The sequence below is a fragment of the Netta rufina genome (genome assembly GCF_964035555.1).
Source record: "Netta rufina genome assembly, chromosome: 1".
Classification (NCBI taxonomy): domain Eukaryota; kingdom Metazoa; phylum Chordata; class Aves; order Anseriformes; family Anatidae; genus Netta; species Netta rufina.
The window spans coordinates 73,696,440-73,840,618 of NC_140123.1; positions in this window are offsets into that span (position 1 = coordinate 73,696,440).

Here is a 144,179-nt window from a genome sequence, read left to right on the forward strand (position 1 = left end):
GCCTTCTCTCCCATAAGCTCTCTGTAAGCTCCTTATCCATCCCCAGGAAGATCTCCATGCAATCCAGTTGCTCATTGACATAGAGGAAGATGACCTCTCCTTGTCTCTCCTGCCTATCCTTTCTAAAGACCCTGTATCCTTCCACTCCAACATGTCAGTCATGGGAGACATCCCACCATATCTCCATAATGCCAATGAGGTCATAGACCTACAGGCACATGTACTTGCAAGCATCTCTAACTCCTCTTGATTTATCCCCATGCTACATGCATTAGTAGCATTTGAGTTGGGCCCCTGATGAAGCTGACTTACTGGCTGGAATTCCTTTGTGCTGCTCTTCAGGTGCCCTCCTGCTGACCCACCTATGAACCTTCTCCAGGCTCTGATCATCTATCACTGACACTCGCATCAAACTGGGAGGAACAGGGTAGATTGAGGTTCTCCTGCCCCAACAATTTTAATTTAAAGCCCTCTTCACCAGCTTGGCAAGCCTATAACCAAAGATGCTCCTCCCCTTCTCTGACAGGTGGATCCCATTAGCTGCCAGCAAACCAGGTTTCTCACAGCAAGTCCCGTGGTCTAAGTATCTGAAGCCATGTCTGTGGCATCAATCCTGTTGCCATCTGTTGATTTGCCAGATTTGACTACAATCTCCTTTCCTTTTACCATAGGGACAGATGAAAACACCTATATATTATTATTTTTTACTTTATATTTTCTGAGTTTAAATTATACTTAGCATCCTCAGGGAACCCTACCTTCTGTCTTAGCTCATTGCCCTTAATCACATTCTTTCTTATGATCCACACCTTTATCTCAATGTCCATAGTGAATCTTTAAGGAATGAGCATTCATCTCGTTTATCATTTCCTACTTTTTCAAGCTCCCTTTGAGAAAGAACTAGCTGGAAATCTATCCTGGATTGCAAATATTTCTCTATTTCTCATAAACCTACAGAAACCTTTTCTAGCAGCAAACATTTTCCTAGCTTGCTGAATTTTTACTGAATAAAGGAAAAACAAACAAACAAACAAACAAACACTATCTCTTCAGTCTTTTTGTATCTTAGTAGTATACATAATTTTAGAATATTTTTGTGATTTTTCTATGCTCTTCTAGGTTTTACCAGACCTATGAACAGATCCTGCTGCTCAGTTACAACTGCTGCAAAGAACAAGCCTATCCTGAAATCCAGCACAGCCTCACTCTAATACAAATCTCTGTTTTTGCAGCTCAAACACTTGTCAGAAGAAATTATTTCAAACTCCCACCAGCACACCTTCTGATTCTTCAGCAAATGTATATATATCCTAAGGCTACAATCATTGCTTAGGCTAGAGGGAAGAACCCACTTACTGTCTTTCAAAATATAGTAGCTCCCGGTAGTCTTACTCATCACCAATCTGACATGAGTTAGGCTCTGTGTCCTCATTTTATTTTACATTATTTCTGGAATCAGCAATAAATCTAACTTTTCATCCTCTTCTTTCTTAAATCCTAAACATATATCAACATTGTCTCTACTCTTGAATTTGGTCAAGTAAATCTATAAATAAGTAAAACTAATCCATTCATTATATGAGTCTTATTAGATTCACAAGGACATTTGAATGTTAAACTCATATTGTTACCACACATACCCTTGCCTTTAACATAACACAGCTCTGAAACACAAGTATGTATCCTTTACAAGCCAAAGATATTAACAGCCCTTTCAAGAGATTGTTCTTGCCTAAGCCCTTCAGGTCTTGCAGGACACACTAAGAAACCTGCATAATATGGCAACAATCCTAATAATTTTTTTATTAGTTTTTTATTTTTCTAAGAATTTACCTAAATACCCAAATTTGCATTTGTATCTGTATTGATAAAGCTACAGAGTGGATCCAACAACTTTTTATTATTATCATCATTATGTTTTCTTTATTGTTTTAGTTATTTTTTAATATATTTTGGGTAGGCATCTCTTACATGATACTTTATTTAATAGAATATGGTGAGAGGAGAATAATCTTAATCAAAGTAGAATCTAAATTAGTATAAGCTGAGGGAGTACCAAAAGAATTGTTCAGGGCTCTTTACTGGACCAGTATCTCCTATTCCTACTGGATTTTGTATAACTGTATATCAGTTCAAAACAAAACAAAACCACACACGCAAAACATTCATATAGTCATATAAGATTTTTAAAATAATTGTTCAGGACTTTTTTTTTTCCTTGTGTTCTTGTATCTTTTTTTTTTTTCTTTCTTTTTTTCTTGCAGATTTCACCCTAGCTTAACCCTTACTTGCATTTCTGTGCAGGGTGTCTGAACAGACTTTCACAGACTTATGCTGTCTAGGTACATCAGCAGAATGAACACTAGGTAGCAGATCTATAACTATGAACTTCAAAAAGCACACAAAAAAAGACTGATTTTTTTCATTTTTCTTGTCCTTTGTAGTAGTCACTTTACATGTGTAACACACAACACTAGCTGGCAAGGCAAGACTGTATGATCACTGCGACATGTAATTGTCAGCATTATCCACAGTGGTATTTTTTTCACATGGAATAGCAAACAGACAAGATGAATAACACCTTCCCAAGTGTTATAATTTTCTCCAATTAAAAGATCCCTGCACAGAAATGCAAGTAAGGGTTAAGCTAGGGTGAAATCTGGAAAAAAGAAAAAAAAAAGAAAAAAGAAAAAAGATCATAACCCAGTGTGATGATGCCCAGACTGAAAATAAAGGAAAGAACCATTGCTTTTCTTACTAGGCAAGAGATATGGTTTTCTTGAAAGGTATTCCTTACGTGTTTGAAGATTGTTATTTTTAATTTATGCAATGTTTTGCTTCTTAGACAAAAATTGGGCTGAATGACAAGCTAGCATTAAATTATGACTAACTTAATTGTAGCTACTCAAAATAGTAACTAGATAGGTTTGCAAGTTTAAATTATTACAGTCTTTATTTACAATTGATCCTGTGCAGATCTTACCTCCAGGACTCTAGCCTTATACATGTACATAGGCACTATTAGGTACTATTAGGCACAACATAGGCACTATTAATATACTGATGAGCTATTTGATGTTTTGTTTTCTTTTTATTGCTTGTTGTATGAGAGAGTCTTTATGCTATGGAGATAAAATTAACTACTGTTTGCATTTTTCTATGGTATTCTTAACTTGCGGCACTTGAATTATTCAGAAGCAATCCATTAAAAGATTGCTTTTGCACCAATTCTTTTAAGGAGTGTATCAGTCCTATTCTATACAGACAACTGAAGCTCAAAATTATTGAGAGTACGGCCAGCTATTGTTTTTTGGAAGTTCACTTTTAATGTATTTAGTATTAAATAGCATTTTATTCTCAAGCCACTGCTTCCCTTAACTTCAGATGTGTTTTGCAATGCTCTGTAAACAGACCTTAGATTTTGAATCAGAAAATAAGGTACACAGTTTTTAAGTGTGTGATAACTTCTGTTCAAGTGACTTACCTGATATAATTTGAGAGTTGAAGAATGGTTTTCCAAAGATATATATACATACAAATGCATACACATAGACATGTGCATACACATATATACGTAAATATACATATATATTCATCAGATTTTCAGGCCTTAAGGCAGATGCTTTAGCAACAGAAACCTCTTTCAGAATTTCACTTACCTTATCATAACATAATGACTTGTGCTACAAATGAATCTCTACAGACAGTACTTTGTTGATTCACTCCCAAAGACATTGGTCAAGAACCCTAGAGTGTAATAGTAAATGTGAAGAGGAAAGAATAAATAAGTATAAAAGACTGTGAATGGAATCACCACTGCTAAATTTCTTGTTTTGTGTTTGACCTTTATTTAATACTCTGGGACTAATAAGAAAACTGGGAAAAAAAAAGAAAAAAAAAATAGAGAAAAGAGAAGAGAGAGGAGAGGAGAGAGGAAAGAAAAGAGAAAAGCAAAAAGAAAAAAGAAGAAAGAAAAGAAGAAAAAAGCAAAAGTGTCTCAAGCCCTTGCCGTACAAGTATTCTCAGTCTGAGTGTATGGTGAAGTTAGACGGTCAACTTCTACAGCTCCATTTACTTATTGAAGTTTTGATGATTTATTCCAGTTGAAGATGACATGAAATAATGTTGACAGGTATATATTATGTTACAAACTTTATAGAAATGATTTTGCACAGTTAAGGTTGTCAATAAATGCTTAACTACTTGGATTGCATAAATAAGGGTACAGGAAGACATACAATAAAAAGCAACAAGGTATTTATTTTAAAGAAAAGACCTACACATTACAATTCTTACACTTGTAAAATTGATATAATCAATGTATATTATATATCTTATTTCTGTAGTGGTTTTCATGAGATAGCTGATTTAGTAGTATATAATAACAGTGTATGAAGATGCTCTTATTTTCTTTTTCCACTCACTTTCTTGCCCTATTTTTTAACTCAATCTCTTTTATATTCAGCTGGAACATCTGATTCTAGTACTGTTCTAAAGTACAATTTACAGAGAATTGAAAAACCAATTTTCTTTGGACAGCTAGCTATTCTCCCTAATTTTCACCTGCCAAACTCTTTTCTATGAATGTTGATCCAATCAGATAAAATTCAGGCTTTAAAGATGTTTGATTAGCTGCCTAGATTACCTTTAGCTATTCACTTTGCATGCACCACTTTGCATTTACAACACAAGGTGAACGGCATGTTAAGTTACACATTTCCACAGACCTACATTGAGTAATGTAGGCATGATCTCAGACAGTAAGCATGTTTCAGTTATAAGCTACTTAAAACTTAGATCTCTTTCACCAACTGAAGTAGGAATGCACCAACAGTAAAACCAAAACATATACTACTTATAATGTACATGTATAATTTATTTTGTTTTAGTTCAGTTACTTATTGCAGCTAATTTGAAATCACTGCAACAACGACAGAAGGAAGGCCTTTACATATTTTGTGCCCCACCACAAAATACTTTACAAGAAATAAAAACCTAGCGATATGCCATCAGTAAATAAATTTTTGTTTTTGTAGTGTTCAGGCAGGGTTTTGCCACTTTTAGGTACTCTGAAGAGTCTCTTGTTAGGTAACTAATTTGCATGATCTTAGTGGAATGACTCATAAAATAATCAAGTATTCTTCATTAAATATTAGAATCGAAGACTCAATAATTTTTACATGAAGTATAAAGGGAAACTGATAAACTTAATACCTCACTAAATACTTATGGCACAAGGTGGAAAAATAAATGCTACCTGTTTTAGCTGGAAGCAACTAGAAAGTTCTGAAAAAGCTTTTAGGTTTTCAGAATATGTGCAAGCTTCTAACACAATAATGGTATATTTGAACTTGTTTTGTGTATATATGCATAAATTGGATATGTTTTAGACTTTGAAAGCTGCTATCAGACTAAAGCAGATTTAAAATGAATTAGGTAATGTAAGGACTTGATAACATAATAAACCAAAATTGAACTAAATAACATTGTTGGGGCCCATATTAAGGTCAAAGTTAACTGTGCTCTCTCAGTCTAGGAGCTGTTTCAAGCCTCAGGAATACTAGATAAGTGTACATTTTCAAATTGGTTTTGTAAAACCCACCAGTTGAAAGCACTGACTTACAGCTAGCATATAGTTTGTGAACAACTCATTACATATGTGGTGATACCTCCCCCAGTGACTAGCCACAGTTTTTATCCTTAGAACTAACTGAAATAAAAATAAATAGTATTCTGTGATTGCCTGATTGACAGTACAGACCAACAGGGAAAAAAATAAAAATAAAAATCAACAGTCTCCATAGTCTGTTGAAAAAAAACAAAAGTCTCCATAAAGGGATCCAGAGATTCTACGGAGCTGTAATATCTTTCTTAATGAATAAATGATTCTTATCTTCTGTGTAGTATTCTATAGTGTAATAGAGAATAAGATTTCATCAAAAAACTTGTCATAAAACTAAACAGACAAACAAAAAAACAATAAAACACACAATATGCTAATTATAAATATAAATGTTAACAATATTTCTTGGCAAAGGAAGTGCAAATACATCAAAATGTCAAATCAGGTTCAGGTGATTCAATTTTTACTGATGAATTTTTAGTAATATACATTTTTTTTTGTCAAATACATTTGTTTTTAAATGCTTGATCATTCTATTTAAAACATATTTTCCACAAGCTCTTGTGTTCATTAGTTTGCATAGAGTATCCCTCCAGGTTTTAGTAAGCAGTTAAAAGAAGTCACTGTCTTTCTGATTCTGTGAAGAAGTAACCAAGAACTTGCGAAGAAGGAGCATCAGTAAGTCAGTAGACTAGTAGAGATATTCTAGTGTGATACCAGGCTTCGGAGTCATAATTTCTGTACATTAAAAAGTAAAAACCCTGAAATGGAACAAAAACAAACAAGCAAACAAAAGAAAAGAACAAGAAGAAAATCCAGCACACAGATAAAGGAAAATAGTTTCAATAGAACTTGAAACATGGGATTATAAAGGACCCATTAAATCACTGGTTCTTTTATTTCAGGGACATTTTTTGATGAAATTTCTGCCATGAACTCATTTTAAACTCTGGCTATCTGGCATCTACAAAAAGTTGAAGAAATTCACTTATCTGAAGATTAGAATTCCTCTATTTTAAAATAAATTTGTCATTTGCTAGATCTTCTTCTGCTAATTCCTAAATTCTGAATTAGTCTTTCACATATATTCTAATTTTATTTTCAGTTAATTTATCCTTACTTATTTGTGGTATTTCAGATGAGAGTAAACCTGACTCTTCCTTGCCATTTCTTTAATGGGAAAGTAGAATTTATTTCAGATTCTTTCCCCCCCCCCCCCCCCCCCCGATAATCCATTGGATTATCTTTTCTGTCATCCTATCATATGGACCTCAAGTTTTAGAGAAATATCTGTTTTACAGAAATATCTGTTTGCCTGGTCCTTATTTTGTGTTCTCATTTCCAATTCTGCAGACCTCATGGTCATCCCATTCTTCTAAGAATATGCAGTTCCTCCTTCAGATTTATGACTTCTAATCTCATGTAATCAACAGATTGTATTTTGATTTTATTTTAAAATTTCCCTTTGCCGTTTTTGTACATCACTGAAAATGTTAAATAATACGCTCCATAAAACTTGTGCTTGAAAAACATTCTGATAGTTTTCATCTCAATTTATAATTTTTCTCTTTTTACTTCTTCTTTACCACTTATTCTAGATCATTTCTTACCTAATTCCTAGTTTCTTAAATATAGCTGTTTGATTGATGTGTTAGCAGCTTTCATGAAAACCAGATGTGTTTAATTTAGTTCAACACCATGATTAATGCACATTATTTGGCTTGGTTCATTGCAGATATTTATCTGTATAATGCTGTGAACTGCTCAGTTTGGGAAGGAACATGAAACAAATAGTTTTTTATCTTAATCTAAAACACTTCTCTCTTCTCTCTTCAAATTTAACTTTCAGTTTTTAACTGCTCTAAAATAAATATGAGAAATTGTGAGTAACTTAAAAAAAGCAGGTACTGATGTCAAAACCACCTGATGAGCAACCTGATCTAGTGAAAGTTGTCTAAGCCCATGGCAGGTGGTGGGGTGGATCTTTAAAGTCCCTTCCAACCCAAGCCATTCTACAATTCTATTCTGTGATTCTAAAACAAAAAGAATGTTTTTAGTATAAGTTTCTTCTTGTTCCTACGTGGAATATTTTCTCCAGCACCAAGAAAATATTATATTTATCTGATCAAATAGAGACTTTTCTACCATATAGTTTCACCATATATATATGCATGAAACTGGATCGGTTAGTTTATTTTACTTGATGGGAAAAGGGGAAAAGATTCGATTTATCATAAACAAATGTGTTATTTTTTTTTCCTCCTCAATATTTCAGACTTAAATTTCCCTATTCTTTTCTTTTTATTGTTACATTTCACAGGATAATCTTGTTTGGTATACAAAAGTCTGATGTTTGTTGTTTAAGTATTAATTGTGGGAAAGTTATCCAAAGTCTGTTGAGATCAACAAAATGCAATAACATCAATAAAAACTCAGGCTAAGGCTCTAAAACCAGGAATTAACATATTTTTTTAATTTTTTTTAATCATTAATATTCTAATTACTGGAAATTTATTTTCCAGTACTTAACATAGTATTGTATTGTTTAAAAAATCTTGAAATGTGCCATTTTGCCAGAAAACCTTTTTTTTTTTTTCTTTCTCCTAAAACAAATAATAAAATATATAATTGATATGAATTTAAATTAAGTTGCATTTGTCATCTTTATTCAATTGTGTATTCAAAAGCTATATTGGAAAGTAAATTATGCCATCAGAAAGCATGAGTCTGGATAATGGAATACAAGATGTTATTTCTCACCTGCCATTTCCTGCTAAGTGAAATCTCTGGGTTCTTCCTTCTGCTGTGTATTTCTCTTGCTATTTTATTTATTTTTCAGAAGGGGTCTCTTGCCATTGCAGACATTGAACAGGTTGTTCCTTCTTACTGGCAGAAGACAGCAAGAAGTTAGGAGGCTTCTCCTGATAAGAGTCCTGCATGTAGTACTGGTTAGCACCATAGACTACTTAGAAGAAGCTTCAGGAATAAAGTACCTGAAGCCTAATGTATTATGCAGGGAAATACATTTTTTTTTCAGCATTCCCATCCTGGGATATTGAATGAACTTTTGTCTTTATTGAATTGTTTTATGCTAAGCAGTAAAATAAACGTATTCTATTTTCCATTTCTGTCTCAGCTAAATAGAGTAGTACTGATAATAACAGAATTCCTTTAGTGATCATATCTTTCTGTTTAAGAGCTTGATGGAAGCAGCCATAAATTGACCTAGTTATACTATGAAAATACTTTGAAACAGTAAGTAGCACAGATTTGATTTGTCCCACCTGAAAATGTAATTTTGCATTATGTAATTTTGCATTATGAAGTTGGTTTTAGGGTTTTTAGCACAGAACAGAAAGTATGAGAAGGAAACTTTAGATTATAACCTATATATTAACTATATTTTTATATTATTTTTTGACAAGATTGCCTTATTGCTTGTTGACTATTGAGAGTTTAATTTCATCCTAAGGTAAATGTCCAACACGAATGAGATGAATTCTGCCTTTGGAGTTCATGCTTCTATTCTTTAATCATAAAGGGAACTTCCTAGTGAATCATTGAGATATAAGTGTCTACATCAGAAAACCCTAGTTATTTGAAACAAATCCTCAAAACCTAAAGTTATCTTTTTTTAAAGACTTGTACCCCACATGTGAAAATCTTGCTATGTCAATTTTTGAAATTGTTTTCAATTTTTGAAATTCCTTCAAACTGACAGAAGAATGCAGAAAATATGTATACTTCTTAAAATTTAAATTTTCACTATCTATTTTTAAAATATATTTAATGATAATGGTAGTGCATTTTTAAGGGATTATTATTATTATTATTATTATTATTAATTATTATTTTATTCCAGAGAAGTGTTACAGTATGTTTAGAAAATTAACAATTGATAGTTATGTGGTCTTTCTGTTACCAAACAAAGATTAAGACATAACTTCTGAAGATACATAAGTGCTATGCTAAGGATACTTTTGTATATTTTGTATATTTGTATATTTTTCATTTACTCTGAATAATGACTTGGTCCAAGGATAAAAATAAAAAATATCAAGGGCAAAAAGGTGACAATTTCAGCTATTCAATTATTACAATCTAGTTGATAGTAGTTGTTGTTTTGTCATGTTTTCTTCATATAGACAGTTTTTTTTTTTTTTTTTTTTTCTCATACCCTCTCTCTCCTTACACGCACTTGCACATCATAGCAAACTTTGTTTATTAAGGATACCATAACGATTTTTTTTTTTTCCAGTTTATGAGCTTAGAGATTGTGCTTCAAATGTTTGATAATTTTAAGATGGTCCTAGGTGTATGTATCTAGCCTTTTTGGCTGCCACGGCAACAAAGAGAAGCCTTGAAGGTGGCAGCATGATTGAACCAGCTCATATCAAAAACCTGTTCTATCAAAAGCGAATAAACATGCTTATTTTCTGCCTTGTATCTGGGGAATAACTATAAATCAATCTTGACTGTCCATCAAAGTTAAATTTATTAAAGCACAACATTGCAACTGAACAGTTTTTGAAATCAATATGACTGATGGTTAACAGCATGAGGTTTGCACCTACATTTACATCTTAAAAGACTGATATTTTCAAACATCTTTGATTTTTCTTTAATGGCCCCCTTTCTGAAACTTAGAAAGCAAGAATGAATAGCTTCTTATCATTATAGATGCAATACAAACACTATAGTGTTTCTTCTAGAATGATATAACCTGTAAATAAAAGATGAAACAGAAAACAGCAGAAATAAACCCACCATTTCTCAAACTGTCAACTATAAAAAAAGACCCATTAAAGCAGAGTAAGTGGCATACGGAAAGGCAGCTGCTGCTCCAGGAAAATCTCATTGCAAATACTCAGCAAGCCAGAGACATTTCATTTTTATTAATTTAAAAATGCATCCACAAAGCACACCAGATCAATCAAAATGACCCTTAAAGTCAGGACTTCCAAGGAACAGTACCTTGTTGGGTCCAAATTCCTGTAAAATTATTGTTCTTAGTTAGCTTTCCTTCATCACCGGAATATTGATGAAAAGGGTATTTTCAAGACTAGGAAAATAATAACATTAATAATAATAATAAATCTATAGATTCTGTTTTGGAGACCTGAGGAAAGGAATGATCTGATGTCACCTATGTCTTTCCATTAAGAATGGTGAAAAGAGAGGTAGGAACAACTCACCCGTATCACAGAATCACAGAACTGTAGGGGTTGGAAGGGACCTCAAGAGATCATTGGGTCCATCCCCCCTACCAAAACAGTTTCCCTAGAGCAGGCTTAGCAGACAGAAAGTTAAAGTCTCCTATGACTAAGAAAGATTCAAGTCTGGATTTTCTAAGAATATAGACACACATTATACTCTATTTAGCTGTGTAATCAGGTTCATCAATTTCTACCCCACACCATTTGTTCCTGCTTCTACACTACACCTTACAACACTTTCTATTGGGATATGATAGCTGTTAAAAATACATCTAATTGAATTGCTTCAGGTACAGAAAACAAATATATAAAAAATTTTAGAATAAATAAATTGCTACAGTATCACTGAGGAAATTATTTAAGATCTGCAATAAGCATAAGCATTTGAGTTTTGTAGACTCAAAGGTAATTTTGCTTACTGTGATCTTGCAATTTATTTTCCTTTTAAAAACAAGTTATCAGTATTCACAGAGGTCACTGACAAAACATTTATTTCATTTGTTTAACTAGGAATCCAGCTTACATGAAATAAAGAGTAGTTTGGTTCATGTTTAAAAAGTATGATGTTCTAGCTTTGATGTAACTAAACTAGGGAGTGAGTAAAAAGAGAAACATAAAAAAAAAATCCCATGTTTATTAAATGGCAATGGAAATCTTGTAAGCATAATTACAATTGTAATCAAAAGATTTTTGTTCTTTATGTTACCTTACAGTCTTTTGCTGTTGTTGTTTAAAAAACAAACAAACAAACAAACAACAAAACTTATTAGTAAGTATAAATTTTAAAAGTTTAGGCTGGGAATATATTTGGAAAAAAAAAAAAAAGAAAAAAAAAAAAAAAAGTAGTTTTGGCAGTATTTCCATTCAGAAAATCCTACTGCAAATAATTAATATTAAGGGAAAGAAGAATTAGTTGAACCTAGGCTATTAGACTAAAAAAGTACTATTTTAGTGAACATTTGTACTATTGCACATGTGGCTCAGCTAGATCTGGGGTCTGGACCACATGTCCTCCATAGGTCCCTTACAATTTCAGCCATTCTGTGATTCTGTAATTCATGGCTGTGGTAAATCTGGCTATCTTCTTCTTCCTCCTTTAGATTAAATGACTTTTTAAACACACTATGATTATCCACTACAGCAAAAGACAGAAAACCATCAGATCTGTGTAAGTATTGCATCATGCACCAAAGAATACTCAAAGATTTTACATGGACAGTTTAGGAGCAGCCAATGAGTCAAGGTATAGTTGAACAATTCTGCATATGGAACAAAATTCAAATGCTGCTCAAAACTAATTTGCAAATAAAAGAAAAACAAAACAAAACAGCAAACTATATATGCCAAATATATGAGCCACTATAAACATTTTGCCCAGCTCCTGCCATGAGTGAGCCTCAGCTGCTTTAGTTAAAATGTTTTAAGAGGATCATAATATGACTCCTGAACAATATCTGTAAGAAAAATAGCATCTAAGATAAAATAAAGCTTTTATATTTCAAATGTGGCAACTGCAATTCTTTTCTTGGAGGAAGGAAAAAGACATCTAAATATGTCTTCATAAATATTCATCATGTACACACATGATGAAAGTTACATTTGGGGTATATCCTCTTTAATACCTTTATTGATGGTTTGGATGAGGGAATTGAGTGTTCCCTCAGTCAGTTTGCAGATGACACCAACTTGGGGTTTTTGATCTGCTAGAGAGTAGGAAGGCCCTGCAGAGGGACCAAGACAGGTTGGATCGATGGGAACAGGCCAATGGCATGAGGTTCAACATGGCTAAGTCCTGGGTCCTACACTTTGGCCACAACAACCCCATGCAATGCTACAAGCTTGTGGGAGAGTGGCTGGAAAGCTGTGCAGAGGAAAAGGATCTGGGGTTGCTGATTGATGCTTGCCTGAACATGAGCCAGCAGTGTGCCCAGGTGGCCAAGAAGGCCAACAGCATGGCTTGTATCAGGAGTAGTGTAGCCAGCAGGACCAGAGAGGTGACTGTCCTCCTCTACTCTGCTCTGGTGAGACCACACCTCAAGTACTGTGTTCAGCTTTGGGCCCCTCAGTACAAGAAAGATATCAAGGCCCTGGAGAGTGTCCAGAGAAGGGCTACGAAGCTGGTGAAAGACCAGGAACATGAGTCTTATGAGGAGCAGTCGAGGGAACTGGGGTTGTTTAGTCTGGAGAAGAGGATGCTCAGTGGAGACCTTATTGCTCTCTACAACTGACTGAAAGGAAGTTGTAGGGAGCTGGCTGTCAGCCTTTTCTTGCAGATAACTAGTGATAGGACTAGACGGAATGGCCTCAAACTGGAAATTAGGAGACATTTCAGGTTGGAAATTAGGAGACATTTCTTTGCAGAAAGAGTAGTCAGGCATTGGAACAGGTTGCCCAGGGAGGTGGTGGAGTTCCTGTCCCTGAGGGTGTTCAAGGAAAGGTTGGATGTGTATTTAGGGACATCATTTAGTGGGTGACGTTGGTAGGGTGATGGTTGGACCAGATGATCTTGGAGGTCTTTTCCAACCTTAATGATTCTATGATTCTATGATTTTTGAATATGACTGAATAGGAAATAACACAGAATAGCAAATAACAATTTATTCTTATCCAACTGATGAAAGTAATTTATCACGTCTATTCTTATTATTGTTATTATTTCATAATATTCAGCTGCTTCACACAAAATATGAAAGACGTGATATTGCTCTTCAAATGTTATAGGCAATGAACTTTCATTTAGCACATAGTGTAGTAAAATTTGACTTTTTCCTATTCATATTGTGAAACATGCTTAGAGTAGTTTACAAACACCTGATTCATAACATCCTCTCTAGCTTTCTTCTGCTCCACAGAAGGATTTGAATTGTTCCAAATCTCTGTCTGTTGCTGTGTTCTTTTATCTCTGCATTGGCTGTCACAGGGCTGGCAAAGTCAACATAGTCCTACCTACAAGAGGAAGGTGGAATGTAGCCAATTTTCTGAACCTGTCATGTCCATGATGAGGAATGTCCCTATCTATAATGAGTACAACACACTAAGAAAAGAGTAAAGGGCAGCTACTGTTCTCTTGTCCCCTTTTGCTGCCATGGCTTTTCACTATTAGTGTTTTTTGTGGCAAGTTTTTGGTAGCAGGTGCAGCATGAATGACCTCTGTGAGAAGGATCCAGAAGGCACACCATGTTATATAAGGGTTAGTTACAGCCAGCTCCAAAGGGACCCACCTCTTGATGGGCTGAGCCAATAAGCAATGTTTGCGCCTCAATGAGAGCTGATTTAAGAAAGGCAAAAACAAACAAACCTGATGTGTAACAACAACTGGGAGTGTAAGTAGTGAGAAACAGACCTGCAGACACCAATGTCAGTGCAGCAGGAGGGCACGAGGTGCTCCAGGCACACAGTAGCAGTTCCCCTGCAGCCTGTGGAGAGGCCCATGGTGGAGCACGTTGTCCCCCTGCAGCCCATGGGTCCCACATGGAGCAGATCTCCACGCTGCAGCCCGTGGAGGAGCCCCCAGTGGAGCACGTGGATGTGGTCTGGAGGAGGCTGCGGCCCATGGAGAGCCCCTGCAGGTGCAGACCCTGGGCCAGAGCTGCAGCCTGTGGAGAGGAGCCCACGCAGGAGCAGAGGACCTGGGGGGAGCTGCTGCCCATGGGGGACCTGTGCTGGACCAGTTTGCTCCTGATGGATGGACCCCATGGTACGGAGCCATGTGGGAGCAGTTCCTGAAGAGGTTCTGCCTGTGGGAAGCCCCCCAGGATCAGTTCGGGAAGGATGGCATCCTGTGGGAAGGACCCCATGTAGAGAAGGAGCAGAGTGAAGGAGTAGCTGAGATGATGCATTAGGGACTGATCACAGACCCCATTCCCTGCTCCCCCACTCCAATTCGAGGGGAGGAGGTGGAAGAAAGTAGATGGGAGGAAAGTGTTTTTAGTTTGTTTTCTTTGTTTCTCACTTCTCTAGCTTGTTAATAATAGGTAATACATTTCTTTAATCTCCCTATGCTGAGTTTGTTTTGCCCATTATGATAATTGTTGACCTCCCTGTACTTACCTCAACCTTTGAGCCCTTTTCATCATATTATCTCCCCCTTTCCCTTTGAGAAGAGGAAGTTGGAGAACAGTTGTGGTGGAAGCTCAGCTGCCCACCTGAGTAAAACCACCACACACCTGTTTCCTGGATGACAGTGGTCCTTAAATGGTGATGGGAACAGTTTGCACCAGCATGAAACAGTAGAGACACAGGTAAATGGCTAGTCACGTCAGTCATAAATTTAAATGAATAATCAACCACTCAATTTCTGCTTTCTCAATATGGAGTTCCAGTGTAATTTTGCTATTTTTCACCATGTATGTTAGGGTTATTATGGGCAGGTGATGATGACTGAGCATTTGGGAGTGCTCTGGAACAACCACAGTTCAACAAACAGGAGTGTTGTTCAAAAGCAGGAGTACTGATAAAGCATCTGAAGTATAATGGACAAATGGAAGTGGGGGACAAAACAGGTATTGGAGAATGCTTTTCAGTCCCATGGAAAGAGAATGCTGGAAAAGTGAATGGAAATACATTCTGTACAAGACTGAAAGCCAAAGAGAAATTTTCTTTACATACTTTTATTTTTTAATTTGTCAGTGAACATTCTGGTGTCCTACTTGGTCTTTATGATCCTAGATTTCTGTTTTAAGAGGCTTTTTTTCATGTTTCTGTGGATACAGCTTCAGCAGAAAAATTCCTGAATGCTTTGACCCGTTGGTCAGTGCAGGAGTATTGCTAGGTAAGTTCTTCTAAACACCTATTTCATTCATTTTTGTAACAGTAAGGATTAAGACTTCTTGTTTAGACAAATACTGTTTGAAGCATGTTTTTACAAGGATAAATGCCACCATACAAAGATTTTTGTTACTGTAGTTATAATAGAAAGTTTTAAAAGAAATGCACAAGCTCACATAGTTGTATAAGTAAAATTTTTTAAGTGCAGACCAAGCCCATGACAAACTAAGATGAAGGATTATGTATCTCTTGAAATACTTGAAACAATTACGTGTCCCTTGAAAATGTGGAAATTTACAACAGCAGACAAATGGCAATTGGAAAAGTATTTTTTATGGATTGCTCTGAGAGTAATGCAAGCTGTCTGTGAAAGGAGTATTTTTTTAGAGGTTGAGAAGCTCTTAGAGGAATATGGTGGAGCTATAGGCCACTAATACGAGCAGCAAGCCTCCAGTACAGTGTAATACAAATGAGTTATGTGTGACTTAGTAAGTCCTTAATCAGGTTGATGTAATAGCATAGATTTTGTGTGAAAGGAATATGTTTTTGGACTTACTATTTCCAATTCTTGTTTATTTTAATATCTTTCCAATTGATTTACCTTTCTGTGAGAAAAAAAAAAAAAAAAAAAAAAAGCAAGGAAATGAATAAACAAATATAATGTCTGAGTGTCTTAGGACTTGAGTCCAAACAATGAACTCAACAAAGAAAATACTTTGAAAATTGTCTTCTGGGAGGATTCAAGGACTTTACACATTAGAAAAGAATGCTCAGAAAGGGTGTTGCTCTAGCATATTGCTGATCCATGGAGAAAAGAAAAAAGAATGAAGGGTAGTTTGAAGACAACCAACCACCACTTATCAGAGAAAGTGTTAGATGAACTGCCAGTTTTGACATTCTGCCTTGAAGAAAACCCTCCAGCATTACAGCATTCTTAATATTGCCCAATTAGGGAGTTATATACTGTTTAAATGAAATGCTCACCAATATTAATTGTCTGCAGGTCTGGATGGTTAAACAAAAATATAAATAGACTGTCCATTTTACTGTTTAGGCTTTACTGGTGATCCTGTCCAGATAATTCTGATAAAATTTGTGCAGAACTATTCCGTCAAGAAAAGAAATAACTTGACTTTGGCGTCAACACTGCCTGAGCTGTAAGCTCAGACATATTTTCTATATATATTAGATATATTTGCTTTAAGAGTACTTTTTATTAATATTATTTTTCTTTATATGTGAATGTCTGCTATTAAGTCCTCAATATGTTTTTGCACTATCAAAAAAACTTTTACATTCAGATCTTAGTATGGATGATTATAGTAAAAAAGTGAAGCATTTTGAATGTTTGAATGTATATCAGATAAAAAATGCAAAACTATTAGAGGTGAAAATGCATGAATTTGTGCTGGGGGCTTAGGGACAGAGTCCCACATATTCTCTGGTCACTCTTTATCTTCATGATCCCTTTTTTCTACACAAGGTCTTTTTATTTCAAAACCCATGTATAGTGTCACAACTGCTTTTTAGCCAAGTGAAACAGTCAACCTGAAATTTGTGGTTACATATTTAAGGCCTTCATTCACAGACTAGACGCATATATAAAAGAAATCAAATCCTTTGATTTACACAAAATGAAGGACTCATATGATATCACAGAAAAAAAAATAATTATCATAAAACTGTAGGGGTTGGAAGTGACCTTGAAAGATCATCAGGTCCAACCCCCTGCTAAAGCAGGTTCCTCAGAGCAGGCTGTCCAGACAGGCCTTGAATGTCTCCAGAGAAGGAGACTCCACAACCTCCCTAGCCAGCCTGTTCCAGTTCTCCGTCACCCTCACCGTTAAAAAGTTCTTTTGCATATTGGTGCGGAACTTCCTGCACTCTAACTTGCAGCCATTGCCCCTTGTCCTAACCCCACAAACCACTGAGAAGATGTTGGCTACATCCTTCTGTCCCCCACCCCTCAGATATTTATATACATTGAGGAGATCCCCTCTCAGTCTTCTCTTCTCCAGGCTGAACAGACCCAGGTCTCTCAGCCTTTCTTCATAGGGAAGATGCTCCAGGCCCCATATCTTCTTTGTGGCCCTCTGCTGGATTCTTTCCAGGAGATCCCTGTCTTTTTTTGTAACAGGGAGCCCAGAACTGGGCACAGTACTCCAGGTGAGGCCTGACCAGGGCAGAGTAGAGAGGGAGGATCACCTCCCTTGACCTGCTGGCCACGCTCCTTTTAATGCACGCCCTCCCATTGTGGCCCTCTTGGCCACAAGAGCACGGTGCTGGCTCATGGTCAACCTGTCGTCCATCAGGACACCCAAGTCCTTCTCCGCAGAGCTCCTCTCCAGCAGGTCATCCCTCAGCCTGTACTGATTCTTCAGGTTGTTCCTTTCCAGGTGCAGGACTCTACACTTGCTCTTATTAAATCTCATTTGCTTTCTTCCTTCCCATCTCTCCAGCTGGTCCAGGTCTCACTGAATGGCAGCCCAGCCTTCTGGCATGTCAGTCACTCCTCCCAGCTTTGTGTCATCGGCATACTTGCTGAGGGCAGACACTATTCCTTCATCAAGGTCATCGATGAAGATGTTGAACAAGACCGGACCCAGCACCGATCCCTGAGGAACACCGCTAGTCACAGGCCTCCAGCCAGACTCTGCTCTGCTGATCACCACCCTCTGAGCTGAGCCAGGTAGCCAGTTCTCAACCCACCTTGTCGTCCACTCCTCTATCCCACACTTTCTCAGCTTTGCTAGTAGGATGTCATGGGAGACAGTATCAAAAGCCTTTCTAAAGTCCAGGTAGATGACATCCACCGCTCTCCCCTCATCTACCCAGCTGGTGATGCCATCATAGAAGGCAATGAGGTTTGTCGAGCACGACTTCCCCTTGGTGAATCCATGCTGACTACTCCTCATAACCTTCTTCTCTTCCAATTGCTTGGAGATGGCCTCCAGAACAAGCTGCTCCTATACCTTTCCAGGGACAGAGATGAGACTGACTGGCCAGTAGTTTTCCAGATTTCCAGTTTTCTCCTTCCTGCCCTTCTTGAAGACTGGAGTGACATTGGCTATCCTCCAGTCTTCAGGCACCTCACCCATTCTCCAGGACCCTTCAAAGATGATAGAGAGCGGTTCGGTGATCACATCTGCCAGCTCCCTTAGCACATGTGGATGCATCCCATCGGGACCCATGGATCTGTGTGTGTTGAGCTCACTCAGTCGCTCCCAAACCACTCCCACATCCACTAGGGGGGAGCCCTCCATTTCCCAGACCCTTTGTCCTATTGCCAGGGGCAAGGAGTCCTGGAGGAGTCCTTGAAACAAAGACTGAAGCAAAGAAAGCATTCCATATCTCTGCCTTCTCAGCATCTCCCGTGACCAAGACACCCCTCTCATTCTGCAAGGGACCCACATTATCCTTACTCTTCCTCTTGCTGTTTACATACTTGAAAAAAACTTCTTATTATCCTTTATCTCTTTCACAAGCCTCATCTCTAGGTGGGCTTTAGCCTTCCTCGTCGTGTCCCTGCAGGCCCTGACAACACATCTATACTCCTCCCAAGAGGACAGGCCCTTTTTCCACATTTCATAGACCTTCCTCTTCCTTTTGATCTTATTGATGAGCTCCTTGCTCATCCACGTGGATTTCCTGCCCCCCTTCCCTTATTTCCTATTCTTCAGAATGCACCGATCGTGAGCATGGAAGAAGTGCTGCTTGAATGTAGCCCAGCTCTCACAAGTACCCTTGCCTTTTAGCAACCTATCCCATGAGATACTCCCAAGCAGGTCCCAGAAGAAGTCGAAGTTGGCTCTTCGAAAGTCCAGGGTAGCAATCCTGCTTTTAGCCTTACTTCCTTTGCTTAGTTCCATCTGGAACTCCACCATCTCATGGTTGCTGCATCCCAAGCTGCCCCCAACCTTCACATCCCTCAAACTTAAACTTTAAACTAGGTAAGATGGGGGATGGGGCTGAAGCAAGGATTGTTGGGGCTGTGCCAGGGGGAACAATGGCAAGGCCGGGGGATAAGGTAATGGCCCAGCTGAAGTGCATCTACACTAATGCACGCAGCATGGGTAACAAACAGGAGGAGCTGGAAGCCATCGTGCAGCAGGCAGGCTACGACTTGGTTGCCATCACGGAGACGTGGTGGGACCACTCTCATGACTGGAGTGCTGCAATGCCTGGCTACGAGCTCTTCAGAAGGGACAGGCAGCACAGAAGGGGTGGTGGTGTGGCTCTCTATATTAGAGAATCTTTCGATGTTGTAGAACTCGAGGCTGGGAATGACAAGGTTGAGTCCCTTTGGGTTAGGATTGGTGGGAAAGCCAACAAGGCTAGCGTCCTGGTCGGGGTCTGTTATAGACCGCCGAACCAGGATGAGGAGACTGATGAGGAGTTCTACAGGCAGCTGACAGAAGTTGTGTTCTCGTGGGGGACTCTTGTGTTCTCGCTTGTTCTTGTGGGGGACTTCAACTTCCCTGACATATCCTGGAAGCACAACACAGTCCAGAGAAAGCAGTCTAGGAGGTTTCTGGAGAGCATGGAAGATAGCTTCCTGACACAGCTGGTTAGTGAGCCTACCAGGGGTGGTGCCCCGCTTGACCTTCTCTTCACAAACAGAGGACTGGTGGGAGATGTGGTGGTTGCAACTGTCTTGGACAGAGTGACTACGAAATGGTGGAGTTCTCTATTCTTGGCGAGGCCAGCAAGGGGACCAGCAAAGCCGCTGTATTGGACTTCCGGAGGGATGACTTTGAGCTGCTCAGGACACTGGTTGGTAGAGTCTCTTGGGAGGCAGTTCTGAAGGGCAGAGGAGTCCAGGAAGGCTGGGCGCTCTTCAAGAAGGAAATCTTAATGGTGCAGGAGCTGTCTGTCCCCACGTGCCCAAAGACGAGCCATCGTGGAAGAAGACTGACCTGGCTCAGCAGAGAGTTGCAGCTTGAGCTTAGGAGAAAAAAGAGGGTTTATAATCTTTGGAAGAAAGGGCGGGCCACTGAAGAGGACTATAAGGATGTTACTAGGCTGTACCGTTAAAGCTACTGCTGTTAAAGACAACAAAAAATCTTTTTACAAATACATCAGTGCAAAACAGAGGACTAAAGAAAATCTCCATCCTTTCCTGGATGCAGGGGGAAACCTAGTTACAAAAGATGAGGAAAAGGCAGAGGTGCTTAATGCCTTCTTTGCCTCAGTCTTTAGCGGCAGTACCGGTTGTTCTCTCGATACCCAGTACCCTGAGCTGGTGGAAGGGGATGGGGAGCTGGATGTGGCCCTCACTATCCACGAAGAACTGGTTGGTGACCTGGTACAGCACTTGGATGTGCACAAGTCGATGGGGCCGGATGGGATCCACCCAAGGGTACAGAGAGAACTGGCAGAGGAGCTGGCCACGCCGCTTACCATCATTTATTGGCAGTCCTGGCTATCGGGGGAGGTCCCAGTTGACTGGTGGCTAGCAAACGTGACACCCATCTACAAGAAGTGCTGGAGGGCAGACACAGGGAACTATAGGCCTGTCAGTTTGACCTCAGTGACAGGGAAGCTCATGGAGCAGATTCTCTTCAGAGTCATCATGCTGCACTTGCAGGGCAAGCAGGTGATCAGGCCCAGTCAGCATGGGTTTATGAAAGGCAGGTCCTGCTTGACGAACCTGATCTCCTTCTATGACAAAGTGACGCGCTGGGTGGATGAGGGAAAGGCTGTGGATGTGGTCTACCTTGACTTCAGCAAGGCTTTTTACACCATTTCCCACAGCATTCTCCTCAAGAAACTGCCTGCTTTTGGCTTGGACTGGCGTTCGCTTCGTTGGGTTAGAAACTGGCTGGATAGCCGGGCCCAAAGAGTCGTGGTAAATGGAGTCAAGTCCAGCTGGAGGCCAGTCACTAGTGGTGTTCCCCAAGGCTCAGTGCTGGGCCCGGTCCTCTTTAATATCTTCATCAATGATCTGGACGAGGGCATTGAGTGCACCCTCAGTAAGTCCGCAGATGACACCAAGCTATGCGTGTGTGTCGATCTGCTTGAGGGTAGGAAGGCTCTGCAGGAGGATCTGGATAGGCTGCACCGATGGGCTGAGGTCAACTGCATGAAGTTTAACAAGGCCAAGTGCCGGGTCCTCCACCTGGGGTGCAATAACCCCAAGCAGAGCTACAGGCTGGGAGATGAGTGGTTGGAGAGCTGCCAGGCAAAGAAGGACCTGGGAGTGATGGTTGATAGTCGGCTGAATATGAGCCAGCAGTGTGCTCAGGTGGCCAAGAAGGCCAACGGCATCCTGGCTTGCATAAGAAACAGTGTGACCAGCAGGGCTAGGGAGGTGATCGTCCCCCTGTACTCAGCTCTGGTGAGTCCGCACCTCGAGTACTGTGTTCAGTTTTGGGCCCCTCGTTACAAGAAGGACATGGAGGCGCTTGAGCGGGTGCAGAGAAGGGTGACGAAGCTGGTGAGGGGCCTGGAGAACAAGTCCTACAAGGAGCAGCTGAGGGAGCTGGGCTTGTTCAGCTTGGAGAAAAGGAGGCTCAGGGGCGACCTTATCGCTCTCTACAGGTACCTTAAAGGAGGCTGTAGCAAGGTGGGGGTTGGTCTGTTCTCCCACGTGCCTGGTGACAGGACGAGGGGGAATGGGCTTAATTTGTGCCAGGGGAGTTTTAGGTTGGATCTTAGGAAGAGCTTCTTTACCGAAAGGATTGTTAGACATTGGAACGGGCTGCCCAGGGAAGTGGTGGAGTCACCATCCCTGGAAGTCTTTAAAAGACGTTTAGATGTAGAGCTTAGGGATATGGTTTAGTGGAGGACTTTTTGTGTTAGGTCAGAGGTTGGACTCGATGATCTTGAGGTCTCTTCCATCCTAGAAATTCTGTGATTCTGTGATTCTGTGATCCCTAACAAGGCCATCCCTGGTGGTAAGAATGAGGTCCAGGAGCACCCCCCACCTCGTCGGCTCCTCCACCACATGTGTCAGAAAATTGTCCTCAACGCATTTTAGGAACCGTTTGGACTGCTTGTGCCTGGCAGATGTCTGGGTAATTGAAGTCCCCCATGAGGAGCAGCGCTCGTGATCGTGAGGCTACTAGCAGCTGCTCGTAGAAGGCCTCATCGACTTCCTCCTCCTGATCTGGAGACCTGTAGTAGACCCCCACCACCTTGTCTCCCATACCAGCCCACCCCTTAATTCTTACCCACAAGCTCTCCACTTGTCCTTCACCCTCCCCCAGCTGGAGCTGGGTACACTCTTATTGCTCCCTCACATAAAGGGCAACCCCACCCCCTTGCTTCCCCAGCCTGTCTTTCCTAAAGAGGACATAGCTCTCAATGACAGCGTTCCAGTCATGTGAGCTGTCCCACCACGTCTCAGTGATTGCAATGAGATCGTGGCCCCGTGACTGAACCAGATCTCAAGCTCATTCCCATGCTCTGTACATTGGTGTACAGGCACTTTAGGGAAGCAGCAGGTGCAGTTACCCCTGGGGGGATGCAAAAGGAAGGTACTGGACAGGGGATCGGGAACGCGACCTCCTCTGAGAAGCCCTCAGACAATCCTGTGGGAGAGCTCAGAAACTTTTCCTTGTCTTCAACAGTGACAGTAGTGATGACTTCCCCCAGCCCTTCTCTGTCACCTTTACCTCCCCTTCCTTATCCCATCAAACCTAGTTTAAAGCCCTGGTAATCAGCCCAGAGAGCTTGCTCCCCAACACACTTGTTCCCCACTTGCTCAGTTGGTGTCTGTCCATAGCCTACATACACGACCTCTCAAAGGATGGCCCAAGATCAAAATACCCAAATCCCTGGTCCAGACACCAGCCCTTCAGCTAGTCGTTTACCTGTCCTGTTCTGCTCCTTCTGTCTGAATCCCAGTCACCCAGCGGGAGGACAGAGGAGAACACTACCTGCACCTCCAACCCTCCCAACAACCTCCCCAGGGATGCAAAGTCCTTCTTAAAATTCTTCATTTTTCTAATAGCAGCTTCCTGGGATCCAACCTGAATGACTATGAGAGGATAGTAGTCCTCCGGTTTAATGAGTCATGGCAGAGCCTTCCTAATGTCTCTGACATATGCCCCCAGCACACTTCTCTGGCAAGGTTGTTTGGGCGGCAGATAGGAGCCTCGGTGCCCCTCAGCAAGGAGTCCCCAATCACCAGGACTCTCCACTCTTTTTTTGTGGCACAGGTTACAATGCCGTGCTCCATCTGGCCCTGATCCTTATGTTTTGCACTTCCCCCAGTCTTGACTCTCTTCTCGGGGTTGCTTCCCGGGTTCATACTACTGTCCAGACCCTCAGACTCTTCTGCAACCTCCCTGAGAGACTCAAATCTATTTCCCAGGGACACCGTGGGGGTAGGTGGCACTGTGGGTGTTGGGGGAAGACATCTCTTTCTGCTCTGAGCCAAGACAAGGGTCCAGCCCCTTGTCTCTTGCGGACAGTCTAGCCCTCTGTTCTGCATGTGTTCAATGGGGGCAGCCTCTACCCTTTGTTGGGACATAGGAGAGGGCTGCAGAGCAACAGCAGGGGCACGGAAACCCCTCCTCTCTGTCACCTTCAGAGACTCCCTCAGGCTGCTGGTTTCTCGCTGCAGCCCAGACACCTGCTCAAGGAGTCCCTGACGCAGGGCACACCTGCACCTGTGACAGCGCTCTCCTCCCTCATGGCCCAGATGGGCCTCCAGATTCCGGAGTTCCCCACAGTCACCTGTCTGGACTGCCACCTCCCCCCTCAGGGGATCCATCTGGGTGCCCACATGAGCCCAGAGAGGCAGCATCTCCTCCGTTTGGGTTGCCACCTCGGACCAGCCGCTGCGACGGGTGCCCACCATGGTGAGGTCTAGGTTCTCCTCCCTGCCCCGCTTGAACTGCCCTGTGCAAACTGCCTGCACTAACTGCCAAGCCAGTCCTATTAGCACGTCCTGTTTGCAGCACTCCCTAGGGACAACTTTTATAGCGCCGGGGGTGGGTGGGCTGTTGTCACTCCTGGCTCCATCCTCAGCACGTCAGCGCCGACGGCAGCACAAGCACAGCTCCTGCCTGCTTGGGGGGCGGGTGGAGGCTAGGGCTGTGGCTCTGTTCTGTGTTACTGGGGGGTTTGGGGTTGGCTTCGTTCATCTCCCTGCCAGGAGCCCTCGCTGCAGCCGATCCCTGTGAAGTTCCCAACTGAATGACTGAAGGTTTTCTGTCAGTGACCAGAAGATGCAAAAAAATTGACTTTCTTTAGAGGCTGTTTGCCAGGATCTATCAGAATATAAAATGAGACTGTGTGGGTCTTATGAGGTAAGCTACTGAGGGGAGGGGAAGGACCTGCAGGGGTGGCCTCTGTGATAAGAGTGCAGAAGATACCCCATGTCAGATAAGAGTCACTTCCAGCAAGCTCCAAAAGGGACCTGTTGTTGGCCAAAGCTAAGCGAGTGACACTGCTTGCACCTCTGGGAGAGCAGTTTTAATAAAGGGAAAAAAATATGCAACAGCAGCTGGAAGAGAAGACTGAGAAAAATGTAGAGAGATACAACCCTGCAAACATCAATGTCAGTGAAGAAAGAGGGCAGGAGGTGCCCCAGGTGCTGGAGCAGAAGTTCCCCTGCAGCCTGTGGAGAGGACCTTGGTGGGCAGAACAGATAGCCATCCTGCATCCCATAGAGGAGCCCACAGTGGTGTAGGTGGATGTGGCCTGGAGGAGGCTGTGGACCATGGAGATCCACAGCAGGAGCAGGCTCCAAGCTGGAGCTGTACCCTTTGGAGAGGAGCCCATGGTGGAGCAGGGGATCTGGGTGGTGCTGCCACGCATAGGAGACCTGTGCTGGCACAGTCTGTTCCTGAAGGATGGACCCTGTGTTATGAACACATATTGGAGCAGTTCTCAAAGAGCTGTTGCCTGCCTTTGGGAATCCCACATAGGATGAGTTTGGGAAGGACTGCATCCCATGGGATAGACCTCACACTGGAGCAGGGAAAGAGAGTGAGGGTGGAGGAGCAGCAGAGATCACAGAATCACAGAATGGACAAGGTTGGAAGGGACCTCTGAAGATCATCTAATCCAACCCCCCTGCCAAACAGGATCAGCTAAAGCACATTGCGCAGAATGGCATCCAGGTGGGTTTTGACTATCTCCTTTGTGAAAAGGATTTGTTTTTATTTCCACTTCTTTTAAATCTGGTGTCTGATAATTTCCAAGTTATCTTTCATTGGCTTATTTTTTTTCTCCATAACTCAGTATTACTAGATCAGTTTCCAAACCTTCAGTTAGTTTTAGACTTGAACATCTTTACATTTTTACTTTTCACAGCTTCCTAACTGTATAGTTTGCCCATTTTTCAGATCAAACTAATGTCTCACACAGGACCTCTCCTTCTTCCTTTGTATATCACTCTCTGCTGTGATAGGGATAGCTTCCTTTTCACAGTAAAGGAGGATCATTAATGCTACTCTTTAGTCAGGGAAGATCTTCTTGTGGCTAACAGTAGCTAATTGTTATCAGTCAGTCCTTATTTCATAACAGCTTGGATCTGGAGAAGAAATATTGCTCAGAGAGCTCTTACAAAATCTTTGTGAAATCCTACAGCACTGAAGTTGTTCAGTGAAGTTTTTATTCATCTAACCAAAACAATATTTATTTAACTGGATAAGGAATGAGAATTGAAGCTGTTCTAATAAAAATGTTCATTGTACTAGACGGTACAAACTTTAATTAGGCTTACAGTAAATTCTGGGCTTTGTATATACATTACAGTTCCTTTTGCCCATAAAAACAAACAAACAAACAAACAAACAACATTTTGACAACACAAGTTGATGTGTAAGCATTTATACACTTGTAAACAGTGTATTGAGAAAATGTAGCTGCTAAATATATATATATATATATATATATATATATAAAATTTTCTTTTTTTTCTAGGAAGTGGCATATGTTGTTGTTGTTATTATTTAATAAACCAGTGTCCTGGTTTCAGTTAGAACAGAATTAATTTTCTTCCTAGTAGCTGGTGGAATGCTGTGTTTTGGCTTAGGATGAGAAGAGTGCTGATAACACCCTGATGTTTTAATTGTTGCAGAGCAGTGCTTATACCAAGCCAAGGACATCTCAGCCTTTCGCTCTGTCCTGCCAACAGGCAGGCTGGGGGTGCAGTAAGAGCTGGGAGGGGACAGACCCAGGACAGGTGACCCAAACTAGCCAAAGGGGTATTCCATACCATCTGACGTCATGCTAAACAATATATAGGGGTGGCTAGCCAGGGGGAGGGGGCCAGACTGCTCGGTTAGGCTGGGCATCGGTCAGCGGGTGGTGAGCAATTGCATTGTGCATCACTTGTTTGTACATATTATTATTACTTTCCTATTATCACCATTGTATTATTATTATTATAATTGTTATTATTACTTTTGTTATTATTATTTTCCTGTCTTATTAAACTGTCTTTATCTCAACTCACGGGCTTCACTTTCCATTTCTCTCCCCCGTCCCAGAGAGGGAGGGGGAGGGTGAGCGAACGGCTGTGTGGTGTTTAGCTGCCGGCCCGGTTAAACCACGACAACCAGTAACATAAATAGGTGTAGTTTTGGAACCAAGGTTGAAAAAGATCTCTGTTAAGTCTTCTATATTTTAAACATAACTATTGTTTCATATCTCCCTTCAAGAAGACTGACACTTTTAACATGGTTCAGTACAGAAATCTTGGTTAGAAAATTCTTCAATTCAGTGTGGGAACATTTTTTCTTTCGTTTTTTTTTTTTTTTTTTTTTTTTTTTTATGTATGTAATCAGTAGGTTGATTTTGGTGCAGATCTGCTGAAACCAATGTCTGTTGTTTATGATAATTCTGTGATGATTTTGCAAAACTGAATGGATAGAGGTGTGGTTTTGTCAGTTTACATCAGAAAGACTTTTTATATCCTTAAAGGCAAGAAAAAATACTGTACAAAATAATGTACAATATTGTACATTCTGCTTCTGTAGCAGAAAAATACACATTCTGATGATGAACATACAAAGCACAAAATATATCTGTAACTTAATTGTTTCAAGTTGCAATATATCAGAAAAAAATATTAATTTAAAGGAACTTGTTGCACAAATAAAAAATACAACACAGAGAAACTGCATACTTGAATTTGAGAAGACAGAAAACATATTTTTCTCAATAATTAATTTCAGATACCATATCTGCAAGATTGCACACTAAATTTTTGTTTTTACGTGCTTTAGCATACTTTAATAAAAATTCTAATTGAACTTATATGTGTCTAGATATTCATAAAACAACAGAAAGAAAAATGTTTTGGAATCAAAGGCAAAAATGGTCTCAAATGGTCTCTCTATCATAGTACTTGATGACAAATGGCTTTTGCTGACATGTTTAGAGTATTTTTCCTCAGTCCTTCTTTAAGACTCACACTTGATATTTGCTGCTACCTTTTGTAAGGTGGAAAAATAAATAAATAAAATAATAAAAACAGTAAAATGAAAAAAAAAAAAAGAAACAAAACAAGGAAGACAAAAGATGACAAAGGAAAAGGAAAGAGGAAATAATAAAATAATAATAATAAAAAAGAATAAGATAATCCTTTTATTTGTTTTATTCTGCTCCATATTTATTATAGCTCTTGCCTGCTTTCTGAAACCAGAGCTTAAGATCTACCTGTGGAATAGCTGGAAATCCAGTAACAACTGAAGAATTATGAAGTTTTGTTGCATGCTATTGTTGGCATGAGGAACTTAAGTTTGAATGTTCTCCATTCTGTGAAAATAGAGGATGACATTGTAGATGTGTTTTTAAAATTCGTACATTCAAACTTAAATTATAGGAGCAAATAGTAAAGGTTTATTAAAATAAGCAATATCAATTTTTCCTATACCTGGTATATCAAAGTAAGGATAATCAATATACTATCATAAGTTTTCTCAATATTTATCTACTGAATATATGACAATATTGTAAATGCAATTTCAGGCATCAAACATGAAGAACGTTCTAATCTTTCATCTAAGGTCTCTGAAAAGGAAAATCATATTACATCATCAGGTGGATAGTCCAGTTCACCGTGGACTACATTATTTCTGATGTGACACAAGATTAAACCATGATACAAATAGGCAGTGATTACACCACATGCTCAAAGACTTAAAGGAATTTCTATCCCATTTGAAAAGGAAATGTGGTTAGTATGTTTTATTGAAAATTACATAACTAATGTTGAAACACCATAGACTTGTTTTTCATTAAAACATTCTTTTTGTCTTTTTCCTCAAAAGAAAATATTCTTTTTATTTGCTGACATTATCAGGATACTTCATGTAATCTGCATTTAATACTTCCTTAATACCTAATCTGTACTGCTTCTGAGCCAAATCAACTGCTCTTGTACCATCCTGAAAGTTTCTATAAGGTCAACATATTACACTTTCTCATGGGAAGGTCAATTAGCCCTAAAAATAAGTATTTCATTTACATTTATATAGTTCTATTCAAATCACGTTACTTCTAATGAAAAAATCAGAATTAAATGAATAACAGGGAGAATAGAGATGAATCGGGAGAGCTTGTAATTGTCTTTGATTCTTTTTAACTAGGACGATATAACTCAACACCTCTTTTCAGTGCTCGATTGTTCTGTACTAACTTATTCCATTCTGATTGATTAAGATTTTACTGGGACTAGAAAAGAGTCTAAATAGTCTTTAACTACAAATGCTGTTTTTGGTGATTCATCCTGAATTTAAAGTGTATCTGGAGATGTCTCCCCCATATTGCAGCTTTATGAGAATGTAGCAATGTCCTCATAAAATTTCCCTTCTAAAATACATGGAAATTTGAAACCTTCAGCCAGAAGTTGATAGGGTTGTATTTAGTCCAGAGGAGCTTTGAATTTAACTCTGGCATTATAAGGCTTAAAAGCTAGTCTTTGGGCTCAAAATGCCCTAGAAAGATCATTAGGTCCTGTAAAGCCAATCAAAAGGTGCTGGCACCTGGGTGGCTTCCACTGTGTGGATACAAAATACGTGTTTTAATCATCTCTTTCCTTTTCACCTTTGCAGACAATACTTTCTTACAGAATATTTTATTAGGTAACCATCCTTACATGTAATGTAATTAAATCTTGCTCTATTAACCATGTTTTATGATTTCTTATGAGTATGAACTGGATGTGTAATGAAAATTAAGAAAAAAAAAAAAAAAACTTCAAAGAAATATTAATCATGACATTAGCCTGCTTTTGTTGTTATTGTTGTTGTTGTTGGTGGTTGTTTTTTTGTTTGCTTTTTTGTTTGTTTGTTTTTTTTTTTTGAGTGTAAATAGAAATGGTTATTACTAGCATGTAAATAACATGCAAATATAAATATCAAAATCTACTGGGACAATCTATTGGAAGAAGTGTGTAATAGATATACTGAAACTCTTGTCTTTTCAAAAAACTTTTCTAGATTCTGAAGCCAAGCTTTGGAATATCAGAACTTAACACACACTGAATTACAAAACTGAATAATAATGCAAATTATATGATTATTATTAATGATTATTAATAATAATAATAAAACAACAACAAAAAACAGCAATTCATTTAAAGTGATACATACAGAATAATGAAAACATTACTGCTGTTTTGAGTACTTTTGTGGAATGAGCACCCACTTAAAACAGAATGTTCTTTGTATAGTGAGCCCAGCTGTTTGTGAATTGACATAATGCATCTGCAATGATTACAGAAGTATCTAATTCCCTTCAAGAACAAGATCATGTTGCACTGACAGATTCTAATATGCAAAGTGATTGATGAAATAAGGCAACTTTTACTTGAAGGTCATGCTATTCTTTGTACCCTGAGCGTATTAAGCAACATATGTAGACCTTTTCCTCTTTCAGCTATACTACATGAAATAGATCCACATATAGTGGTCTCTTAGATAGAACTTCTGATCTAACTAACAAAGGAAAAAGGTAAAGGTTTTGAAATAATCAAAAATTTTCCTTCCTTTTGGGGATCAATATAAACTCATGTCACTATAAGACATTCTGCTTGAGTAAAGGACGCAACAACAACAACAAAAAACACACAAACCAAGAACATCATCAACAAAAACAGTTTATTAAAAAGAAGCTCTAATAAGGATAACAGCTTAGGAGACACAGATGAGCAAAATTATAAAAAAATATACCATTAGAACAACACAATACAAATATACAAAGCATCAAGCATCAAATATACAAAACATCAAGCCCTGATTTTGTCTTGTCTTTTACTTTGTTGCAATATGAGCAATAAATTATGTCTTTACCTAAGTATATTAAGAGTATAGCAGACTAAAAAAAATATATATTTGTAGAATGTTACCAGTTTAATAACTGTTCTTTTTAAAAATCTTAGTGTTTTATATTGCCTCATTCAAAATGTTACTAATTTAACCATATAATTTATACAGAGCTGTAGAAATTAAAAAGAATATAATTACTTTCAACAAATATACAATAAACTGAGAAGCAGGATAATATGGTGATAGTAACATGGGAAAAATGTATCATCTTCACAGTGTTACAGCAATTCTGATAAAGATGGCAAAAATAGGATTACAAACCAATTAATTATATTTAAACTAATGGCTCATTGAAGAAGCATTTACCAAGAGCATTCGTATGTTTATACTCAGAAACTGCACACTTAACCCCTTTTTTGAAGATCAAATTTCCGGACTATTATATATTTGAAAGGTAACTCAAATATATGAATAACTTGACTCAAAATTTCTCCAAGTTTTGACATTAGCTTAAATATGCTTAGTACCAATCATTCAGTTGTGCTTTTTATGTTAGGCCCACTCCACTGAAATGTTTGCCTAGTTCAGATCTTAGCAGTGGTTAGCTAGATCTAGGCTATGGTGAATCAATGTGGTTGAAAAGAAAAAAAAAAAAATTTGGGGACTAGTATATTTAATTTATAACTTCACCTTGCTGTCTAAATAATCACCTAAATAAATAAATGCCATGACTTAAAGAAATACTGTTCTTCCTACATGTTTCTACTCGTTTATCAATTAGGAAATAAGACTTAAAGCACATAAAATCATTCAGACATTTGAACATTGACTAAAAATACTATTTGCGTTTATAACCCCAAATTTTGAGATATGAGGCAAAAGACACAGATATTTATACTTCATCTTTCTAAACTTTGCTTTGACTTGAAATGCATGCTTCATTCAGCAGCAGTTGGACAAACAGCTGTATAGAAGCCAAGATAAATCAATAATGCTGAGAAGTATTTCGTGCTTACAAACCATTCTGTATCTTTAGTGGTGCTAAAGTATGTATAAATCCAAAGCTGGATATTTCAAGAAACAAAGTGCTAAGAAAATAAAGGTCAAGAAAATAATGTTATACATGGAAAACAACAACAAAAACCTGTAACTTCCATGACTGTAACTGGTTAGGAAGGATATAAATAAAGCAACAGGTACCTCAAGAATGAACTAAATTACAAGAGAAATAAAAGAAAAATAAATTGAGATAAATCAATCATATTACTAGACGGAAAAGCAACAGATGGCAGAAGAATTCAAGGTAGGTACAGGATAAATGCCATCAAATTGAATGCTCAATAACAGTAGCCTGTATATCCAAAAGGAAAGAAAGAAGAAATCTATTATTATATATTAATTTATTAATATATTATAATATATTTTATAACATATGTATAATAATATATAATATATAATTATTATAAATAAATAAATAAATAAATAAAATTATAATATTATATAAATATATATAATATATAAATATTATATAAATAGTATATAATATATGTTATTATATTAATATATTAATATTAATTATATATAATATTTTATATGTTAATATTAATATATATTATTAGTTCTAACAGACACAGCATAATGTGGGGGAGAAGAAGAATCATGGATACAAGCATGATCATTTTCTAATCAGAGGAACACGAATTCTGATATTGATTCCAAGGATAACGATATGTTAGAATCCTATGTTATGAATGTTATGAATCCTGTAAATCTGGTAAAAAATCTCCAGATATATCAGAAGTTAAGTAATAACTGACCATAAAGGAGATGAGATATCATGAAGCAATCATATAGTTGTACTCATCATCTCATCATGGTTCCACTATAATGTAAATGTGTCTTTTGTTAAAAACAGAAGGAAAAAAAATAATATCTAGTGATAACTTTATAGCAGCAGCTATTTCAGATATACACTTTGCAGCAATCAGAATGAAAAATTAAACCACTTATATATATATATATATATATATATATATATATATATATATATATAAATTGTTCCTATCTAGTCATTTTAGCTGTGGTTCTTAAACCTGTGAGAGAAACACCAGTTACACGATTCAAATATTTTATATGAAACTTCAGCTGTCTGCCCTGCTTTCTGACTGCTAACCCGTTCATTATATCTCCCCAAATTGCTTATGAAAGAAATTTTTATGGCTAAATCACATCGTTTGTTCACCAAGAAGATTTGTATTTCCACAGCATTTTTCCTAATAATTCCCTAACAAAAAATGGATGTAAAGATAAAAATTATAATTATAATGAGATGAAGAGTAAACCAAATACCCAGACTCCTAATTAATGTAATTTCAACAATGTTTTCCTGAAATGTTTTATCTGACACCATTATAACTGTCCATCTTGGGTAGACAGTGTTGACAGAGATGTTAGAATGCTCAGGGAGTATAAAATGTTTAATTTTCAGTGTGTTGGTTTCAGAAAAGGGCTTCTCCTGGCCACAGTAGCAAACCTGAATCAAGAACAGTATCTGTGGCCCATAGTTCAAAGTAGGGTGATCTCAGGAAGAGGGTCAGTGCTTTGAAGTTGCTTGCTTGCAGGTCTGTGAGACTTCCCTTGGAAGGAATCTAACTGATATGTTTTCTTCTTACTTTTGAGATTTTGATACAGTGCTTGATACGGTAAGATATATATTAAAAAAATGTTATTACTTATATGAATCTAATTTGAATTTTATTTATCTCTCTAATAGACTCAATTCTAAAAGCACTTTAATGTCATCTAAATAATTTCATTTTTTATTATAAATCTGTTCTTCTGGTGAAATAGTGGATAATTTGGAGTCCATTGGAAGGATACATTAATATATACATATATATTAGTCTTTCATTCCACCAGTATTCTAGTGAGCATACCTGTCTTGAACCCCAATAACTGGGAAACTGTAGACATTTATTTTTTCCATTACTGGTAATTAATTTAAATTATAATTAATTAATTTTAATTAATTAATTTAATTCAATTTTTAAATTTTAAATTTTAAATATCTTTCACAATGGGAAAGAATGTTTTCCCAGTCTAAGCCTAAGGTTAATAGAACAAGCACACACTGCCTGATTTCCTTTATGTTGGGCTTTGTGTCTATTCTTTTATAAAATACCACTAAGGCTGTGATTATGTTCTTAGTATAAATTTAAAGGAATCATGAGGGAGAACAGCATGTCAGTATAGGAAAATATACTGAAATTCAGTGTGTGAAAGGAAATATATCAGTATATAAAAAGATCTTTTTCCTCTCTTGAAATGAAAATATTGTTAAATTCATTAATAGTTAAAATATTTTTTACACAAATAGCTTACCATACATGTTGAAAATCTTGCTAAGCAAAAATCACTGTTGATGTTTTGTTTTCATGTGAGTGGCATGTGGTGCAGAAGTAATTCAATGTGCAATTATTGTCATCAGTAATACATTCTTGACATGACATTTATTATGTCAGAAAACATCAACAGGAAAAAAAATGAGGGAATTATTTTGCTTAAATAGATTCTATTCTTATTTTGACTAATCACCCATGGTACTTTTGTTACCCATAAAAAAGATGAAGACCTTTGAATACGTTTAAAGAACGGTTAAGAGCAGCCTTTAATGAAAAAGATTATACAAATAATTGATAGAATGATGCATACTTCACCGTAGAAAATTCCTGTTTTTCACAGAATCACAGAATCACAGAATTTCTAGGTTGGAAGAGACCTCAAGATCATCGAGTCCAACCTCTGACCTAACGCTAGCAGTCCCCACTAAACCATATCCCTAAGCTCTACATCTAAACGTCTTTTAAAGACTTCCAGGGATGGTGACTCCACCACTTCCCTGGGCAGCCTGTTCCAGTGTCTAACAACCCTTTCAGTAAAGAAGTTCTTCCTAAGATCCAGCCTAAAACTCCCCTGGCGCAACTTAAGCCCATTCCCCCTCGTCCTGTCACCAGGCGCGTGGGAGAACAGACCAACCCCCACCTTGCTACAGCCTCCTTTGAGGTACCTATAGAGAGCGATAAGGTCGCCCCTGAGCCTCCTTTTCTCCAAGCTGAACAAGCCCAGCTCCCTCAGCTGCTCCTTGTAGGACTTGTTCTCCAGGCCCCTCACCAGCTTCGTCGCCCTTCTCTGCACCCGCTCAAGCACCTCCATGTCCTTCTTGTAGCAAGGGGCCCAAAACTGAACACAGTACTCGAGGTGCGGACTCACCAGAGCCGAGTACAGGAGGACGATCACCTCCCTAGCCCTGCTGGTCACACTGTTTCTGATACAAGCCAGGATGCCATTGGCCTTCTTGGCCACCTGAGCACACTGCTGGCTCATATTCAGCCGACTATCAACCATCACTCCCAGGTCCTTCTTTGCCTGGCAGCTCTCCAACCACTCATCTCCCAGCCTGTAGCTCTGCTTGGGGTTATTGCACCCCAGGTGGAGGACCCGGCACTTGGCCTTGTTAAACTTCATGCAGTTGACCTCAGCCCATCGGTGCAGCCTACCCAGACCCTCCTGCAGAGCCTTCCTACCCTCAAGCAGATCGACACACACGCATAGCTTGGTGTCATCTGCGGACTTACTGAGGGTGCACTCAATGCCCTCGTCCAGATCATTGATGAAGATATTAAAGAGGACCGGGCCCAGCACTGAGCCTTGGGGAACGCCACTAGTGACTGGCCTCCAGCTGGACTTGACTCCATTCACCACGACTCTTTGGGCCCGGCTATCCAGCCAGTTTCTAACCCAACGAAGCGAACGCCAGTCCAAGCCAAGAGCAGCCAGTTTCTTGAGGAGAATGTTGTGGGAAACGGTGTAAAAAGCCTTGCTGAAGTCAAGGCAGACCACATCCACAGCCTTTCCCTCATCCACCCAGCACGTCACTTTGTCATAGAAGGAGATCAGGTTCGTCAAGCAGGACCTGCCTTTCATAAACCCATGCTGACTGGGCCTGATCACCTGCTTGCCCTGCAAGTGCAGCATGATGACTCTGAAGAGAATCTGCTCCATGAGCTTCCCTGTCACTGAGGTCAAACTGACAGGCCTATAGTTCCCTGTGTCTGCCCTCCAGCACTTCTTGTAGATGGGTGTCACGTTTGCTAGCCACCAGTCAACTGGGACCTCCCCCGATAGCCAGGACTGCCAATAAATGATGGTAAGCGGCTTGGCCAGCTCCTCTGCCAGTTCTCTCTGTACCCTTGGGTGGATCCCATCCGGCCCCATTGACTTGTGCACATCCAAGTGCTGTACCAGGTCACCAACCAGTTCTTCGTGGATAGTGAGGGCCACATCCAGCTCCCCATCCCCTTCCACCAGCTCAGGGTACTGGGTATCGAGAGAACAACCGGTACTGCCGCTAAAGACTGAGGCAAAGAAGGCATTAAGCACCTCTGCCTTTTCCTCATGTCTTGTAACTAAGTTTCCCCCCGCATCCAGTAAAGGTTGGAGATTCTCCTTAGTCCTCCTTTTTGTGTTGATGTATTTATAAAAACATTTTTTGTTATCTTTAATGGCAGTAGCCAGATTGAGCTCCAGATGAGCTTTGGCCTTCCTAATTTTGTCCCTGCACAGCCTCGCTACATCCTTATAGTCCTCCCTAGTGGTCTGTCCACTTTTCCAAAGATTATAAACCCTCTTTTTTCTCCTAAGCTCAAGCCACAATTCTCTGTTGAGCCAGGCTGGTCTTCTTCCCCGCCAGCTCGTCTTTGGGCACGTGGGGACAGACCATTCCTGCGCCATTAAGATTTCCCTCTCGAAGGGTGCCCAGCCTTCCTGGACTCCTCTGCCCTTCAGAACCGCCTCCCAAGGGACTCCACCAACCAGTGTCCTGAGCAGCTCAAAGTCAGCCCTCCGGAAGTCCAATACAGCGGTTTTACTGGTCCCCTTCCTGGCCTTGCAAAGAATAGAGATTTTGTCTTGGATACTTTTACAACTTTGAAACAAATATTTTGTCACCTTTGATTTTGTGGGATACAAGAAATTGTAGTTCCAGCAAAATCTCACGTACAGGTATTTTTTTCAATTATAAGTCCATGTCTTTATTGTAATGCCACATCACTCTTTGGTTGATCAGGAAGATTTATTTATTTTTCATAGAAGTAAACTGAACTAATGCCTATGAAAACCACACGCATGCAGGCATTAATGTGCAGGATGGCACACATGTTTAGGGAAGCACAAACGTTTTAAACATAGGCTTACAGTTTTTATTAATTTCAAAATATGGATAAATATATGAAATTAAATTATGATCTTTATATATGATCTTGAAGCAGAGACACAGCAAAATGAAGTATAACTTTCTGAGAAGATGGATGCAGGACGGCTCTGCCATTTCCTTCCGTTGGACTACAGAACGGCAAAGTAGCACAGTGAAAGCTGTCTTAACATACAGAAATCTAATGGTGTGAGAAATTTTAGTAATAAACGTACGATTCATGTACAGTTGCAGCAACAGAGAGCATGGTTGCTGTTCCATTTGAGACATTCAGTGATAAAAAAGACTGAATGATAAGACACTCAGATATTGTCGAGCTATATTAGATCAGGGCTTTTTAAATGGCACCAGGTGATTATGTTTAAATGAAACCCCAGCTGTTCAATTGAGCTCTCACAATGATCAATAGAAATCTTGTCAATGTCATCAGTGGGTCTTTATTCAGCTTAAATTTAGGTACGCAGGGCTGTTTGAAATTTCATGTAGTTGTGGAGTTAACTGCCTAACTCTGTAGGCAGAAAACCTACCAGAGACCTCTGCCTGTTTGGAATGGCCTGTTTTTAAAATTGTTTTTAAAATTAAAGTAGGTGATGACATGAACTGATACAAGCTATCATGTATCAAATCTCTAACTTTTGAATTATCAAAATGGTGATCAAAGTACAGCCTAAGACTCACATTCTGTGGATGGAAAAGGCTCTGTATGGTAAAAAGAAATTTTGGTTTCTGTGTGCTCTCTGCAGACAAAAGACTTACCTGTAGTAAAAATGAAGTTCTAAAAACCCCAATATAATTACAATCCCTAGAGAGGCTAGGAAAAAGTTACATTTCTGTCTCTTGGAGAAGGAATATCTGCATTGCAGACTTGGCTACTACATACAGTTACATTTATAAATTACATATATCTCTAGTAAAGTGATAGATTATTTTCTTCTCTCTCTCTTCTGTGGTTACTTTTTGATTCCAAAGCATAACTTCTATAGTTGCAGCTATTTGTCATTTTAATGACTGCATTGTGGAGCGTTAAGACAATTAGAAGAAAGAGGAAATACCTGTGCAAGACTGACATGCTTGTATCAAGAAGGGCTGGAATGTAGTTAGATTCTGACGCTCAATACATAATAGAGGTAAATCTAAAATTTGTCCTATTTTAAAGAACAATTACAATCACAAAAAAATATTGTTAAAACAAAACAAAACAAAACAAAACAAAACAAAAAAAACAACTTTCTGTTATTTATTATTATTCCTTTTTAGAGAAGATGAGGTTCTTAACAATGAGAAAATCTTCTCTGGAATCTTCAGGGTTTGACCATTAAGCAATTTTAGTAATAACAACAATCAGAAAGAATATCCACTGGGATAACTGAAATAATATTTTAATTCCTGCACAGAATAATACAAAAAATAACAATTCACTTACAGAACGGAATTTTGAGCTCAGTCCTCTGCTAACCTGTATTTGCCTTCAGTCTATGTTACAGAATTACAGTTCTGATTTCAACATACCATTCATTTGCTGTGTAGATCAAAATTCCAAGTTAACCAATTATCTGATAAATGTAATAGTCTCTGTCTCTCCTCTCTTCCATCTCCATCTTTCACTCTCTCCCTCTATCTCCCTCCCTGCAGAATATTGGAATATTACGTATGTCTGGAGTCCTATAACTCTAGAAATTGTGGAAGATACCATGCGTCTGGACTTTCTCACATGTAGAATAAAGATCCTTTGAGGAAACCAAAACAGAATATTTTAAAAAGCCAAATAGATATAATTCAATACTGGAGAGTCATTGTGTGTGTGTGTATGTCTTGTTTTGAATTCTTCAGAATTTAACAGAATCACAGAATCACAGAATTTCTAGGTTGGAAGAGACCTCAAGATCATCGAGTCCAACCTCTGACCTAACGCTAGCAGTCCCCACTAAACCATATCCCTAAGCTCTACATCTAAACGTCTTTTGAAGACTTCCAGGGATGAACTTCTCATCATACAAATTAGTTTTTGATTACATTTCAATTTCTGCATTAGACACACTTTTAATAAAAATATTAAGAAAGATCTATTGGATCAGCTGTAACTAAAAACAGATAAATGCATTTTTAAACAGGGAGAAAAATAGTTCTAATTAAAATATATATTTTACTTTCTTTCATTTTTCAATAACCCAGAAGTTCAGCTATTAACTAATATAAGCATTTTCAGCTTTAAATTACCACTATTTAAATGGCTTTGTCTGTACATGTTGCACCACTATGATTATCTCATTGCAATTGTAGAGAGTATCAATATAAAGGGAGAGGGTTCAGTCTGCTGCTAAACATAAAAAGTATATAGCATCATTGCCTATATTAGCAGGCAAGTTTACCTGCTACTACAATCATTGTACTGATGCAACTATTTGCATTAAAAATATTAAAAAAATAAATAAATCAGAACAGCAATCAACTTTGTAGAACAGGCTTAAAATAAGCAACATTTACATGATTCACACCTTTTCTAATTAATTTATTTTAGTAAGTCACTTTGATGGGACTATCACTAAGGAGGAACATAGATCATTTGGATCATTCGTCATGAGGCTTTTCCTATTATTATTATTATTGTTATTGTTATTGTTATTATTATTATTATTGTTAGTTCATTTAATAAACCATCCTTTCTTTGGGTACTCATTTTTCCTTTCTTAATTTTTCATCAAGGAGTCAACTGCATGTCAAGAAAGACAAAGAAGAAGAGAAAAAGGCAAAGAAAAGAAAAAAAAAGGAAAAGAAAAAAAAAAAAAAAAAAAAAGAGAAATCAACAGTTTACCCTTATGGTGTCTTTCTTTACCCATTAGATATAAACAACAGAGACTACATTCAAGAACCTCTGTAATGGAGAGCATAGAAGTGGTAAAATAAGGTGTCTTGACCTTCTTCTTTGTCATCCATGCATCCATACAGAAAAAAGTAATGAATTTAACAGTACAATTATCTAATCAATGGTCCCCTAGGCCCTCTACATAATTTATTTGTAACTTGTTTTAAAATGTGAATTAAAAAAAAAAAAACAAAACAAACAAAAAAAAAAAACTTTTGGAAATTGGAAATTTTTCAGCTTTCATTTTTCAAATGTAAATTTGCATATATACAAATATATATGTATATTTTATTTATTTATATATATGTATAAATATATATATATTTTTTTTCTTATAGGAAGTCCTCTTTTCTACTGCTTGGGTATTTGCCTTTATTGGGTGTATTTCTTTGGTGTTGATTTTAGTTTGTATTTTTATTCTGTTCTAATTCTCATATTACACATCAGTTTGAAAGTTATTTAGTAACATTCTGTCATTTAGCTGTCATTCTGCTATTCTACAAATTCGACCCTGAAACTAGAATCCTTATTTATCGTGTTTTTCACAGTAGTTTTTATTTCTCTCTCTCACCTTTATATCAACTAATACATGGTTTGAATTCTTTTCCAAAGCTCTACTTCCATTGCTAGTTAGCAAAATAAATACATAAATAAATAAAAAAATAAAGGTTTTGTTAATACTGAAACTTATTCTCAAGATCAAAAAGTCTTTGTCATTTACCTTGAGAAGGTTAAAGCCAGATACAGTTTCCATTGGAGAAACACAATCCATCAAGCATGAAAACGGAATCCGATATAGAAAAAGTAATTTTTTATCTTGTCACAGTAAAAATATACCACAAGATAGTCACATGCCTACATAAATCTTCACTCATTGTGCCAAGGTGAATAACAACATGAAGTAATTCATGTACTGGAAGACGCATCCACTTCCATAAAAAAAAAAAAAAAAAGAAAAAGAAAAAAAAAAGCCTTAATTATATGTAGACAATTACTGTTCCCTACAAACACCTGTCTAATCAAAAATATTAAATGTGTTAAGATATCATACCTTGTAGCTCAGTACTTTTAAAAAGAAATTTCTTTGCAGTTGACTTAATTTAGTTTAAACATAGAGTTTAAGAAGAATGTAGATATTAAGAAGAACATCAGTTCTTCAGAATACAGGAATACTCAATACCTTTTGAGTACCTTTTGAGTATTCCTATACATACCTATACAATAATAATACCTAATACCTATACATACATATACAAAACAAAACGCTACATACATATATGTATACATACATATATATACACATATACATATATACATATACGTAGTGTTTTGTTTTGTTTTGTTTTAGTTCAGGAAATTATTATACTAAACCAAAGATTACATGTAGTTGAAAGAAAATCCTTCAGATTAATTTGAATTAAGATAGCAAATTTACATAGTTGTGTATTTAGATCTATGGGGATCTGCAGAATGCCTAAGGTCCTGCGTTAGAAATCAGTGCTACTTTCTAAAACAGCTTTACTGTCACTTCACCTGGCAGACTTCTCCACTGTTGATAGCTGGCATTTGCAAAGCTGCTGGAGTGCTGACACAGGCTTACACCTAATGAAATCTAGCACAACATGAAGTCCCTGAGGCATCAAACTAGCAATTTTAAGTTTTAGAATAGTCATTGCAACTCTTTGCCTTGCTCATGAAAAGCATTAACTCAGTTTCCTCCCCACCCAGAAAAGAGTATGGATGGGGGGGGGCAGGGGGAGGAAGGTGCTTTTGGATTCTTTCCTTTGTTTCTCACTTCTCTAGCTTGTTAGAATCTAAGCAATAAATCTTACTATCTCCCTATGCCGAGTCTGTTTTGTCCGTAACAATAATTACTGCGTGATCTCCTTGTCCTTATCTCAACCTCTGAGCCCTTTTCATCATATTTTCTCCCCATTCCTCTTTGAGGAGAGGGAGTGGTTGTGGTTGTGGTGGAGCTCAGCTGCCCACTTGAGCGGAACCAGCACACCCCCTAAACAACTTACTGTTTGTTCACTCTATGATCAGTTTTAATCTGGAATCACTTTATAGATTTTAAAGCACAAAGTATAAGGCTGCTTTCCAGACATAAGTCCATTCTTTTCTAAAAAATACATCTAGAAACAACAAAAACAAATAAACAAAACAATATTTGGCATATGACTTAAAACATTGATTTTTTATTCACATTAATTATTTAATGTAATTAAATATTATTTAGTTATTTAATTATATATACATAAAGCTTCTGAACTAAAAAAGTGCTATTGATTTATTTATTTTAATCACATGTAGTTCTAACCCAAGTAGGAAGCCTTATTTTTCTTTGTGATAACTGCATTTAAGAGAGGATTCAGACCATGGAAATTTGTATATATGATACACTGATCATAGAATCACAGAATAATTAAGGTTGGAAAAGACCTTCAAGATCATCTGGTCCAGCCAACAATGTCACCCACTAAACCATGTCCCTAATCACCTTGTCCAACCTTCCCTTGGACACCCCTAAGGACGGTGACACCACCACTTCCCTGGGCAACCTGTTCCAATGCCTGAATACTCTTTCTCAGAATAAATGTCTCCTAATTTCCAACCTGAACCTCCCCTGGTGTAACTTGAGGCCATTCCCTCTAGTCTTATCACATAGGAGAAGAGGCCAACCCCCAGCTCCCCACACCTTCCTTTCATGTTGTTGTAGAGATCAATAAGGTCTCTCCTGAAGCCTCTTCTTCCCTAAACTAAACGGCCCCTGTTCCTTCAGATGCTCCTCACAGGACTTGTGTTCCAGGTCCTTCACCATATTTGTAGTCTTTCTCTAGACATGTTCCAGGGCCGCAATGTCCGTCTTATAGTGACGGGCCCAAACCTGAACACAGTACTTGAGATGTGGCCTCAGCAGACCTGAGTACAGGTGGACAATCACCTCCTTGGTCCTGCCCGCTACACTGTTCCTGATTCTAGCCAGAATGCTGTTGGCCTTCTTGGCCACCTGGGCACACTGCTGGCTTATGTTCAAGTGAGCATCAGTCCTTATCCACAGGGACCTTACTGTTCCCAACCCCGATCTCAACAGCATTGAAATACTCTCTAATGTAGAAAGCCATGCCACTGCTCATCCTTAGTTGCCTCTCCCTTCTGAAGAACTTGTAGCCATCTGTTGCAGCACTTCACTCATGGGAGTGGTCCCAACGTGTTTCTGTGATGGTGACTAGGTCATAGTTTGCCTGCCACACAATGGCTTCCTGTCCTCCTATGTGTTGCCAATGCTGTGTACATTGGTGTAGATGAACTTGAGTCATACCATTGCCCTCAGCCCCAGCTCTGGGACTGCTCCCCCAGGCTCATCTCTATTGAGTCTCATTTCCCCCTGCCCCGTTCCCTTTCATACGTATTTTAACACTCTCTCAAAAAATAGTAAAGAAGGCAAGTATTTGTTCATGATGTCTACGACTAAAATGTAAAGAGAATGCCATCCACTGACAGAGATGGTGGTGAATAGTGCTTTTAAATTAAAGTGCCATTAAAGATGTGTTTGTAGGCATAAACAACACGAGTTCATACCCAATAAGGTATATTTTTCTATCCACATAAAATTTTATCAGTGAATGCTGTACTCAGAATAAGCAAGTCACACTCTTTTTGACATTGAAAATTTATGTATGGATTATTTTGGTTAAAGCTTATATGTTACAGTCCATGCTGAGATAAAATAAGGTACAGAACCACATAATTTCTTAAAACAATAATAAATATCACAGTATCACTTTATGATGCAAAATAAATGTCCTGGTTTCAGTTAGGACAGAGTTTATTTTCTTCCTAGTAGCTGGTGGAATGCTATGTTTTGCCTTAGGATGAGAAGAGTGCTGATAACACCCCGATGTTTTAATTGTTGAAGAGCAGTGCTTACACCAAGCCAAGGACATCTCAGCTTCTTGCTCTGTCCTGCCAACGGGCAGGGTGGGGGTACAGCAAGAGCTGGGAGGGGACAGACCTAGGGCAGGTGACCCAAACTAGCCAAAAGGGTATTCCATACCATCTGACGTCATGCTAAACAATATATAGGGGTGGCTAGCTGGGGGAGGGGAGCCGGACTGCTCGGGGTTAGGCTGGGCATCAGTCAGCGGGTGGTGAGCAATTGCATTGTGCATCACTTGTTTGTACACATTATTAGTGGTAGTACTATTATTATTATTATTATTGTTATTGTTATTATTGTTATTCTTATTTTCCTGTCTTAATAAACTGTCTTTATCTCAATTTACGGGCTTCACTTTCCCGTTTCTCTCCCCCATCCCAGAGAGGGAGGGGGGAGGGTGAGCGAACGGCTGTGTGGTGTTTAGCTGCCAGCTGGGTTAAACTACGACACTAGGGAAACTTCATACTTTTTTTTTCTTTTTAAGAAATTTGGGATAATGAGACATACAGGGATTTTTAAAATTATGTTTCCTTGTAATTCCATGTATTTCTACAATGTTTTGTAGATGTTAATCTTTTTGTAGATGTTAATGTTTTGTTGATGTTAATGTTTTGTTGATGTTAATCTTGTTGGTTTACTTTTCCTATCTCTGGCAAACAGACAAACTCTTTGGATTGTCTGTTTTCAAAGTAACATTCTGCGTAATAGATTGCTTTATCATCAGGAAAATAGTAGAGACATAATCAATATAACAAAAAGATGTCTATAAAAACATTGTATTTAAGTAACAAAGTCCAGCATTTTAATATTATGAATATTTTACTACATGCAAGTACTGCAACATATAGCATTTTTTTAACTGAATTAAAAAAAAAAAAAAAAAAGTAGTGTTTGGTATTTTGGTATTTTTCATTCCTTTGTGTGATATAACCATTGTATAATCCCTTTAGTGAATAATTTTATAGTGAAATAAAACAGCAATTAGCACTGAGTTTACAATCTGGAGCTATTTGAAGCTCCACTGCCTTAGCTCAGTGAAGGAGTTTCTCATTTCAAATAGCTGCTCATTTCCAGATCTTGAGACTCTGATATAACTACCGTCAATATATTTTTAACCCTGTGTTACACAAAAGTGACTCAGAACTTCTATGGCTGAAGAGGAAACAAAGTTTTTTACTAAAGTTTAGTCACAATCATGAGAACCCTACTCCATTAAGGGGATAGGAGGGAGAGAACACCCCCAATTAAAATTTGCAGTAGCTCATATATAATTTCCAACAAAATGCTATGCAAACACATTCAGTTATATTAATACATCAGTCCTAATTCTGAAAATTACCTTCTCTCATTTCCATGCACAGCAGAGCTCCTGGTGTGGGTCAGGTGCAAGCTTTAGTTTGGCTCTAGTCTTGTGTTTGTATCTCCAAGACTTTGCTCTTCTCCAAATCTGAAGTTGTCTCAGAACAGGATTTTTGGTGTTTTTTGTCACATTGTGGTTTGTTGCTCCTCATACATCTTGGGAAGTATGTAGAGATGCTAGAGCTCTGGGCAGAGACAAATAAAGCAGTTCCTAACTTCTAGGCAGAACAGTTAACCCTTTCCTGGGTTAACACGTGCAAACTTTTTTTTTTTTTTTTTTTTTTTTGAATTCTCCAAACTGAGAACGGGAAATAAAATTGAAAGAAAGTAACAACATTAAAATGTACATGCAAACACATGGGCTGAGGCTTGATAGTTGAAAGAGAGCCTTGAATTAGTTGATTTGCTTGTGTGTAGGCAGAATCATAAAGATATGCAAGAATTGAGCCTTTCAGCAAGGGGATTTTTACAACAACAGCCTGAAAAAAATGGAATAAATTTCTCTTTGGAGGACAGACTTACCCTTCTCAAGGCTCATTTCACAGGCTTTTCATATGTCTGCAACTTTTAACCACCTATTCACATACTGAATTTAAGATCTAAAGAATGGTTTGTATATCTTTACATCCAGCTATGGATTTATTATTATAATCATATTGAAGTATAAAAATTTTGATGGGGATAAAGTATGACTTTTAAAAGTTCAAGATATTTGCATTGGCATAAAATAAGTGGAAAATTCATGAATATTTATAAAAGCATTTTTTGACAGAAAATGACAGCTGCAACCCTTGCAGAAAGACCATATCTTTCTCACTCTTCAAGCAGAATTTGTTTTTAATCTCTTTTTTTCTCCTTTTTTTCTTTTTTAAGTATATATGCAAAATCATCTGTATGCATAAAATAGGAAGAAATGTAAATTCAAACTGAAATTCAAAATCACTTTTACCAATTCAAATCTGTCAAACTGTAGATTTTTCAAAGTTTTAAGTGTTCTTACTAGGCTCATGAGAACATTGTGGAACTTAAGTCAAAATGCTATTAAGTTTCTTTAGAGTACTCTACAGTTATGCATTTCTAAATTCTACCTGATATTTCTCCCATTATGCTACTGATGCTACTGATACAGTGTATAAAATAAATGCTTGCTCATATGGTTTAAGTTATTCTATTGTATCCATGGTCTTTCAGCTGTAGTTTGGTCTTGTAGTTTGCAGTTGTTGTGGTCTATCTTCACAAGATGAAGCTGGTTTGCAGAGCTTGACACTGTCCAAAGAGAAGGGCCCCACTCTCTCATCATCATTCTCTTCCTTGATTTTGGTTCCACTTTATTGCTAGAGTCACTCTTGGCTCTTGTGGGGTACTGGTGTGTGTTGATTTGATTGCAGTCCTTGCAGAAATCTATCCTAGCCGAAAATAGAAAATCAGTTTTCATGGGTTAGTGGGGGTGAATTTACTCATACAATGAGACAGCACAAGGAAGACCACAGATCTTTATGGAAAATAAACAAACAACAACCACAGAAGTGTAAAGAAAAACAAACAAGCAAACAAGCAAACAAAAAAACAACTGTAAAGTTAGAAAGAAAAGCAAGGAGAGCTAATATAATTTCTTAATTCGGAAGCATAAAACTCATAAAAGATTGGCTGAGTTCTTCATGGAACTACACCCTCTTCACTATTCCTCCAAGACTTAGCATCTGCAAAAGATCTTGTACCTTATATTCTGAGATCATGGTTTTCAGAAGTTTGTCAAACAATTATTTATCTCTTACAGAGTAGAAAACCATGTGATAACAGTGTTTCACAAGTGTTTTTCTAATGGACATAGTAGCGACTCATCTCTTCCTAACTCTTTTCTTAGGGAGACTTTTATGAATAAAGAACATATGATAGGATCAAGTGAATAGGGAGATACTGAACACTAAGAAGTGCCGGTACAAATTCCGTGCTACCAAGATGGAGTGAGTATGAGGCATAACTGTAACTGATGTAGTGTCCATTGAGTTAATCTTTTATGACAAGCATTAAAACACTCACTGGATCAAATACCTGATTTATGTAAAGACATTCCATATTTTAAATTTTGGCAAAACAATTAAAGCTACAAAATAGCTTTTGTAAAAAAAAAAAACAAAAACAAAAACAAAAACAAACAAACAAACAAAAACCATAGCAAACTTTTTATATTGGGTTTCTGTGACAAGGTTTTAGTAGCAGGGGGTCTACAGGGGTGGCCTCTATGAAAAGAGTCTAGGAGATAGATAGATAAGATAGATGAGTCCAGTCTGCTTCAAAAAAGACTTGCTTCTGGCCAAAGCTGAACCAATGAATGACACTGGTTGAGCCTTTGGGAGACCATTTTTAAGAAAGAAAAAATCTGCTTTGCAACAGCAGCTGGGAGATAGGGTTGAGAAAATGTAGAGTGAAACAACCCTGCAGATACCAAGATCAGTGAAGGAAGAATAGCAGGAGGTGCTCCAGGTGCAAGAGCAGAAGTTCATCTAAAGCAGGTGAAGAGGATCATCGTAGAGCAAGATGTCCTATTGCAGCCCATGGTATAACACACTGGAGCGGATACCCACAGTTTCACAGAAAATAAAATAAAATAAATGTTTCAATGATTTTTATGGGGAAATGATTGTAGAAAGTGCTACTTACCTGAGAAAGTAGGAAATGAATTGTCACACCTATGTTCACTACACATTTCAGTAAAGTTACCCATTCTTTTAATCTTATTTGTATCTCATATAAATATGAGCTAATCGTTCACAGGAATGCAAACACAGCATTTGATTTATTTTGAATGTATCTGCATTGACTAAAGAAATATAAGATATCTGGATCACATGTACAGATGAAGTACAGGTATGTATATTTGGCTGCATAAATCCAGCCCATTGTTTTCCTATGCTCACAGAGCTGAAGGCCTAAAGGCAATCAGGTTACCTAGGCTGACATGTCTATATGTACCAGTGTTCTTCATATTTCCAGCATGACAACCACTACCAGGGTTATTTATGAATTATTGCTGGTCTCTCTGTGCTCTGTTGTGTGTGTGTGTGTAGTTCTTATACGTGTGTGGGGTTTTTTGTTTGTTTTGATTTGTTTTCGTGTTTTGTTTGTTTTCGTTTTTGTTTATTAGCTTTTGGTTTTTGTTTTCATTGTTGCTTTTTGCTTCTCCTCCCTTCCTTCCTTCCTTCCTTCCTTCCTTCCTTCCTTCCTTCCTTCCTTCCTTCCTTCCTTCCTTCCTTCCTTCCTTCCTTCCTTCCTTCCTTCCTTCCTTCCTTTTCTTCCTTCTAAAGATGAACTTGAAGTTCATCTTTTCTGTGAGGAGGATTTAGTTTGTGTTCGGAGAAAAGTAGATGAGGCAACAGAAAAACTCCTTTGCTTCATTTCTACTTTAGCTGTGTATCAGGCAAAATACAAAGCCTCAAAGGCATATTTCATATTTCTCACTTTTAAAACATTTTTTTTTCTGCTTGTATTTCTCACACAATGAAAGAAAACATACTGTTTTTCTTATCGTTTTGCTAAGCAGGTGGCAGCAAGATAATTATTTTCTCTCTATAGGTACTGACATTTCATCAGCAAGAAAATATCATATAAGGAAAGAAATAGGTAGCATATGATTTAGTGTTTGTGAGAATCAGTGGATTTTTGAATCAGGTACGTAGTTCATTCCAGAAATCTTTTAAGGATGTGAAATGATGCAGGTGCAGAATACTGGCTATGTTTAGAATCTGCTAGCGTGAAAGAATATTTGAAATGTTGAATTTACATAGATACACCAGGAATCAAATAAACAACCAGTTATTAGTCCTGATTTTTGAAGAAAAAAAAAAAAAAAAAAAAGAAAAGAAAAAGAAAAAAAGATTGCACATACATTTATAGCATTTGTCAGCTTCAAAATCCTAAAACCATTTTTCCAACCATTATTGTTAGCTTTCATGGTATTTAAATATAGTGAAATGTGTTTATGTATTTACCACATAATGAAATTTCAGTTGATGATAAAAATAAAAAGCCTTATAAATAAATGCAGTCTTTAATGCTAAGAAGTGAACATTATAATAGCAATTTTCCTTAAGTATTTCAGAGAAATATGCATAAACTCAATGTCATTAATGAACTGCCTTATATTGTTTGTCATTTTTTGTTGTTGTTGTTTTGTTTGTTTTATTTTGGTTTATATATATATATGTATTTAAGTGCTTCTAATAATAAAAGCATATGCAATGGAAATGGTACCAAAAAAAAAAAAAAAAAAAAAAAAAAACAAATGGACACCGGAAAACAATGATCTGTTTTGTACCACTTCCTGCTTTTTAGCTTGCCAAACTTTGGTTGTTAAGGGTTTAGACTGAGCTTCTGATCTAAGTTCTGTCTGTAAACAAGAGTGAGGAACCTTCCATAGAAAAATTATTCAATCTTAGCATGGGTAGCTAAGATAGACAGTATGTAATACTCGCAGATGAGAACAAGTACACTTTGAAGGAATCTATCTACATTTTCTGACTGCTCTGAAAGGCTGGACCTCCACCCTAGACTTTTAGTCAAATGGAACTCAGTCAGATGAGTTAAATATCTCATTTTTTTCTTGCAGTTAAGATCAGGCAACAGCTTAATCTAGAACATGATTACAAGACAATGATTCTGCTTGTGTGTCCTAACCTGCTGCCTTTCTGCTCTTTGTCAAGATACTGTTGTCAGAATAGAAGCTCTTTATTTTAGTCTTACCAAGACTTTCTTTTTCCTATAATTCATTGCTAGATCTTTTGATAAGATATTCCTTTGGGTAATAAATCCAGTTTTGTACTGCAGAGTATATATTGCACATCTTATTTTGCATTAGGAGCTACCGAAAGAGTAATTGTACTTTGTGTCTAAATGAACCAGGTCTTAGTAAAAAACAAATCTGTATTAAGTAATATAGCCAGAAGCACAAATAAAGATTAATACAACTCATAAACACCTCTAACTATTTTTCACAGCTCTCTAGGCCTGAAGTGATTAAGAATCGATCGTATAGCAAACAGAATGGAGACAGCTTTAAGGCCTGCCATAGAATTGGGATGTAGTAAATGAAAATGGTGACAAATATGCAGTTAGATTAAAACTACTGCATCCATGTGAAAATGTCACACACTCTAATAGTTAGAGTTAAATCTTAAAAAGCCCCCTCAGAAAGCTGGAAGCCAAGAAATAAGAAAGAAAGGGAAATATCTTCAGGTCTTCTCTGAAACTCTTTTACTGTATCCAATCAACATTCCTTCTTAATCAAGCAATTGATTTTACAGCATTTATTAAAGTCATGAAACTTAAGACATTTTGAGTAAAAGGCCTGTGTAGATGTAAGTAGCTATGAGATATTCAAATCTATAGGATTTGTAGAGGCACTAAGATTTAAGTGCTGCTATTGGTAGAAACATGATAGCAAAAACAATTGAAGACTGTATGTTTTATACAAGATATCATAATACAAACTTGTCTCCTCTGAAAATCCAAACCTGATGTTGAGATGCATACAAGAGGTAGTTCCTGCTTGTATGGCATTGATCAGATTGTATTTAATCAATTTGATTGTAAAATTTTGAATATTAATGTATAAAATGTTAGTAGAAGGAAGAAAATATAGAGGGAACCAAAGTAACATTCCTAAAGAGGTTAATCTATGATGAGAAATATGAATTGTCTCCAATAGTTTGGTCAGAAAAGACAAACTGATGAAGAGATAAATAATTTTCCACGTATTCTACAGAATTATATACCCCATATTTATAATAGGGTTTAGATAAAGGACAATGGAAGAACATTACATAAAAGAAAAATTGATGGAACAGAAGAAAGCATGAAAGTTGTTACAGTTTTTCAAGTTAAACAGCAGACTTCATTTCACTGATTAAAACTGATCTTAGCATTATAACATTGGTTTTGTGGATAATTAAATGTTTTTGTGTTCATTTTTTATTTTCTAACTCTGGCTAGCAATAATAAAATTATCAGGAGAATATCCCGAACATTAAAGGAATACATTTCCTCCCTGAATATCTCCTTCTTGTTTTAATATTTGAATGTTCATCTTAAGTTGTAGGCTCATCCGTTGCATTTAATAGTTTGATGACAGCTAAGAAAACTAGGAAAGAAAAATTGAAATAGCATAAAACCAGCATGTGACAGATCATAAGCATCATATTACAGTTTACATAAGATAAACTTCCTACATGTTGCTCCTCTGATTAATCTAAACTAATTTATACAGATCTATCCACTATACCAAACTAATGTATGCATCAAAACAGCTATTTAAGTCATGGAATTATAAAATCATAAAATGGTTTGTGTTGGAAGGGACCTTAAAGATCATCAGGTCCCAACACCCCTGCATTGGGCAAGGACAAATTCCTTCCACTAGACAAGGTTGCTCAAAGCCCCATGCAACCTGGCTTTGAACACTTCTGAGGTTGAGGCATCCACAACTTCTCTGATCAACCTGTTCCAATGCTTCACCACCATCTTAGCAAATAATTTATTCTGAATATGTAATCTAATATTACCTTATTTTAATTTAAAACCATTACTCTTTATCCTAACACTACATTCCCCGATAAAGAGTCCCCCTCCAGCTTTCTTGTAGGCCCCCTTTAGTTACTGGAAGACCACTATAAGGTCTCCCTGGAGTCTTGTCTTCTCCAGGCTGAACAAGTCCAACTCCTTCAGCCTCTCTTTGTAGGACAGGTGCTCTGCTGGTCATTGTGACCCTCTTCTGGACTCATTCTAATACTTCCATGTCCTTCTTGTGCTGGGAGCCACAGAGCTGAACACAGTACTCCAGGTGGAGTTTCACAAAAGCAGAGGGGGAGAATCTCCTCCCTCAACCTGCTGGCCACACTTCTTTTGATGCAGCCCAGGATACGTTTGGTTTTCTGGATTGCAAGCACACATTGCCAGCTCACTGAGTATCTTATCAACACACATCCCCAAGTCCTTTTCATCCAGGATGCTTTCAAACCACTCTCCCCCCAGCCTGTATTTCTTATTAGGATTGCTCTGACCCAGGTGCCGGACCTTACACTTCATAGGATGGTTTGGATTGGAAAGGACCTCAAAGATCATCTAATTCTAATTCTAAGATCATCTAAGGCACCCCCTGCCATGGGCAGAAACACCTTCCACTAGATCAGGCACTTGGCCTTGTTGAACTTCCTGAGGTTTTCAGGCCTTGTTGAACTTCCTGAGGTTTTCACAGAGCCCACCTCTCAAGCCTTTTCCATTCCTCTGGATGGCAGCCCTTCTCTCCAGCATGTTGATCAGACTATTAAATCCACATAGCTTGGTGTCATCTGCAAACTTGCTGAGGGTGCATTCAACCCCATTGCCCATGTCACCAAGAAAGATGTTAAACAGCACTGGTACCAACCCCTGGGGAATGTCACTTTCTACACTGTCATCCTTACTGAAAGGATGTCTCTACTTGGACATTGAGCTGTTGACCTCAATGCTTTGTTGAGGTCTTAACCATGCAGCCAATTTCTTATACACCAAGAGATCCAACCATCAAATCCATGTCTCTCCAATGTAGAGACAAGGGTATAATGGGACACAGGGTCAAATGCTTTGCACAAGTCCAGGTAGATTATGTCAGTTGCTCTTCCCCTGTCAACTACTCCCCATCATAGAAGGCCACCAGATTTGTCAGGCATGATTTGCCCTTAATGAAGCCATGTTGGATGTCACCAATCATCTTATTTTCCATATGCCTTATCATAGTTTCCAGGAGGATCTGCTCATAGTGAATAGGAACTTCACTGGACTGCCACAATTTCTCAGTATGTTGGATGGTGGCTTACCAACTTCATCTACCAGTTCCCTCAGGACCTGTGGATGCATCTCATCAGTTCCCATGGATTTGTGCACCTTCCCTGTCCTTAGATGGTCTCATACCTGATCTTCTCCTACAGTAAGCAGTTCTTCATTCTCCTAGTCTCTGACTTTGCCTTCTGGGACTTGGTCAGTGTGGCTAGAGCTCTTGCCAGTGAAGACTGAGGCAAAGAAGTCATTGAGTAGCTCAGTCTTCTCCATATCCCAGTTAACAAAGTCTCCCTCTCCTTATGGAGAGGGCCCACAATTTCCCAAGTGTTGCTTTTGTCACCAACATTCCTATGGAATTCTTTTTTTTTTTTTTTTTTTATTGCTGTATTTGTGTTTAAAGAAAAATATATGCAGAATAATTTATATGTTCTTGATCTGTTTCTTAATAAGGTATAGCTTATGCTCAAATGTCAATTTAATTCAAAAGCAAGCTACTGTTTTTTATCCATACAGATTTTTTATTCCCTTTGTGAATTCAACTGATACGGAGTGATTTAAGTAACTTGAAATACTGTCTTTATAAAAACAATCCCTTGCATTACTTTTATCAATGAAAATCTCTAAGCAGAAAAAAAAAAAGACTTTGATACAACAGACGGTTTGTTAGACAGTTGTTACAATCATAAACCTATTTCTAATAAATATATAGTTTTCTGCATGACCTAATAGCTTTACTTCTCTTTACAAAAAATTCAGTAACACAGAATAGTATTCTCTGTCATGTAGCCAAATTGCTCTTGCCATTGTGCATGGCTATCTAAAAATAAGTAGATGAAATTATTGTATCCATAACTGCTGGGTACTACACAGGTTTTTATGGATAGGGGAAGGCTGAAATATAAGGAGTTATAACTATTCAAAACACCTATTATTTAAACAGAAGGTAATTTTACATATTGCCCGGTTTTCCTGAAAAATGAACAAACAATACCACATACTAGGCTGGAAGTATTTTAAAAGCATTCTTTGAAGAAAAACACATGAAAAGAAAATATGAGGGACTGGCTTTTCACTGCTTATTTGAACTATGCATTCACATTTCCTAATATTTCTAACAACTCTCATTTAAGTATCATTACAAAAAGGCAAAGACACAGGAATATTTGTTACTCTCTATAGAAGACTTTCTGATGTTATTCCTCCAGAGCAGCCCTGTGAATGAGTGATGGATAGATCAGTGGCTTTGCCTCGGCTGGCAACAGAAATTGATGCAGCGGATGGAGAGGTCTGCACTGTCTTGTACAGTGGTTTGTCCCAGTGATTTTTTTCTACCTTTTATGACAAAAATACTATTTGCTTTGACACTACAAAGTGCCAGCAATGTTTCTTTTGAAAATGCTCCTGTTAACAATAGTGACACATTTTTAAAGTGTAAATTGTCCTCCTATGGCTAGTATAGTATTTTTTTTATATAATTTAGACCATGGTAAGAATATGGAACATTAATTTCCAGTAGTATATAGCACTATATGGAAAGAAAGTATATAGTATTATAGTATATAGTATATAGTAACAGAAATAAAACATAAACTGTATAAATACACAATCTTAAAAAAAAAAAAAAAAAAAAAAAAAGCACTTGCTTGAAAAAATAGTCTTTTCAGTGATGTATTATTTCAGATTAAATCATTAGAAAGACTACAAGACTACAATTTTGCACATCAACAACAAAAAAAGATCAAAGTGCTTTAGGATTGTTAATCTAATAATGCATTATCTCATTGTGTGAAAAATGATACTTGAGAATACAAGAATAGGAAAGCACTGAAACAGAGAAAGGAAGAATATTGTTTTACATTCTCTGTCCCATATCTTTGTAACATTGCTCACAATTAATTGCTTTCCATTTTTAAAAGTAATTATTAGTCAATTTGTCCTTAAACTCCATAGTGAACTCCTACTAATACAAAGTTAGATAAGAACCATAACATTTACAATAGCCATCTCTCTTGCTTCTTTGCAGTTGCTGCAAAGAAACACGGGAAAACAACAGAAAATTCAAATAATATAACACTATTTTTTCCCCCATGTCAGAAAAAGAAAATATATTTAAGTTTCCAGTAGACATTGACTAGAAATCTCAGTAACTGAAGAAGTAACACTGCCTAAAAAAAGAGGGGAAAGCAGCGAGACACCCAAAATCAGTGCCTCCTACCAGCTGTTGGGAAAGGGAATGAAGAGCATTGCATTATGGGAGATAAGCACCTGAGTTTGCATGTGACACTTAGAAAACAGATTAGTTGAAAGAAATCAGAAAAGATCAAGTCCAATTACTTGAATACTTCAGGGCTAACCAAAAGTTAAAGTGTATTATTGAGGGCACTGTCCATTATCCTTTTGAACACAGACAGGCATGGGGCATAAATCACCTCTTTACACACCTTGTTTGACCACCCTCATGGTAAAGAAATTTTACTAATGCCCCATCTGAACCTTCCTTGGTGCAGCTTTGTGCCATTTCCCCGAGTCCTATTTTACAGTGCCTCTCTTTTCACCTCCTCAAGAATTTGTAGAGCAATGAGATTGCCTCTTAGCCCCCTTTTCTTCAGACTAGACAACCCAAGTGTCCTCAGCCACTCCTCATAGGACATGTCTTCCTGCCCTTTTACCAGCTTTGTTCTCTCATCTGAATGCATTCAGGTATCTTTAAGTCCTTTATACATTGTGGATCCAAGAACTCCACACAATATGCACCAACACTAAGTATATTTGGAGAATCTCTTCTTTTGACTAATTAGCTATTCTATGGTGACTCTTGATTCTTGACTACATGCCTTTTCCTTTTGACAAGTTTATTGTAAGAAGAAACATAATTATCAATGAAATTGTTTGAAAATATTATATTGAGTGTTCAATTAGAAATTATGTAAATAACAGTGAACAGAGGGACACATGCCTCAGGGGAAAGAGAAGCTGTGAGAAACAATACAGAAACTACATAACTGTGGTTGAAGGTGAAGTAAGAAAAGGAAATAATACATGACAAAAATAACAAGGGGTGCTAGTAATGTTTAACTGAACATGAAATTGCTTTAAAACCTTCAGACAAGGTCTCAAACAAAAATTCTAGAGGCCCGATGAAAAGAATTATTTTGATTTTGAGGAGTTTTAGATTAGGACCATAGAGTCTATACGAATCTTTTCCCACCTATTTAACTAGTTCAGTTAATATATAACATAAGACAATTTAGAACTGAATTTATTAGGAAGAAAGGTTGAAGAAAATTAAGTTGTTTTTTTGTTTGTTTGTTTGTGTTTTTTTTTTGTTTGTTTTTTGTTTTTTGTTTTTTCAGTTATTGTAACCTCCTACAAATTGCAGGTAGAGAAATAAAATAAGTTGAATTTTCATTATTATTTGGGATGAGTAATATTTCAGTTTGTTTGTGGCATAAGGTTTCACCAGAAAGTGGTGGAAAGCATGTTAATCACAGCAGGTACACAATAATCTGGCCCATAAATTTTCATGGGAAAGGGTTTGCCCAGGGCAAACATAACATAAAGCTGTATTTATTCCAACTAGAAATTAGCACAGAGCAGACTAAATCAAAGCAACTGTTCTGATTTAGTTGAATTTGAATTTGGCTTAGAGTGTAAATGCCAGAAAAATTGCAGCTGAAAATGAAACTCCAATCTTAGCCCAAACTACATATTAAGTTACAATAGATGATATATAAATACAACACTTTGAGTGCATTTTAAGGTTTGAATGTCTTAATTCAAGGAAGCATTCAGTGGATGCTTCAAGTTCATGTATGTGGAAGTTCAAGAATTAAATGAAGAAATGATAATCCTACAGAACACTCGGTCTCCATAGAGATCCTTAAATCTTTACTGACCTCAAGTTCCACCCCTCTCATAAGACCAGCAGTGACTTGAAGATTAGATTATTACATGGTTTCTACTAACTGAGTATAATATCTCTCTGGTAGTATACGAATGGAATAATGATATTCTTAGGCAGTTGCCACTATTTTATGCAATTTAGCCATCACAGTGAAAGAAATTATAGAAGGAAGTAAAGCTTTGGCTCTGACAGATAAACTGGATGCTCAGGAGGTTGAATATAGTTCAATGTCCTTCAGTAGTGACAAAGCAAAAAAAAAAAAAAGGGTGTGCGTGGGGGTGTGCAACACCTAAATTTTGTTATATAGAGACTACCATCAATTAAATTAATACCTTTCAGTAGAGAACAGATTTGCTAGACAACTGTGAGAGTTTGCAAAGTATTCCTTTGAAGGAAACATCATATTAAATAATCATGTCCCGAAACAGCTAGTACTGAGATACGTTTTATTACAGTAGATTGTGGTACATCTTTTTGCTGCCCAATAAAGGTTTCAGCTGTTTTTAAAATCAAGCTCCATCTACATGGAAACTAAAGCTGTGACATATATTTGACTATATACATCACACACACACATATATCTCACATTAAAAAAAAAAAAGAAAAAAGAAAAAAGATGAACTTCCATTTTTTACTGAACTACTCATTCTAAATCAAAACAACCCCGCTTGATTTTTATAAATATAGAAGTTTTGTATTTAACATTTACATGTGATAGAAATTACCTATTGTGAAAAAAATCTTGCCTGAAACCAAAGCTTTAACATATTGATAAATATATTCATTGTGTTTATTTTGACCATTACGTGAGATTAGGTTATCAATCCATCAGAAAATAAAGACTTCCACTGTGTCATGTATATTTTTTATTTTTCATTTCTATTATCTATATTAATTTCATTGTTTAGACTTTGTCTGTAAAGTAATTAAATACTCAGTTATTCTCATACATATTGATATTTTTCTCTTTATATTGCATATGAGAAAAAAACAATTTATGTGTTGTATAGATTCCTCTCTTCTCCTCTCCTTCAGGGACTGCATTAAACACTTTATATAATTTTGTGATCAGCAAATATGCTAACAACTTGCAGCATGCTATTGCCAGTGTCTATTTAAAGCAATCTTGCCTCGCCAAGTCATTTACAAGCAATTTACTTGAGACAGGCAAACATAATCATTAACACTCTGAAGCCACTTTGACCTAGGTCAGACCTGGTAAAAACAGCTGCTTCTTAATGATATCCAATTTCCTTGCAAATCGTGTTCAGACAAATTCATAAATCACAGGTTGCTATCAGGCCATGGAAAACCTCCCTTTCAAATGATAGCCCCATGGAGATTATTTGAAAACATATTATACAACTGTCTGAAGGGTCAGGTGTTGGCAACTGGAGCATTAAAAGCTCATTTATACCTGTTTACAGCTAGCTGCTGTCAAAGGCCCATGATTTGGGGAACAGAAATATAATACACCCATAATTTTTATAAGTCACCTTTGACTCACACGTTTCAAACAAACAACAAAAAAAGAAGCTACTGCCTCTAAGCCACAGACAAACATTCTGTGGAATTCAGATGTCTATGTATTTAGTAACAGTTAAGCTACACTGAAAGTATCCTGTTTGGTCTTGAAATGCAACTCTATAAAGGTACAGGTGCTGTGCCTCACCCACCGGACCTTAGCATGTCTTGGATGCCTTTCACCATCTAAAATCTCACTAGGTGACTATGTTTAGGCATCTCCATTACTCTTCCATTGTACCCTGAGGGCAAAAAACATTTTCCACAATTTACTTCTAATCCACAGATATGGTGCATATATAGAATATTATTCATGAGCAAAAAGCCTATCCTATCTGTACAGTGAATGCACAGATAACAATTATAGAATGCAAAAAAAAAAAAAAAAAAAAAGTTTATGTAAAATAGCAGAGCACCTAGCATCAAATTGACTGCTGTCTTAGATACCTGAGGAAAGGTTTCGAAACACCAATCATGTCAAAATATTACTTGTGAATTTATTTACTCGTGAAAATCTAACTTGTGAATTCTCCTGTATGCTTATCCCCAAGTAAACATATATGCAAGAACTCCCCAAAAGAATGCCCTATAACTATGCATTATTCCTAGATTTACCAACTAAAGTAAAAAGAAACCTAAAAATTGCCTGCTGTTAGTGCTGTTAACTCAATGGGAGAAAGCATGTAAAAAAATAATACAAAAATCTAGCTTTATGAATTTATTTGAAATTTCTAATCTTTTAAACGTGCAAAACTGTTAAACTGTTTGTGATTCAGCAGTAAAGATTTATATGAGATTGCAATGACTAATATTGATACTGATAGTCAGTATTAAACTGTCATACTTTCGGGTGCATCACCACTTGTATATACTGCTATGAAAAATCCTTGAAATACATAGTATTTCAGTATTATGCTTGCAATTTTTGTATACTTCTGTCTTCTGGTCTTAACCAAGAAACCTTATTAACCTTATTAACCTTATTAACCTCAATGTCAGCAGACTTTTAAAAGGCCAGATATTAGTCCTCACCTGTATTTCTGCGTACAACTGACACCTTACAAATGTTTAAACATAAACCTGTATTTTTACCCTATCCAATATTAAATTTTATTCTTTCAGAATACTAGTCAGAGAAGAAAAAAAAAGTATAAAAAGTTGTTTGGGCTATTAGAAATCTTACTAGTATTCCATGTAACCTATTAAGAAAGGACTCATTGGAGATAACAGATTTTATAGGAGTAGATGGAGTTTGTTAGACACATGTAGCGGTGCAGATCATTATACAAATTACAGTCAATTGTAACAAAGCTAATTTCACGCTAGTAACTGACATATTTATTGTTAATGATGGAGGCTGTGTCTTCTGCTTTTTTGTTTCATAAACGAAAAGATAGGTGGTTTAGATTATTATTATTATTATTTTAACATTAAATCCTATTATAAGTTTCTCCATTTTTTGGAATTAAGAAACTGAGAATATTACTGAGAATATACATTAAAACGTGTAAGTATCTGATTATGAAATTTATATGAATGGCTAGGTAGATATATCTCAGTGCTTTATCATGCTGTTCATAAAATTAGACCCACAATAGCTGATCAGCAGATAAGGGAAGCTAAATGAAATATATATATATATATATATAATTTTTATATATAAATATATATGTAATATATATAAAAATACAAATACCTGTTATCTGTGGATCAGTATATTTTATTACTAGAATATATTACATAGCATTTGTAAAAGCATAAATATAAATAGACTTCAGAAAATAAAATGTTACATAACTGATAAGAATTGATAAGAATATGGTGGTCGATTAATTCAGAACTTACTGTTAAAATTTTGCTGAGCTTTTGAGAACTAAAAAATTTGGGGCAGACTATAATGTGTTTCAATTAACTGTGACTAAAATGTCTAAAGTCTTTCATTATTTTTCTCCATATCACTGATGCCATTTAATCCCTAGAAAATAAATAATATTCTTTTCCATCCAATTCACCTCTTCATTATTTGTTCATATATGGTAATAGATAAAATAAGGCATCTAAATTAATATCTTATCTCTATAATCATAGGTAGATTCAGTATGCTGATATTAATCAATATCCAAAGGACAAAAATATATAACAAATTAATTATAACATATGTTGACTGGAATTGCAATTACACTTGTTTTAATTGTTTTCCCATATGCATTGAACCCTAGTGCATTCACAGTTTCTGTTTTATTAACCATAAGTCATATAACAGGTAATTAACATCAAAACAGTCACCCCATAAATTTATTTCTGAAATTTTAAGCAAATCTTGAAAATGGCAGTCAGATACCAGTCCAATAAAAGACCTTACTTTTTCAGGGAAGATAGTGGTTTCTTCTCCTTATTCTACGGAGACAAGGATTTAAAAACCCAGTTTCTATTTTCATTCAGTTAGTGGATATTCTACAATAGTGATGCTATTTTTCACCTTGTTCAATTACTTTTTTATTACTTCAGTGTAATTTGTCCAGTAGCTTTTGAAATTTATCTCCTTCATTAATCATTTTGGTAGGTTCAGTTTTTGAGATTACAGTCTTTACAGAATTTCTAAGTTTAGAAGCATTGAAGAAAATGTTTTGATCCACAAAGAAATTTAAGTGATATTAAAGAACCTAGTAATCCTTTAGGTACTTACATTCAAAATCTGGATCCTCAAAAATAATTTTAAAATCCAGGAATCCTGGTATTTATGTAAGTGTAAGTTCCTGAAGTTTTATGTTTGAAGACCTTTAGGATCATCTGTTCTGTGGTTTTACTCTGCTGGGCAGCTGAGCTCCACCACAGCCACTCGCTCACTCTCCCTCCTCAAAGAAATGGGGGAGAAAATACATTGAAAAGGGCTCAGGGGTTGAGATAAGGACAAGAAAATCACTCAAGAATTATCATCACAGGCAAAACAGACTCAGAGTAAGGAGATTAATAAAATCTATTACCTATTACTTAAAAGCTAGAGCAGTGAGAAACTAAAAAACATACTAAAAAAACCTTCCTCCCAACCACCCTCTTCTACGTCCTCCTCCCCCACCCCCCAGAGCACTGCAGGGGAATGGGGAATGGGGGCTGTGGTCAGTCCCTAGCACTTTGTCTCTGTTGCTCCTTCATGGTCGCTCCCTGCCCCTGCTCCACGTGGGGTCCCTCCCATGGGATACCGTCCTTCCTGAACTGCTGAACTGGTCCTGCAGGGACTGCCCACAGGCAGTAGATCTTCAAGAATTGCTCCACATATGGAGCAATTACCAGGGGGTTCATCTGTCCAGAGCAAATATGGGTCTCCTGCAGGCAGCAGCTCCTGCTAGATCACCTGCTCCTGCATGGGCTCCTCTCCACCAGGCCACAAGTGTGGCCTGGAGTCTGCTCCAGTAGGGGTTCTCCATGGGCCGCAGCCTCCTTCAGGAAGTCAAATCCCACTGCTTCACTGTGGGCTCCTCCACAGGCCACAGTGTGGAAATCTGCTCTACCATGGTATACACCATGGGTTCCAGGGGAGCAGGACAGCCTGCTCCACCAGGGGCCTTTCCATAAGCCACAGAGGCCTTCTCATTTTCCTGGTTTAGATTCCAGTACTGCTGCATAACAAATAATTGCACCAACACAACCGAATGATTGGAACAATAATAAACACAAGTGGATTGGGTACAGTGGCTATTTCTAAAAAGTGATTCTAAAGGAACATTAAGAAGGAAAACAAACAAACACAACAGAAACAAAACCAAAACAAACAAAACAAAAAAGAAACAATCACCAATTACACTCCCACCCAGAACATAAACTGATGTGTAGAGCACCACCACACAAGACTAATTTGTAGAGGCAAAACACTTCACTATTGTCTGTTTCTTCAAGGTCAAGGAACATCTCCAATTAGAAACTCTGCACAACCTTTATTGGTAATGTCTGCAGCACAAACATAAGATGCTACACTTTAATGGAAATATAAAACGATTAAAGAATATACATAAAACGATTAAAGAATATACATAATATCATGGTGGATGATAACGTTTTGCACCACATAGGTGACAGGAAAAGGGATGACACAATGTAAATAAATAAATAAATAAATAAATAAATAAGAGAGCAGTTCAGTTCAAGCACATGCAATGAGATGGAATGGGCTTTCATGAAAAGAATAATAGGCTTTCATGATGGTCCTGTTGATCAAGAAGATGGTTTAAAGATACTGAAGTCACTTAGGAAAGAAAAGATTATGTACCTCACAGTCTGGCATTTCTGAAGATCTCTTACCAAATCCTGATTCCCTTAGAGTAAAAGATTTGGAAGTTGTCAGATCTTTAATACCCTGGGAAGCATTAGTGGGAACTCACATCAATCTCCAGCCATGCCTGTAGAGTTTATGGAGTGGAGGGAAATGAATCAGAAAATCTAAAATACAGTTTTCAGTTCTAACTTTGACTATAGGTCAGTAGACAAGTATTATCTCAGCATGATGTCTTCCAAAGCAGCACAGAATCTTCCTTAAGAGTACTTTTACCACTGATGATCATTTCAGGAGAGCTGAACTGTAAAAGGCTACTGTAAATTAAAAAGTGTAGTTGTCACAATTACTGCATAAAGAAAAATCAATATAAAATTAATATATGAAAATAAAAAGGTTTCATATCTATCATGAATAATCTGAAAAACAAATTAGATTTTTAAAACTTATCTTCCTTTAGATATAGGTAGAAACACTGCCATAAGAGACATTCTGAACTTTTTCTTGTTTACATATGTATATGTAATATACATAATATATATATCACAATTTTGCAAAATCTGCAATTTTAAGATGTATTTCAAGTTCACCAATTTCAGGACTTTAACATTTCTATTGAAAGTTCTTTCCTTACTACACTGTCTGGTAAATGTAAATAGTGGGATGAAATTAACTGTCTTGAGTAAGGCAGAGATCCATATCCAGCCATTGTGCTCCTGCTGAATGACTCCTGTAGCATTCAGGTAGCTTTGTGTTTAAAAGAGATTGTTTCAATCTTGTAGGTGAAACCAGACAATAGATGAGAAAATTTGTTTTAGTGATAATGGTGCCAAGGAAAGAAAGTCAATGAATGACAGTAAAAATGTCCAAGGATTTGCATACAAGGTTTTGTACACCCCAAGCTGAAACACCAAATTGGCAGCTGAGCTTTTGTATAAGGATTCTTATCGAGAAAGGATTTCAGACTTAACAGTAAAGATCAGCCACTGCCTAGAGGAAATAAGCTTGAAAAAATCCACAGCATCTTCTTGATTTTGTATTATCCAACACACATCAGGTATGCCTTGAGCACTGTCATTCTATGAAGTGAACATTCTGAGTAAGGAAAATGACCTTTAATAAATAACTTTTATGAACTTTAATTTTAATGACCTTTAAATAAATTCATTGTGTCAGAAAGATGATAAATATTAAATATTTATGGAAAAAAAAGGCAATATACAAATGCATGCAGTTAATTTTTTCTAGTTTCAATTATAATAAAATTTGTGATTACCTAAATGTATGACAGGTAAATCTTAAGAAGCATTGAAATAGCTGTGGCCCATCAACTCACTCTAACATTTTCTCAGTGGTATTGAGGGATTTGTTTAAGTTCCTTGGGGCTGTACGAGACAATACTGGAGTATCTTTGGTAGCAGACTTTGATGGTGTGTCAAAAGCAATGTAGTTCCTTAGACTGGCAAAAGACACTGAATTTGTGTTTGCAATGGGCTGATGTTTGAGCTATGTTGTACACTTCATTCTTAACAGAAAAAAAGAACAAGCAAAACTGGCAAAAACAAACAAACAAACAAAAACAACAAATTGTTTTTCCTGGCTTCTAGAAGTAGTTCTGATGTTTACAGTTTGTGGGTTCTTGGAACCCACAAACCGGTTTAGATAACTGTCCTTATTGAACACAGGCAGCATATTTTCTACTGCTTTCAGGCCAGGGTACTGGCTTCTTGGCTAGAATTCTTCCTAGAAGAGAAAAGCTACGGAGGTAGGAGGGAGAGAGAGAGAGAGAGCATTTTGTCCCCTCTCCAACTTACCTCAATTTCTTCAGTTACTTCAGTTGAACAAAATGGAGGGATGTTCAGATTCATTAGTTTTAAATTAAAAATAAAGTAAAATCAAACAAATGAAACTTTTTGTTCAAACCCACATTCTGTCAAGACAAGACCAGTTTCTAATGTTTAAAAATAAAATAGCTACACTGAAATTTTACCTTGATTATCTAGAAAATAAATAACTGAGTATACTATACTCAATTTCAACTGCATTTGTACTTATGAATATAGGTGTACACAGAAGGATCAAAATTTCAAGGTAAATAGATTAAATTTCACAGAAGTAATTCAAGCAACTAATAACATTATGGACTTCCTATAGTTTGCATGTGGTCTGCCTTTAACTGTCTACTGTGACATTATAACTAATTTCATAGCATTTGAGTGTCTTGAGATTCTGTTCTTACAAGAGTACAATGCATTTTTTTTTTTTTCCCAGGGTAGTGGATGGGGTTTGGGTCCTATTTTCATACATCCCTTCCCTTCCCTTCCCTTCCCTTCCCTTCCCTTCCCTTCCCTTCCCTTCCCTTCCCTTCCCTTCCCTTCCCTTCCCTTCCCTTCCCTTCCCTTCCCTTCCCTTCCCTTCCCTTCCCTTCCCTTCCCTTCCCTTCCCTTCCCTTCCCTTCCCTTCCCTTCCCTTCCCTGGATCTAAACGATCTGATAGCTGGTGGAAGGATCCTGGAAGCCTAAAAGGACATTGAAACCAATTTTTCTCCTTTTAAATGAAGACTGAATATCATTGTCTTCCTTTTCAGGTTTTGTATTTTAGTCATCCTTTGTCCTTTGCCTTGTCATTCTTCCCTGGTGCTTTCTTTTCTTCATATAGTCCTTATTAATTTTGCCTAGTAATTTTCCTGTGCAGCTCCATGCACTTTTCCTTTGTGAGGCTTATATTCAACATCACTTCAATCCTTCAAAAGGTTGAGAAATGCATTCGAAAGGCAGCTTTAGGAACTGAAAAGAAAGAAGAAAAAGGTGAAAATAAAACCACAGGTGGAATATATATATATGTTTACTTTTTTTCTGGAGTTGTTACTTCTGGAGGAAATGATGGAGATGAAGGACTCATAATGGCTTGTATGTCTGTTAGTAAATTCTTTATGCCCTCTGCTCCTCTTGATGCTTCCTATTCAGGATCATGAGGGTGGGAGAAATAAAGTAACATCTAACAGGTCTGCCACTAAAACAGTCAGTGGGATAGAAAGTAGCTGCTGCTTGCTTCCTGCTGCTTTCACTCTACTTCATTCTTTAACATTAGGACCAAATTCAGCCCTGTTGGTGGACAGGGTGGAATAAAGGAGTGTCTTTTAACTTATAATCATCATTGCTGAAGCTCCTAGATAGCTGAAACATGACTGTGCTTAGCATTACGTAGAAGTGTAATAAAATATGGCTGCAGCCTCAAAGACTTTTACAGCCTCAGCTTTAAGACACAGGTGGAGGATCAACAAAGGTGTATGAACCTATTCTAATGTAACTTGCTTTATTCACAGTGCCCAAGCATAATTATCAGCAGTGATCAGCACATGCTGTACTCGTGACTGTCATGTGTAAGTTTGACATCATCACTGGAATTCTATACCATGTTGTCTTTGGTAGTAGACTGACTGATGTAGCAGCAGAATTACTTCTTTGTCTGATAGCCCCAGACCGTCTTTGCAACTGGCTTCACCCCCATCTCCTGGGTAAATGTGTACAACCATCCCAGTAAAGGGGGTGTAGATGGATGGTACGTGGGAGCAGGAGTTGGAGCTTCCTCTGTGGATTCAATATGCTACTGCTCTCAGGCACAGCTAAAGACTGAGGAGGGCCAAATGTAAGGAAGGAACAGTTTTCTCTTATTTGGCTGTCAACTAGCTTTAGCTCTGCAAGCCACATTGTGTGTCAGTTAATTAGTCAATTAGTCAATTATTCATTGGTAATGCCACGATAACTGGTGGGAGTGTTTTGACCCAAAGTTAGCTCATTGTCAGCATGATGCTATGATTTGCCTATTTAGTCCTACCATGCTGCCAACTTCATCATCTTTGTACCACACTTCATGGTATAGGATACACATATGCTCCAGTTCTGTCTTCCCATATGAGAAATTAAACTTTATTTGATTATCTTTAGTGAAAATGTCACTTTGTTGTTGTTGTTGTTTGGAACTAAGATTTCTCTGAAGATGTTCAGATGATTTTGGACTGTTCAATAATGTCATTTTCTGGCAGAGACAAATTTTCTGTTACAAATGGTCTTCATGTTTTGTGTTTTTCAAGGACTATTAAATGTTGACATTCACTCATGGATCATAGTATAAACTGAACAACATCAAGTTGCATCTATATTATTATTTTAGTTTAGAAATGTAGCTTGGTTTTGGCACAAATTCATCTGCGATTTCTAGTTACCATGGATTTGCAGATTGGTTTTGGTTCAAACTAATTATATTCCTTTTCAGAGGAAACTGAGCGGTCCCAGCTCTCTCAGTTTCTCCTTATATCAGATGCTCCAGCTCCTTAACCATCATTGTGGCCTTTTCCTGGACTCACTTCAGTTTGTCCATGTCCTTCTTGCACTGGTGAGTCCTTCACTGAACCCAGCACTCCAGGTGTGTCTCATCAGTGCTGAGCAGAGGGAAAAGATCACCTCCTGTGACCTGCTGGCAATATTATTCCTAATGCAGCCACAGAGGCTGTTGACTTTCTTTGCCACAAGGGCAGATCACTGGGTTATGTTCAGTTTGTCCACCATGAGCCCCAGATCCTTCTTTGCAGAACTCCTTTCCAGGGAATCAGCCTTCATCTTGTGCTAGAGCAAGGGGTTATTCCTTCCTATAGGCAGTACTTGGCATTACCCTTCACAGTCATTATTACATCATTATACTTCCCTTGCAAAACTCCATGTCAGTAGTGATGCTTCACACAATTTTTGTACTGAGGAGTCGTGAGTTTTTTCACTTTGTTTTGTTCTTTACTAGATTACAGGCCTTTTATTCTTTCATAGTTTGTTATGTTAGTTAACTATTAAAAAACATAGTTAACTATAAAATTTATTGTACTGATATGTTTTCAGTTCAGTGTTACCTAATCAGAAATGTTATTAATGTTACATTATATTAATGTTATAGAAATGTTATTAATGTAACAGAAATGTAATTAAATGTTGATTTAATTGTAAAATATCTCTATAACAATGACATATAACTTTTATGGAATTTGAATTAAAAAAAAAAGTATTAAAAAGTACATCCTTTTTATAAACCTGGAAATATTTGTAAACTATCGTTGATGTTTTAACCCACATTTTAGATCATATTTCCTAGAATTATGGTTATCCCTTAGTCTATACAGCATGGCTATCTCGTTGTAACCTTTCTTTTATATTGTCTTTAAAAGAAAATATATAAGTACCTAACACTTTTATTGTACACTTTACAAGCTTGACACCGAAAGAGAGCAGATTATCACTCTGGTGTGAATATATATTTAGTTTTTCCATTTCCATTTCTCCATGGCTTGAGTGCAAGTGCCCTGCAGTTCTCCTGTTCTCCATTTTTTGCCATTATTCCTAAGAGCTATCTAGGGCTGCTCTTTTATTCCTTTCCTAATGGAAAGGTGGAATTGCTGGCAATGGTTTTTCTTTTCTTATCCATGACCCAGTGGCTGACTGCATTCTGTGATGTGGCCTGGTGCCTTTCATCAGCACCCCTGCTGTGTGGGAAATGCTGAGCCTCGGCAGCAGCATTTCTCCCCAGTCAGTTGCTTCTGTTCTCTCAGCTGAGTAAGGATAATTACTTCAGTGGGACACTGCCAGCTCTGACTGAAGTCCAGGAGAGCTAATAGGATCTCGAATACCTCACAGAAGCACAACTTTGTTTCATGTGGGGTTAAATGTGACAAAGTTGGTTCAGAGTGATATCTACTTTAAACTAGAGTACTATGACAAAACTCAACTTCTGAGATTTAAATCTCATTTTATTTGGACTGTTATGTTCCTGAAGATGCCTTTGCCTGAAGTTAGTGCAGTTCCATGCAAAAACATAATCTGCCATGTGTTTAGTTGATTTTCATAATTATTTTGAAAATACTAGTGAAAATGTAACTGGAGAATGTATAAATCAGATCCTCAGAGGCTTAAAAAGGTTCTGGGCCTGTCTGGTTAGTTATGACATTAGTTCCTTTTAGCAAATGGAAATGACACTTTCTGTTTTCTATTTTGTCTCTTTCTCTTTTTCTTTCTCTTTTTCTCTTTCTCTTTCTCTCACCCTATTCACAATAAAGTAAAACTAAGTAAAATAAAAAATATGCATCTGTTGTTACCATCCCCCATAATGTTATACTTAGGTGTAAATATTTACTAAGATCAATTAAAAAATATAAAGTAAAAAAAAAAAAAAAAGAAAGAAAAAAGAGAATGAGGGGAGACCTCATGATGGCCTATAGATTCCTCATGAGGAGAGTGGATAGACAAGAACTGATCTCATCTCTCTGGTGACCAACCATAGTACCCGAGAGAATTACATGAATCTGCATCAGGAGAAGTTCAGGTTAGATATTAGGAAAAGTTACTTCACTAAGAGGGTGGTCAGGCTCTGCAAGAGGCTCCCTGGGGAAGTGGTCATGTCACTGGGCCTGCTGGAGTTCAAGAAGTGTTTGGTCAGCACTCTCAGACACATGGTCTGATTTTGGGGTAGTCCTGTGCAGAACCAGGAGTTGGACTTGATGATCCTTCTATGTCCCTTCCAGCTTAGGATATTCTTTGATTCTATAATTCTATGATGACCCAGAAACAAATATGGTCAGACTTTCTAAAGAATCCCTCTCCTGTATTAAAGTCTTAACTTCCATTTCTATTTGAAAATATTCAAGTATGATGTTGTCTTGCTCTTGTCACCAGGAATGATCTCTAGATTTTTGCTCAGATTCATTTCACATGCAATTAGGAAGTGCTCCAGCTTTTCTAATCAAAGTGGATTTATTGATACATAGGCACACTGTCTGTGAAAGAGGTGCAACAGCACAAAAGTGCTTCTTCAGTGTTAATATATTTGCTGCTTTATTACATTTTCCTCCTTAATCTCTCCTTTTCCCTTTAAGTCACTTAAAAACATTTTTATTTTGTTCTGTATAGGAATCATTTAAAGAAAATCATAGTAAATTGCCTACTAGATACCTATGGAAACATCCCTAGCAGTGGATTTCACAATTAAATAATTTATTTCTGTATGAGAAAAACAAAAATAATTTCCTCCCTCATTTCTGCTTTTTTTCAGACTGCTAAGCTTCATTAGGCTTTTACACAATGACTTTCTTTTTATAGTACACGTGACCCAGATGGAATAGCTGTTCAACACAGGGTATTTCCAAGCTATAATTTGCTACTAAAAGGTTGGATGTTGCATAATGAGCCAAATACTTATGTCCAGTGTCCTGGTTTCAGCTGGGATAGAGTTAATTTTCCTCCTAGTAGCTGATACAGTGCTGTGTTTTGGATTTAGATTGAGAATAACACTGGTAACACACTGACGTTTTAATTGTTGCAGAGCAGTGCTTACACAGAGCCAAGGGCTTTTCAACTTCTCTTGATGCTCTGCCAGAGACAATGCTGGGGATGTGTAAGGAGTTGGGAGGGGACAGAACCAGAACAGTTGACCCAAACTGGCCAAGGGGGTATTCCACACCATATGATATCATGCTGAACAATTAAAATGGGGTGCCTGGCTGGGGTGGGTGTTACTGGATGCTTGGGGTTGGACTGGGCGTCAGTCAGCAGGTGGTGAGCAATTGCATTGTCTACCACTTGCTTTTTACATTCTATCATAAACGTCATTGTTGTTGTTATCATTATTTCCCTTCCTTTTCTGTCCTATTAAGCAGTCTTTATCTCAATTAGCTCTTACTTTTTTTTCCTCCTAATTCTCTCCCCCATCCCAATGGAGGGGCCAGGGATGGTGAGTGAATGGTTGTGTGATGTGTAGCTGCCTGACAATTTAAACCAGAAGGTTATGAAAGATCAAAATGTCATAACAATGGATATATATTTTTTGTTTTTGATTTTAATTTGCAGAAGCACATACACAAAAAATACATAGAAATACATAGAAAAATATCCAGATAAAAATGGAAAATATAAGGGAGAGCAAAAGCAAGAAAACACTTGTGGTTTGAGATAAAAAAAAAAAAAAAAAAAAAAAAAAGTTTAATAAAAGAAGAAGAAGAAGAGAGAGGAAAAAAAAAAAAAAAGCAAAGCAAGGGATGGATGTAAACACAATCACTCCACTTACCACATCCCATGGGTAGACCAAATAGACCAATGCCCAGACAATTCTGAAGTAAAATATGGCTCACACCTAAATACTCTCTTTTCCATTTTTAATGTTGAATGGGGCATGGGTTTTCTATTTTGTTAGTTTTGTCATCAGCCCAATCAACCTCTTATGCACCCCCAATCTATTCACTCTTGAGTCTGGGTGGGGTGTAGAGTGTGAAACAGAAAAGAGTTTGAATTTGTACTAACACCGTTCAGCCACAGTGTTGTGTTATTACCACTGACACAGTGGTGTGTTAACACAGCTAGTAGTGTGTTATCATAATTGTTTTGGTTGAAAAGCTAAACCATACAACACCATATGAGCTGCTATGAAGAAAATTAACTCCATCCTAGCAGACATGGTACAGAGATAAATTTAAACTCTAGTGCTTTCTAGAGCTTAGGGACCTAACCCAGGTCTGACCTTTTTAGGTGCTGAATTTATTTTTGATTTTTTAATTGCATGACCATTAGGTATTTGTGCATTGCCAAAATGACCTCAAATTGTTTTTTTTTTTTTTTTTTTTTTCTGATAAGAAACATAAACCACACGATCAGAAATAGTTTAATGTCATTTCTCATTGAGATACTGAATAATGTGTGTTCCTGTAATTTTCAGATAGATATCTATTTACATGAAGCACAGAAATAATAGAAACAGATCAGTAGAAGATTATAAATATTAATAATCTGAATATGACAAAAATTAACTAAATTGAAAGAAAAATCATATGAAATTCCACTTAAGTCATTTTTCCCTATTATTATTCTTGTTCACTAGGTCTCTTGAAACAAATTATATTTGTAGAATGAAATGAAATTAATAATCTGTAAAATATTAAAATTCTACTATATTATGAGTAGCATATTTAAATGGCAGCAGACAAATTCATTTGCTCCATTTTTTTTCTTTGTTTGTGTGAAATAATTAGTATGAACTAGAACTAGTATTCAAATAGGTATTTGAACTGATACTGATAGTGATATTTGCTTTACTGATATTTGCTTTAAAGCGTAATTACAGTGAATAAGATTAGATTGAGAAAAAAAAATAAATGGAAGCAATAACATGTAATGTTTGTTAAAGGAATATCTATAACCATACAATTTATTGTGTTGATGCACTGGGAAAAATGCTCTGGGATTTTGCCTTTCATGTACCAAGACAAAAAAAGAAAAAAAGACTACTACATTGAACCAGCCCTTGAAAGAGGTTGTTTAGCTATGAAACTATGGACACAGCTATTACTCTAACTTAAAATTTCTGTAATGTTATATTTTGTTTGTTTTGTTTTACTTTAATGTAAAGTGGCACTAACCTGGCAAAAAAAATAATCTCATTTAGTAGGCAGCAGGTTTGATTGAGCTACATGTATGAGACAATGACAGGGAATGCTTCCACTTGCTGGAAGCATTAGAAAAGTTCATTTCAGTCCCTGTGAAAGTTGAATTTTACTGTAGAGAATTGGATCAGAAAGTACAAACTAAAACAGCTCAGCATGCAGGATATTTCTTCTGCTGTCTGTTTCAAGACTTACCTTACTGTTTTCATCCACTTTGCATGAGCCTGAACAGCAAATGACTATATTCAGTCATTACCAAGATCAATAATAGCAGGCAAAATCACTTCCTGTTGACATTTTTCTCACTATACCCGGATTTCTTGTTCCTGAACACAGTTCAGTTTCTAATGCCAAATCAGTTAATCAGTTTGACATGGATAGTTTCAGGGAATTTTAGCCTTACCAACATACTTTCTTCTGCTGATAAATGACTTCTGACCAATTCGTTTTCCTTCTGTTCACATATTGAATGCCTTTGCCTTCAAATTTATTTATTTATTTATTTACCTGTTTTTTTGTTTTCTTCTAATTCCCTTGGGACTGTTTCTTTTTTTTTTTTTTTTTCTCCCCCCCCTCCTTTCTCCCCCCCCCTTTTATTTTTATTTTTTATTTTTTTCTCTTAACAAGTATTTGGCTTTTGAGAAAGAAAATGAGAGAGGGAGAGATTCATGCACTCATTTCTGTTATACTAACAACATTTTTAACACATGGCTTATGTTAAAAAAGCTATTTTAACTCTAACTCCATAGATTTACTTGGAGACAAATTAAGTGAAGTAAATTTGTCACTGTGATGCCCCATATCATATGCCTAAAAGTTAGATTTCTTGGTCTGTGTTGGAGTACATAAGATACCTATATTGTGTATAGTTAGTGCTGACAATTTTTTTGAAAATGGGTGCACTGCAAACTCCTGTGTGAAACAGGAATGCTGCAACTGTCAATGGAAAATGCTAAAACCTGCTATGTGTGATACTATTCTCAGTTCCTATGCAATAGGAATAAATAACATATTTATAGCTACCTCTTCTAGGTTAGACTCAAAGCCCAGAAGTATGAACTCAGATGTTCATTTGAATGTAGACAACAGCTATCATACTTTTTTAGTACTTCCTTTTTAACTGTTGGATCATAGAATCATTTTTCTTTTAGAGGAACCATCTTGTTTTTCTGGAGATACACGCATTAGAGAAAATTACAGTCCCGACCTGAGTTGGTCATACTACAATACTTTTAAAACTAATTAAAATAATAGGTATTTAAGGTATTAATTCTTCTGATTTTAAAGTAGATGCATAAAGTAGGTAAGATGAAATCTCTGTTGAAGTCCATATTCTTCCCTTTTTACATAAACATAATCTAGGGTGGCAGATTTAGGTGCAATTTTCAGTTGAATACCACATTTTGTGCCTGTGAATGTTTCTTCTATGTAATAAAGAAGGAGTGAGGGAGAGCTTCAGTTAGAGAGTTAAAACAAACAAACAAACAAAACAAACAAAAAAAAACCTAAACTAAAAAAAAAAAAAAAAAAAACAAACCACCAACAAACTGTGTCGATTCATGCTCTGAGAACAATGGTGTAAATTAGAATTCACACCATTAGAAAAGTTCGAAAATATTTTTTTTTTCTTTTTTCTGATGAGTTGATTCATTTAAAGGAAAAAATAAATGATACGGCATTGTATTATCTTCAGAAATACTCAGAAAGAATGTAGCACCTTTAAAAAACATTCAGCATTTGACTAGCACACGTTTGTATGTCTGTGCACATACTTATATGCATGTGTGTTTGTGGCTTTATAAAAAATTCATGATAAGGCAGCACAAATTTGTAAACATAACCTCACACATTAAAGCAATAACTATGAACAGGAACAAATACAAAAACTTGTGCTTTTTTTTTTTTTTTTTTTTTTCTTGTTTTACACTGAGGTCAGCAAAAGCACAATGAATTATTCTGAAGATTAAATGGTTTAAAGTGCTATTCATTTAGTAATGTTAGAATAAAGTCAAAATGTATCAAAGATCATCTAAGGAATTTAAACTCTTCTTTCAACTTCCTCTGGTTTTAAACAGATAATTTAGGGTCCTGAATTTTGATCAGGATCTGTATCAAAAGTATTTTTTTCATTTTAATTTGTACAAAGGATGCTAAGATATTATTATCAGCTGATGATGATTTTCATTTAGTAGCCTGTTTCCACTCAAATGATCATGGAACATGATAAAGACAAATCTTAAGATAAAACAGCAAAGATATATGAGTTTAGAAATCTGCATGTGTGTTGTGTACATTTCTACAAAATAACTGAGGTCAGGAATCTAGGGAGACTTTGATTTCAGGTTCTGGTGAACTAGAGGACTGACTACACATCTAGGGAGGGGAGTTATGTTGGGGGGAGGAGAATTTCTTTTTTTTTTTTTAAAGATTTTTTTTTTTTTTAAAGAATCAATTTAAAGAATCAATTAGAATCAACAAGAAGAAACAGACAAAGGAATACACACCACAAAAATTGATATATGAATAAAAATTGTTAAGCCATTGGAAATAAATGAAGATATAAACAACAACAACAAAAAAATGCCGTAACCTCTCTAACTAACTAAATAAATCCCATTAAAAATAACAATAATAATAATAAACTAAGTAGGTAAATAAATATCTCCCCACAAGTAACTCCTAGAAGAGGGGAAAAGAAAACCACACCTACCTATCCGCCCTCAAGAACAAGCAAACAAAAAAACAAAACCACACCATTGTCTAAATAAGCATATAAAAACTTGAAAAGGAAAAAAACATAGAATTATAGACTGGTTTGGAGTGGAAGGAGCCCTAAATATCATCTAATTCTAATATCACAACCCCTCAAAAACTACAAAATAAAAAGGGAGATAATTATAAAATGAAAAACAACAACAACAACAATGACAACAATAAAAGAAAACAAATTAGACAAATGGCTTTCATACTTCCAGAAAGCCAAAGGAAGAAACACAAAAAGCTTAAAAAAATAATAATAATAATAAAAAAAACTCATACCAAAAATCAGGAAACCAAACAAACAAAACAGTTGCCTTTCTATCTTGAAAGTACCTGTTATCTGCCTCTTTTCTGTGATCTGCAAAGCAGAGAGGATGCTGCTGGCAGAGGATGAAATACTAGTACTGAATCACATGTCTTGTGTAAAAATATTTGCAGGTTTCTTATATCCTTAAAAAGGTTTTGTTGCCATTGGCATTTTACATACTGCAGGGTCTGCCTAGCTTCCTCAAGATGAAAGTGGATTTATCCTAGGTTCTGTGTAATATCTGCTCATCCACAAAGCCAACACCCCAGGGCATGTGGCTAGAGGCAACATAGCGTAACATAAGGCTACATATATGGTCTTAGTTTCTTGTATTTTGGCAACTGAATCATGCCCAGAATCCTATAGTGAGTCTATATCTACCTCTGAGACAATTAGCTTAGTATTTTATTGTAGTTCATGAAGATAAACTATGTATTTTCAGGCATGATTCATGAAATCATGCCTGTTTCACAGGAGCCTATTTCTTCATTGACCATAAGAAAAAAAAAAAAGAAAAAAAAAAGAAACTAAAATGTCGAAACTAACTAGACATTTGAAGCAAGGTAGTTTTCAAGGGAACTTCATGATTTTTATACAGTACCTAAATGTGTTCTTTATCACATTTGTTATATTTTAAACAAACAAAAACAGCAAACACTTTTTGATAAGCATAATGGCACCTCCTACATTTAAACTCTGTAGGTTGTATTTGTGACAACACAGTAACTGTTTTCTCCAGCAGATAATAAGAATTTCTGATATGCTTTTCCACTGTCTTTTCTGAAGACCTCTGAAAATAATATAAGTACCTTTGAATTCTGTACTTGTTCTGACTACAAACTACTCTGTCTAGCTTTTCAAACTGGAGATTTTGTCATAGGGTTCAAAGGCTATTTTGAACTCATTATTGAACCAACTGGTCAGTCTCAGACTATAAAGTGTACAACAGCCTTTGAAGTTTATAAGCTGACTGCAACACTGATTGCTTTGCATTTTAACAGATAAAAGTAATGATGTCAAATCCTATAGCGATTCTTCTTTAAGAAACATAATTTACAAAACAGATCACACAGATAGCAGCCAATTTCTAATTAAACTGTGAATAAACAAGTGCTCAGTGATCAACATATCATAATTTGTTGTAGACTTGGAAGAGGCAATGATGTCCTACATGCATGTTCTGTTTATTTGAAATTTACAATTTAAAGCAACTGAAAACTATAGGAATAGAGAAACAAGCCAACATTTTTTCATTCCTTGTTTATATCTGCAAAGTTGATGACGTTTATGATAGCTGGTTGCCCATGTTTTAAACATCAGTGGATCTGAAAAAATCATAGCTACATTTATTTTGGAAAACTTAATAATACCCCTCCCCCCCCCCCCTCCCCCCACTCTCTATTTAGGATAGGATATTAGGAATATAGGATATTAGGACGTATATTAGGAATGAGGTTACTAAAGATTTACTATCAGGATATTTCTGGCAGAGTAAAAAAGTCAAATTTCTTCAAGTGGTTGTCTTCAGAACCTAAATTTACAGTATATCCCAGGTATTCTCACTGCAAGGCTACTTGTGTTTGAGCAATACTACTTTTTTGGTTTTTTTTTTCTTCTTCACATGAAATGTGGAATTGTGGGGAATATTTATTTCTGGCAACAACAACAAACAAACAAACAAATAAATAAATAATAAAAAAATGATTTTTAGATTTGTTTTGTTCTTTTTTTTTTTGTTTGTTTTTGTTTTTTTATCTTGAGTATACTTCAGAAGATTAACCAAACAACCAAACAACCAAACAAAAACTATATATCCATATATTATATTTCTTAAGTGGTTGCATTTTACCTGTTTTCCAGTTATTCTATAGAAATGTTTCCCTAAGAAAATTTGGAACATACCAGAAATCATTTTGCAATGCATTTCAGTTCCCTCTTCCCTCAATTAGAAATGGCTTCTCATTAGAGGACAAAAATCTAAAGGATTTTGGAAAAGGCCAAACTTAATACAACTCCTTTTATATTTTCAGAAACAGAAGCACATGAATACTGATCAGATGCTAATCCATCCTAGAAAGATTCTAGGGAAAAAAGACGTTTTCTTCAAGAACATAGGGAGATATTATGGGACAAAAGATACACTGATGTCAAATAGTAAGCTTCACTGTTTTAAGACAACCTATTACTTTTCATAAATCAGAAATAATTTCCACATAAAATGAGGCAAATCAAAAATAATGCTCCACAAGAAACAAGAGGTAAAGACAGTATCTTGAAGACACCAAAGTGTGATAAAAGGAAAGAATTATCTTTAGAACTGTAAGCCTCAAAAACTTTGCTAGGTGCCACATAAATAACAAAATGAATCAAAACAAAACAAAGTAAGATTGTTAGTTGAAAGAAGGAAGGGAGGGAGGGAGGGAGGGAGGGAGGGAGGGAGGAAGGAAGGAAGGAAGGAAGGAAGGAAGGAAGGAAGGAAGGAAGGAAGGAAGGAAGGAAGGAAGGAAGGAAGGAAGGAAGGAAGGAAGGAAGGAAGCCTGTACAGGCACAAACAATTACAGGCACAAGCATATGTGTATTAAGAATACAGTTGACACTGAATGCCTAGGTGGACATGCAGCTGGGACATTTCTGTCCAATGTACAAAAACCTTAGATATTCCAATACTTTTAAATGAAGCATTTGCAGCTTCCTTCTGGCATTATTTTGTTTTATATCATATCATAAAAAGTGGTGCATGTTGGGACCACCAATTAGAGGCTGAAGTAATCTTAATTTCAGTCACTTCTTTTCCAAAAATGTTCTGTATTTTAATGGCTTAATATTATTATTGTTGATGCCATTGTTCTTATTATTTTATTATTATCTTTACAGAAACCATTCTATAAATGTGAACAGTTTTCTTCATAGATAAGTGCCTTCAGCACAAGGGTCTAGTTTAGTGTCACATTCACACTTTTTTCTTTTGTGAGAACCTAAGAATGCTTTCAAACTACAAGATCATTTTGTAGCAATGGGAAGAAGCTATCTTATTTTCCACAGGTCACCCCTCAGTTGTTTTCTTCCTGTGGTTTGGAAACTTCTAAGTACCCATGAAATAATTCTAAGGTGTTTATGAAACATAATTAAGAAAAGAGAATTCAAATATATGATACATAACTTACATGCATAATTTGTAGCACGCCTTCCACCTGGAGCTGGGTGCCACAGGGGAGAAGACTGCGAGGAACTCCTGCCTGCGCGTGGAGCTGGAGTGCACCTGTGCGAGGGAGCGGCTGGTTATGGTACATGCTGTGCTTCCTCCACCACTCCGAGGAGAAGCTGAGGAGAGAACAGGAGACCAGCCTGTTACACACACATATCCTCTGCACCGGCTCCTATCTGAATGTGGAGGAAACCACCCGCTGGTTCCCGGCCTTGGTGAAAGCAGCCTGGGAACTTCTGCCACAGTCACATCACTGCTGCCTGACGGTGCTGCCCTCCCACTGCTCCTGCAAGCTCAGTCTGGCCAGTGCCTCCAAGAGCACCTTCTCTATTGAGATCATGCTTGGGGTGCAGCTAGATGACTCAGACACCTTTCTGAGCCTGGAGTAGGCCATGGACAGCTTCACCAGCAGCACGGCGCAGCTGCACGACACCAGCAGCATAAGAGACACCTGTTAGCAGCCGGGCAGTGACCACCCAGATGAGTGAAGAGACTCCATTCCATCCAGGAGCTTCAGCCTATGCAGATGCCAATAATTTGCTCATGTTAACATACACTGTCCGTGACTGTCTTTGCAGCACTTTGTGGGGGAATGAGGACATTCCCCTGGCTCAAGTAAGGCTACCTAGAGCAGGCTGTCCAAGACTGTGCCCAAGATGTGGCAATTACATCATAGAATGTGCTCGCATCATAGAATCATTAAGGTTGGAAACCATCTCCAAGATCATCTGGTCGAACCATTACCCTGCCACCAATGTCACTCACTAAACCATGTCCCTACGCACCACGTCCAACCTTTCCTTGAACTAGGGACAGTGACTCCACCACCTCCCTGGCAACCCATTCCAATGCCTGACTACTCTTTCTTAGAAGAAATGTCTCCTGATTTCCATCCTAATCCTCCCCTGGCACAACCTGTCCCGCTTGTCCTATCACTAGTATACTAACATCCTATAGTACATCCTGTCAGAAAGGAGACATTCTCTGGTATTGATAAAGCTCAGAAGAAATGACTAGCCTCTCTGAAAGCTGTCAGGATATTTTTATATTGATCAGCCTACCAGTTCAACTCGTAAAATGATAATGGTATATCGTGGCCAGTCATTGACATGTAATTCTGCCTAAACACTGTGTCGGAAGTTCAGGAGTGTGTGTAGGACAGATAAGTAATGATGAGGACTGGAGCCAGGATGAAAATGCTTAAGGCCTAAATCTGTTGCTGTACTTTACATAAAATTCCTTCTATTAAGGAGAAAAGAAAACAAGCATGTTGCTGTGCTAGGTTCTAAGAGCTGTTCTTTGATTCCATAAGCACAGTTGATAAATTAAGATAAAGAAGAGATGACTGTCAATACAAATACACAATGACATCTATTTCCTTGTGTATTTTAATAAAACAGTAAGTAGACCATAACTAGAGTGATCATTTTGTGTATACATTTTTATAGAAAATAGATGTAATTCCTAACTCCATAACTGTTTTTTCTGCATTTAAATAAAAAGTGTTTTTCAAACAAAGGATGTCTATTCAACTGGTCACTGTAACATTTTGACTAGGTTAACAATTGATATGAGTTTATTATAATATGTCCATAGATATGGTGTATTAAATGAAGTAGTATGACTGGAATAAATAATAACTTCAGTAATTCTAGGTGGACTTGCATGTATGTGAGTCATGGGGGAGCATGCAGAATTGAGTGGGTATGTTGAAGGGACCTCTGGAACTCATCCCATCCAATCAACCTGTGCAAGCAGGGCCCACCTAGAGCTGATTGCCTAGGAATATGTCCTGGCTGATTTTGAAGATCTCAAAGGAGTGAGGCTCCAAAACCTCTTTGGGCAACCTTTGCCAGTGCTCCATCACCCATACAGTGAAGACATGCCTCCTGATGTTTACATAGAATCTCCTGTGTTTTGGTTTGTACCCATTTCCTCCTGTCCTTATCACAGGGAACCTCTGAAAAGAACCTTCATTGCATCCTCTCTTCAGGTATTTACATACATTGATGAGATCCCCCCTGACCCAAACCTTCTCTTCTAGGCTAAAAAGTCCCAACTCCTTATTAAGCTCCTTAAGCCTTTCCTTATTGGATAGATGTTCCAGACCCTTAATCATTTCAGTGACCCTGCACTGGATTTTGTGTTCCTAAGTGTCCATGTGCTGGCTGGCCACCTGCTTTTTACACACAGCAATTCCAACAGTTGTAGGTAAGTTTTCCAAGGGATTCTTGATCTCACTATTGCTTTCTAACTTACATTATTATCAAAAGCCACCAATGGCCTTTTTATTTATGTCAGCCGAGACTAATCTCTTTTCTCTCTATATAAATATATGTATATAATCCGTCATTACAGAGTTTACTACCACCTTCTGCTTTCCAATGCCAAATGTTTTATAAGGTTTAAAGTAATTCATTGTCCCATGCTTCTTTGCTTTATTCCTGTGCATGGATAAACTGTCACAGAAAAATAAATAAATAAATAAATAAATAGTCTAATTGTGATATTTCTCTGAGTATTGTTTATTTTCCCAGCACACATCATCTAACGAGTTAGAGCTGGACAGATACAGTCAATATTTTACTTCTCTCAGCAATGTTTCTGTGCCTCCTGCTCAGACACCTGCTGCAGGTTTCCCACCTGGGCAGGCTTTTTACAGGCAGATCAGCCACTCACCCCAGGAGGAAGGCCTAGGTCTGCACAACAGACTCTTCCTTCAGTAGCTCCATCTGGATGGAGGCAATGAGTCTACTCAGTGTTGGTTCTGAAATGTGTTCTAAGGGCTAATAAAGGTCTGCACACATAACTGTCAGCAAAACAGACCCTTTAGTCCAGCAGATCCACAAAACCTGGTATGTGTGTGTGCAAGGGGTGCTGTACATTGTATCATCAAATTTCAGTAATCATTCCACAGTAACTCCCTCCCCATCCCCCACCCCCCCCAAATGCCAGGTTTAAATCCAGAATACAATGTGAATTAGAATAAGTGAAGATTATTAAAGTGTGTGGTTAATGAATGCAGGCTCAAATCATCATCCAAATGTCAGCAAAAAGAAGCTGTACAATCCAGGCCGGTGAGTCAAACCTCACTACAAGTGTGGCTAAAATTAATAGATTACAGATTGTGGAAAGCTCTGACTTTTTTTTTTTTTTTTTTTTTTTTTTGCATCTGGATCAACTTGAAATAAACAAAAGAGATTATATTTTTATTTAAATATATTTTCATGTAGAAAATATATTTATATATTTATATATATATTTTTAAGAATTGAAATAAATGTATAAATACTAATTATTATTTAACCAAATTTTGTATCTTTTATTTTATTTTATTTTATTTTATTTTATTTTATTTTATTTTATTTTATTTATTTATTTTCATTTCCTGTAATAAGATAAAATATTTGTTCTCAGAACATGGATTTTAGGTTCTGAAGCAGGAGTATGATGTTGGAGATACCTTCTGGGAGGCTGAGTTTTCTGTCCAAAATGACACAGTGCTTTAATTTTCTGGGGCCAAATTGTGATTTGTCTTGCACACTAAGTAGCTATCCAAGACATGTCAAGGCAGACCAAACTTTGTGTTACATTTACATAATGTATTGAAAAAGATGCCATTTACGTGACTTGCAGCCTCCAGCAGGATAAGCATATTAGAACTGTTAAATCATTCATTGCAAAATCAGTTTTACCTTCAAAAAGAAGAAAGACAATGACAAAATTCTGTCAATCATGTGACTCTTTAGTATTTATTTAAATTAATATTCTACTTATAGTCACATTCTGTAATCAGTGACCTAATATTTACCTATTTATAAGCTATTAATTTTCATTATTTAGCTGGTAATAAGCAGGTAGTGTTGTTAAAATTCAATTATTTATTTTAAAATATTCTCATGACTGTGGAGAAAATGTCTAGGTCTGTTCCTAAACTTGAGAAAATGAATAAAGTGCTACTGATTACAAAGATACACAACAATTCATAGCAGATAAAGGTCTTACCCAGATTTGTTTTTAACAGGAATTGTGTAAGAATGTAAAATATTTGGCAGAGGTTAAAGGGATCCAGTGTGTTTTATTTTCAAAACAGACATTAAAATTGTTTTAAAAATAGTAATAAATATAAAATGTAGTCAATATTTTTAGAATGTATTTAGCAGATAAGCTACTATTTGCAAAGATGTGTTCTAAAGCATCTTCATGGATATATCATGAAACAACTAACAAATGAAGGATTCCCAGCAAATCATTAGAAATCAATATCTTTTTCACAGATATTACACAGGACAAAATGCCATAACTTCAACACTCAACTTCCCTACAAGAAACGCGTATCAATTTTTCAGTTACCACTTTCCTTAATACAGAGTTTTCCCAGATGCTTTAAAATTACTAACAAGTATCAGGTTGGCTTCTCTACTTCCCAGTATTTTTCAGAATGCCTTTGGGATTGATTTGCAGAAGGATAGCTTGCCTTGTCTGTACCCATAAGAGTAGAAAACAAACAAACAAACAAGCAAACAAACAAACACATAGATATATATATCTGTTAGAATATATTGTGAAGATCTGTCTGCAGATGCTTCTAGAGGAATAAAGAGACAGGAGCTCCCAGGTTCTGCCTCTCAGGTGGGAAATGCTTCCCTTGTCAAGAGCAGCAACTTGTTCTTTTCAGCTCTGCACATAGCTTGTAACATCTCTCCAGCTGATACATTTAAATCCAAGATAAATTCAGTTGTTCTCATTGTCCAGGTATCAAGATGATGAATTGTTATCCAGTATGCATATTGCACAGCTGGGGACTATTACTCCAGAACTAACAAGTCCTACATGCCCTGCAGGTCCTGTTGATACTTTAACCACAAAATCCTTTTCAGCAGAACTTCTCTCCAGTCAATCAGTACTCAGCCAGTTGCACTACAAAGAATTAGTCCATCCCTGATTCAGAACTTCTTATGTCTTCTCGCTGACTTTTCTAAGTTGTCTGTTGGTTCATTGCTCCAACTTGTCTGAGTGTCTCTGAAAGACAATCCCAGTCTTGCATAAAGTGCTGCTCCCAAATTGGTGTTAGCCAGACTTAATGAACATGCACTTTTTTTTTTCTTTTTTCTTTTTTTTTTTTTTTCTTTTTCTTCCAGATCACTGATGTAGGTAACAGAATAGGCCACAGAATAATCCTCAGAGAAACTCCATTTGTAACTAGACTGTAGCTAGAATATGAACTGCTAGCCACTAGACATTGAGCCTGATGATACATCCAGTTTTTCACCCATCTATTAGTTTACCAATACAGACTGGAATGTCCAGCCTTGGATAGAAGGATTCTTGTAAAAGACTTTCAAACTTGCTGCCAAAGACAAGGTAAGGTAAATTACAACCACAGCTATCCCTTTATCCACAGATCCAGTCACTTCATCATAGAAGTCAGTCAGGCTGGTCAGGTTTTTTATCCTTAATTAATCCATGGTGATTCTTCCTAGTCACCTTCTCATTTATGTGCTCAGAAACATGCTCCAAGAGGACTTTCTCCATATTTTTACCAGGGACTGAAGTTAAACCAACCAATGTTTAATTCCCTGAGCTGACCTCATCTTTTTTCTGAAGTACAATGTTTGTCTACCTGAAGTCATTGGGAAGCTCCTCTGTCATCCTTGACCTTTCAAAACAGACAGAAAAAATGATAGCATGTAGCTCTCTTCAGATACATCCTATCTGGTATACACATACATATATTCTGTTCTCAAGGAAATTCCTTCAGCTGCCCAGACAGAATTATTCACCACTATGCTTTCTTGACACTTCAGTCAAGAAGAGAGTATCATCTGGCTACAGATGTTGCCAAATTTCTGAGAATTTATTTTCATATAATTTTATTTAGTTATTTCCCTCTGAACTGTATCCGGGGTTCTTTGCTAATAAAAATTTAGGAGAAACTGAAAATATGAAATTACACAAAACCCAAACCACTCTAATTATTATTTGATATTATTTATTTATATTGTGTGATATTACTTGATATCCAAAACTCATAGCAAAAAGCACACTCCCATAGGCTGGGAGATGAGTGGTTGGAGAGCTGCCAGGCAGAGAAGGACCTGGGAGTGATGGTGGATAGTCAGCTGAATATGAGCCAGCAGTGTGCTCAGGTGGCCAAGAAGGCCAACGGCATCCTGGCTTGTATCAGAAACAGTGTGGCCAGCAGGGCTAGGGAGGTGATCGTCCCCCTGTACTCAGCACTGGTGAGGCTGCACCTCGAGTACTGTGTTCAGTTTTGGGCCCCTCACTACAAGAAGGACATGGAGGTGCTTGAGCGGGTGCAGAGAAGGGCGATGAAGCTGGTGAGGGGCCTGGAGAACAAGTCCTACAAAGAGCGGCTGAGGGAGCTGGGCTTGTTCAGCCTGGAGAAGAGAAGGTTCAGGGGCGACCTTATCGCTCTCTATAGGTACCTCAAAGGAGGCTGTAGTGAGGTGGGGGTTGGCCTGTTCTCCCACGTGCCTGGTGACAGGACAAGGGGGAATGGGCTTAAGTTGCACCAGGGGAGTTTTAGGTTGGATCTTAGGAAGAACTTCTTTACCGAAAGGGTTGTTAGGCATTGGAACAGGCTGCCCAGGGAAGTGGTGGAGTTACCATCCCTGGAGGTCTTTAAAAGACGTTTAGATGTAGAGCTTAGGGATATGGTTTAGTGGAGACTGTTAGTGTTAGGTGAGAGGTTGGACTCGATGATCTTGAGGTCTCTTCCAACCCAGAAATTCTGTGATATCTGTGATAGCACTGAAATCAGTGAAGGTTTCAAAAAGGTTTCAGAGACAGCTGAATCATAGCCAGTTACAATTGTGCTTTTTAGTTTTATGAATTCGTCTTGATTCATGTTAGTCTCTATCTTAATATAATAGCATTTAATAACTATTTGCATTCAAAGTAAATATTATTATGTACAAAGGGAATGAGGGGAGGCAGTATCGGAAGAATATTAGAAAACACAGCTTTATGAGTAAAAGAGACAACCATTTCACCTGGATGTTGTATTTGCCACTCATGAAACTTTCTATGGAAATTACATAGATAATAGGATGAATTGTTTTTGAAATAAAAATAATTATAAAAAATATTTAAGGTCTGGCTTCTACCCTTATATATGTTCCATCTACATGCAGTAGTGACTGGAGCATGAATAATAAAGCACAGCAGTCAACAATACCATATTACAATGGTTAATTATGCATAAATATTCAAAGTTATAGATGTAAAAAGTTCAGCTTCAGCAGTACTAATAAAAACACAAAACTTCATCTTTCCACTTAACCCAGTTTTCAAAAAGCACAAAAAATAGATAGAAAAGCAAAGCAAAACAAAACAAACAAAAATGCCACAAATATATCTCATTTCCATTGGAAATTGTAAATTTCCCCTCCTTTGTAAAGAAACCTATCAGCCCCTTATGAAAAGTAATTATCCTGTGATATACATATATATGCATACAGATACATCTATTCTATATATGAAATTGCTGAATCTAACAGTGGGTAAGATGTTTCCCTTGTATTTAAGGGATTAAGGGACTACGAACAGAAGATAGTATCTGCTGGAATTTCTTCTACTTTTTTTTTTTTTTTTTTTTTTTTTAATTTTTGTAGTGGTCTAGTCCAATATTCTCTTATATTCATAACTTCACCTTAGGAAGTCAGCTGTTATTAAAACAGAAAGGCTACAATTGGTTACGAGGTGCGTGAGAAAACTGTAGGAGCCAGTCACAATTTTTCCCCGCCTTTCTATTTATTCAGTTTTTGTTTGTTTGTTTGTTTGTTTTTAGCTACTCTGATGGAAATAAGTAAAGTAGGAAGTCCCATTCTGCAACTCCATCACTACAGAACTTATTTTTGCATATATAAGCTAAGCAAAACAGTGACGTAAAAAGAAAATGATGACAAAATTTGAATATTTAATGAGTTGTGCTCATTACATTAAGGATCAAGTAAAGATTCTGTTTACCCATACATTCTAAATTGGAGGTACAAACAAACAAACAACAAAAAAAGCCACACACCTGTATTTTATTTTTTTATTTGTATTTCCCTGTAGGAAACAAGATCTTTTCCTACAGGGCATAAGGAAAGAGTATTCTATTGTGTCTATAACATATGGAGTTCATAAAGCTGTACTAGATGCCTTAAGTATGTATGAAGAAAGATCAAAAAGAAAGATTTTTTTTAAATGGAGGTTATGTTTCCTTTCTTCCCATCAGTGGGAACTTCACAAGACCACTGTGACTTCTTAAATATGTCAGATAGTGGTTTAGCAGCATCATCTGCCTGTTCCCTCAGGACCTGTGGATGCATCTTGTTAGGTCCCATGGACCTGATAAATTACTATTTACTTGCTTTTGGTCAGGAAAGACATATACACTATGATTTCAGTAACTAACCAATGGGTCTGTCTCCAGTTAAGCTCTCTGCAGGTTGTACTGAGCAAATGTCAAATTCAACTGCAGTTTATATACGGAGAAAACACTAAGAAAGAAAGAAACTTCTTCTAAGTTGTTTCTGACTAATTTGTCTAATGTTTTCCTTGTGGTGTATATTAGATCTCTATGGAGAGAGAAAAAGTAAAATCATTCCTCAGGCAACGGGGATGGGTTGTTGTTATTCTGGTTGAGCAATTCATATTGCTGAAGGGAGCAGGGGGAATGGGATTATAATCAAATAACCTTGTTCTTTATAAATAAAAGTGTTAATTAGTATTTTAATTGCAGGACTTGTGCGCTGTGAGTGATATGTTATACTGTTTTCAGCAGCAGAGCACTGTTTTATTTTGAAGTGCCCAATAAGTTAACATTTAATTTAATGACTTACTCTCCTCATTATGCTCATTAGTATATGAAAATAAATAAATAAATAAATAAATGAAATATAGATATTTGTAGCTCAAGACAAAGCACATTGTCTCTGTTTGTGTAAAAACAAGCTTCTCATACATTTCATATACATATTGTGAGAACCATAAAACAGTTCGATTGAATGAAATTCATTGTCTTCTTTCTTTACCTGACAGTGCTGTGCTTTTTCTTCTTTCCCTTGAAGACCTCCCCTCAGAAGTTTGATTTCAGTCAAATACAAGGAGATTCAGTTCAGTATATCCATCCTTTAAGTAATACGTCTATAAATGGCCTTCAGTGTGAGGATTTCCACAGAGAAATTATTACAAACAGGACTCTGTAGCACAAAATAACCATAAAGGTTGGGATTGTTTATGCTTTTATTAGTAGTAGTATTATTAGTTGTAGTATTTTATATATTTTTTTTCCATCTTCTGAGGTCTTAGGGCAGAAAAATAGTATAATTAAAAAACAACAGAATGTCTTCTCAGATTACCACAACAATGAAGGTCATGTTACTGAAAGGAGATTGGGGTCATTTACAATAAAATAATTATTTATCTACAAGATATACACCAATGTTATTATCAAAGAAAAGTTTTCTAAATTTGATATTATACATTCACCTTTCTAGGCTTTATAAAGCTCCATCTCCATTTCCTCAGATATATTTCAGAATCTTAGCCTGAAAATTGTTACATATTTCAAATAATTTAGCAACCCTTCCCACAAATATTACAGTCAAATGCATTTGTATAACTTATAAATAATGAAGATATACAAAGATGAACCCTGTCCTACTGAAATTGCAGTGAACTTCTCTGTGCTGCCCCCATACTATTAACTATGAAATAAGTTTCTGTAAGAGATGCAATTGGAATTCACCAGGACTCTGAAACCCTTAAATGGTTCAGTGATTTCGGCATTAATTTATAAATTGCTTTTGCTTCCAAAATACCATGAACAAAAGAGAGACTATTCAAATAGCTTAGAGTGTAAAGTTGACTTCACCACCACTAATTGTTTAAAAAGATCTAAAAGATTTGACTTTGCTATGTTAAGGGCCTGCCATTAATGTCAGTGAAGATGTATCTGAAAAAGGAGAATAGACTCTATTCTATCACTGTGAGACAACATATGTTTTCTTTTTCTTTTTCTTTTTCTTTTTCTTTTTCTTTTTCTTTTTCTTTTTCTTTTTCTTTTTCTTTTTCTTTTTCTTTTTCTTTTTCTTTTCCTTTTCCTTTTCCTTTTCCTTTTCCTTTTCCTTTTCCTTTTCCTTTTCCTTTTCCTTTTCCTTTTCCTTTTTCTTTTTCTTTTTCTTTTTCTTTTTCTTTTTCTTTTTCTTTTTTTTTTCTTTTTCTTTTTCTTTTTCTTTTTCTTTTTCTTTTTCTTTTTCTTTTTCTTTTTCTTTTTTCTTTTTCTTTTTCTTTTTTTTTGTTTTAATCAGAAAAAAATATATTTCTATTAAAATATAGCAACCTTTCCATTCAGACAGCAAAATAAGAAACTAATTTCATATTAGAATGACAAAGTATATCACAATTACTTACATATTACAGCTACAAAACAAAACAAAACAAAACTTGGATGCAAAAGCAACAGATTCTAGGAAAGAAGGCTCAACTTGCTCTTGAGAGTAGTCTGATGCTTACACAGAGCTCATATCAGGAAGGTCACCAAGAGACTACCAAGTCCAGTCTAATGTCTGTTACCCATTGCTGTTTCATGTGGGCACTAGTGGTGAAGCCAGAAGCAGTCAGAGGAATATAAAGAAAGATTACAGAGCCCTGGGAACAGCAGTAAAGGACTCAGGAATGCAGGTAGTTGTTTTTCATCAGTCCCTCCAGTCAAAGGGAAGGGGATAGAAAGGGCCGATCAAGTCTCACAAATCGACAGATGGTTGCAGGACTGGTGCCACAGACAGGGGTTCAGCTACTTAGACTATGGGACTTGCTTTGAGAAGCCTGGTCCGCTTAGGACTGCTAGGGTCCTTCTGTCACGGAAGGGGAAGAGCAGTCATAGGTTTGCCAAGAGGGTGAAAAGGGCTTTAAACCAGAGTTGCCAGGAGAGGGGAACCTCAGTCCACCCTGTTCTTTCCATTTTGATGCCAGTTTCAGTAATAGATGTCCAGAGCCTGGAGAAGGGTAACAGGTCAACAGGAGAGCACCTGAAGAGCAGCACAAAGGAATTCCAGCTACTCCAGCCAGTAAGTAAGCTTCATCAGGGGCCCAACTCAATATCTCTGCTAATGTGTAGTATGGTGAATAAATGAGGAGTTAGAGATGCTTGCATGTACACATGTCTGTAGGGCTATGACCTCATTGGCATTATGGAGACGTGGTGGGATGTCTCCCATGACTGGAGTGTTGGAACGGAAACATATAGGCTCTTTAGGAAGGACAGGCAAAGGAGACAGGGAGGCATTGTCATCTATGTCAATATGACTAGCTGCAGTGCATGGAGCTCTTCCTGGGGTTGGATGAGGAGCTGACAGAGAGCTTATGAGTCAGGGTTAAAGAGAAGGCAGGGACAGGTGACATTATAATGGGGACTTCGACCACCCTGACATCTGTTGGAGGGACAGCACAGCAGGGTATAGGCAATACAGGAGATTCTTGAAATGGATTTGTGGTAACCCCTTTTCCAAGTGATAGAGGAGCCAATGAGGAGAGATGCTTTGCTGGGCCTCATTCTCACCACCAATGAGGGGCTAGTGGAGAATATGAAGCTCAAGTGCATCCTTAGCTGCAGTGACCATGAAATGGTAGACCTGAGAGCAGCAAGGTGGGAACACAGAAAGCTCACTACCAGGACTTTGGAAGAGCAGACTTCGGTGTCTTCAGGGATCTGCTTGGTAGAGTACCATGGGGCAAAGCCTTGGAGTGAAGAGGGGCCCAAGAAAGCTGGTTAGAATTCAAGGATCACCTCCTCCAAGCTCAAGAGTGATGCATCCCAGCAAAGAGGAAGTCAGGCAAAAAAAACAGGAGGCCTGCATAGATGAACAAGAAGCTTCTTGCCAAACTCAAGCAGAAAAAAGAATCCTACAGAGGGTGGGAACAAATACAGATAGCCTGGGAGGAATACAGAGAAATTGTCTAAGCAGCCAGGGATTGAGTTAGGAAAGCTAAAGCACTGTTAGAATTAAATCTGGCCAGGTACATCAAGGGCAAAAAGAAAAGCTTCTATAGGTATGTCAATGATAAAAGGAAGAGTAGGAAAATTGTGGGCTCTCTCTGGAAAGAAATGGGAGACCTGGTTACCTGGGACATGGAGAAGGCTGAGGTACTCAATGATTTCTTCACCTCAGTCTTTACAGGCAAGTGCTGTAACCACATAGCCCAGGCCCCACAAGATAAAATCAGGGACTGGGAAAATGAAGAACTGCTCACTGTAGGAGAGAAAACTACATTTCAGACCATCTAAGGAATGTGAAAGGTGCACAAGTCCATCGGACCTGATGAGATTCATCCATAGGTCCTGAGGGAACTGGTAGATGAAATTGCTAAATCACCACCCATCACACTGAGCAGCTGTGGCAGTCTGGTGAAGTTCCCACTGACTGGGTTAATATAACTCCCATTTTAAAAAGGGAAAAAGGGAAGTTGTAGGGTACTACAGGCCAGTCAGTCTCAGCTCTGTGCCCAGCAAGATCATGGAGTAGATCATCCTGGAAACTATGCTACAATACATGGAAAATAAGGAAGTGATTGGTGACAGCCAACAGGGCTTTGTTGATTGTGCCTTACAAATCTAGTGGCCTTCTACAACAGGGTTACAGCACCGGTAGATAGGGAAAGAGCAAGTGGCATCATCTATCTGGACTTGTGAAAAGTGTCTGACCCTGTACTGCATGATATCCTTGTCTCTTAGTTGGAGAGACATGGATTTGATTTGGATGGAGAGTTCAGTGGGAAAGGAATCAGCTGGATGGTCTCATTCAACAAGAGTTGTGATCAAAGAGTCAATGTCCAGCTGGAGACAAGTGGAGATCAGTGACAAATGGGTTGGTATTGGGATCAGTTCTGTTTAACATCTTCATTAGTAACATGGACAGTAGTATTGAATGCACCCTCAGCAAGTTTTCTGCTGACACCAAACTGTGTGGCGCAGTTGACACACTGAAGGGAAGTCATCCAGAGAGACCTAGACAAGCTTGAGATGCTTGTCATATGAGCCTTATGACGGTCAAGTGCAAGGTCATGCACCTGGGTGAGGGCAATCCCAATCACAAATAGGCTGGCTGGAGAACGGGTTGAAAGCAGCTCTGAAGAGAAGGACTTGGATGTATTGGTTGATGACAAGCTGAATATGAGTCAGCAATGTGTGCTTACAGCGCAGAAAGCCAGCCATATTCTGGGCTGCACAGAAAGAAGTATGATCAGCAGCTCAAGGAAGGTGATTCTCACGCTCTGCTCTGCTCTCATGAGACCCCATGTGGAGTATTGTGTTCAGCTCTGTGGCCCCCACTATAGGAAGGATATGGACCTATTAGAGCAAGTCCAGATGAGGATCAGGAGAATGATCAGATGGCTGGCACACCATCTCTATGAAGAGAGGCTGAGAGAGCTGGGGTTGTTCAGCCTTGAGAAGGGAAGGCTACAGGGAGACCTTACAGTGGTCTTCCAGTACATAAAGGGGCCTACAAGAAAGCCGGAGAAGGATTTTATCAGGGAGTATAATGACAGGACAAGGAATAATAGCTTTAAACTAAAAGAGATTAGATTTAGATTAGATGTTAAGAAGAAATTCTTTACTCAGAGGGTGGTGAGGTGCTGGAACAGATTACCCAGAAAAGTTGTGGATGCTCCATCCCTGGAAGTGTTTAAGACCAAGTTGGATGGCGCTTTGGGCAACCAGATTGAGTGGGTGGCATTCCTGCCCAATGCAGGGGGAGTTGGAACTAGATGATCTTTGGGTTCCCTTCCAACCCAAACCTTTTTATGATTCTATAATTGTATTAAAATTATGGAGAAGATAAATGTGAGAGATATTCAAAAACACTTGAAGGGTAATGCAGTCATTGGTAACAGCCAACAGGTTCATGAGGATAAAGTCCTGTTTAATGAACCTAATATCCCTTTATGAGAAGGTTACCCATTTCCTTCACCAAAGGAAGAGAGTAATTTTTTTTTTTTTTTTATTATTATTATTATTTTGTATTTCAGCAAAGCTTTCTACTGTTTCTCAAAGCATCCTTCTAGACAAAATGTCCATCATACATCTAGATAAAAATATAATGCAATAGGTGAATAATTGGCTTATGGGTCATACTCAAAGGGTTATTGTAAATGTGGATGCATCAGGCTGGTGGCCATTCACTAGTGGTGTTACCCTGGGCTCCATTTTTGGGACAGTTCTCTTTAATGTTTTCATAAATGACTTGGATGCAGGACTTGAAGGCATACTAAGAAAGTTTGCAGATGATACTGAATTAGGAGGAGCTGTTGATTCTGTGGAGAGTTGAGAGGCCTTTCAGAGAGATCTCAACATATTAGAGTGCTGGGCAATCTCCTACCATATGAAGTTTAATAAGAATAAGTTCTGGATTCTGCACCTGGGAAGGGGTAACCCTGGAGATATATACAGACTGGGGATGAGAGGCTGGAGATCATCCCCACGGAAAGGGATCCAGAGGTTTTGGTTTATTGAACATTAAATATGAGTAAACAGCGCACCCTGGCAGCCAGAAGGCCCAACCATATCCTGGGGTCCATCAAGAATGGAATTGCTATCCAGTCAACGGAAGCAGTTGTCCTGCTCTACTCCATGCTGTTGCCTCAAGTGATGGGTGTAGTTTTGGTCACCACAGTATAAGAAGGACCTAAAACTATTAGAGTGTCCAAAGGAGGGCTATGAAGTTGGTGAAAGGTCTAGAGGGGAAGATATATGGGAACAACTGAAAATAGCATGGTTTGTTCAGCCTAGAGAAGAGGAGACTGAGAGGAGGCCTTATGGAAGCCTTCAGCTTCCTTACAAGGGGAACGGAGGGACAGGCACTGATCTCTTTCCTCTGGTGACAGAAACAGGACCCGAGGGAACAGTGTGAAGCTGCAACAGGGAAGGTTCAGGGGAGGTTCACCTTGTTGTAGCTGAGGTTATTGCAGATCAGGCTATTAGTGACTATTTCTAACCACCAGAAGTTCTTTCATAGTCATCTCACTGACTTCCTTTATCAGGAAACTGTAATCACCACAATTCAGAAATCTTCCACTTTGCTCGTACCCAGCTACTTTCCCCATGCAATAAATATCTAAGTGGTTAAAGCATTTTGTGAATACCAGAGCCTGTGATTGTGAGGCTTTTTTTGGTTGTGTAAAAATCAATTTCCTTATGTTTTTTAGATGATTTGTAGCAGAGACCCACCAGTATTTCACTGATATTGGTCAGTCCTTGCATCTCAATTCATAAGTTATTGATTGGCTTACAATTCTTATCAGAACAGAGATCTACACTTGTTATTTGTTTGTTTATGTGTCTGTTTTGTGTAAGGCACGATTCCTACTTGTCAGATATTCTGCAACCTGTATTCATCCCTGGTACTTAAGTCATTTGAGACATATTACCATGTCTTTTTGTGGACTGGCCAGAATACGTGAATGAGACTCGGATGGCCTGTATGCCTATCCTGGGGGAAATAGTTCCTTCTCAGCTGTCACCAGGACACTAAACCTTTTCTATAAGTGTACATCATCCGTAGAAAAACAATCTTTTTCAGCTGTTAGTCATCACACGTTTCTAACTTTTTGTCTGCTCATACTTACCCTTTGGCTGTCTCACTTTCTGAGTAATGTACTGGAGATTCATCAGCTGGAAATAAAAGGGTGTGGCTGTAATCAAACAAGTTATTTAAAGTTTCTAAATAATTTAATTTGCATCTCTAATTTGAAGGTGCAGGCCCATAATACCAAAAATAGTTAAAATCACCAAATACTTTGTTTCACAAAATGCAAAATAATTACTTTGAAAAGAGTGATCGGACCATAGGGAATATAAACTGCAGGATGTTATCCCATAATCCTATATGTATACTAGATGGAAGGTTACTTAAAGGGGGAAATCAGGTATTAAAAAGAAACTTGGATTTAACAAGAATATATAATGCTCACATATGAATACTAACTAAAATGTATATAGAAAAGTGCAAGATATTTTTAAAACCAAAACCAAAACAAACAAAAAAAAACATCATGTCAAAATGCTTCATGGAAGTTCCTGTCCCTGAAAGCAAAGACTTATGACTGAAGAAATATGGTCCTTGAGAGGAAGGAAAGAAAGAGTTCAGGAAGAAAAGATAATGCTTTGTCACTGTGCTTAGTGTATACATTTTTTTTTTCAAAGTGTTTATTTCAACTGGAATTAAAATGATACTGTTATGTATTGAGACATGAGTGCCTAAGCACAAAGAGACTCATAACAAAGACTGGTGAGCACAAAGTCAGATAATGACAATCTTCATTCACATGGTTTGAGAATGATCTACCAAACTGTCTGGAAGGATTGGTACATTGATATAACACTGTATCACTGTATTAGATTTACATGATAAGGTTTTGGTGTGTGTATGTCGGGGGGGGGGAAGGGAGGGGGGGGCCGCAGGTTTGGCTTCTGTGAGAAGAATCCAGAAGATGCCTCATATTATATAAGGGCCAATTTCAGCCAGCTCCAAAGGGACCCACCGCTGGCCAGAGCAGAGCCGATAAGAAATGTTTTTTGCACCTCTGTGAGAGCAGATAAAGAAAAGAGAAGAGAAGAGAAGAGAAGAGAAGAGAAGAGAAGAGAAGAGAAGAGAAGAGAAGAGAAGAGAAGAGAAGAGAAGAGAAGAGAAGAGAAGAGAAGAGAAGAGAAGAGAAGAGAAGAGAAGAGAAGAGAAGAGAAAAGAAAAGAAAAGAAAAGAAAAGAAAAGAAAAGAAAAGAAAAGAAAAGAAAAGAAAAGAAAAGAAAAGAAAAGAAAAGAAAAGAAAAGAAAAGAAAAGAAAAGAAAAGAAAAAAAACAGCACCCCCACCACTCCCACCACCCCAACAAAAAACGACTTCGGCACAACAGCAGCTGGGAGAGTGAGGAGTGAGAAACAGCCCTACAGCCCTCAAGGTCAGTGCAGCAGGAGGGCAGGAGATGCTCCAGGCACACAGCAGCAGTTCCCCTGCGGCTTGTGGGCTTGTGGAGAGGTCCTTGGTGGAGTAGACTGTCCCCCTGCATGGATCCCCATGGATCCCACATGGAGCAGACCTCCACACTGCAACCCATGGAGGAGCCCCCGATGGAGCAGATGGATGTGGCCTGGAAGATGCTACGGCCCGTGGAGAGCCCCCACAGGAGCAGGCCCTGGGCCAGAGCTGCAGCCCGTGGAGAGGAGCCCATGCAGGCAGGAGCAGGGGGTCTGGGGGGGAGCTGCCTCCCACCCGTGGGGGACCCATGCTGGAGAAGTTTGCTCCTGGGGGATGGACCCCATGGTACAGAGCCATGTGGGAGCAGTTCTTGAAGAGCTGCTGCCTGCATTTGGGAAGCCCCCATAGGATGAGTTTTGGAAAGATGGCACGCTGCGGGAAGGACCCCATGTTGGAGCAGGGACAGAGACTGACTGTGAAAGAGTGGCAGAGACGAAGTGTTAGGGACTGGCTGCAGCCCCCATTCCCTGCACCACTCAGGGGGAGGATGTAGAAGAAGGTGGTTGGGCAGGGAAGGTGTTTTTAGTTTGTTTTAAGTTTCTCACCGCTCTAGCTTGTTAGTAATATGTAATAAATTTCATTAATCTTCCTATGCTGAGTCTGCTTTGCCCGTAATGGTAACTGTTGAGTGATCTCCCTGTCCTTATCTCAGCCCTTGAGCCCTTTGCATTGTATTTTCTCCCCATTTCCCTCTGAGGAGGGGAAGTTGTGGTGGTTTTAAGCTGCCTTTTGTTTCCTTTTATTATTTATTTATTTATTTATCTATTTATTTATTTATTTTTAGGGAGAGAAATAACTCACATTAGGAAGGCTATGAATACTTTCCAAATGATAACCTTAATTAAGTTATCATAGTTATGGTTCAATGTTAACATTCCCACAGGTAACACAAAACAAAACAAAATCCTATCTTTCTCCAGGTGCAATACTTTTTCTTCTGACTTTCTGACTGAAGACATAAAACACACGAAAGCCTCCTTTGCACCTAAAAAAAGAAGAACTTCTTTTTTTCTATGATAAAAATTAAGCAACTTTTTTTTTTTTTTTTTTTTTTTTATTCTATGGTCGTATTCGTATGGTAGAATCCTTCCTACCATTAATGAGAATCTTAAGGTCCCTTCCAACCCAAACCATTCTATGATTCTATGATACACACATGAATAAAAGGAGTGTAAAAAAAGTATCAGTTTCTATGCCTTATACCAATGCATACACCATCACACAAAGAACAGCAATGATGTTATTTAAGAAAAAAAGATTTTACTCATGTAAGTCTAGTTACTTATTTTTTGTTTAGTAATGGAAATCTGGAATAACCTTACTGATCCATCACCTAGAATTTTAATAAAAACATTGCTGATTACACATAGCACAGAAAGTAATGCTTTCATCTTGGATAAATGGCCATCATTTTAAATCAAAGCAAATTAGCAGTAGAAAATATCAGTATAATCAATATAAGGTGCTTGAAACTGGTGTTATAAGATTTCAGGTGTATCATTAGATTTCATCAGCTAATATTCAAACAGGCTTGAAAACATGCACATTCTTTGAAGAAAAAAAAAAAAAAAAGAAAAAAAAAAGAAAAGAAAAAAGAAAAACAAACACCACCGAAACACCCTCTCAGACCTACTCTCTCTCTGGGTGCTGTGGGACAGGACCCTACTCAGAGCCCTTATAGCACCCTGACACTTCAGATAAATGACACAAAAATGATGAAATTTTGCTATGGTTTTGGAATTGTCTCATCAATAAACATTTTTTTTGTTTTTTTTTTGTTTTGTTTTATACTGTTGAGCATAAAGAAAGATGTGGGTAGATGGAAATATTTCAGATGTCAAACAGCTGTCACTTTTTTTTTTTTTATTATTTCTATAGACCATGGACTGAAGCTGAAATGATCTTGAGGTTTACTTTGAATATCATCATACCAAAAACTAACTTCATAACTGACAGAAAACTGTAACTCTGAATTATTCTACTTTGAAAAGAGTCAGAAGCCCTGATTCTTGATAATTTTCAGCCGTTGATTGTGATAATTTTCACAAAGATCTTAAAAAAGATATTTTTTTTGTTACAGTGTCCATAATCAATGCATGTAAATGAGTATCTCTAAAATGTATAAAATACATTCCCCCTCACTGCCAGCTATTCAAATGCACATTACACATTACACATTACTTAGTTTCCAGGGATCCAACCCAACAAACTCATATACTTATGAATAATATTACATGCGCATGCAGCCAAACAGGATTCAATCCTATGTTGCTATTTGAAAAGAAAACAAACCGCTTTCTATGGACTTTTTCATATGTTATGTAACTTGTGACATAAAGATATCCTTCTTTGTTCAAAATCCATGATGTCTGTGAAGCAACTCCTTCATAAATAGTGTATAAAATGATGTTTCACATAACCTACAAATAAGCTAAACATAACTTGAAATAATTGAGCTGGTCTTAAGCTTCAAATTGTTCAAGTTTCCTGCATGTTGCCTGCAAAGTAAATTGAAAATTGAAACAGGAACAAATAAGCACAATAGCACCATGACCAGTCTTGAGCTATAAAGACAGTCATGGCAAATGTCTTCAGTTTCTACTCTCAGTATCTTTATTTGCCTCACCTTCAAAGATTAAATTTAAGAGGATTTTTCCACCTCAATTATCTTTCAGTGGAAATCATTTAAGGTCTTAAAAAAATAGTATCATTGCAGTTCTATCTGCAAGCACTGTTGTTTGGCAGTGATAAGTATAACCCATCTCTTAACAAGATTATAGAATAATTTCTTAAGGGAAGGAGTGGAAGATTAAGTGTTTGAGGTGTTTAAAACTAAAATGGTCTGGATTAAATTCTCAATAATATTCCAGCTGTTAAGAATAAACCCAGATTAACAATGAAATTAAGTGTCTGACAACTTTGAGGAGAGAGATTTCAAATAAGCATAGTTCCATGCAGTAATGGTTTCTAAGGAAAACACAAATTTGTTGGTATTTTTTTCTAAAATATGTTTATTTTGCAGGATGATATAGTTGTGAAATCATACCTGCTCATCACTAAAAAAAATAATAAAATATGTAACACAGTTTTAGGGGGAATTATCAAGAAGTAAAGGACAGGATTCTGTATTCAGTATTACCATATGTGTATTGATATGCTTTAGACATTGACTTCACTTGACTCTAGAGAAAGTTTCAGAACTAGTGCTTCAGTATGTATTTACTGACTTTTTTTCCATTTCATAGTATCTCTAACTGCTAATTACAGGTGTAATGTATACAGTTAATATTTGTTTATTTACATTCATTTATTCTGCGATCTATGTAATTTACTCTATTTCAGTGAGTATTTATTACCAGCTTTTTTATTGTTATATTGTTATGTTATTGTTATTACTGTTATTGTTTGTTACTGTTATTGTTATTCCCAATCACGAGCAATCTATAGGTTGAAGCATGCTATATACGATCTGAGGACCAGAATTTGTTTTATTTTTAATTGAAGATGTAGGTTGTCTCTTGAAGTAAGTTTTCCTTTATTATTATTATTATTATTATTATTATTATTATTATTATTATTATTATTCATTTATTTAAAGTGCTGAAGTTTTGCAGCTGTCTTAAAGTCAGGAGATGTTTATGTTGGCTTTGTTTATCCATTTACCTTTGTGTTTTTGTTTTGAGAAAAACCTGTTAGTTTTGGATGACAACATGTTTTACAGTTGGATTACATAGTCTGCAAGATCTGTTTCCAAATCCAAATATTTGTATCATACTGAAACTAAATTTTTCCTCAGGAGAAAAAGTCAGAACTTTGATAGTTATTTCTTACTACAGTCTTACATTAAATTCTGTTTAAAGTTTAAAGATATTAAAATCTCTATAACTCCATCTTAAAAAAAAAAAAAAAAAAAAGCTATGAAGAGTGGAGGTATCATTTGTTTCAGATGAACTTCATAAGCAGTTAAATTTTTTCAAACAGTTACTATTGGATATAGCAGATAGCATAGCTTGAAATATAAATGTGCATAAAGAAGAAAAAACACAATTAAAGGCAACAAACTGGAAGTGTTCAGTCTATGGAAAGTTTTCCTCAAAAATTACTTTTTCTTTTTTCTTTTATGTCGTTTGTGCAAAAATGAAAATTGACTAAGACTGATTCTAATTGTGGTTGTCCCTCAATCATTGGGGAAGGTGGAGGGTGAGATGGCAGGGAGTGGAGGGGGAAGCATTTCCTCAAGGAATACAAAATGAGAACCAAGGGTAATTTTACTAGTAGCTTTCCTGTGAAGCTGTCATTGATTGATTGTCTTTCTGTATACCTCTTTACAAAAATCAATGTTTTCCTTTAAGTAAAATGGTCTTTGTGGAAAGAGAATACATGTTTTGAATATTTTAAGAGCCCACCTAGCTGATGGGCACCATAAGAAATGGCAATTTATTGCTAGATTCCTGATCTATAAAACAAAGTTTTGCAGTTGTGAGACTAAATGTCTTTTTAAATTACCGTTGCTGTCATATGTGTATAGAGTAGTTTATGTGCATGGGTTTATATAAAGACATTTTCATTGTTTTGAAAACAGTTGATCTGAGATTGGTCCATGAAGTTACTTTAAAGCCTTGTGAAGCACTGAAATACTTTATGCTGTAAAGACTGACATCCCTGTCTAGCATTTAACCACTTGTTTTTTTTTTTTTTCAATTTGCAATTTTAAAGCTATTCTCTGTTTTCTTTGGATTTTTTCCATAACATATATTTTAATAGAATAATATTCTCGTGACATAAAAAAAAAAGACTATTGATAATTATGTCAAAATAAGGTAGTCATTTGTGAAGCATATAATGTCAGATTTTCAGTGAGAAACATGTAGTTAGAATCCACAGATTGTTACAGTAACTTGACCAATCACTGCATGCCATGAAATTTGAAAGTTAGACAAATGAATAAATTTTAACCTCCTCTTTGGTTATTAAAAACCTATTAGCTGCTTGTATGACTTGAAAAATATTTCTCCTGGAATTAATGTATACCTGAGAGTCAGCTGAAACTCAAATTAAGTGCATATTTGGCTATTAAGTGTAGAAGACTTGAAAGATGCTGGTATGGCCAAGTATTATTAAAGAAAGAAGAAAAAAAAATAATAAAAAAAAAATAAAAGTAAATTTATGACCAGCTTGCAATTTCATAACATATGGAATTCAAGAAAACCTGATTTTCTTCCCTTCCCTCCCCTATCCCATTTTTTGTTTCTGACAATATGGTGTGTTAAACTACTGTAATATTTTTCACATGGTTGTAAAAATAACTGAAGAATGGCTATGGTAGTTTGAGATAAAACTAAAGCTTGGTGTTCTCTTCTCCTAGAAAAGGACTCTTGCTGGTTTCTCTCGACACTAAGGAGGACAGGCAGGCTCTTTAAGGATCCTTGGCAGAACGACTCTGGCCAAAAGGGGTTATGGTTATGAAAAAAGCATATCTTACTATACAATTTCTAACACTTAACTTAGCATATAGCACAGAATGTGTTTTCAGTTGCACAGGCTTTTCAGCCACTTGCATGGACTCGGAATGGATGTCTGCAGATCAGGTCAAATTCTTAGCTATCAGCACATGATACAATCATAAACTAGACTCAGTTTACGTGAAAGATCACAAGTCACTCACTCAGTCCTCAGAGGAAGATGTTGATGGTGGAGGTGTCCCTGGCCACTGGGGATCACATGTTTGACCATTCAGTAGCAGTTCTGGACAAAGTCCCGCTTACGGCTTGTAGTACATACTTTTATAGACAGTACTCCTTGTGCTGTCATGCTTCCTTGTTCCAGGATGGGTGTCACTATCTCCTCGCAACCCAGTATCTGAGCATTGATAATGCTCATGTGCATTGATAATGCACAAACCACCCTGTCAACAGGTGCTCCCCTGACTCTCTTGGCTCAGCACTTGGGTCTTGATATAGGGATATACATTAACAGCCCACATACATATTTTGGATATTTAACTTATTGCTAATTATATTAACTATCCTGACAGGAGTCAGGAGCAGGGGGTACTGGTCAGAGTCAGGTACACAATTTCATTTTAAGTAACCAAAAGAACATACCTTATGTGGGAATCCAAAAATTAGAATTTGTTGCTAAATTAATTAGTGTTTTAAGAATTTAATGAAAATATAACGACCACTCTTTCCTAGACAAAGTATGAACAGATGATTCTACCATGGATCCTTAATAATACAATAAAGTACAGAAAAAAAAAAATCTGCTGTTATTCTTTGATTTTAAATTTTCATCCTTCCTGCATTTTATTACAGTGAGTCATCAGCATCCCATCTTCTTTGCTGGGAGATATATGCTTTTTTTTGTCCTCAATCTTGCATTTTCTCAAGATTATTTTCATGTGTTTCAACTCCATACATGTTAATAGATTAAAATCTTTTCTCTCCTATTGGCTAGCTGTAATAGCAATGAAAAGAAATACTCCCTTATTTTTATGCCATGGAATCTATTTTGTAATAGGAGTAAGAATCAAAGTGGTTTTTTTTTTTTTTTTAATTTATTTTATATAAATATTTAGCTGACAACTCCGTCCACCTTAGGTCACTTGACATTCATTGTAAGTTTAGTTTCCCCAAGGGTGTTTTACAAGTGATCTGATTTTCTCTCAAAATCAAGGGTATAACTCAAGTTTCCTCTACCAAAAAGAGATGTGTTGTCTTCCTTGTGCTTAACTTAAGCATAAGTTCAGTGGTTTGTTGTGTAATGATAATGTTTGTAATGAAAATGTTTGTAATTGATTTTTCAATTCATAAAATTAATTAAGTATACCTCCCTCAATGTTTAATTTTTATAATTATTTAAAAAATGAGATTCTGAATATTTCAGTGGAATCTCAGTACATTTCCAATTGTATTTCAGCTCCTAAATATTTTTTAGATAAAGAAAACAAATTTGAAAGTAGTGTCAATTACCTTTATGTGTTCTTAACTGTACCAAAAATAATCTATTTTGTGGTTTAACCTTGGTAGGCAGCTAATCCCCACACATCCACTTGCTCATTCTCTGCCAGTGGGCCTGGGGAAGAGAATTGGAAGAGTAAAATTGAGAAAATTCATGGGATGAGATAAAGACAGTTTGATAGTTAAAGTAAAATCTGTGTGTAGAAGTAGAACAAAATGAGGAATTAATTTACTACCCAGGACATACACTGAACCCAGGCCCTCTTGGAGAGGCAGAGGAATATTATTATGAGTATCATCATACATGACAATGGGTCTACATGGGTGCAGTGAGACTGAGCCCATTCTGCCCAGGACATTCCTATGTTTTACCTGTAAGGGGAGTGGGGGAGAAATCTGTTCAAGAAAAACAGTTGGAAAATGTACAGTATTTAACAATAAATAAGACCACTAGATTTTGATCTCAAATATTGTTTGATTTTCATGTTAACCATATTATATCAGCTGAAAGTTAGTGGCAGTCTCATAATTAAAATACCTCAATTTTGTGTATCTCTATGTAGGCTAGATATCTGTTGGAATAAATTGAAATCTATTTAGCAAAACTGGTAATAGATACCTGAGAATGGTTTGCATTATGTTCACTGATTTATTTATTTTTCCCTAAAATCCATCAGACAGGACTAATATACCCATAGTTAGGCATCTAGTACTGTTTTCCAGATCGTACACTCTAATTTGACTTAAAGTTTCTATTTCAGAATGGAGTCTCACATGGCTCTACTACACCAGTTGCCAATCCCATAAAATTTCCCACAAAATCCAAGACATCTTAAATGCTATTATACGTTTAATGTTTAGAAGCCTAAATTTCTCACAGGTATCTAGTTTATGCTACATGCTTCTGGAAATAATAACTGTTCTTGCCCTTCCACTCTTGGTATATCACATGGGATGATATTTCTGATACAGGCAAATTTTTATTTTTTGCTGATGCAAAAATAATTTTATCTGATTGTCTGTGAAAATTATTGTTTCTGACAGTCATCATAAACAGAAAGTAGGTGATTTTTATATATTTGGAAGGGACAGTTAAAAAAATCCCAAAATATAGTTATATAGCAACCTTATTTAATGAGTTAATTTTTCTAGTAGTATATTTCTGACCAACAACTATAGCAAGATTTTTTTCAGAGAGACATCAGAATCTGAGGATCCAAACTCCTGTAACAGGAAAATATGCTCATGAAAGGTAAATACTATAAGCATGACGGAAATAGTTTAACAAGTTTAAATGTAGCTAATTAATAAAAAACTTACTAAGTATATGATATCCAGAAAAAAAAACAGGCAAACATCTTTTCAAAATTATGTGATATTGACTGGATCATGTTGTATTTAAGCGGGAGCCACAGAAATCGCAAGTGAAAGATTGAGTAAAGGAGTTAGTGCCTCCAGCAGCAGCCATAGGTGCCATTATAGATGCCTACCAATATGCCACTGCCACAAGTTGTGAAATGACTTCTTAATACTATGAAGGTCATTAATATCCTTGATATAATAAGGGCAATTAAAATGATGCCACTGAGATGGCGAAAAGAGAGATTAAGGTGCATAATATAAATACAGATTTCTCTACATAGCCTTATAAATTAAATTAAGACATTACAAATGTGATGATGAAAGCATCAAGAATCCAAAAAAGAGAGTAAAAGGAGTCAATTCCGCAGGGTGCAGTACTTCAGGAACAGACTGCTCCAGTGTGTGCTCCCATGGGGCAGATGCACTGTTTCTGCATGGGCTTTCCATAGGCTCCAGATTCACAGAATCACAGAAACACACAATCATGGAAGAGACCTCCATGATCACCCAGTCCAATCTCTGACCTAACACTAACAAGTCCTCCACTAAACCATATCACTGAACTCTACATCTAAACGTCTTTTAAAGACTTCCAGGGATGGTGACTCCACCACTTCCCTGGACAGCCCAGTCCAATGCCCAAGAACCCTTTCGGTAAAGAAATTCTTCCTAATATCCAACCTAAAACTCCCCTGGCACAACTTTAGCCCATTTCCCCTCGTCCTGTCACCAGGCATGTGGGAGACTAGACCAACCCCCACCTCGCTACAGCCTCCTTTAAGGTACCTGTAGAGAGCAATAAGGTCGCCTCTGAGCCTCCTTTTCTCCAGGCTGAACAATCCCAGCTCCCTCAGCCGCTCCTCATAAGACTTGTTTTCCATATTCCTCACCAGCTTCATTGACCTTTTCTGGACTCACTCGAGCACCTCCATATCCTTCTTGTAGTGAGGGGCCCAAAACTGAACACAGTACTCAAGGTGTGGTCTCAGCAGAGCTGAGTACATGGGGACAATCACTTCCCTAGCCCAGGCATACGCCAGTCCATGCCACAAGCGTACACCAGTCCACGCCAAGAGCAGCCAGTTACTTGAGGAGAATGCTGTGGGAAATGGTGTCGAAAGCCTTACTGAAGTCAAGGTAGACCACATCCACAGCCTTTCCCTCATCTACCCAGCATGTCACTTTGTCATAGAAGATCAGGTTTGTCAAGCAGGACCTGCCTTTCAAAAACTTATGCTGACTGGGCCTGATCGCCTGGTTGCCTTGCAAGTGCTGCGTGATGACACTCAAGATAATCTACTCCATGAGCTTCCCTGGTACTGAGGTCAAACTGACAGGCCTATAGTTCCCTGGGTCTACCCTCCAGGCCTTCTTGTAGATGGGCATCATGTTTGCTAGCCACCAGCCAACTGAGACTCCCCCTGATAGCCAGGACTGCTGATAAATGATGGAAAGAGGCTTGTCCAGCTCCTCTGCCAGTTCTCTCAGCATCCTCAGGTGGATCCCATCTGGCCCCATTGACTTGTGTACATCCAAGTGCTGTAGCAGGTCGACAACCATTTCCTTGTGGATTGTGAGGGCCATAATCTTTTCCCCATCCCCTTCCACCATCTCAGGGTACTGGGTATATAGAGAACAACTGGTTTTGCTGCAAAACACGGAGGAAAAAAAGGCATTAAGCACCTCAGCCTTTTTCTCATCTCTCATCACTAAGTTTCCCCCTGCATCCAGTAAAGGATGGATATTCTCCCTAGTCCTCCTTTTTGTGTTAATATATTTATAAAAACATTTTCTGTTATCTGTAACAGCAGTAGCTCCAGATTGAGCTCCAGATGAGCTTTGGCCTTTCTAATTTTGTCCCTACACATTCTTAAAACATCCTTATAATCCTTCTGAGTGGACTGCCCTCTTTTCCAAAGATCATAAACCCTCTTTTCTTTTTCCTAAGCTCTAGCCAGAACTCTCTGTTCAGCCAGGCCAGTCTTCTTCCACGACGGCACATCTCTGGGCACATGGGGACAGACTGCTCCAGAGCCATTAAGATTTCCTTCTTGAGGAGTGCCCAGCCTTCATGGACTCCTCTGCCCTTCAGAACCACCTCCCAAGGGGTTCTGCCAACCAGTGTCCTGAATAGCTCAAAGTCTGCCCTCCGGAAGTACAAGACAGCAGTTTTACTGGCCCCCTCCTGACTTTGCCAAGAACAGAGTACTCTACCATTTCGTGGTCACTCTGCCCAAGACAGCTCCCAACCACCACATCTCCCACCAGTCCTTCTCTGTTTCTGAACAGCAGGTCTAGCGGGGCACCACCCCTGGTAGTCTCACTAACCAGCTGAGTCAGGAAACTATCTTCCATGCTCCCCAAAAACCTCCTAGACTGCTTCCTCTGAGCTGTATTGCATTTCCAGGATGTGTCTGGGAAGTTGACATGTCCATCTGCTCCAGCATGGGGTCCTCGCTAGACTGCAGTGTGGATATTGTCGTGGTTCCGCTTGAGTGGGCAGCTGAGCTCCACCACAGCCGCTCTCTCACTCCCCCTCCTCAAAGAGGAATGGGGAGAAAATATGATGAAAAGGGCTCAAAGGTTGAGATAAGGACGAGAAGATCACACAGTAATTACTGTAACGGGCAAAACAGACTCGGCATAAGGAGATAGTAAGATTTATTGCTTATTACTAACAAGCTAGAGAAGTGAGAAACAAAGGAAAGAAACCAAAAGCACCTTCCCCCCCCATCCACCCTCTTCCACCTCCTCCCCGAGCGGCGCAGGGGAACAGGGGAATGGGGGTTATGGTCGGTCTACGGCGCTTCTTCTCTGCCGCTCCTTCTCGGTCACTCTCGTCCCCTGTGCTGTGGGGTCCCACCCACGGGATACAGTCCTTGATGAACTGATCTGGAGTGGGCTTCCCACAGGCAGCAGCTCTTCCAGAACTGCTCCAGATATGGGGCCGTACCACGGGGTCCATTCCTCAGGAGAAAACTGCTCCAACCTGGCTCCCCCATGGGCAGCAGCTCCTGCCAGGTCACCTGTTCCTGTGTGGTCTCCTCTCCACGGGCTACAGGTCCGGCCCGGAATCTGCTCTGGCAGGGGTCTTCCGCAGGTGGCAGCCTCCGTCGGTGCAGGGCCACCTGCTCCACCATGGTCTCCTCCACGGGCTGCAACATGGAAACCTGCTCCACCGTGGTACTCCATGGGCTGCAGGGGGACAGCCTGCTTCACCATGGTCCTCACCACAGGCCACAGGGGACTTCTTCTCCGGCGCTTGGAGCACCTCTCCCCCTCCTTCTGCACTGACCTTGGTGCCTGCAAGGTTGTTCCTCACTCCTCTCACTCTCCCAGCTGCTGTGTGGCGCAGCATTTTTTTTTTCCTGTCTTAAATATGCTCTCACAGAGGTGCAAAACAACATTGCTTATTGGCTCGGCTCTGGAAAACAGTGGGGCCCTTACCAAACATGGGGCAGCTTCTAGATCCTTCTCACAGAAACCACCCCTATGGCCCCCTGCTACCAAAACCTTGCCACTTAAACCCACTACAGATATCTGCTCCAATGTTGTCCTCCCTGGTTTACAGGGACACAACCTATTTCACCATAGTCTCCATGAGCTGAAGTGGAATCTCTGTTCAGGTGCCTGGAGCATGTCTTCCCCCTCCTTCTTTGCTGAGGTTAGTGTTTGCATGGTTGTTTCTCTCACATTTAGCTCAAGAGTACAGGATGCTCGTGTTTAGATGATTAAGTCAAGGTTTAGTTCTGCTAAGAATATAATGGCAGCTTAATAAAAAATTTAATTAGATTATCCACATTTATAGTTTAATTTACACTTTCACTAAGTTTTGTACAAGTGCATCATTTACGCCTATATATATATCTTAATCTTGACCCAAATTCTACCATAAGAATAATATTCCTAAATACTCCTAAACAGGGACATATCACAGAATCACAGAATTGTAGGGGTTGGAAGGGACCTCAAGAGATCATCGTGTCCAACTCCCCTGCCAAAGCAGGTTCCTTAGAGCAGGTTGACCAGGTAGGTGTTCAGACGGGCCTTGAATATCTCCAGAGAAGGAGACTCCACAATCTCCCTGGGCAGCCTTTTCCAGTGCTGTGTCACTCTCACCGTTAAGAAGTTCTTTTGCAAGTTGGTGTGGAACTTCCTGTACTTCCTCTTGTGGACATTACCCTTTGTCCTGTCCTCACAAACCACTGAAAAGAGGTTGGCCAAATCCCTCTCTCCCACACCTCAGGTATTTATGTACATTGATGAGATCCACTCTCAGTCTTCTTTTCTCCAGGCTGAACAGACCCAGGTCTCTCAGCCTTTCCTCATAGGGAAGTTGCTCCAGGCCCTGTATCATCTTTCGGGCCCTCCACTGGACTCTTTCCAGGAGATCCCTGTCTTTTTTTTTGTACCGGGGAGCCCAGAACTAGACACAGTACTCCAGGTGAGGCCTGACCAGGGCAGAGTAGAGGGGGAGGATCACCTCCCTTGACCTGCTGGCCACACTCCTTTTAATGCACACCACTATCCCATTGGCCTTCTTGGTCATGAGGGCACAGTGCTGGCTCATGGTCAACCTGTCGTCCACCAGAACCCCCAGGTCCTTCTCCTCAGAGCTCCTCTCCAGCAGGTCACCTCCCAGCCTGTACTGATACTTCAGGTTGTTCCTTCCCAGGTGCAGGACTCTACACTTGCTCTTGTTAAACCTCATTTGGTTACTTCCTCCCATCTTTCCAGCTGGTCCAGGTCTCCCTGAAAGGCAGCACAGCCTTCTGGCATGTCAGCCACTCCTCCCAGCTTTGTGTCATCAGCGTACTTGCTGAGGGCAGACACTACTCCCTCATCAAGGTCATCGATGAAGATGTTGAACAAGACTGGACCCAACACCAACCCCTGGGGAACACCGCTAGTCACAGGTCTCCAGCAGGACTCTGCTCCACCAATCACCACCCTCTGAGCTCAGCCAGTCAGCCAGTTCTCAACCCACTTTGTCGTCCACTCCTCTATCCCACACTTTCTCAGCTTTTTAATAGGATGTCATGGGAGACAGTATCAAAAGCCTTTCTGAAATCAAGGTAGACGACATCCACTGCTCTCCCGTCATCTACCCAGCTGGTGATGCCATCATAGAAGGCAATGAGGTTTTTTGAGCACGACTTCCCCTTGGTGAATCCATGCTGACTACTCCTCATAACCTTCTTTTCCAATTGCTTGGAGATGGCATCCAGAATCCAGATTCCAACACCTTTCCAGGGACAGAGGTGAGACTGACTGGCCTGTAGTTTTCCAGATACTCCTTCCTGCCCTTCTTGAAGACCAGAGTGACATTGGCTCTCCTCCAGTCTTCAGGCACCTCTCCTGTTCTGCAGGACCTTTCAAAGATGATAGAGAGCAGTTCAGCAGTCAGCTCTGCCAACTCCCTTAGCACACGTGGATGCATCCCATCGAGACCCATGGATTTGTGTGCACTGAGCCCACTCAGATGCACCCGAACCACTCCCTTGTCAACAAGGGGGGAGCTCTCCACTTCCCAGACTCTCTCTCCTCTCTCCAGGGTCGAGGAGTCCTTGGGAAGGAGGGGATCATTAGTGCCATTTTGGACACTAGTTGTTCTAACCATCACCTGCTTCTCCAGAATGATTCTGATGTCCACCAAAAAAATGTAGAAATGCAGACATGTAGAAAATGTAGAAATGTAGAAAAATTAAATTTGTTCAAATGTCTAGAATATCATAAGTAATGAAATAATATCATAACTTTACTTGAGAGTTCCCTTGAAAGCTTGAAGCACGGCAGATTCATAGTCATAATACAGTGCTTCATATCAGTGTCATGTTTTAAATTTTTTCTGTTCTGCTATTTTTTTTTTGACATTACAACTAATACTGCATTAATTGTTCAGCAGCCTTTACAATTTGCCTTTACAAAATATACATGAGTATTTTGTTGAATGACTAGTTGTTTTCTTTTTTTTTTTTTTTTTTTTTTAATTACACTATTCCTTAATATTTATTTTCTTTTACTTAATCATATTGACTTTGTTTCAGCCATAGACATATAGACAAGAGTGGAATTAGTAGCCATTTAAGAAAAGACTGCCATGTACATGTAATCATCTAAACGAATGTATTTTCTTAGCGTACATAGCTGAGAGAGTTTCATTTTGTACATGCATAAAAAAAAAATAAAAGGACTGAGTTGCTCAGATGAACTACACATCTATTCTTGTTTGGCACGTCTATTCTTGTTGGCTTACCATATACAGCAGACAACTCTTAAGAGCACTTAAAATGGTATCCTGAACATCAGCAGCTAGGGCTTTCTGAGAAAATTCTGAGCATATCATCTAACCTCCAGTAGTTGGTGCACGGGGCAAGATTCCAGCAGGTCTCATGACTGGTGAATGTCTCAGATGATAGAAGATGTTTCTAATTAAGGAATCAAATCTCACACATAAATCTGGGCAGCAACCAGATTTTAACTTTGTGCATGTTTTTACCCAAGAGAAAAAGTGTTAGAGCTTATATTTACATGAATTAATGATAAAGGTATGCATTAAATTGGTATTAGATTTATTTAATGAGTGCTTAAGTCACTGAACTGGCTGCACACCTGGCAGGTCTGAAGCACAAGTTGTACGCTAGTATGTCACTGAAAATATATGTCTTAACTTCCATGAGTTTTATTAAATTGTACTTATTGACTAATCAATTTAGATATTTTTAAGTAGCTAAGGCACAGCTTCAACACCAAGTTTATATACTTCTGCAATCTATCATGTAGAGACACTTGGAATTCATGTAAAAAATACAGCTGTAACACATGTACAGCTAATGTGGTCACTCACATATTCCCTATTGCTAAAAGAACATAGAGTATGCTCATACTATAGAATCATTACGGTTGGAAAAGACCTCCAAGATCGTCTGGTCCAAACAACACATTGATACCAATTTCACTCACTAAATCATGTCCCTAAGTGCCAGGTTGATGGTAAGTTGAACAGGAATCAGAAGTTTTGGGCACCACAGTAGACAGAGGGTACAAAACAACTAAAGAGGCCAAAAAAGAAGGTGAAGGGTCTAGAAGGGAAAAATTATGAGGATCAGCAGAGGTAATTTGGGTTGTTGAGCTTAGAGAAGGCTGAGGAGCAACCTCATCGCCGTCTACTGCTTCCTCAAGATGGGAGCGGAAGGTGGTGGTGCTGACTTCTCCTCTGGTGACCAGCAACAGGACCCAAGGGAACGGCATGGAGTTGCAACAGCGGAGGTTTGGGCTGGGTGTGAGGAAACAGTTCTTCTCTGGGAGGGTGGTCAGGCACTGGAAAAGGCTTCCAAGGGAACTGGTCACAGCACCAAGTCTGCTGGAATTCAAGAGGCATTCGGGCAGTGCTCTCAGACGTGTGGCTTGACAGTTGGACGGTCCTGGGAGGACCTAGGAGTTGCACTCAATGATCCTCATGGGTCCCTTCCAACTCAGGGTAGCCTATTATTCTACGTGTGGATGGCTTTTCACTCTGTCTCTATTTAGTTCTGCAACGTTCACCAGGAGATGTTCTTTTCGCCTTGATAATTTACCCCAAAGCAATTCAAGAAATAGCATTTCTATCTGAAGGAGTAAGAGCAAGTATGTTTTGCGTCACATATTAAGAGAAGATGCAATTTGTCGCTGGTTTAGGGAGCTTATGTGTGACATGCTAAGCCTTCTCATGTCCAAGAGCTGCAAGGACCTTCACACAAACTTAGAGATGCGAGGCCAGGGGGACTGCTGTGATGTGGCTGTGATGCCGGTGACAGCACAAAGAACGGGTCACAGCAGGGGAGCTGTCATCAGGGCCAGCAGCAGGCAGCGCCACCCCACTGTGGCCTGGGCCGTCGGTGAGTGCAGCTCTCACCTCCTGCTGGCTATGGCTCGTCTGATCTTCCTCACCCTGGCTGTGCTGGGCATTGCCCAGAAGCCGTGGTTGGTGGATGATCACATGGATGCGGAGATGCAAGAGAGAATGCAAGAGCATGCAGAGCAGCTGAGTCAGGGCATGGCTTGGTTGCTGCGAGAGATGGAGCAGCAGAGACTGGAGCAGAGCTGGGGGCTCCTGGGAGCTCTGCTCTTCACTGCCTTGCAGCAGTGGCACCTCTGGGCATTGCTTGACCTCCTTGTGCTGCTCTTTGGGCTCTGCCGGTGGCTCAAGAAAAGGAGCCGTGAGCCGGGCAGCCACAGCAAGCAGGGCAGCCCTACAAGAAAGAAGAAAGACAATGGTGATGCAGACCAAGACGGTGACTCGGACGACACCTGGGATCTGGGCAGGGTTTGGGCTGATTGCACCCAGTGGCCGGCGCCGTCCATGGCTGACAAGTGCAAGGTGGTGGAGGAGCTGGTGGATGAACTTCTTGGGGCCTGCCGAGGACTCTGCAGCAAGTGTCCCTTCAAGCCACAGCTGCAGCCAGCCATCGGCATGGGCTGCCTCTACGAAGGCTGCAGTGCCCGCGAAGACGACATCCTCTACTGCCTGCTTGTGCCCCTGGGGTCTCCCCCTGGACACGCCTTCCACCCAGAACTCGACGCCATGGGGAAGAGAGCAATGAAGAAGCCCAGACTGCGCGTGGACCTGCAGTGCACCTGTGTGAGGGAGCGGCTGCTGGGGGACATGCTGTGCTTCCTCCACCACTCCGAGGATGAGCTGAGCAGAAGGCAGGAACCCAGCCTCCTACGCACCCTCTGCACGGGCTCCTACCTCAATGTGGAGGAAACCACGCGCTGGTTCCAGGACTTGGTGCAAGCAGCCTGGCAGCTTCTGCCGCGCTTGAGCCACTGCCACCTGACGCTGCTGCCCTCCCGCCGCTCCTGCAAGATCAAGCTGGCCAACGCCTCCAAGAGCACCCTCTCCATCGAGATCACGCTTGGGGTGCAGATAGATGGCTCGGACAGCTTCCTGAGTCTGGAGTAGGCCGCACACAGCTTCGGCTGCAGCCCGGCGCAGCCACACAACACCACTTTCTCCAGCAGCGCAACACAGACACCTGTGCGCAGCCGGGCACTGACCAGCCAGACCCTTGGGCAGACTCCATTCCATCCAGGAGCTTCAGCCCATGCAGATGCCAATAAACTGCTTGTGTTAGTATCCACTCTGTCTGCGACTGTCTGTGCAGCACTTTGGGGGGGAGGAATGCAGACATTTCCCTGCTCCAGCAAGGCCACCTAGAGCAGGCTGCCCAAGGCTGTGCCCACGGCGTGCTAATTCCAGGCCTGTCAGTCTCGCCTCAGGGCCAGCTAAACCTATAGAGAAAGTTATTCTAGGAGTCACTGAGAAACACCTGAAAGACACTGTAGTCCTCAGTCCTAGACAACACAAGTTCCTGAGGGGAAAGTCCTGCTTAACGAACTTCTTTGCCTTTTACAACAAGCTTTCCCATCTAGTTGACTTAGGGAAGCCAGCTGATGTCATCTTCTTGGATTTCAGCAAAGCTTTGGATACCGCTTCACGCAGTATCCTTCATGGGCAAAATGCTCCGCCCACAGCTACATCAACACATAGTATGATGGGTGAACAATTGGCTGAAGGCTCAGGCTCAAAGGGTTATGGCAAATGGGGTTACATCAGGCTGCTGGCCAGCCACTAGGGGGGTAGCCCAGGGCCCCGTTACAGAACAACTGCTAACAACTAGTGACTGTTATGGCTTCTGAATGGGACAGTATGCAAGCCCCTGATATCTGGCCAGGTGGCCAGGAGATTAAGGAGAAGAAAAAAAGAAGCTGCAGGACTGCTAGGAGGCAAAACTTGCAGGGGACGCTGTGTAAGCTTTTGACATGCTGCCAAGCAGTACAAAGGGGAAGGACAAGAAAAAAAAAACTGAGAGGAAGGCTATGAGCCTTCAGCATGAAAGACTCCCAGAGACCCCCGGAGGGACCACCGGAGACTGATGCGCATGCTCCAGTAGGAGGGTTTGGATCCCGGAAGTTAATTATCATAACCCATTTTTTTTAGAAGTAGTAATGAATATGTATTAGCCTGTGAGCATAAAAATCAGCTACTTGATGTAACTGGTGTGTGTCCTGGCGGAGCGGAGACTCCCGGCACACCCAGCGCTGTTTGCTTACCTCTATTCCTTTAATAAATTGTAAACTTTGATTATAATCCTGTTTTGAAGACTGAGCCATTATAACAGTGTTAACATCCACTCTGTCCGCGACTGTCTGTGCAGCACTTTGTGGGGGAATGAGGACATTCCCCTGGCTAAAGTAAGGCTACCTAGAGCAGGCTGTTCAAGACTGTGCCCAAGATGTGCCAATTACATCATAGAATATGCTCACATCTTAGAATCATTAAGGTTGGAAACTATCTCCAAGATCATCTGGTCGAACCATTACACTGCCACCAATGTCTCTCACTAAACTATGTTCCCAAGCACCACATCCAACCTTTCCTTGAACACCCCCAGGGACGGTGACTCCACCACCTCCCTGGCAACCCATTCCAATGCCTGACTACTCTTTCTTAGAAGAAATGTCTCCTGATTTCCATCCTAATCCTCCCCTGGTGCAACTTGATGCTATTCCTTCTAGTCATTCTCACTTCATTGTCATGTTTCACTATCGATTAAATTATTCTGGGAGTTATTGAGAAACTCCTAGAATTGTGTTTATTGAGGCCTGCTGATTGTTCTCAGTATGCCTGCGTCGGACCAAGCTGGATAATCTGCCTGTCCCAGAAATCCCACGTGTGCTGGTGCCTCAGGACTGAGTACATTGGACACACAGAAAACACTGCTCAACAGGCAGTGGAAATTGCTCTTGAACAGTTTCTCTGCAGCCAAACTGTATTTGGGGTCCTGGGCAGCTAAGGAAGATGTTTTGTGGAGGTTTGCAACAGAGGCAGCTACTAGAAGCCATGCAGTGACCACTCAAACTCAGTGTGCCTGCCAAGGCCCAAGTTGGAGAATCTTCCTGTCCCAAAAGGAGATAAATATTTATTTCTAGTACATAATTTCATTCTGATGTCATAATCTGAAACTGATATGATATGTGCCCTAAAGAAATTAATTTATTTCCATTGACTAACTAAGGATATTACTACTCTCCATTGCCTAGTGAGGATACTCGCAGTTCTATTGATAACCTATGCAAAGGTATCTCTGTCTTTTAAGATAGCCTTAAGTTATTCAAACACCTGTATTGTGCTGACAGGAGTGACCCTATGTCTGCATTGCTCTGGATCAGAAGTAATAAGGTAAATGAAGTTGCAATCCTTGCTTTTAGGTAACTAATTTTTTCCCCTTGAGTGACATTCAACTTCTGATTAAGACAAGTAAGCTCAGATGTCTTCAATGCAGATACCTACATGTAAACTACACAGTTAAGTTCCCATTGTCAAATAAAGAATTTATTTATTTGCCTGAGTTTAGGTGTCTACTGCCATGTGAAATATGTATCCAAGCTGATATTCAGATGCCCTTTTGAAGTGGCTTGCATTTCCCATAAATCTCATGTCATAGATGATACCCTGTGGCACCCTGAAGCATTTCAAGAGTACTAGTTTTTCATAGGGTAGTCTACAGTGTTATTCCATGCCCTTAAAAGCAGAATTCAGTTTTAAAGTTAGATGTATAATGCTGAAGGAGCTGTCTTAGGTTATTTATGAAAGTTTCATGACACTGATATTGCATGAGACTAGGACATACAGGTAGAAATACTGTATGATAGCCTGACCGTTCTGGAGTGACAGTGTGGTGGTATTACCATGCTAGGCAGCTAAACACCACAACCGCTCTCTCACTCCCCCTCCTTAGATGAGGAGGGGAAGAAGTAAAGCAATGAACTACTCATGGGTTGAGATAAGGATAATTTAATTAAAAGGAAATAATAATAATAATAATAATTATTATTAATAATAATAATAACAATAACAATAATATAAAGGAAAGATTATTATGAACTAAACAATTTAACTGAAGGGAAAAAAAAAGGAAAGGGAGAAAGGGAGGGGGAAAGGAAAAAAAAAAGAAGGAAAACAAACAAACAAAACAAATAAAGGCTATGTGGAAGTGCAGCAGAAAGAAATTACTCTCTACTTCCCACAAATGAACAATGCTTGACCATGTCTTTGAAGCAGGGCCTCAACACACATAGCCAGTGTTCGGGAGGAGGACCAGCATTTTCACGAGAGCCCACCCCTCTGCTCTTCTTCCTGTTTCCACCTTTGATTGCTGAGTGTGACATCATATGGTATGGAATATCCCTTTGGTTGGTTACGTCAGCTGCCCTAGTGATGTTTCTCTTCTCACTTTTTTCCCACCCCCTAGGAGGGTTAGAGAGAGTCCCGATGCTGTGCTAGCACTGCTCAGCAGTAGACACAACACTGGTGTGATAACACTGCTGTTCCAGCTAGAAGTGCAGGGCACAGCATTGTATGGGCTGCTGCAGGGAAAGTTAACATTCCAGCCAGACCCAGTACAGACAGCTGGACACTGTCCTAAATTACTCTAAATATGTAATCTGACTAATCTGAGAAGTTCAAAAACAAATCTCATATGTAGCCATGTACACAGAGGTATCTGAATGGTGTCCCAGTCTTCAATTTAAATTTAATCTCTGTTGCAGGAAGAATGGCCGAAAACATGACAGACACTAGTATGGTCAGATCACACTCCCCTTTTATTACCCAAATAGCCTGACTTTTATAACAAATTTAACAGGGGTGCATAGTGTCTCACACAAGATTATTGGTCAAAAGCACTCAGACAAACAACTGCAAGAAAACAACCCCACCTGCAAGAAAACAACCCCCTTGTGATTAGCAGTCATGTAGATCCCATCCTTGAAGGCAGCTGCAGGCAACAATATTTTTCTAAATTCCTCAGTCGGGCAATGTGGGGACACTGTCATGGGAACTTCTCACAGTCATCCTGGTAGCTTGGTTTGCTCAGCTGCAGCAAGTCATGGCCACCTTGCTGTTTCAAAAATCCCTCAACAAATCTCTATATTCCTTTTTGAAAGTAACCATCATAACAGCTATTACTATTATGCTGGAAGTGTGCTTCCAACAAAGAAACCATCTTGGGTCTTGCTGCTTCCAAGTGGTTATTCTCAGGGCTTCTCACCAAATAAATTAAGTAAAAATGGGTTGCTACCCACAAAACTAGAAAACAAATAAACAACTAACATTAAAAACAAAGTTTCTGTGGGAGAATTTTCAGAGAATGTAGGGTATGTAATGCTTGAAAACCAAGAGATTAGCGTTCATGAATCTTGAAAACTAAACGGAGGATAATGAAAGACAGAAACACTTTTATCCTTAGCCAAAGCATTAATATACATTTCACCTTTTAAAGATGATTATATGCAGAAAATTCAATAACATGCTATAATACCAATTTTAAGGGAAGTTTTGAAGAAGTATCATCCAGATTTCAAGATTTAACAAGTAAAAAAACATACCATAAGGGTATGTAAAAAGAGTGCCTGCTCCTTTAAGGGTACCTGGTCAAGGGCCTTTTCCAAGGCTATAGGGGATAATAAGAAAGGGAGGTAGTGATGGGAGCTAAGTCTCGTCAGTCATGCTAATCAATTAGGGTGTGTGGGACTGGTGATATTTATTCCAGCAGAATTATTTGTTTAAAGATTTCTAAGGTGGGAGACAGTCACAAGAAACAAATCTCCGAGTCATACTAATTGGCAGGCTAACAAGGTACAGGCACTGCTTCCTGGAAGGACGAACTTTACAGCTGATAAGATTGTGAACAAGGGGGCCCTTAACTAGATGGTGAGTAGGCAGGGGTGCTGGGTGGCTGGGAGGCTGTGCTGGTACTCAAGGATTTGTGTGGGAGGTGCTGAATGGACAGAGGGACATTGTCAGGTATGCAAATGATCTATGAATGTGCTTGTGCACCTAGAGAGTTCTGTGCACCCATACTTGCAACAGTGAATTTCTAACTACCATCAAGTGAAGAGGATTGGGATGATTGTCTGTGTCTGAGTCTTGTTGAAGGCAGACCCGTAACAGTGGTGACCTGTGTGTCAGTGTTTGGTCTTAGTATCTGTGTGTGTTTATGTATCTCTGGGACACGTGTTCAGCTTTGCTATTGCATGAACCTGCAAAGAGGAAAACAGCAGATGCATATTGTAGGTCCCTGGATGCACCTAGCTGGGCATGTGTGGCTGGTCCTCGGCAGGAGGAGGTGGCCCCACACTTTGCTCTTTATCTCACTTAATGAATACATTTTCTGGCACTGACTGTATACAGATAATCAAGAAAGCTCGGGTTTTCAGGAAGGCAAATAGAAAGTGATATGTTAAACTATTTCTTCATTAGTGGCAGTTTTTTATCAGAAAGCTTTGCAATCAAAAAATTAACCTTAAATTGTTGACTTTTTGAGCATTTGACTCCTTTAAGAGTTAAAAACACTCTCTTTCAGGGGAAAAAAAAAAAATAAACTCTTCTGGTAGTAAGAAAAAAAATGCATTATTGACTTTAGCTAAGTGAGGGGAAAAAAAAGTATATAAAGCTATTTCAATTTATTCATAGGTTGTAAACAAGAAATTAGAAAACTTTTTAAAGTTGCTATGTGGAAGTATAATTAACTGTAATCAGAAAAAATGTGAAAATAAAATTAGGACTGAATGAGGAAACACTGGCTAACACTTGAATGTATTAAACCATGCAATAGCTTCCCAAGGGAAATTAAAGAAAATGAATTGTTTGAGTGATTTAAAACCAGACTGTACAAAGTAATGTAGGTAAGCCTCCAGTCTAGTATTGACAGTGCAACATAATGTGTTGGAAAATAAACAATTTCATGAGTAAAACAATTTGTTTAAGAGGAACTACAACAGTTAAATATGACCTACAGGGAAGCATGGGTTCAGACACTCCATATTTACATCCTAATTTCAATTTGCTACTTCTCTGACTTCACCTTGTAAATTCCTGATACCAATGCAAATAATGAGGCAACTGTGAAGCAAATGGCTAATTACAAACACCTGTTTACCTCCTAAAGTTAAACTAATTTAACATACCACAGACTTTGTAATAATATCATATTTCAGTGTTTCTAACGTGCAAATAGAATTTTGAATTCTAAACGGAGTAGAAGGAAATAATAAAAATACACATCTTTAACAAGAAAATTCTAGCTTTGGAGAAGAAAAGAATCTGTAATTATCAAAAAATAACCATCCAAAAGCCAAAATAACCATTCAAGGATATTTTCTAACTCACTGAGAGTAAGTGTAATTGACCTTTTCTTAGTATAAAAGAGTAAAAGAATAATCTATACATTTGTAAAGTCTCCCTGCTAGTGACAGAAAATAAATGAATTTTCCACTTTGCTATCCAGTTTAATGTGAAGTTTCCCATATGTGGGAACTAGTGATTGTAACACTTCTTCTCAGTATCAAAATTTGTTTCCATATCTGTGTATATTCTCATAATAAGGAAGCTGTTAAAATGGTTCTTTCCCATATGATAAATAAAGCAATAGCAGAGCCTTTTTTCAGTTTCTGAAGTTACTATTGAATATTTATGCCAGAAACAAATGTTTCTATTTAATTCAGATATTTCAGTTTAAATTCAGTCATACTGATGAGAAAGCAATGGGGGAACTAAAAGACCATTAGTTACTGTTTGGGTGCCTTCTACAATATAAATGATTCCGTACAGACATTTTTGGAACATGAACCTTCATGTGCAAGATACGATTACATGCTATTTATTGTTTGCTTGGAAATGGATAAGATTTGTACTCTCCTGTAATTAAAAGAAGTAAAGTATCAGCTCAACTTAGTAATATATATATATTTATATATATATTATATATATTAATATATATATATATAATATATACATAATATATATATACATAATATATATATATATTATATATATTAATATATATATTTTTTAAAAAGATACTAGAATTTCAGATGTTTGACTGGGAGAACTATGAAGTTTCTTGACTTTTCCATATTTGTACATGAACTGAAGACATTCATAGGCAGGATACTTAAAATAACATCAACAAAAAGAGAAGTTAGGGTTCTGAAATCCTGAACTTTTGTATACATAAATGGCTTTCTGAAAGGACAGTTCTGTAGAAATAATTTCTGCCATTTTTTTCCCCTCATTCCAGCCCAAAGGCTGAAGCCTACAAAGATATTCAGAGATCTGAGTGTAGTTAAAATCCAAATGAACAAGCCCTTGAAACAAATCTAATTATTCATGATCTGGGAATTCATGTAGGCATTTCTTCATGTTACATACAAGCTAATAAAAATTGCTTTCTTTAGATGCTGTAGAACTCTTATTTTACTCAGTGTTTTCAATTATTTATATGAGCTAAATGCCATCAGTGCCATGCATTTTATATGGTTGTAGCTCATGAGTAATTAATCCTAGGGTTATGAGCCCTCAACACTTGCAGAAAGCATGGAATTTCTTCCCAGTATTCACATCTCACAGTCTGAGTCAAAGGAAGTTCAGAGACAGATGAATTTGAGTCCGGATCTTTATTCTGCTGAAGAGCCCACATGTGGCTTGGTGTTTCTTGGTCTTGCCTAGCAACAGGTAGGTCATGTATTCAAGACTACAATTGTATTTGGATGATAGGTAGGTAGAGACCAAACTTCCTAGATAATAACTGGTCTTATTTCATTGACATTTAACCTTCTTTAACCTTAAATTGTCTTAAACTGGAGTCCAAATCCCCTGTAGTCTGTCTGTGGCCCATATATTCAGTGTTACCTATGACTGCTTAGTGCATCCCACCTGTTGCTCTTCAATATTCAGGCCTCTTCTGAGGTCTATTGTGTCTTTTGAGGATCACATGTTTTTCATTTGAATATCCTTGGATATCCAAATACCACTTGGGTATCACAAGTATCGCAAATGGTATTTATGTTCAGGCAACTGAATCACGTCCTTTACATCTCCTTGATATTTTGAAGGAGATAAAAATAAAATAAAATAAAATAAAAAATTAGAATACACAGGACACTGTCAACTGGTACTTTTATTATCCAACTACATTATTTTATTTTTAAAATACAGTGTATTTTAACCTAGAGCATATGTAAAATCTAAACCTGAAGTAGAAAGTGTTGAACTTGGTGGTTGTATTCAGTCTGACTATAAATACATTCCAGCTTCAAAGCCTCATGAAATCCCTGCTTTCAAGAACATTCATGGCAGTAGTCCACTCAGGATATGGGTACAAACTCTTTCTTATGTTCTAAAAGCATATTTCACAGCAGGACCTATGCTTTAGGTTTTTGTTTTAGGGTATTTTTTCCCCTTCTTTCTATCTGATTAGTGAAATAAGATAAAAAGAGTGAAAAATGACAAGCAGGCAAACTCCAAGCATCTGAAATGAAACATAAGCAAAAACTCCAGAACCCCAGATTTCTGGGTGATAGATGGAAAATGAAAAGACACTATGCAGATTTTCAGTTTATTTAGATGGAAAAGCCTCCTTCAGATATCAAAATAGGAAACATGAAACTCATTAAAAAGATAATTGAATAATTCATAATTGGAGTCAAGATGAATTAGGGAATACAAGTTCCTGTATGAACTTCATTTGGGCATTTTTGTCTGAACAGTTGTCAACTGCTCTGGCAGTTTGATGTTTGGAAAAGAAGGATAGTTGAATTGAAAGTATCTTTCCATTCTAATGGCTGTTTTTATTAATAAGCGCTGGCCTGCATCATCACATGAATAACAAATGAACTGCTAAATTAAGGAAACTTAGAGACTCCTTCCTATCAAAGTTATATTGAAGAAGAGAAGGTATATTTGGAGAAGAGAACGCTCTGGGGAGACCTCATTGCAGCCTTTCAGTACTTGAAGGGAGTGTATAAACAGGAGGGGGAATGCCTGTTTACATGTGTTGATAGCGATAGGACAAGGGGGAATGGTTTTAAGTAAGTAGGGAGATTTAGGTTAGATATTAGGAGAAAGGATTTTCTCTCAGAGGGTGGTGAGGCACTGGAACAGGTTGCCCGGAGAGGCTGTGGATGTCCCATGCTTGGAGACATTCAAGGCCAGGCTGGATGTGGCTCTGTGCAGCCTGCTCTAGTGGCTGACAACCCTGCCCAGAGCAGAGGGGTTGAAACTATATGATTACAGAATCACAGAATTGTCTAGGTTGTAAGAGACCTCAAGATCATCGAGTCCAACCTCTGATCTAACACTAACAGTCCTCCACTAAACCATATCCCTAAGCTCTACATCTAAACGTCTTTTAAAGACCTCCAGGGATGGTGACTCCACCACTTCCCTGGGCAGCCTGTTCCAATGCCTAACAACCCTTTTGGTAAAGAAGTTCTTCCTAACATCCAACCTAAATCTTTAAGGTCCTTTTCAACCCAGGCCATTCTATGATTCTATATTGAAACAATCCTTAATCTAGCTTTATTTAAATATTCAGGATGGGTCACAGGACAAAAAAACAACATGCAGAGCAAAGATCTGCCACCAGTAGAAGATGCTGCTGAAATAGGATCACTGGGAAAAACAAGCTATAGTTAGAATATGAGAGGGTCTCCACTCAAAAGCCAAGAAAGTTAACTGGCATGAAAAAAATGAAACTAGTCTCTAAGCTGGATATAGCTATTAAATATTGTAGAAGAGAACAAACAAACTCAAAAAAGCTTGATAATGTTCTGCATGTGGGGTGCAGTGCAACAATACATACTGGGGGCAGACAGTGAAACTACTACTAGTGATCATGAATTAATAGAGTTTTAGATTCTCAGAAAAGTCAGGAGGGGACTTAGCAGTAGTGCCACCCTGGACTTCTGGAGGGCAGACTTTGGCATCTGTTTAGGCAACTATTTGGCTGAGTCCCCTGGGAGGCAGTCCTGAAGGGCAAAGGAGTCCAGAAAGGCTGGTCACTCTTCAAGAAAGAAATCTTAAAGCTGCAGGAGCAGGCCTTCCCCATGTTCTGAAAGATGAGCTAACATGGAAAAAGACCAGCTTTCTGAAAAGAGACCTGTGGCTAGAGCTCAGGAAGAAAAAGAGGGTTTAGGACCTTTGGAAGAAGAGGTGGGTAACTCAGGAGGAATATGAAGATGTCATAAGGCTGTGCAGGGAGAAAATTATAAAGGCCAAAGCCCAACTGGAGCTCAATCTGGCTACTACTGTTAAAAACTTTTTTTTTTTTTTTTTAATATATATAAATACATAAACAACAGAAGGAGGACTAAGGAGAATCTCCATCCTTTATTGGATGTGGGGTAAAGCATAGTGATGAGAGATGAGAAAAAGGTTGAGGTACTTAATGCCTTCTTGGACTCAGTCTGTAGCAGCAAGTCTAGTTATTCTTCCGGTACCTAGTCCCCTGAGCTGGTAGATGGAGGGATGAGGAGTGGAATAAAGCTCTCATAATTTATGAGGAAATGGTTAGCAACTTGCTAAACAACTTAGACATAAGGAAGTCTATGCGGCCAGAGGGGATCTACCCAAGGGTACTGCTGGACTTAAGCAGAAGCATTCACCAAGCTACTTTCCATCATTTATCAGAAGCCCTGCCTATCTAGGAAGGTTCCTGTTGACTGGCACTAGCAAATGTGATGCCCATCTGCAAGAAGGGATGGAAGGAGGATCTGGGAAACTACAGGCCAGTCAGTCTGACTTCAGTGCCAGGAATGCTCATGAAGCAGATTGAGTGCCATCACGTGGCAACTACAGGGCAACCAAGTGATTGAACCCAGTCAGCATGGGCTTATGAAAGGCAGGTCCTGCTTGATGAACCTGATCTCCTTCTACAGCAAGGTGACCTGCTCAGTGAGTGAGGGAAAGGCTGTGCATGCTGTCTACCTTGATCTCAGTAAGGCTTTTGGCATTGTTTCCCTACAGCATGCCCTTAGAGAAACTGGCTGCTCATGGCTTGGAAAGGTGTATATTTTGTTGGGTTAAAAACTGGCTGGGTGGCTGGTCCCAAAGGGTAATGGTGAAGGGAGTTAAACCTAGTTGGAGGCCGGACACAAGTGGTGTTCCCCAGGGCTCAGTACTGGGGTCGGTTCTCTTCCATATCTTTATCAGTGATCTGGATGAGGGAATCGAGTGCACCCTCTGTACATTTGCAGATAACACTAAGTTAGGTGGGAGTGTTGATCTGTTTGAGGGTAGGAAGTCTCTACAGAGGGATCTGGATAGGCTGAACCAATGGGCTGAGGCCAGCAGTATGAAGTTCAACAAGGCTAATTGCTGGGTCCTGCACTTGGGGTGCAATAACCCCAGGCAGTGCTAGAGGCTGGGGGAAGAGTGGCTGGAAAGCTGCCTGGTGGAAAGGGACCTGGGAGTGTGTCATGGTTTAACCCAGCCGGCAGCTAAACACCACACAGCCGTTCGCTCACCCTCCCCCCTCCCTCTCTGGGACGGGGGAGAGAAATGGAAAGTGAAGCCCATGAGTTGAGATAAAGACAGTTTAATAAGACAGGAAAATAATAATAACAATAATAATAATAATACAATGATGATAATAGTACTACTACTACTAATATGTACAAACAAGTGACGCACAATGCAATTGCTCACCACCCACTGACTGATGCCCAGCCTAACCCCAAGCAGTCCGGCCCCCCTCCCCCAGCTAGCCACCCCTATATATTGTTTAGCATGACGTCAGATGGTATGGAATACCTCTTTGGCTAGTTTGGGTCACCTGTCCTGGGTCTGTTAGTGTTATGTCAGAGGTTGGACTCAATGATCTTGAGGTCTCTTCCAACCTAGAAATTCTGTGTGATTCTGTCCCCTCCCAGCTCTTGCTGCACCCACAGCCTGCCCGTTGGCAGGACAGAGCAAGAAGCTGAGGCGTCCTTGGCTTAGTATAAGCACTGCTCTGCAGCAATTAAAACATTGAGGTGTTATCAGCACTCTTCTCATCCTAAGCCAAAACATAGCATTCTACCAGTTATTAGGAAGAAAATTAACTCTGTTCTAAATGAAACCAGGACAGAGTGTCAGTAAATATCTGTCTGAATATGAGCTGGCAGTGTGCTCAGGTGGCCAATAATGCCAACTGTAGTCTGGATTGTATCTGAAATAGCATGGCCAGGAAGTGATTATCCTTCCATACTCAGCTCTGGTGAGGCCACCCCTCAAGTAGTGTGTTCAGTTTTGGGCCCACAGAATTTTGGGCCCCTCAATACAATAAGAACTCTGAGGTTCTGGATCATGCCCAAAGAAGGGCAATAAAGCTCTTGAAGGGTCTAGAGAACAAGTCTTACGAGGAGCAGCTGAGGGAGCTGGGATTGTTTAGTCTGGAGAAAAGGAGGCTCAGGAGAGAACTTATCTTGCTCTACGATTAATCTTAAAGGAGGCTATAGTGAGGTGGGGATCAGTCTCTTTTCCCAAGTGCTAAGACAAGAGGGCACCAGGGGAGATTTAGGTTAGATATTAGGAAAAAAGTATTCACTTAAATGGTTGTCAGAAACAGGCTGCCCTGGGAAGTAGTTGAGTCACCATCCCTGGAGGTCTTCAAAAATATGTAAATGTAGAGCATACTGACATGGCTTAATGGTAAACTTCGTAGGGGTGGTTTAAAGGTTGGACCAGATGATCTTAGAAGTCTTTTCCAACCTAAATGATTCTATGTGTCTACTTTTCATGAAGGGACCTGGGTTCCTGGTGAATGTGAATCAGCTGTGTGCCAATGCGGTGCTGAAGGCAAACCACGCACTGAGCTATATTATCAAGAGTGTTGCTAGCATAATGAGGGAATTATTCAGCGCTGATGAGGCCAAATATTGCCTGCAACTTTGTTCTCCGAGTAAAAAGGGAGATGTTGATGAATTGGAGTAAGTAGAGTGGAGTGACACCAAGATATTTATGTGGGTTTAACACTTACTGTATATGAGGAGGGACAGGGTTGGAGAAATGTGCTTGCTCTCTTTTAAGAAGAGAGATTGCTTTCCACAATTCAAGACAGATTCAGAGGCCAAGTTCAGGTGGGTAGAGGCACATAGCAAAATGATGATGGGCAACAGCCACAGGTCACGTGGAGTGAAAACCTGACTGCCCATGAGGAAAAAGGTTTATATGAGAATGATTATGTGTTGCAACCTGCTGCTCAAAGAGAGTGTGGAATCTATGTCCTTGGAGAAATTTAGTGCTTAACCAGACAAGACCCTGAGTAATCTCTTCTAATATTCTGAGGTTTGAGCTGGAAGTTGGATTAGATGCTTTCAGAGTTCTATTTTCTAAAGTGAGTTCTAAAGTGTTGTCTGATTGTATGATCCTAGCTGGGAAGGGCTTAAACTGAATTATGTTTTTTTGTTTGTTTGTTTTTCTGTTTAATTTTATTATTAATAATAATAATTAGCATTTACATTATTTTTTTCTCGGAATAAAAGTAAGGTATACTTGAAATAATTTCACTGTTTGAATAAAATCTGATTTGAAGTCAGAAAATGCTAAGGAAAAAAAAGTGAAGTCTTGCTGCCCTGCACTGAACATGACAGTGAACCCAAGATTAGAAGGGTCACTTCAAAGATTCCAGACTCTGTTGTGGCGCTCTAAGTTTCAATATAGTTGAGCGTGATCTTTACTTATTGCATTTCCAAAATCATATATATTCATGAAAATATGTTTTGGATGTGGAAATAATAATAAACTAAAACCAAACAAAAAGAAATACAAACAAACCAAAGGAAAAAAAAAAAAAACTACCCCAAAATATTTCATGTATATGAGGAATTTAATTGGCAGAGCTTTCAGGCTCATCTACTGCTACTCATATAGCACGCAATTTCAGCTTGCCATTAAATTGAACAGAGCAAGTGAATGCCAGGCAACTGTAGCTTTACTTTCAGTGTTAAAGGCTCTTCATCAGATCCATTATTCATAAAAGAGTTTCATCAGCAGAACTTCTCCAAGGAAAACTGAGTACATGGCAGAACTTCTAAAGAATGGCTTACGCTTTGGAAAATATAAAACAAGGACACAATACATGGGTAGTCAAAGGATGTGATTATACTCAGTATTGAAAACTTTCTGTTGCTTATAACATGTGTGTATGTACACATTCAGATTCATAGTGTGTTGTTTTGTTTTTTTTTTTAATATCTGTTATTTTCAGAAATTTTCAACGATCTGGGAATTGACTACAATTTAATTATATTGTGGAAAATATTTTGTGCTATAAACTGAGAAATATTTATATTTTTTCAGTGACTTTCAGAAATAATGTATGATTTCCTTAAACTATTAACTTCATAGCTGCATCTTTTCCTTTCAAATACTCAATTTCAAATTGAAATGCAAGCTATTGTTGCCTGTGGGAAATCAGGAGATACTTTCCATACTGCTGGAAAATTTGCTTGAATGCTTGTCTTTAGACACAATATTTTCAACTATTTATACTTTGAGGTGAAAACTTCAGGAAAGATTCTAAACTACAAAAGAGCAAAAAGCAACAACACAGAATAGTATGTGCCGTGTGGTGATATTTGGTTTTCCCTGTTCTCTAAGTCAATATATATTCTTCTGTACTGCTTTGCTTTGCTTTTCCTTTTGACTTGCATTATTATTGCACATAGTGTTTCTCAAAGTCATTTACCAAAACAAATCATTGTAAAAAAAACATTTATTTGTCTTACTCCTGATTACTTCCAACCTGACTGAAACATGACATAGCAGTTCAGCATCAGGAAAAACAAACAAACAAACAAAAAAACGCACTGTACCAAAATCACAATAGCTACAAAACATGTAGAAAAGTCAATGGCCACTAGTATCAGCCTGCTTTTAGGTCTATGTTCTGGAAACAAACCAATAAAAAACAAGAAAGAAAGAAACAAACAGCAACAACGAAGGAAGTGTACTTGGTCTAGCTGGGATAGACTTAACATTCTCTACAAGCAAGACAGGGATCTCCTGGAAAGAGTCCAGTGGAGGGCCACAAAGATGATATGGGGCCTGGAGCATCTTCCCTATGAAGGAAGGCTGAGAGATCTGAGTCTGTTCAGCCTGGAGAAGAGAAGACTGAGAGGGGATCTCCTCAGTGTATATAAATATCTGAGGGGTGGGGGATAGAAGAATACAGCCAACCTCTTCTCAGTGGTTTGTGGGGATAGGACAAGGGGCAATGGCTGCAAGTTAGAGCACAGGAAGTTCTACATTGACATGCAAAATACTTCTTCACGGTGAGGGTGACGGAGAATTGGAAAAGGCTGCCTAGTGAGGTTGTGGAGTCTCCTTCTCTGGAGACATTCAAGGCCTGTCTGGACGCCTACCTGGGCAGCCTGCTCTGAGGAACCTGCTTTGGCAGGGGGGTTGGACCCGATGATCTTTCAAGATCCCTTCCAACCCCTACAGTGCTGTGATTCTTACTCATAGGGATGCACTGAGCTTGAGCTTGGAGGAACTGATACTTGAATACTGACCAGCTGTCTTGGACCCCCCTTCCCTCTAGCGCCCTAACCTATGTAATTCTTCCAGGTAGATCCCCGAAGAGGCCAAAGTTTGCTCTCCTCAAGTCCAGGGTCACAATCCTACTTTTTGCCCTGCTTCCTCCTCGCAAGATCCTGAACTCCACCATATCATGGTCACTGCAGCCAAGGTTGGCCCCGAACCTCACATCTCCAACTCGTCCTTCCTTATTCGTTAATACAAAGTCCAGCATCACATCTCTCCTTGTTGGCTTCTCCACCACCTGTGTTGAAAAGTTGTCATCGGTGCTCTGCAAAAACCTCCTGGACTGTTTGTCCCTAGCTGCTTGGTCCTCCCGGCATACAGCAGGGTAGCTGAAGTCCCCCGTGAGAACCAGGGCTTGTGACTGAGAGGCTGCTTCGAGCTGTCTGAAGAAGGCTTCATCTACCTCCTCTTCCTGATCAGGTGGCCTCTAGCAAACACCCATGGCCACGGTAGCCTGCCCTTTAATCCTTAGCCGTAAGCTCTCAGCTTGCTCTTCATCCACCCGTAGGCAGAGCTCCATGCATTCCAGTTGCTCTCTCACATAAAGAGCAACTCCACCACCTCGCCTTCCTGGCTGGTCTTTTCTAAAATGCTTTCCATGACAGCATCACAGTCATGTGAGCTATCCCATCATGTCTCTCTGATTGTGATGAGATCATAGCATTGCGACGGCATGCAGATCTCCAGTTCTTCCTCTGTGCTCCACTTTCAGCCTAGTAAATGACTGGTGTTGTTTATAGAGGCAATGGGAGCACAGGTTCTTTTTATTGCTGGTGATAAATGCACTGTCTGCAAAATACATGCAAATACCAAGAATATGACAAACATAACCAACTACATGTGCTAGCTTATGAAACAACTCTATAGAGAATGTTAGGTTTCTCAGGGAAGCACCAGGTATAACTGGAGTTTGAATCTCACCCAATAGGAGTCCCTATGGGGTGGAAGAGAGGTTCAGCATGTTGACTGATCCCAGAAGTCAGCAATGTCCTCCTGACTTGTCTGTGGTGGTGGTGTCTTCTCTAACATTTTAATCTCTTGAGCTATTTTTATACTATTTTCTTACTTTTAGGTGGAGCTTGAGTGACTCTAGTCATATGTATCTTCATTGTGATTGGTATAAGTTTTTCTTGCTTTAGTTTTGAAGGTATGTGCTCAGAGGAATTCGGAGCACATGCTCAGTGAGGGGTAGTTGCCCCTTGGAGGCTGGTAGCCTTTGGGGTTTGTGGTTTGGCACAATAATGAGAGTATAATGAGAAAAGTTCACCAAGAGGACATGATTTGGTTATCAGTTAGACTTAGGGCTGGCCATGCAATCTATCAGTTTCACAGTACCATTAGGTTCCCCACCCCTGCAGCAATAACACAGAGCCTGGCCATGATGTCTTCATTTCAATTCACCCTCTGTGCTGAATCTCTTAGAGTCAACACACCAAGCTCCCCTGGTGTTGCCATTACCTAAGGGTGCAGATTATGTTGCCAGGGGGACTATCATGGAACAGATTCCTTGCATATCTGCCAAATCTCACCCTGGAAGTTTCCTCAGTGCTGATCCTTCTCTTGTGATATGGACATATGTTTAGTGTCAATAAGTCACCTTCAGCAATTATTCCACACACTTTCAAAATATTTTCGTTTCAAGGTTATTACTGGCATCCTGTATATTCCTAAAAGTTGAAATAGGAATTGAGTTACTTCAATGTTTAAATAATTATTTGATGTTCTAAATATTTTATTCTGATATATATATTTTTAATTTAAAACTATTATCTTCTATTACATATTTAAGGCATACAACATATGTCTCAGTTCTATAAATTTAACATAAGTTGATTTATGTAGGTTACTCTGAAATGTTCAATTTTTGCTTGATATTCAGTAAGTTTTCCATCAGAATCAAGCATTCCATGACACTCATTCTTCCTTTTTTCACTCTTTAATAGACTCTCTAATCTTCCATTTTTATTTAGTTTTTGTCTATCTACATATGAGTGTTTGGACCTACTGTTTTCATACACATATATAAGGATGTTGTTGTGGTTTAACCTGACCAGCAGCTAAACACCACAAAGCTGTTCACTCACCCTCCCCCCTCCCTCTCTGGGATGGGGGAGAGAAACAAGAAAACTGAAGCCTGTGGGTTGAGATAGAGATGGTTTATTAGGACAGAAAATAAAATAATAATAATAACATGTACAAAACAAGTGATGCACAATACAATCGCTCACCACCCAATGACCGATGCCCAGCCTAACCCCGAGCAGACCACCCCCCACCCTGGCTAGCCACCCCTATATATTGTTTAGCACGACATCAGATGGTATGGAATACCCCTTTGGCCAGTTTGGGTCAGCTGTCTTGGGTCTGTCCCCTCCCAGCTCCTGCTGCACCCCTAGCCTGCCCACTGGCAGGACAGAACGAGAAGCTGGCTTAGTGTAAGGACTGCTCTACAACAATTAAAACATCAGTGTATTACCAACATGATTCTCATCCTAAATCCAAAACATAGCACACTACCAGCTACTAGGAGGAAAATTAACTATCCTAGCTAAAACCAGGACAGATGTATATATATTGAGATGCTATTAATCTGTGTTAATAATCTGGTTATTTTTAATTACAGTTAAGTTTGAGGCCCTTCAAATATTTGCTCTTAGTCATTCAGAAGCATTTTCAAATGATCCTAGGCAAAAACAACAGTGGAAGCAATAAATCTATTTATTACAATGAACCCCACAAAACTTTAAAATATGTTCTATAAGCAATCACTAAACCAAGTCTATTAAAGGATCTTCATCATTCTTAAATTTGTCTTAATTCTAAAGCAAGTTAGAAAAGAAATAGGAAAAAAATGTTATTTCCAGAGACAGAAGGTTGAAAAAATGAAGGGTTAGGTTTGTTTGAGATACAAAAGAAATATTAGCTTTGTATTTTAATTTTCTGAATGTACACCTTATGGATTATGACACTCAGAACATAGGTGAATAAAGTTGTATCTATATACCATATTCAATTGATATTTTTTCTTACTTCATTTCCTATATAGCTTTTTCTTTAAAGATTTCTTAACACTTGATTTCTTCAATTTATATCTAGGAATAGGCATTTTTTCCTCTTTAAAAAATGTTGTCTAGGTTTATGTAGCTCAGATTCTATCTTGATTACATCATAAAAAAAAAAAATAATAAAATAAAATAAAATAAAATAGTTGTACCATTTGGGTAATTCTAATCCACAGGGAAAGGAGTGAAGCATATTTTTCTTGTTCTCTAGTAAAGTTCTGTCTAGCAAAATCCAACATAAGTTTATTTCAATTACCATTTTATATATGGATGTGATATCATGGATATCAGAGCTGAAAACAATTATTAAAAACAAATTAAGGTCATATATTAGCTAGAAAACTTGTTACAGAAAAATGTAATTTTAGATTTCGTATATATTTGTTTTGATTCTTCAACATATAAAAAAGTGAAATTTCTGGAAAATAAAATAGTCAATTAACCTGAAGATCAGTGGGGAAGGGGGAACCTTTGACATGCAATTTGACATCTAAGAAACTCCATTTTCAAAGAATCCTAGTCATAGAATACCCCAAGTTGGAAGAGATCTGCTCTGGTGGTTTTACTCAGTTGGACAGCTGAGCTCCACCACAACTGCTCTCTCACTCCCCCTCCTCAAAGGGAAATGGGGAGAAAATACAATGCAAAGGGCTCAAGGATTGAGATAAGAACAGGGAGATCACTCAGCAATTACCATAATGGGCAAAACAGACTCAGCATAAGGAGACTAATGAAATTTATTACCTATTACTTACAAGCTAGAGCAGTGAGAAGTGTACCTTCCCTGCCCGTCCACCTTCTTCTACATCCTCCCCTCAAGGTGCAGGGGAACAGGGACTAGAGTCTGTGCTTTATCTTCGCCACTCCTTTACAGTCACTCTCTTCCCCTGCTCCAATGTGGGGTCCCTCCCATGGGATACAATCCTCCCTGAACTGGTCCTACATGGGCTTCTGACAGGCAGCAGCTCTTCAAGAACTGTTCCATCATGGGTCTGTACCACAGGGTCCATCCATCAGGAGAAAACTGCTCTAATTCAGGTCCCCTACAGGCAGCAGCTCCTGCCAGATCCCCTGCTCCTGCAAGGGCTCTCTACAGGCTGCATCCTCCTTCAGGTCAGATCCACCTGCTCTGCCATGGGCTCTTCCATGGGCTGTAGCAAGATCTGCTCTACCATGGTACACCATGGGCTGTAGGGGGACATCCTGCTCCACCATGAGCCTCTCCAAAGGCTGCAAGGGAACTATAGCTCCAGTGCCTGGAGCACCTCCTGTCTTCCTTCTTCACTGACCTTGGTGACTGGAGGGCTGTTTATCACTCCTTACTCTCCCAGTTGCAGTTGCACAGCAGTTTTTTTTTCCTTCCTTAAAACTGCTCTCACAGATGCCCAACCAGTGTTGCTCATGGGCTCAGCTCCGGCTAGTGGCAAGTCCCTTTGAAGACAGCAGAAACTAGCCCTCATCTAACATGGGGCAGCTCCTGGATACTTCTCACAGAGGCCACACCTGCAGCTCCCCACTACCAAAACCTTGCCACATAAGCCCAATACATCTAAAAAGATCATGGAGTCCAACTCCCAGCTCCACACAGGGCTACCTAAAACTCAGACCATATGTCAGCTTGCTGCATTTGATTGTTTCTTTCAAGTCATTACGAATAATTATCACTAACTGTAAAGTACTATGATCTGATCATTATTAACCATATACAAGAAACAACATATACAAGAAACAAGTTTTTTAATGTCAGACCTCAGTATTGATATTTTCTGTAATGACTTCTTCTTTAAGAAAGGCCTTAAGAAAAGAAAACACTTCTTGCAATGAACATAGTTGTATTGGGATGAGCTAGGATACAGGCAAGCACAGAACACAATGTAATGTCTCCTTATTTAAATGGTTGAAATTGCTAATTATCCTCCTTTTTAAATAAATGCATCTTCCCATATTGCATTTTGCAGGTAAATTCATTAAATTGCTTGGATTTCCCTGGGAAGATTTAATAATGTTATACAAAGGTGATGTCAAAATATGTTTGTTTGTTTTTTACTGAGGGCATATAGCAGATTTTTTCGTACAGTAATGAATTTTGTAAGACCTCTATAGGTCTGAAGACTTTTATTATTATTATTATTGTTGTTGTTATTTCCACTCTTGTTGCTTGCAAGCATATTTCTGATGCACATACCGTTCAGATATCTAGCCATACTGCAGGTATTGTAAAATATTGCTGAAGGATTTAGAAATCAACAAGGGCAAATGCTGGGTCCTGCACCTGGGGCGCAATAACCCCAAGCAGAGCTACAGACCGGGAGATGAGTGGTTGGATAGCTGCCAGGCAGAGAAGGACCTGGGAGTGATAGTTGATAGTCGGCTGAATATGAGCCAGCAGTGTACTCAGGTGGCCAAGGCGGCCAATGGCATCCTGGCTTGTATAAGCAGCAATGTGGCCAGCAGGGCTAGGGAAGTGATTGTCCCCCTGTACTCGGCTCTGGTGAGGCCGCACCTCAAGTACTGTGTTCAGTTTTGGGTCTCTTACTACAAGAAGGACATGAAGGTGCTTGAGCGGGTGCAGAGAAGGGCGACGAAGCTGGTGAGGGGCCTGGAGAACAAGTCTTATGAGGAGTGACTGAAGGAGCTGGGATTGTTCAGCCTGGAGAAGAGGAGGCTCAGGGGCGACCTTATTGCTCCCTACAGGTACCTTAAAGGAGCCTGTAGCGAGGTGGGGGTTGGTCTGTTCTCCCACGTGCCTGGTGACAGGATGAGGGGGAACAACCTAAAGTTGAACCAGGGGAGTTTTAGGTTAGATGTTAGGAAGAACTTCTTTACTGAAAGGGTTGTTAGGCACTGGAACGGGCTGCCCAGGGAAGTGATTGAGTCACCATCCCTGGAGGTCTTTAAAAGACGTTTAGATGTAGAGCTTAATGATATGGTTTAATGGAGGATTTGTTAGTGTTAGGTCAGAGGTTGGACTCTATGATCTTGAGGTCTCTTCCAACCTTGAAATTCTGTGATTCTGTGAAAGCAGTAGTCTGTATAAGTCTGAGCCTAAGAGCTTCAAATATCCAGGTGTAAAAACAAAATTATAGTTAAGAGTTCTAAAACCATTTTTACAATCATTAAACTCAAAATGAGTAATTTTTAATAATAAGATATACAGCCATTTAGTCACTGATCATTTTTCCAGTTCTAAGTAGTTCTGATTTTAAAACATGAAGTTTGGAATATTCATAGAAGAATTGGAAATGAAGATTGTCTTAGTTTGTTTTACAACAATAGTTTATATGTCAGCTACTGCAGAGAAACAAATCCTTCCTCAGGAAGTTTAGAATAAATAAGCCATGATCCAGGAAGACTGTGTGTTCTTTCTTTGGACATAGAATCATAGAATTTTTAGGGTTGGAAAAGACCTCCAAAATAATCTGGTCCAACCATCACCCTACTACCAATGTCACCCACTAAAGACCCTAAGCTCCAAGTCCAAACTCTCTTTAAACACCTCCAGGGACAGTGACTCCACCACCTCTCTGGGCAACCTGTTCCAATGCCTGACTACTCTTTCTGAGAAGAAATGTGAAATGTCTCCTAATTTCCAAGCTAAACCTCCCCTGGTGCAATTTGAGGACATTCCCTCGAGTGCTATCACTAGTTTTCTGCTAGAAGAGACTGACCCCCAGCTCCCAGCTGCCTTTCAGGTAGTTGTAGAGAGCACTAAGTTCTCCCCTGAGCCTCCTCTTCTCCAGACTAAACAACCCTGTTTCCCTCAGCTGCTCCCGTAGGACTTGTGTCCTTCACCTGCTTTGTAGTCCTTCTCTGGTCATGTTCCAGGGCCTCGATGTCTTTCTTGCACTGAGGGGACAAAAACTGAACACAGTACTTGATGTGCGGCCTCACCAGATCAGAGTACAGGGGAATGATCTCCTCCCTGGTCCTGCTGGTTACACTGATCCTGATAGAAGCAAGGATGCCGTTGGCCTTCTTTATGGTCGGTGTCTTCATTTTTCTTCAAGGATCCTTTAGACCTTCCAGAATTGTCCCTTTGCATTGAACTTCCTCCTATGCTTTGAGAAAAATCTAGTGAGAAAAAGAAAGAGAGACGGAACACCATATGTGATACTATGCCACTTATTTTTGATGTTATTATAGTTACTATCTTGCCCACATGAAGGCTGTAATGATTTACTGTTTTCAGTATTTTTCATAGCCGAAGTTGCCAAATTATGCGTGTGTTTCTCAAAGCCTAGCCCAACAATCTATAGTTATTCAGCATACAAAGGAAATTTTGTAGGAACCCACCAGCATGGTAATGGACAAGTGAATGTCCATCTCTTACAAGAACATACTATTGAAGTTCAACCATAATGGTTACTTACATTCTTATATCTCAAAACAAGCAACAAATTATTGATCACTGCATGAGCAGAATTTGAATGAATGTATAAAAAAATACAAAATCCCTTTTTCTGTCTGGAGAAATTGAATCTCATCTTGAATGAATATTTACTATAGCTGTCTTAGTTTTAGTTGTGCATATACTATCTCAGAATACAACGTAATTCCTGAACATAAAGTGAGATATCATGCAAAGATATCTCAGGTTGGAAATAAGGAGATTTTTCTTCTCAGAAAGAGTAGTCAGGCATTGGATGAGGTTGCCCAGGGAGATGGTGGAGTCACTGCCTCTGGGGTTGTTTAAGGAAAGGTTGGATTTCATGTTTAGGGACATAGATTAATATTTCCCCAATTTCTTCAATGGTCTTATTATACTGAAGCACAATGTAATTCAAGGAAAACAACAAACAAAACCAAACAGCCCCCAAAATAACAACAAAAATACAACACAAAAAACGTACACACAACATGAATCTTAAATGTGCCTAATTTCCCTCCCAACACTGTTTCCATTTCTGTGTTTTGCTTTTTGTTGAGCAGAGAACAGCAATGTTCTAGTTTCTAACTTTGGGCTGGATGCTGTCCTTCAGGTTTTTTCATGTATGTGGGAGGGAAAAAAGATGGTGCCTGTCTTCTAAGGGTTGTCAAATATTCTTCATCAAACCAGTTGCTCTTTTATGGTATAAAACCAAACCCTGATTCACGTAATCTTATACCCTCTTTTGCTCCCAAATAAATATTTATCTTATAGAAAGCATCAGCAAAGCTTTGCAGGGTATAGAGATAAATAAGATTAGAAAAACTCTGAGATAAATTAGTCCTCAGATTATTCAGAAACAATATGAATAATGACAGGAGAAGAATCTCACTGGAATTGCATAATTTTTGAGGATCAGGCATAAGGGCCTGATATAGTGAGGTAGTATAAATCAGGGTATGTGTACAAATATATGTACTAATTTTCTTAGCTCTTTTTTATTATGTTATATAAATAATATAACATATATTAGTACAACTAACAAAATATGACATGATATGATATGATGTGATATATATGACATAATAGGACAAACATTCCAATGTAATAATAAAAGTTCAATAATTTATATTACTATTACTACTACCACCACCACCACTACTACTACTACTACTACTACTAATATATTTAGCCCTTAGGCAGACTTCCAGAGAAGGAAGGGGTATAAAGTATTTGGAATACTTGGCACATTTGTTATGGACATGGTATTTTCTTTCTCTAGAAGGTACAGCAGTATCGCTTTGTGATTTAGAGGAAAGGTATCAGTAATATCTAGTGATGAGAAATTCCTGAGAGAAAAGTAAGAGAAATTGTGGCTATGAAAGTATAATTTTAAACTGAAAATAATAACCCTTCAGCTTACTGACATGAAAGACAGTTATAGCATTTTCTCAATATTCATGGCAATCAAGAATCTATCTAGGAACAATCCATAAGGCATTTATGTCAGTGTTGACAATTCCCTTCCTCCCCTAATCCTGGTATACATCTTTGCCTTCAGCCTTCCTGTAATATTAATTTGGCAAAATGCCAACAGTGTAATTCCTACAACCATTCATAATAATGTCAAAATGCATTAATTTTTAAAGTTCTTACCCAGGCCTCACAAGTAATTAAAGATATCAGTGGGGAAAATGGTACAGAGATCATAACTTAGGCCCAAATTTATGATTGAAATCCTCTATCAAAGTTTTATTCACATGATCTGCCTCAGATCGAGATCACTGAGACAGACATGAGGCAACTCCACCCTACAAAGTGTGGTGTTTTGCGTTAAAAAATATGCTAAAGCTATTAAGGTCTTAGCAGGACTTTTTAGCTAGAGCTGTGGTGTAAATGCCTGAAGTAACTAGGAAAATAAAACTAACATTCACATTTTTAGGAAAAGGTACAGCATTGAAGAGGCTTTCAGGGTAGGGCATAACTGCATTATCTGAGCGTTCCCTAGGCTCCCAACCTTAGATGCTATCGCGCTGGGGAAACTTGGTGTGCTAGCTCTAAGGAACAGCACGGAGCGTAGAGTGGAGTGGAGACACCACGGCTAGGCTCTGTAATCAGATGGGGCCTCGATTGTTCTTGTGCACAAAGCTGCACTTTTTGCCACCCTAAGCCAAAGACCTGTCATATTTTGACAAATGCTGTACCCTAGTGTACTTTTTGCTCATTATAATATCATTATAATACCAAAACACACCTCCATCCCAAAAGCTACCCGCCTCCAAGGTGCGACCACCCCTCACTGAGCATGTGCTCTGAATTTCTCGGAGCCTATTGCTTTAAACGGAGACGGGAAAACTTTACACCAATCATAACTAAGATATGCTTGACTAGAGCCACACAAGCTCCACCTAAAAGATAGAAAATAATATAAATTGGCCTAAGAGAGAGGGGATGTTAGGGAAGATACCACCGTCAGGGGAGATACCATCCCGAGGACAACATCCTTAGGACCTCCTGACTCCTGGGATCAGTCGACGGGCTGAGCCTCTCTTCCCCCCCCCATTGGGACGCCTTTGGGTGAGATCTGAATACTTGCTTATAAATCTCTATAGAGTCTTTGATCCTTTTAACGCGTTTATTTCTAGGCTGCACACCTGTGACACCTGTAAACACCTGTAACATCTGTAACACCTGCAACACCTATAACCTCTGTAACATCTGTAACATCTATAAACATCTATAACACCTGTAACATCTGTAACACCTACAACACCTATAACACCTGTGTATTTTATGCATACTAGCTTGCTTTTGCAGACAGTCACTATCGCCGGCAATCCAAAAGAACCTGATTATCTGTTGCTGTAATAAACCATACTTGATTGCATTGTGATAACTCTCATTGAGTGCAACGAGGGTGAGGGTGGTTATCCGTGATAGTTCAGTGTTCTGAATCTAACCAGACCCCCAGGCGGTTAATGCATTTTTGGTGAATGTCCGAACGGACCCCCAGATGGTTAATGCGTTTTTGGTGAATGTCTGAACGGACCCCCAGGCCGTTAATGTGTTTTTGGTGAATGTCCGACTGGTTCAGTCCCCTGAATCTGACCGGGCCCGTAACGGTTAATCAGCTACACCCCTTAACGCGACAAGAGCTCAGCCCTACAGATAGAACATCATAGAATACCCTGAGTCGGAAGGGACCCACAAGGATTCCTGGCTCTGCATAGGGCTACCCAAAACTCAGACCATATGTCTGAGAGCATTGTTCAAACACTTCTTGAACTCCAGCAGGATTGGTGAAGTGATCAGCTCCCTGGGAAGTCTGTCCCAGTGCCTCACCACCCTCTCAATGAAGACCCTTTTCCTGACATCCAACCCGATCCTCTTCTGATGTAGCTTCATGACATTCCCTTGGGTCCTATGGCTGGTTGCCAGAGAGAAGAGATCAGTGCCTGCCACTCCATTGCCCTTTGTGAGGAATCTGTAGGTTGACTTGAGGTCTTCTCTCAGACTCTTCTTCTCTGGGCTGGACAAACCAAGTGACCTCAGCTGCTCCTTACATGTCTTTCCCTCTAGACCCTTGGCCATCTTTGTAGCCCTCCTTTGGACACTCTAACAGTTTTATGTCCTTTTTATACTGTGGTTCCCTAAACTGCACACAGTACTTGAGGTAAGGCCACACCACTGCAAATTAGAGCACAACAATCACTTCCTTCGACCAGCTAGCTATGCCATGCTTCACGCATCCCAGGGTATGGTTGGCCCTTTTGACTGCCAGGGCACACCGTTGACTCATATTTAACTTGCCATCAACCAAAACCTCAAGATCAATTTCTGCAGGGCTGTTCTCCAGCCTCTCATCCCTTAGTCTGTATGTATAGCTAGGGTAGCCCCTTCCCAGGTGTAGAATGTAGAACTTGCTCTTGTTAAACGTCACATTGTTGGTGATTGCCTAGCTTTCTTGTTGGTCAAGGTCTATGACCTTCAGGGTTGACTGGGAGTTTATCAGTCCCACAGCCATGATCCTCCAATTCAGGACACCTGGGGTCCAGAGCCCATGATGCAATATGAATTGCCCAGATGCAGTATAAAGCTGGTATTTTGCTTTCCTTTTCAGAACATTGTTCCATGGTGTCCATCTGAATGACAGACATCTAGTTTAGAATTTCTCTAAGTAAATATACTTAAGCTATTTCAAAACCTAAGATAGCAGTAGTCTTACCAAATCTCCCTAAAGAGATGATGGGAATTTAAAAGTTAGTGATAACAGATAATAACAATAATTATGTTTTACTGTCTTTTATTATTGTATTGGGGAAGGCTACTGAGGCATTGTAAATTTGAGTCTAATCATGATAATAACAGTCTTTCATTCAGTTTTAATATAAAACCAGTTGAACACTATGAGCAACTAATTAGCTGAAAGAACAGGTCACATGCTGGGATAGTGGAACAGTAGAATCTTTCTAAGATTTCATTACTAGAAATTAAATGTGAATTATGTGAATATGAGGCACAGATTGTATTTCTTTTTGTGTGAAATACAAGGGTCACACAGAGGAGCACAGGTTAAGAAATAGAGCTAGCGAATACGTAACTGACAGGAAAACTGTCAGGAAAAAGGTGAGAAGAGATTTCTGGATGAAGTGCTGGATACATTTATACCTGGAATAATTAAAGAAACACAAATTTTGGTGCTTGATTCTTACTCATTTAAAGGAATTAATTTACATACTCTCCATTAATAATTAGGATTTCACAAATTCTTAATTTAGTCAATTTTATCTTTCTTCATTTTTGTTTTTTTGTGCTTTTCCTTAGATGCATGTAACCAGAGTTTTGGCCAGCTGCATCAATGAATCAGTAATAACATTAATTCTATATATACAGAAAAGACAAGTAAAATAAAAATAAATAAATAAATAAATAAATATGTATTCTTGTAATATTAAGACTAGATTATAAACTATAGAATCATAGAATGTCTTGGAACATGAAACAGCATCTAGTTCCAACTCCACAGCCATGGGAAAGGATGCCACCCACTCAGTCAGGTTGCCCAGGGCCTCATCTAACATGGTCTTGAATACTTCCAAGGATTGCTCATCCACAATTTTTCCAGGCAACCTGCTTCAGCACCTTGCCACCTGAAGAATTTCCTCCTAATGTCCAATCTAAATCTCTCCTCTTTTAGTTTAAAGCCATAAACCATTGTCTAATCATTATCCGAAGAAGCAAAAAAGTTGTTCTCCAATACATACTTAGGAATAAATCACAGAATCACAGAATTTCTAGATTGGAAGAGACCTCAAGATCATCAAGTCCAACCTCTGCCTAACGCTAACAATCCCCACTAAACCATATCCCTAAGCTCTACATCTAAACGTCTTTTAAAGACCTCCAGGGATGGTGACTCCACCACTTCCCTGGGCAGCCTGTTCCAGTGTCCAACAACCCTTTCGGTAAAGAAGTTCTTCCTAACATCTAACCTAAAACTCCCCTGGTTCAACTTTAGGTTGTTCCCCCTCGTCCTGTCACCAGGCACGTGGGAGAACAGACCAACACCCACCTCGCTACAGGCTCCTTTAAGGTACCTGTAGAGAGCAGTAAGGTCATCCCTGAGCCTCCTCTTCTCCAGGCTGAACAAGCCCAGCTCCCTCAGCCGCTCCTCGTAGGACTTGTTCTCCAGGCCCCTCACCAGCTTCGTCGCCTTTCTCTGCACCCGCTCAAGCACCTCCATGTCCTTCTTGTAACGAGGGGCCCAAAACTGAACACAGTACTCGAGGTGCGGCCTCACCAGAGCCGAGTACAGGGGGACAATCACTTCCCTAGCCCTGCTGGTCACACTGTTTCTTATACAAGCCAGGATGCCGTTGGCCTTCTTGGCCACCTGAGTACACTGCTGGCTCATATTCAGCCGACTATCCACCATCACTCCCAGGTCCTTCTCTGCCTGGCAGCTATCCAACCACTCATCTCCCAGCCTGTAGCTCTGCTTGGGGTTATTGCGCCCCAGGTGCAGGACCCGGCACTTGGCCTTGTTAAACTTCATGCAGTTGACCTCAGCCCATCGGTGCAGCCTATCCAGATCCTCCTGCAGAGCCTTCCTACCCTCAAGCAGATCAACACACGCACCTAGCTTGGTGTCATCTGCGGACTTACTGAGGATGCACTCAATGCCCTCGTCCAGATCATTGATGAAGATATTAAAGAGGACCGGGCCCAGCACTGAGCCCTGGGGAACGCCACTAGTGACTGGCCTCCAGCTGGACTTGACTCCATTTACCACGACTCTTTGGGCCCCGCTATCCAGCCAGTTTCTAACCCAACGAAGCGTACGCCAGTCCAAGCCAAGAGCAGCCAGTTTCTTGAGGAGAATGTTGTGGGAAACGGTGTCAAAAGCCTTGCTGAAGTCAAGGTAGACCACATCCACAGCCTTTTCCTCATCCACCCAGCGCGTCACTGTCATAGAAGGAGATCAGGTTTGTCAAGCAGGACCTGCCTTTCATAAACCCATGCTGACTGGGCCTGATCGCCTGCTTGCCCTGCAAGTGCTGCGTGATGACTGTCAAGACAATCTGCTCCATGAGCTTCCCTGTCACTGAGGTCAAACTGACAGGCCTGTAGTTTCCTGGTTCTGCCCTCCGGCCCTTCTTGTAAATGTGCGTCACGTTTGCTAGCCACCAGTCAACTGGGACCTCCCCCGATAGCCAGGACTGCTGATAAATGATGGATAGTGGCTTGGCCAGCTCCTCTGCCAGTTCTCTCAGTACCCTTGGGTGGATCCCATCCGGCCCCATCGACTTGTGCACATCCAAGTGCTGTACCAGGTCACCAACCAGTTCTTCGTGGATGGTGAGGGCCACATCCCCTTCCACCAGCTCAGGGTACTGGGTATCTAGAGAACAACCGGTATTGCCGCTAAAGACTGAGGCAAAGAAGGCATTGAGCACCTCCGCCTTTTCCTCATCTCTTGTAACTAAGTTTCCCCCCACATCCAGTAAAGGATGGAGATTCTCCTTAGTCCTCCTTTTTGTGTTGATGTATTTATAGAAACATTTTTTGTTATCTTTGACGGCAGTAGCCAGATTGAGCTCCAGATGAGCTTTGGCCTTCCTAATTTTGTCCCTGCACAGCCTCACTACATCCTTATAGTCCTTTTCAGTTGCCTGCCCACTTTTCCAAAGATTATAAACCCTCTTTTTTCTCCTAAGATCAAGCCACAATTCTCTGTTGAGCCAGGCTGGTCTTCTTCCCCGCCAGCTCGTCTTTGGGCATGTGGGGACAGACCGTTCCTGCGCCATTAAGATTTCCCTCTTGAAGAGCGCCCAGCCTTCCTGGACCCCTCTGCCCTTCAGAACCACCTCCCAAGGGACTCCACCAACTAGTGTCCTGAGCAGCTCAAAGTCAGCCTTCTGGAAGTCCAATACAGCGGTTTTACTGGTCGCCTTCTTGGCCTCGCCAAGAATAGAGAACTCCACCATTTCGTGGTCACTCTGCCCAAGACAGCTCCCGACAATCACATCCTCCACCAGTCCTTCTCTGTTTGTGAAGAGAAGGTCTAGCGGGGCACCACCCCTGGTAGGTTCACTAACCAGCTGCGTCAGGAAGCTATCTTCCACGCTCTCCAGAAACCTCCTAGACTGCTTTCTCTGGGCTGTGTTGTGTTTCCAGGATATGTCAGGGAAGTTGAAGTCCCCCACGAGTACAAGCGCTGAAGATTTCGCAACCTCTGTCAGCTGCCTGTAGAACTCCTCATCCATCTCCTCATCCTGGTTCGGCGGTCTATAGCAGACCCCGACCAGGACACTAGCCTTGTTGTCCCTGCCGATCCTAACCCAAAGGGACTCGACCTTGTCATTCCCAGCCTCGAGTTCTACAACATCGAAAGATTCTCTAATATAGAGAGCCACACCACCACCCCTTCTGTGCTGCCTGTCCCTTCTGAAGAGCTTATAGCCAGGCATTGCAGCACTCCAGTCATGAGAGTGGTCCCACCACGTCTCCGTGATGGCAACCAAGTCGTAGCCTTCCTGCTGCACAATGGCTTCCAGCTCCTCCTGTTTGTTACCCATGCTGCGTGCATTGGTGTAGATGCACTTCAGCTGGGCCATTATCTGATCCCCCGGCCTTGCCATTGCTCCCCCTGGCACAGCCCCAACAATCCTTGCTTCAGCCCCATCCCCCTTCTTATCTAGTTTAAAGCCCTCTCAATGAGCCCTGCCAGCTCCTGGCCCAGGATCCTTTTTCCCCTAAAAGATAGGGACCCGTCTGCGGCCATCAGGCCAGGTGCTGAGTGAAGTGCCCCATGATCGAAAAATCCAAGATTTCTGCGTTGGCACCAGCCCCGGAGTCACGTGTTTAACAGGTGGGCTTTCCGTGTCCTCTCTGTACCCCTCCCTGCCACCGTAGGGATGGATGAAAACACCACCTGCACTCCCGCTCCATCCACTAACCGACCCA